This window comes from Diadema antillarum, unplaced genomic scaffold (assembly GCF_040938485.1).
Source record: "Diadema antillarum isolate AM-2024a unplaced genomic scaffold, OU_Dant_1.0 scf00000072, whole genome shotgun sequence".
Classification (NCBI taxonomy): domain Eukaryota; kingdom Metazoa; phylum Echinodermata; class Echinoidea; order Diadematoida; family Diadematidae; genus Diadema; species Diadema antillarum.
This window is the reverse complement of record NW_027270961.1, coordinates 1,210,804-1,313,121: the sequence shown is the minus strand read 5'-3', so window position 1 is coordinate 1,313,121 and position 102,318 is coordinate 1,210,804. Positions and strand designations below refer to the sequence as shown.

The window sequence follows — 102,318 nt, the reverse complement described above, 5'->3', positions numbered from 1 at the left end:
GCACGCCGCCCCCCCACCCCCTTTTTCTTTTGTCAAAACAAAAGAAATAAAAAGAAAAAATTGGAAGAGGGATGTGCACCCCCCTTTAATTTTGTAAAGGCGCCCCGCTCTTTACGGAATTCCTGGATCCGCCCCTGATGACGATTTGAATTTTGTAGTATTGATTGACCAATTCAAGCTGTAAACCAAAATGTAATGTGCAGACTTTGATCAAATTTATTCTTTTATTCTTTTTTTCTCTGAGAATGACCATTTACACAACTGAAGAAACACTAGTCCAGAAGACCAAATCACCTACAACATGTATATATATCAAGTTTGTTTGTTTGTTTTATTTTGAGCCATGGTGTACAGTGGATTGAAGTGGCCTAATATGTAGGTTCAAAGCTGTCCATAAAAATACTCGACCATAGGTTCAAGAATTAGGTGATATACGACTATACTGTGGAAAAGGCTATATTTGAAGTTAAATTGTGTTTCTTTAGTTCATTATCAACAGATAAATTGCTTACTATGATATACAACAGAAATAGGCAACATCCAATTGTCACTTTGTCAAGGAATATAGACTCACAAATTGTGATTGAAATGATTAGCAGCTCAAATTGACAAACAGAATTCTTTGATTTAATATGCAATGGGCATTGAAGATCAACAGAGCACAAAAAGCACCAGACAAAGCACACAAACCTCTTTTTGTAATGGTCCAGAACTTCTGGAATGTTGAACACACTAAAGTGATAAAATCCTTGAGACAGCAATATGACTGAAGACATAGTCACTTCAGATTAAAACCACCATATGTCCCACCCCCTCCCCCCCCCCCCCCCCAAAAAAAAAATACAATGGGACCCTCCGCAATGATAACTTTAGAAATAGAGAATCAATCCAAATATAATTGCAGGGTATGAAACTATAACTTATTACCCACATCTTACAGAAAACCCCATCCAATTTGCTTCAGTGGTCAAAGAGAAATGAGGAGTTTTGTAGAGCATGTCAGGAATCCCTTCCCTCCAAGTTCTGTCCATTGTGTTAACACATTATGCAGTTCCAAGAGCATCCAAGTGCTAAACTTGGAAGAATCAGACCCATGACATGCTTTACAATCCACATTTCTCTGTGACCACTTAGCTAAATCAAATGTTTTTGGGTTTTGTTTTGTTTTGTTTTGTTTGCAAAATATAGATGAGACAGTTTAATTATATTGGAAGTTATCAATGTGAAAATCCAATTGTATTATTATTATTATATATATATATTTTTTTTTTTTTTTTTTTTTTTTTGGGGGGGGGGGGGTGGGGGTAATACAATACAGGGTAGTAGCCATTAATAATTTGGTATTTAGGTACAGTACAGTGTATATCAAATCCATCCCAAACTACTCATTGATGAGAAACAAGTACATGTACTGCATTCTATGAAATTTATTTCAGTTTGTTTCAAAAAGTGACTTTTGTGTAGTAGTCATCTAGAATGCAATTGGGTCTGGTTTCTGACATGAATGTTACAATGTGAACATGAAGTGATTTTTTTTTTTTCAATTTTCTTTTCATGTCTTTTATGCCAAGGACACTGTAAAATGGTTACTGAAATATTGAGATCTGGAATGTTACAATGCAACTCTGATAAAACAAAGGAGGCACATCAACAAATGCTTCTTTGCAGAGCATTATTAGGCATTTATTCATTCACTATCACAAGTATGCAACTTTAAGTCCAATTATGTGTAATGATCGTATTGATACATTTATGATTTGATCAGAGTCAATTGACTTACTGTAGTTCGACTTCAATGTAAGTTGTCGCCAAGTCAAGATACAAGTACAACACTTACAACCTCACTATGCTCACTGGGTTAGCTTCCCGAATTCTTTGAACTGTATATAGGTATACATTGTACAAGATAAGTTACCACAAGACCACTGTGATAATCCAAATGAAAGACATCAAGTACACTTGCCTGGAAAAACATGCAAGCAATATTAAAAAAAAACAGACAACCACCATAAAGCCCTCAAATTCAACTTAATCTTTAGAATTCAGAAAATGGCTAGCCCAGGAATGAAGAAGGGGTAATGAAAAGAGGATTGAGCAAAGGCGAGTAGAAAAAAGTGTGTAATAACCATACACTTAATCCTGGTTCACCATGAAGCTCATTTATGCCTCATATACATTCATGCCAGTGAAATGACTGTGAAGATAAAAAAGTTTTTAAGTCAGTCCAGAAAGTGTTGCCATCATGACAAAGCCGTGTAATCAGCAGTAATATCTAAGGAAAACTCTCAAGATTGGTACTGCTTGATAAGTTGACATCATCCTTCATGTAACACACTGTATTTCAGCCATTTCTCTGTACATAGAAATAATGACATATTAACAGGTAATATTGGATCTGAAAATACGTCACAAGGGAAAGTCATACCAAAGTATGTGGAGAACAAAACTTGCTGGGCAGGTTCCTAAATACTGCTAGGATGCTTGCTCTCTCTGGAACAAGTCATCAAAAGCCTGGTTTACTGGGCTTTCGTCAAGGCTTTGATGCAGAGCTTTTTTGATACACAAATTAAAGGGGCATTCCAGACGATTTTCATACTTTTACATCATGTAGTACATAAATTGACAGCTCCATGTATAGATTTGTGAAATTTATTGTGGTCCTTGAGCGGAGAAACAATACTCTGAAATAATCTTAAACAAATTACATTGAACAGTGTTGCTGACATAGGAGCCTTACATATTTCAGAAATGTAGCAGTGTAATTCCATTACAACGCCATTGCTTAACAAGTTTCCCTGTGTAGAATGTATGCATGCCATCTTCTTCTGTTCTGCTTCCTTGAGCCCCAACTCATGCATTCTTATGGTGAGGCTGCCATGCGATCATCCTTGTTCATTGCAATTTGTTGTAAATTTTGAAAACATTCTTATTCCTCTACCCAATCACTATAAATTCTGAAACTCTGTACTCAGTATTACTAATTTATAGTCGTTCAAATGTAAAAGTAAAAAAATCATCTGGAGGTCTCGAATGACAAGACCAGCTGATAGGCACTATCCTTCGCACCCTTCAATTGATTTCTTATTTCAGTCATATAATCAAATGCTCAGCCGTGTAGTCTTGTCAAAGGATATGATTACACAGGCAATGCAGACTAGTGTTTTTGTTTTGTGTTGCTTTTACTGTGACACTTCCATTACCTTCATATAAAATGTGGCAAAATTGAATGTAACAGTAAATACTCTGTACTGGCAGCCTGCTTATATGACATGTTATCTATGTAAACATTTGACAATAAACAACATGGCTATCATACGTACCTACCTCTTATGTCCCCCCCCCCCCCCCCCCCCAAAAAAAAAAAAAAAAAAAAAAAAAGGAAATGCATAACCTGTAGGAAATGCCTATAACAGCCTTTTGGCACATAACCTAAGAAACACTTCTTATACGTTCCCATACACATGGAAAGGATATTCACATCATGATCACCATGAATATATGATGCACTTGTGTGTGTCAGTCCAAGAATATGGAAAAATCACAGTGATATAGAAGTGCTGCATCAGGCAAAGAAATTTGCTTTCTGATTTCACTTGAAGGACACCATCAAAACATCATCTGTACTGGAGGGTGTGACAGAGGCCTAATCCTTCTTTTCTACAGGCAGAGAGCCAGATGTTTTACACACATAATACACACAAACTGGCCTGACGGTGTTCCACACCTTGTACTACTTTTTATCCACATTCAGTTTGGATATATAAATTATTGATACAGAAAAAAAGTCAACATTCCATTGTTACTGTCTATGGGTCAACAATGCTTTAGCCTGATTTGACACAGGGATGTCTTCTTACAATGCTCCAACTTATCTTCTTTGCTGTCATGTTTCTTGATTATAGTACAAGGTATATCAATAGGCACTTCATTTTCATAAAATCATGATTTTATCACTGTCAATTTGTCTTTCTTTTCTTTTCTTTCTTTTCACCTGAAGACCAACAGGGTACATCAAACACAATGATTATCAATATACATGGAGAAGAGTTTCTAATCCAACCTCTTAACCAATTGAAGATGAGCTGATTTTGCTGCAACATGCATTTCCCATAGACACTTGCCCGAGTATACTTGGGACTTGTCCTCAACGGGTTAAAAATTATGTGCATGATTGTTTATATCACACAAAAAAAAACACCAGAAACATTTCTGTCATATACACCATAATAAGAGTATGTGTCACACCACTCAAAGGGAGTACAGTATATCATAACACTCACAGGATGTATTCCACAGTGAAAAAGCATGTCTCATACACTTTGTATTGCCGACTGAACCCGTTACGTTTACATGAAGTCACATATAAAGTTAGAAAACATAATACGATTATGAAATGAGTAATAGTATTCATGCTTCAATATTTAAAATTGACTTGAAATATGTAGCATCACTTCACAAAATACTTGATGCCAAAAACGCAAACAACTACTTTGGGTAATCCCCCCCCCAAAAAAAAAAAGAGCTTCTCCATAATTTTATAGTTCTCATGATATCAACACCACACACTCATAGTATCTGGTATTACACTAGTTCTCACAGCGTCAACCTAGGCAGGCTTGCTCTATGATGCTTGTCAGGTTTACTTGAAAACAGAGAAAAAAAAAGTTAATGAATGTTAATCAATCTACTGCAGTTATTCTACTTGCTTGTATGTTTGTTTATACACAAATCTCTCCTGTTTCGTACATGTGTATAAATCTGTAAGTTACAAATTTCTCATTCCTAATACTTCAAACAACCCAGTTAGAAAGACTGACATGAATGCAGACAGTCTGATCCAACACTGAAAGTGGAACCTTTTTTTTCATGTCAAATGCGTAGCACTTACAATATTTTTACTTAGTCTGTAGAGTAAAAGTGGAAAGTTACTTACGCTAGGATAAGTAAGACGAATTCTGCAGAAACAAAACAGAATAGTATATCTATGACAAACAAGAAAATTCACATGCTTTTATTTTCGCGGTAGTTTCATGTTGCATAAAATGTGCAAAAAATCTCCACTTTTACAGTATCACCGAAAATCAACTAGAGCAGGGAACAGGAAGCAACACATAGAATGGTTCCTTGATAAGAAATAATTTCTGGCTCTCGTTATAAGGAAATGTAAATTTTTGTATTTGTTAACATGAAATAAATAGCAAATGTCACTACGTTGAATACTATCAAAAACATGCATAGGACACTTTCATATTTTCAGATTATTTTTCTTTGATAGTCTTTGCCTCATAAAGACAATAATGAATGGCAGTAATGCTACAGTCATCATAATTAGTGCACGTAGAGGTCTCGTCATGAGATACTGAGTGGAAGCAAAGAACATGGCCAAGGAGAAGGAAAGACATAGGTTGAAGTTCGTCAGACCAAAGGCAGCAATCTTCTGAAGCGCTGGTATTAGATCCACTACAAGGGTGAGACAAAGAAGACAAATAATTAGCTGCTCTAAAAGCTGCGTATAAATTGTTCAATCACACATGAGCATTCTCAATAATATTTGACATCAACAGGTGCCGTGTATTGCATTTCACAAAGCTGTTACAATTAACCAGTACTTGAAAGACTCAACTTGTAGAAGTTGCATGCTTTTAATGAGAGTAAATGTAGCCATTGGTAAAACTGAGATTGTGGCATTTAGGTTTTAGTCATCTTGGTTTGTTTGTTTGCTCATATATCTGTTTCATTTATTTCAAATCCTTTTCAAACTAACTTTTTGTGCACAATACTTATTGTAGAGTAAAAAAAAAAAAATCTCGACAATTTAACTTCAAACTACATTGTATTTCTCTGGTGTCACACCACTTGTTTGGATATCAGAATTCACCATAAAAGATAGGTATCATATACCCATTTTTGCAGCATGTGTCTTGCTTGCAGTTTAACCGACTATCCATTCTTGCCCTTCACAAAAAGTATAGAGTGTGCTCTCTTCTGGGCATAGATTGTTGTTGTCCCTAGCACAGACCCCCTTGCATTTTTAGTCTTGATGAAGGAGAGTTTTGCTGCTTCACACAGAGCAAAGCAGCTCACATTCAACCAACATGTGGCTAATCGAGTGCTCTGTAAATATCTGGTCCTTGCGTGTCTGAAATGCACATTCCAGAGGGCAATCTTGGTGAACTCCCTTGAGATACAGACATACAGTCATACATAGCTTCACAACAACAGGTACTGGAATATAAGTGATGTTCGGTACTCCGAAGGTCCATTAATCCCAAAACAAAATAAGGTCCGTTATTCCAACACACGCAAATTCCCTAAACCTAGAGGTTCGTTAATCCAAAAATGAAAAAGGACTTGTTAATCCAAACATTTGTGGCATCACTCCAAAGCTCTGTTATTCCAAAGATTCGTTATAAATCTGAAAATGAAATATGATTTTTTATTCAGTAGGTTCCTTAATCAGAAAATATAAAGTCACTGCATACTACCAAACTTACAAATCTTTTTTCATTTTTGGATTAAAGAACCTTCGGAATGACGAACCTTATTTCATTTTTCGGATCAACGAACATTCAGAAAAACGAACCATGTTTCATTTTCGGATTAACGAACCTTAAAAATAGTGAAACTCAAGTCATTTTCAGATTAATGAACCTTTGGAATGTAAAACTTTTTTTCATTTTTGCATCAACAAACCTTATTTCATCTTTGGATTAATGAATCACATCTTCAGAATATCGAACTGTAACCAGCAACATGGTGTGCTGTGACCTATCATGTTAATGTTTCCCGTTAGAAATAGCTATGGTATTGGAACCTTTCATCTCATCTCTCAATGACTAAATCTTGTATATGATGTTCTCTTCAAGTCTACACAGAAATTGAGAGACTTCCTAGTAGTGCATGACACAGTGGGTTCATTTAATTGTCCACAAAACCACCACTCATAGATGGATATCTTCTTCATATATTATCATCCTATACCAAAATAGAGTATTAAATGTATTGCACCTACCATACATGAACTCTGCCATCAAGTACCGGCATTAAAAGATATATAGTTTTTTTTCAGGATCTATATCTGATTGAAGCAAACTTCCATTTGCTGAATTCACTGGAATCTAAACAGTTGCTCATCATTCATATTGGCTTCACTGACAATGTTTCATGATGCCTAGAAATTCCAATTATGAAGAACACAGATTGAACATATCAGCAAACCTTTGACAAGGTTCTTCACCAATTTTTTTCTCTAGTAATCTTTAAAACTGACAGTTTGGTGGCCCGAAAGAGAATGCAGTGGCCCTAAATAAACAGAAACATAACAATCTATGTTGAATCTTAGGTGCCTGATTGGGTCACAAAAAAAAAAAAAAAAAAGCCTACGGAAATTTGGTGGCCTGGTATCAATTTTTAGTGGCCCTGGACAACCAGGCCACTGCTAATGTCAAACACTGCTTGACTAAAATCACTACAACACAGGCAAATTTGAAATACTTACTCATGTAATATGTGATGAGTCTCATGAAAGAGAATCCTAGGAAGATCATGAGCCATCCACCAACCCTGAGGGACCACGTCAATTTATCCTTTATCTTGAGGTGTTTCAGCAGCATTTCCTAATCAATCAAAATCACCAGGATCAGAACTGATTAGGACTGATCAAACAGAATTATTTTGCATGAAGATCTGTAACACACTACGTAATACTTTAGAGGAGACTTCCAGATGATTTCTAGCCCCAATGAGGTGAAAGTAGTAAAGAAATAAAAATATATTTTGATCTCTAAAAACATGCAAGGGACAGGTGTTATGTTTTTGTTTTTTGTTTTTTTGTTACAATTTGAATATGAATCATCAAGTTTGAACAGAATCTCCCCCCCCCCCCACCCCCCCATGTTTTTTCCGTGATTACATCACCTGCGATTTAGCCTTTCATAACTTTTGAGCCTAGAGAGTCCTGCACATCCTCTGACACCAAATTTTAACATTTTAGACTGACAAGTATCACGCCTCAGGACACTTCACAGTCATGCATGTGCCCAAAAATGAAATTTGCCATCTGTATAATGCATGAATTAGCATGGAATGAGAAGAACTACTCGTATAGTAATCACTCATTTTATGTTTGCAAGTTTGTTTTACAATTATATAATCATGTATTTACTATGCCTGAATATTTGTGCAAGTTTTAAGGTCAAGGTCACAGTGTGTTGTCCACTAAAATTTTTGTTTCTTGCTCCATTTTTTTCAAACCACAGAGATAGGTAAGAAATTGCAAAGACAACCAAACAACAAAATACAAAAAAAAAAAAAAAAAAACCTATTTGAGAACAGCAGTTTTCCAAGTTGTACAATATTAGACATTGTTGTGGTAAGTTTTTCCACCACTTCAATTGTTTACATGAGCATTAACAGGCCCAAATAGCTACTGTGTGCATAAAGTTGCGTAATTAGTCAATTATAGAAATAAATTGATTTAGGAAATCTAACTACACAATCTTGCAGAATACATCCAAGGCAATATGCAGGCCGAATTCGACAGCTGTCACGGGCTACACAGACAAGATCTCAGAATCTCTTGAATGTGAAGAGGAGTTCCCTTATAAAACTCCCTGGTGAGGAATTCTCAAAACTCAATGACAAAAAATTGTTTGAGAATATGCCTTATAGCCACATTGTGACTTTACGGGCGATGAAGTTGGTGACAGGTGCTTACTTCTGCTGAGCTTTCTCCCATGTACACCATCTCTCTTGACTCTCCATTGGGGTCCATATAGCTGGTAAGCATGGCCCCTGTTTGCTTTGCTATGATGCTAACCTGTAACAAGTTTATCACAACATAAACAATGGGTAGAAAGGGTAAACTCAATGTCACAACACCTTTATCATAACTGTGCCTCATAATGGTATGCAGTGTACCATTACACAATATACCTGAATCCATGTCTGTTCAAAGTTTTATACAGCTCATGATAAACACGAAATATCAGAAAACTATAAATGCTCACAACACCTGTGACTCACCAAATCCAAGGGACAATTCATAACATTGCATGGCTTCCCTTTGCTTCTTTGGCATAAGAAATGTGCTTTCCATTGTATTTAATTGACTCCTTAGGCTCTAAAGCACTCAGTTTCAAGACATCTAATTTCACTCCAGCTTTGAACCTTTTCTTTGATTAAGGTCTCAAACTATTGAAAACTGATAGTACTTCAGTTCCACACTGACTTCCCCCATGTTTGGGGTTTTTCTTTATCTTTGATTTTCTCATTTCCAAGATGTGTACCCACTCAATCATAAAACCTTGTTTTGGTCTCAAAAAAACAACAACAACAAAACAACAAAACAACAAGAACAACAACAAAACAAGGGGAAAACAACCTTGCCAGGAAAGCATGACAAGACCTAACTTCAAATTTCTGACCCTTTAACTTGTATCACCACACACAGATTGTCAAGCTGACCTTGTTTGCCGGTCCTAATGGACTATTGTCAGGTCCACTCACTCCAGCGTAGCTAAACGTCACACGGACATCTCCAATCTACATGGGGCAAGGGAAAATTGTATGACATTTTGATGACTTTCTCTTTTAAAACTGATCATTTTGTGCTGCTTGTGTATCTGTTGCTTCATTTTCCTCTTTAGAAATTTCATGTATTTCTCCTCAACGAGCTCCATGACAAACTGTACATCATGTACTCGCTCTTTAAATCAAAGATCAACACATATCATTTATCTCTCCCTGCTACAAGGAGATGGGTAGTGTACAGAGCAAGCTCTTTTGCAACAGCAGTGCAAATCTTCACACAGGGAGTATCAAAGTTGACTTGAATAGTGGAATATGACCTCAATCTTGTGTCAGGGTCTTGAGAGTAGTTCTCGCCTAAAATGATACGATGCAACACATTTCTGCTTTCTGGGTCTATTTTCTGACATAACACTTTAATGTCCTTCAAAAAATTTCTGTTGCCCTAGGATACTATACATATCACAGAGTTCAGACAGTACTAAGAGCAAGCCAGACAAACATCAAGGACAGGGATATGCTGCACAGCAGGCACCCGAGTCATAACTCACAATAAAATACTAGATGTAATTTGATTTGATTTTAAGGACCCTGTGTTAACTCGTTGAAGACGATTTTGCTACAACACGCATTTCCCATAGGGGCAATTCCGCAGTTAGGTGGACATGACATGGATAAAAGAAATGTGCCTCTTTATCTTACTCTTTAATCTAGGTATCAACTAATGCCATGGATGTTCACCAATCATTAAGGTCTTTCAAGTTCAGTAGATTTTATCTTTCGTATTGATTGATTTCGCGAGATCTAAAACCATCATTTAAAATGTACATGTGGGACTGGGGATGCTGAAATTCACTTAAATGCAAATTACAGTGGGTTCCTTTGAAATTTTTTCCTCAAAGTTTTGCTAAAGGGTAAAAGATAAATACATTTAAATACTCCAGAAGTCATGTGACATTTTGTCAATTACAAAAGGGTGAATGACCTGCGGAATTACTCCGGACAAATGTAACGTTACTAACCGTAACGTTACTAACCATGCTTTTGGGGGTCTAGCTAAAAAATTATTGGTCGAACTGCTAAAAAACATTGTGTGAACATTTGTCATGATGCAATAATTGAAATTAATGCAACACATTGTTTGAAGTAACTTGAATTTTTGCACACTTTTTGTTACAAGACATTGATTTTTTTGTCATGTCCTTTTTTCGTAACGTTACTAACCAGCCCTTTAAGTTGCCATAGCAATGCTATTATTTCTTGGATTGCATTCATTCTTTTCTGTATCATAAACCTGGGAATGATGAACATGTTTTTGACATAATTTTGGCTTGAAATGAATAAATGGTAATTTAGTAGTAAAAACAAATATCTAAATTTGTTCAAATGTAACGTTACTAACCGCGGAATTGCCCATAGACACCTGCCCGAGTATACTTGGGAACTCGTCCTCAATGGGTTAAGACTAATGTCAGTTTAGTGGCATGTTCAAAAATAAAGTCAAATCAGCATACCCTATTAGCTTTCTAAATATTTTTTTTTTAACCGTATGCCTAATCTTCATGTCTACTATGATGTAGAGCACAAGTTAGATCAACTCAACCAGATGTCACATCTTTTCACCAATTAAACAAGGCATGAGTATTAAAGCCAAGACCCCTCACATACCATTGGTCTGGTTGGTTCAACTGAGGAGTAGTAGAAGCCTTTGTGAAGCTTGATTCTATTGTCTGTGGGTTGCTGGGTTGCAATGTGCACCTCAAAGTTGTCAATCTTTTCTTTGATTGGCTCCTTCAGCTGGAAGTTGCCCAGGTATGCCCTAATGGCCACAAATGTGGTTCCCTGGATGGAAAACTCTCTGACAAAAATGATAAGTGACATAAGAGAAAAGACAGAACACATATTTAGCATACAAGTTGTTTTCTTGTGATTCTTTGAGGTGCACTAATTTCAGTTACAAGCACAAAGAAGTAACTATGCTCACCATCTCCTTATTGCCATTATCCACAGATAAGGCACTGGAAGTTACTGGCATGCCTTTTGTACCATTTGTGCCAAAGTAGCACTGACACAGCAGTAACCAGTAAACCATCTAGACATGTACTTCTCACCTTCTTATTTTTTGCTTTAAATTCCAAACTTAAGATAATTTGAAAGTAAAAAACTTTGATTGTATATAGAGGGCAAAAGTTCAGGATGAAATGATTTTCACATTATAACTCTTTCTCTCTCTCTTTTTTTTTTTTTTTTTTACTGTGTGAATCAACAGAATTTATTGCTATATAATGTTCTTTTTTTATATAATTCTCATGAGACAATAACCTACAGTCCCTTCTGCTCATGGAATGAAGTACAATGGAACGAAGTACAAATATCTTCTAAGGCCAAAACTGTTTTCAATATTGTGAAAATAAAAGGGAGAGTAAAAACATGAGCTTACTTCTTATTGGTATGTCTGGCAGGATTCTCAAATGTGTCACTGTCAATCAGCTCTGCTCTCCATTCTTTTGCTAAACACAGGAGAAGACAACACAACTGGTATGTTATGTAACAGCAACATGAAAAGGGTTGAAGCACAATGGAATACTTCATCAGCGTTATCCAGCTGAGATTGGACATTCACAGTATCACATTACATTGTACTATCAAAGAAACATAGATAAAGAGATTCTCAATATAATTGCTAGAGGTATGAGATGGAGAAATCTTGTTGAAAACAAAGAATGAAAAATATGAAAGTTGATTTTAATTACTGGTAGTTAAAAGTGGCCAAGCATCAAGATATAACTACAGGGACATCAATGTTCAACTCACTGTATGTATACTGCACCTCTTCATCTGAATCTTCACTGTACCTCCGGTGCTCTACCCACTGATACATTTGAACATGCCGACGGAGTTTGACTGCTTGAACAGATATGCCATATATTGTGTCGACCAATGGCTATGAAGAGAACATGTTATGAAATGAATTACCATGAATACTACAGGTATACATCCACAATAATTTGCAATTACTTTGTCTCTACATGATATCAAATCAGATAACTGTGAAAGGAAATCTTTAAATTGAGTACACAAACCAATTTTTTAAGGACATTAAATTTATTCCAATCATATACTGTGCTGTTGCACATTTCACATTGAGGTCTAAAACGAGTGAGTAATCTGTCTCTACTGAACAGTTTGTGAAAATGTTTGGTTCCCTGAACTAACAACCCTTCCCACACTGATTTTTTTTTTCCATTCCCAAAGTATAACTTGATAATTTGAAGAGATCTAAAGTAATCTGAGATGTTTTTTTTTCTTCTGTTGAACTCTTTGACAGAAATCAGATCATTTGTTATCAACATGGCCCAAATCCCTGTTTTAAAATTACCAGTATGTGACAGAAGGTGGTTAGAAGCTTTTTCAGCTAAGACAGATTATGACCAATGTTTGTCAATCGCATACAATCATATTTTTATCCAACATCAAAGTACAACGGTGTATCTCTGTTACTTCAGTTTCTCAGAAAATATTTATACAAAATAGTTTTATAATCTTCTCTAGCAATTGATACAGTAGTCAACACAATCCAGAACTGAAGAAAAAATGAGAAGTTTTAAAATCAATATCTGCATCATACTTCGAATGTTTTTGACATGTGTAGTTTCATCGCCAAACCTAAACACCAGAATTATGAGTAACTTGTGTACATAACAGTGGTATCTAAAAACTAGTATTGAGCTACCACAAGTACAAAGAGTCCAAAATGAATCATTACAAGGGAAGTTTACACAAATACACATGTGGATTAAGTGAATGCAGCAATATTAGTAGAACATATCAGTGAAAGTTTGAGGAAAACTGGATAGTCCACTCGAAAGTTTTGAACTTTTAAAATTTTAGTGCTGCTATGGCTGGATGAGAAGGCTACAACTGCTTGTGACATCACACCAGAACAATTTAAAAAGATATAAAGAGAATTTCACAAAATTTGATTAAAAAAAATAAAAGTACAAGTCCCTTTATTTATTTATCTATTCATTCATTAGTCTTATTTTCACAGGGTGGGTCCATCAGTGAGTTGAACACTGTTGTTCGTAGAGCCCTGCGTGGACAATAAACACATATACTCATAAACATCGAAACAGCATATCAACAAATACAATGACAGTACATATAACACCCACTTGCAATGGCATGTACATATACACGTATAATAAAACAATACATCTAATAATATAGACTGTGACTTCAAAACATGAATATATGAATAATACAGTATACACCCTTTGACTTGTTGTTGGCATATGGTAGCATAAGTTATATCATGGGTAATATTATTACCTCCGCCAAGGGAGGAGGTTATGTTTTCGTTACCGTTGGTTTGGGTGTTCGTTTGTTAGTTAGTTAGTTAGTTTGTCCGTGTGCAAAATAACTCAAAATGTAGTTAACGGATTTGGATGAAACTTGCATGAAAGGTTTAGAATGATACAAGTAACAGATGATTAAATTTTGGTAGTGATCCAAGAATTTTTTGGGGAATTTATAAAGGATTTTTGACATTTTGGCAGGCAGGGTCAATGAACGTGGGAGTTCAGGCTGCACGTATTGAGGTTTGCATGCGCGCACTAAAGTGCGTGCTCTAGTTTCTGCTGGGGCGAGGCGTGCCGTGCATCTGAGGGTTTATGACGTAACAAAGGCTTCTATATTGGGAAATCGGGCGACTTTCAGCACACAATGCTATAAGTACGTATGGGTGGAAATCACTGATATCTCTATGGAAGAACAAGATCAGTGGTGGAAATGAGCTGCATGCTTGGCAGAGGTCTGCACTCTCAGAGCGCTTCTCTAGTTCCCCCTGGTTTCTAAAAGAGGTAAGTCAATTGTTCTTTCATTATGGTAGAAAAATGGCATATCATGAAATTCTCGTTCTTCTCCATCTCGTTGTTCTGGTGTGATGTGACAAGCTGTTGCAGCCTACTTGTCCAGCCATAGTAGTAGTAGTAGTAGTAGTTTATTCTTTAAAAATCACACCCGTCACACGGACAGCCGGCCTAAAAAGGTCTATGAGTGATACATATGTACATCAAACATTATAAGTAATACAAAATATATAAATGAATCATGTAAGACATACAGACAATAAAAAATAATTTAACATAACAAAAGAGAGAATATGGTGGGCTAAATAATACATAAAAGAGATATTCAGCTGTGGGAATATAATAAATTGTTACGGCACGTTAAAATAAGGTTGGCAAAACTGGCTACTTGACAGCACAGTGACTCTGATGACATTAAAAAAAGGAATTGTTGGTAAATAGGTAACTGAGGGAAGGTGGGATCTCTTTCTCATATAATACTGAATAATTGTGAGCTGAAATCATCATATGCCGAACAAATCATAAAACAATGAAACTCATCTTCTACATCACCAGACTTACGGATTATACAAAATCTTTCATCGTGTGGGACATTTTTATAACGTCCGGTTTCAAGGGCAATAGGGGCACAACCACTTCTAAACAGAGCTAATGCTTGCCTGTTAGATTTATTCTGACACTGCATAACATAATTAGAAGTATTCATAGAATGTTTAAAATCACGATATGTTCTGAGTTTGTTTCTGGATTGGGGAACTCTCCTTTTATCATCAAACAGTGAACATTTCCATTTATTTTCAACAAATAATTTACATGCTTTGGATACGGTGCTCACAAAATTATGTGTACTAACAAGCTCAGCCAATGGTTCAACATGCATACACTGCAATTTTGCAAATAATTGTTTAACCTTATAACACCAATTCTTAATACCATTATTTGCCAGGGACTTTGACCACAAGAAAAATTTTCCAGGGTAACGGTCACTAGTATACTTACTCAGGTTACACCAAAGCCTAGCAATTGATTGACACTGATAATAAAAAGGGGGATCCCAACCCATATCACCCATAACTGCATCATTAGGGGTATATTTCCCCACTCCAAGGTAGAAACGACATGCTCTATAAAAAACACTATTAATGGCTGAATATTCTTCTAAGCCCCAAATACCGCTTGCATATTGCAATATGGGCAAAATCATAGCATCATACAATTTTGTATAGGTCATAAACAGAGAACCACCGATCAATTTAAATTTACTAATAACCACTCCAAGGGCTCTAGTTGCAGATTGAGCCAATATCTTGGTTCCTTTTTGTAAACTTAAAAATTCATCAAACCACAATCCAAGATATTTATATGAGTCAACAATATCAAGCTTTTGACCATTGCAATAAAATAAAGATGTGGTTTTTGCTTGGGCTTTTCTCCTGAAATGTACAATTTAAGTTTTTAAAGTATTAAATTCGATCCTCCACTTCTGAGCCATAGTGGCACTAAAACATGAAAAATTCCTAACTTTTGAACGGAGTATCCTATTTTCCTCAAACTTTCACTGATGTTCAACTTATGTTGCTGCATTCAATCAATCCACATGTGTAAACTTCCCATTTCAGGAGAGAGGGACTAGAAGCAGAACATAGTATTATACTCACTTCTGTTGTTCTCAGTTTTCCAGTCACATGCACAAGCTTGTTGTTGTTTTCTGCAAACACCACCTGACTGGACTCCAGAGGTATAATGTTTCTAAGGCCTTCCTCCAGCTTCCATGACACATGGGCAGCCAAGCCCTGAAAGTTTGATAATGCAAGGAACAGTAACCAACATAAGTAATTCCATGTATTTATAACACTTGCTCAGATGTTAACAACACATGAAGACAATGATTCTCATGCTTTAGTATAAAATTGTACATCACCAAGAAATAGGGAATCTTCTTAGCATCACTGCTCTATCTTCATTGTATTTAAAGCTTGTTATTTGGCTTCTAATTCATAAGCTAAATCTTGAATAAATCCTCAGTGTTTTCCCCTGAGCTTTATGTATCATACAGAATCATACAATCATAAATAATGAACCAAAAAGGGATTGTTGGCATCACATGAAATGTTCTTCTCTTTGAGTAAATGCGAGGCTGTCAACCTCGGCAGATAAAAACAAAACAAAACAATTATTCTGAAGGCCAAGTTCATAGTTCAGTTGAAAAGTGCCCATATTTCAAGTATGTTAAAAAAAATCTTTTGAACAAAATCAGATTAAGAAATAGAAATCAACATACATAAATCCATTCACTACATTTAAGAGTTACTACAGTGTTCTGTCCAGCATGTGACACTCATTCAGTATCATTAAAAAAAATAGAAAAAAAATTTAAAAAAATCAATCTCAATCTCTTTCCTCCATACCTCATTCAATACCACGATGAAGACACCAACAACAATCAATCCAATCCCTAGCAGGGAACCAGTGAAGCTATTGCTGACACGCTCCACAAATGTAATGTCAGTCTTTTTAGCAAAGGCTGATGGCAGCACAGACCCACCACGCCCAGCATTGTGCATTCCAGGATCATCCGGATACTGTAAAAATGAAGAAGACATGCTGACATGATTTGCATCAGAAATTACTGTTCTTTTCCATTATTTTTTCTCTCTCTCATGACTTTTTTTTTTAATTCCCATATGTTAAGCCTTTTTGTCAATAACTATTTGAAATACCTGGTAATCATATTCGATTGTCCTAGTGGGAACTCTAATTTCTGCTAGATCTGAAAATGTATGGATATGCATACAAACACCTGATCATCTGGTCACCTTATGCCTGGACACTCACTTTGTACCTTACCCCTCAGAGTTTGATGACCACTACACAAGGCCACAAGGCTAGGGACAGACTCATAAACCATATCGCAGAAAACTGTACTTTTCATCTTACATTCTTATTTACAAGTATGGATACATTCAAACATGCACTGACAAAGAAATAAAGGAAGCTGTTAAATACAGCACTTGGAGAAATTCACAGTGACTGATATTGAATTCTGTCATCGCTACAGTCTAAGCCTAATTAATAAGTAGGGCCTAGTCCTTGATACAGAGATGCCACGTTTCCGGAAATTTCCGGAATTCCGGATTTTTCCAAAAAGAGGGAAGCTTTCCGGAATTTCCGGCAAGCTGGCAAAAAATTCGTATTTCTCGATTCGCCTCCGGGAATGCGTGAATAACTACTGAGATAATGCGCCTATTTGCTCTCTCCGTCTCTAGCTCTCTCGGCGACCTCCGTACGCGTATTAATAATACATGCAGCAACGATGTTTTTCTTTCAAAGCATTTGCCAACTTGATGAGTGTCATCATTGCATTGATTACTGTAATAATGCGTATTACGAGCGCTAGTACCGACGATCGGTATTATCCTGTTCAAATATACGGTCTTCAAATTGGCTTGTAGCACCGAAAGTAATCGCTTATTTCAGTTAACTTGAAAGAACAGAGATTTTTTCCCATAGAAAAGCACGTGAATCGCGCGCCGCACACCGCGAAGCAGCTTGACAGGCGACCCCGACCATAATTATGCATTACCCCAAGACTCGGATCAGGTAAGGATTATTACATTTGTCGTTATATATATATATATATATGAGATCATCTGCATAATATATTGCTGTACAGAAATATCAGTATGTGAATGAGAAGTATGACAAGTATGAGAAATATCAGTAATTCAGTATGTGAATTTATATTATACAGTATACTAATTCACATACTGATAGGTGTCAGCGCTGGAATCAATTACATGTAATTAGCTTTACTGTACTAATACTAGGTCTAGTCTATGTTTATTTTAGAAGCACGGGTATAGTTGATTACAACTGGCTGATTACAACATGGCTAAAGTACCAATTATTTAAGCACAGAAATAGTGAAAATCCCCTCTTTAGATATGCACCAGAAGTGGGCAGAACCCATAATTCTACTCTGAAAATAACGAAAAGTCCTTACCGTGGGAGGGGGGACACCCCCCTCCCACACCCCCCCCCCCCCCCCTCGGTCGCTTCGCTCCCTCGCATGTGATTTTCAGGAAATTTGGACAGCTCCCTGTGGCATCTCTGTTGATATAAATTTATTGAACTGAATTGAAAATGAACCTTACACAAAGGGAAATATGTGGGACCGATCTAATTCCACAATTCTGAAAAAGTGATATGAATTATTTCAAGTTGGTATACCTGGCACATACAACACCTTTATCACATCTCTAAAATGAGCCCATTCAAATAAACATCAAAGTCATTGAGAATTTTAATTACTTAAACAAGGTGAGCTCAGACGATACCTACCTTTGAGCGATACATTTCGGTGGGAGCCGACTCACTTGTATACGAGCAACGTTGACGTAGCATTGCCAAACGTTAGTCTGAGTAGGTCCATGATACACGTACTCTATAGTAAGCTGGATACGTGAGGCCCTGAAAAGTACGGTGGGCTGCGGTGTGCAACCTTTCCCCTGTCCTTGTCGCGCGCGCTGTACAAAAGTTGCGACAGGTGCTTCACGTGGCGTTTAGTCGGGCCATCTTTCACTGGGCTATCAAGTTCAAGTTCAAATTTATTCGTTTTTCCACAATAACATAATATATAAACGTAAATCTCACTTTCTTGAGTGACAGAAACAATGCACGTAAATTTGCACATAGAAAACAACAAAAATAGAAAAAACTAACAGTAGCGATAAGCCAGTTCGTGGTTCCAGTTTGAGCATGAGCAGAAAAAGGTCTGTTGTGATCATTTGTACCGAGAGACAGGTTGGTTTTTAATTTCACTGAGATAAGCATCTGTAATGCTATGATTATTCATGGAATCCTTATAAATGGTGCCTGCCAGTACATCCACCTGACAGCAAGCCTGGTATTTGGCAATGTTAACAGAAAAAGTTTGTTAATGTATTCAAAACAGCACACTGAAATAGATGCTTCCCAAAGTGTTGATTGACGAACCATTCTGGTCACTTCATCTACACAGGTTCATTCTTTGTTAGAATACGAGTTCCAAAAATTGCTATGTTGGGCAAGCTGCTGCATTATGTCGCTTTGAATTGAGTGAAGTGCCAAACCAACTGAGAAAAATGAAAGGTCAATCGTATCCATGTGCACATGAGCTATCTCCGAACTGGCTTATAGTTGCTGAGGTAACGAAAAATGCCCTGTGTGAAAAAGGCGGAGGTACCCACTAAAAAGACAAAGCTTTGAGGGTGTAGCCTGGGCCCCTCTTGTAAAAAAGCTCGATGCAAAAATTGGTTGAAAACAGCAACAAAGCAGCACAAAAAGTTTGGCAGCCCACTAAGAGACAGACGGACAAACAGTTACATACAAAACAACAACAAACAAAATAATGAGCATGAGACAAGACTGGGACAGCAACAAGACTACTTGTAGGAAAAAAAATTGACTTGACACGAGAGGAAACAAGTCTACAGCGTGACAAAGAGGTAACAGAATAGACAGGAATATGCAACAGAAGAAGGGCTTTTTACACTTGTAAATTTTTGCTTAGCCCCGGACTATCGGTGGGGCTAAGGGGGGGCCTTAGCCCCACCGTTGGTACGGGACTATCCTTAGCCCACTTTCTGTTTACACTCGTTTTTGCCAAAGTGGGCTAGCCCCACCGATAGTACGGTACTATCTGGCCCTGCAAAATAGCAGGGGTTAGCACCGCAATTGCGGTGCCAAGCAAGTGAGTGTAAACAGAACGAAAAAATAATCCTGGGCTAAGCGACGGAGACGAAGTCCGACCCTCACTGACCAATCAGAAACGAGGCAATCAAGTGCTGCCGGTGCGTGCGTGTACGTGTACAGTACACAGCGTAATTATGAATATTCATGTGGTTTGGAAAGTCCGGGGCTAAGAAATACGAGTGTAAAAAGGTCAGTTTTCTCCTTAGCCCCGGACAAGAGATAGTACGGGACTAATTGGCCAGTGTAAAAAGCTGAAAAAATTGGTACGGGACTAACGATAGTCCTGGGTCAGAGAAAGTCCGGGGTTAAGAAACACAAGTGTAAAAAGCCCTAGAGACAACGATCCTCGGAGGTTTGAGGAAGAAAGAGAAGAAAAAAAAAGAATATACGACAAACCCTTCAACTGCGAAGTATATAGGTTAAAGAAGATCTTATCATAGTCAAAGCTTAGGCAATATCAACAATAATAAAAAGAACGGCAATGCAGATTTTGCGGACGGGTAACAAAATAAGCCTATAAACTAATCTGATTCTGGGGATCGTCATTATAGGATTGTAAAAGAAAAAACTTCAATCTTCTTTTAAATGAGTAGGGGTATTGAGTAGGGGTATATAGAAGGAGCAGATTTTACATCGTGATTCAGGGAATTCCAATAATTTGGTCCAGTGTAAATAAGTGTATTCTTTTCTAGAATCGTTCGAAGAAGTGGTAAGTGAAACTCGTTAGAGCGTCGGGTGGGGTAATTATGGAATGATTGATTTTTTTTGTCTATACATAGAACCAAAGATAGGTGGGAGTAAACTGTTATCATACATGTACATAAATTGGCCTAGGTTAAATAAAAATAATCCGTTGATTTTTAATAGCTTATTACAGTCAAACAATGCATGCATTATTGTATGTGAACGTGTGGGAGAATTGGAAATGATACGGAGGGCTTTCTTTTGCAGTAATAACACTCTATTCAGCAGCGTCTGAGTATTGCCCCAAGCTAAAATTCCATATTTGAGGTATAGGGAGTATAAAAGAGGAGTATAACACAAGTAATGTCTTTTCAGGCATTCAGTCTGTTCATAACACCTATATTGCGAGAAATAATTTTGCAGATATGATCAATATGTATTTTCCAAGAAAGTTTATTATCTACAACAATACCAAGAAATTTAAAATCTGTCACACTTTCTAAATTACAATCATCCAGAACTATTTCTGAATTCAAAGAATCAACAGTATTACTGAAAAGCATATATTTTGTTTTTTTTAACATTCAATTATAACTTGTTAGCTATGACCCAGTTGGTCACTTTTTCCAATTCTGTATTATCTTGTTGAACAAGAACATCGATATCGTTATGGGCAAGAAAAACACTGGTGTCATCAGCAAAGTGTGTTAAAGGAAAGTACCTCTGAAACAGAGGAAAAATCATTGATATATTATTATGAATAACAGCGGCCCTATACTTCCCTGTGGAACGCCTGTGGAACGCCATCTCTTATAACTGAATTATTATCTTTAATTGAAACAAACTGTTTTCTGTTAGCTAAATAACTCTTGAACCACTCCAAGGCCTTCCCGCGTATTCCATAGTGTTTGTTTTATTTGTTTGTTTGTTTTATTTAAACACGGGTAAAAAATACTTGCACTCAGCCGTTAGGCTGTTTTTCAGCAAGTCCGTATGATATACACTGTACAAAAAACATAATGTGGTACAATCAACGTATAGAATAATACATAGACAATAAGCGGTATAACGAAACAAAAAGATGAAAAAAAATACATATATACACAACACTCTTTACAAAACAGTCAGACAGTAGAATGCAGTAAGAAGAAGAAAAAATCTCGGAAAGGAAGTGATTAAAAAAAAGAGAGAAGATATTACTCAGAAATAGAAAAACTCATAAATCAAGTAAGAAAACAGAATCGATATCCTTCAGAAATTGTGCTAACCTTGTACATGTTCTCGTGGCTTCCGGTAATTGATTGAATAATTGAGCTGCTATGTAAACAGTACTACTTTTGCAGAAATTGGTCTTTGGTTTTGGTAACAATACTTTAAATGCCGAGTTCCTGCGATAACTTGTGGAGTAAAATGTTGTGATTAATTGTATCGAAGGCCTTGGAGAAGTCCAAGAATATACTAATTGAATGAGAATGGTTGTCAGTTGCAATAACAACTTTATCAATAAAATGAAGAACTGCGTGGATGGCACTATGTTTTTCTCGGAAACCAAACTGGGGCCAAACTATCAATTCAATTTCAATTCAATTCAATTCAATTCAATTCAATTCAATTTCAACAACCAACTTTAGATGAAGAAGGTGCAAGTCATATATTTTCAATGATTTGTTTTCAAAAGAAAATACATTTGAATTGTGTGAGGAAGTTTCTTTCTACCACATTATTTTTTTCAGGGGCGGATCCAGAAATTCCGTAAAGGGGCGCCAAAAAAAAAAAAAAAAAATCTCTGATGCCACTCCCGGGTTTAATCACTAGACAACAAGCAATTATGGATTATCACTGGAAGTAAACCGAGGTACCTTCACACGCACGGGCCAGTCTTATGGCTGAAAGCTTGGGGAATAATGGAAGGGCACGAAAACAAAACCGACGAGGTCTATAGCAGTCCTATGGACTTCACCGCTGTCACTAGTCGAGCAGCCAATAGAAAGAAGCAGAGTTTGAATACTCGAGTAGCACATCAGAGCAAAATTAATAGACCAACCAAAGGCTAGCAATGACTCTTCCGATAACCCACTTACTGTAAGAATAAGAGGAGTTGGTTTCGTTCCACCAGGCTGCCAGGTATACTGGATTTTTTTTTCCGGTATGTGCTACGTGAGGGCCTTTTCAAGCTTTGGGTATAAGCATAATCTGACTGTCTCATATATTTTCGCTGTGAAGTTGACATACGAGCCCTGAATATCAGCCTCTAGGATATTTTCCGTAATATGCTTTGTCGAATATGCTTCGTATTCACTTTTGTCAGCTTTAATGAATATCAGATGCATTCTACTTAAACGCTCATCTTCTTTGACCTGCCTCTTATTATTTTCCTACTTGGATAAAATTATTTTTTATTGTCTCCCATGTACACTTTAATGCCAATCGTGGTGGCTAGGGTTAAATCGAGGCGAGAAACCTTGCCCGATGAGGGGTCGATTCTGGAAAATTCTCCATCTTTAAGAAGAACCAGGTTTGCCTTATCAAGGAATTCCTCACTAAGTCTCCGATTTTTGTCTGTTTTGTCGCATGAATACCACATAAAACATTGTGGATGTTGAAATCCCCGCAGATTACTGTATTCTCCTCTATGTTGATAGCAATGTATTCCATCGTTTTTTGGGTGAATATTTTACAAGGGTTGTAAAGATTAATAACTGATTTGCTATTTTGATGATGCACATCATATTTTTGAATCTCAGTTTCTGCGATATACCATCGTAAAGGTTACTAGTGGTTTCATGGGATGTAACTAAGATAATCATTTCCTTCAATGAAACGTAAAGGGAAATTCCCTCTCAAACGAAAATTCAGGAATAGGTTAGGCCTACTGACCTGAATAATCGCATCGAGTATCATTTCATTTTTCAGTGGTAAATGGTGATGATAGTTTGTAGCGTCTTGACGAAAAATGCGAATAAGCATGATGACCATGCAGTTTCACGTTCGTGCTTGGGGGAAAGCTATTATGTTTGACGCTTTAACACTGTCTTGTGTCTTTATTTTCTTTCAAAGTTTCGGCGATCTTCTTACCTTTCTTGGTTGTTGACTTTTTTTTTTCTTTAACTTCTTTTCCTGTCTCGTTTTCGCGACTTAATTAGGAATGTGTTGAAAGTTTTCCTCTGTTTGGTTTGCACATGCTTTACTGCATCTGCGGAAGAGATTGTCTTCTCGCTTTGAATTTTCACTATTTTTTTCTTTCTGAGTATTTTGGACATCCTTTGTATGTCACTGTGTGAAAGATTTTACACATTTTAGTGTTTCCTTTTTCTTACTGCATTCTTGGAATGTAGCTTCTCCTATGTTCCTCGCTGCAGAGGGGGCATCGAACTTTGTCGTATAGCGCCAATACATGTACTTGGCGACATGGCCGAAAATTTGGCACTTGAAACAGCACTATTATATTCTTTGTATGGTCTGACTTGTATCTGATCATACCCGAGTTTAATATTTCGGCTGGCATCGTTTTTGTCCTGGTAGTGAGCAATCTTACTGCTCTCGTAAGTAGACCTACTAGTTTTCCGTCTTTATCTTTTCACTCTAGTCTCTTACACAAAGTTACTCCTTGCCTTCTCGCGCTCTGTTGTATTTCTGCCAGCATCTTCTCATCACCGCGAGGCTAGGCCTACCGGTATGTCATAAATTGCGTGTCCATGACTGTCATTGTTTTCTACTCTGTGATGCTTAGAAAAGCATTGACCTGCCCATAGTTGCAGCAGTTCCGGTCAGTTCTGTGCCTTCTCCGCGTTGTGAGGGATCTTATGGTAGAGGCGCCATGCAGTAATTTTCTCAAGACTTTTTTTCTTGTGTTGAAAATTCGTGCGCAAAAGGAGCGAAGCGTTCCCCGCCCCTGTCCGTCCTGTCAATCACGTCCCGCGTCCTGTCGACATGTCAACCACGTCGCCGGTCGCATGCGCACGTCCTGTCAATCAATCACGTCCTGTCAAACACGTCCGTTCATCAGCGCCACCCTACGATCACGAGTATTCTTTGCCGCTTGATGTCGGCGATTCTACCCTGAGAACTGTACGCGCACTATGCCCGAAAAAAAAAAAAAAAAAAGACTACTGCTGTATTTGGGCATAATACATTGTACTAGTATTTATGCAATCTAGTACAGCGTGCAAATTCTCGGGGTATCTCATTGTGTGCTATCAAATGGGTTACTCTCGCGATTTCGCGTAGTACGCTCATGGGCAGGTGCCATTTGGGTAACAAACCCTGTGGATGATTGAGGGCGTATATGATACGGGCCCTAGTAGAATATGGAGTGATTTCTTTCTCCCTTTCATTTTCTCTTTTTTAGGGGGTATACTGAGAAAGAGATGTACTTAGGACCTCACTTTTCATACAGAAGTATCATTCCTGTCTATAAAGCATGAAATGCAGTTGAAGAAATGCCCTTTTATTTCCATTCTGCAGTCCCACAAAGTTTGAGCTAACTAGGCCCACTAATAATTACCATAATACTGCATTATACTAACTACTACTACTAATTCGAGGGCGTAGCTTCAGCCTATGCCAACTCGGGTTCCATAAACAAAGTTGCACCTCCAGACTTGTCTATCTAACATGACTGTCCTTAGTTCATTAATACTGCCAAGGCCTGCGTCCTTCTTTAGTACACTGATGAAAGTGGCCTTACTTCTTCCTCTTTTTGCAATTCCCTGTTAGGGCTCCCAGAGAACGAGAGAATTGGCAGATAGCTCAGGGTGTCGCGCACAGCGTCCCGCTAGTCTCATCCTTCTCTCACGCACTTTGTCAGACACCTTCGGCAATGTACCATACAAGTCATCATTTCTTACGACCTCATCATTACCATAATAGGTCGTATTTTTATTTTATAAACCATCGTGTTTCAACGTTGTATCATTCATAGCGTGCATGGCAGTGCTCACAGAGCCCCAAGTTTTCTCTCCTTCCTCCCTACGACTCTCTCTCTCCCTCTCCCTTCACGTTGTAGTTCTCTCTTAGGCTTTAGCACAAAGGGGATTTTAAATTCTCTCCGAGTCCCCTCTTTTACCGTTCTCATTAGATATCTTAATTCCATCACCATTCATATTTGGGGGTCGTCTGCAAAAGCTGTTTTTTTTTTTTTGGTCTTTTTTTGCTACTCTTATTATTATTATTATTATTATTATTATTATTATTATTATTATTTATCATTATTATTATTATTATCATTATCGTTATTATCATCATCATCATCATCATCAATGATGTAATTATCATTATCATAATCATTATCATTATTATTATTATCATTATCATTATACGGTTAGGTCTACGTGTGCACGTACGATCGGGACAGAGAGGAAGAGAGATAGACGCAGAGACTCCAACTCTCCCGTTTTCGACGGGAGATCTCTCGCCGAAAACCCATTTTTGCAAAATCTCCCGTTCTCCCGTTTGAGATTTAATTTCTCCCGCCCTGGCTCTTTGTCTCCCGTTGGAAATGATTTCCTACTTATTTCTATCGTATGTTGAAAAAATAGGCCTTAGATAGCACCAGAGAGCATCTAGAACCCTAGGAACTTCGCGCTTCGCACACATCAAGTTGGAGTCTCCCCTTTGCTAGGGGTTTCAGGCGGGAGAATCTGCAGATCAGAAGGTTCTTGGGGTTGGAGTCTCTGTAGACGGCGTTTGTCAACACAAACTTTGAGGGACTTCAGAATGAGATTGAAGTAAATTACATTACTTCATATCTTATTTTAATGTCTCGACAGAAAAGACGCTTCTGGATGACATTTTGAGGTCTGAAACACTACATACCGCTGTCTGCCTCCTCGTCTCGTTTCTATGTGCTTGTAAATATCTGTAAATAAATTGTATTATAATGTAAATAGCACCAGTCTGCAAGAATCTTCAGTCTATTGAAGGAGGCAGACTTAATCAGAAGAAGAAGAAGAAGAAAATGAGAAAATGAAAGGAAGGCAGACTACGCTCGCGCTTCGCTCGCGACACACAACGCCCTCAACGGCCTGCTACTAAAATGGCCGCCATTTGTCCATGTTTGCGTGTGAAATTGCGAGAGTAAGCAGTAAGTCCTCTTAGTAAGCGCACTACGTGCACCTGTTTGCTACCTTTGGGCCACAGACTGTAACGTTAGACTACTGTGGGTGGATGATATCATGTAGATAAAAGCCCAAACAAAAACATTCAGAATCTGAACTTGATGCGTCTCGATATAAACGTCTTCACTTCGTACGACTAGAAGATAGACAGGCACTGAGCTCTCTATTTCCTGTAGAGATTACGTCTAGACAGGTCAAACAGGTTGTATTCGATCTCTCGTCGGTTTTCAATCTGTACGCACGCACAAAAGGTGTTTTCCAGTAGGGCCTACCGCCGGAAAAGCATCAGGGTGACCCTCCAACCCGACCAACGACGTGCCGTGTCCCATGTGTGTCCAGTTTTCGGGCATGTAAATCAACCAAGTCTGTCGCCCCCGCCCATTCACACAGCAGGTTTTACAGGTGGGTACACCAAGCAATAGAGAGGTCATCGCGATTTCATGCATCACTAATTTCAGGCCGAAACTTAAATCTGAGCGAGTAGTCCTCCCTACTCAAGTACAGTTGGTAAGACCCTCGGCAGCCAGACCCTCATAACGTTTTTAGGTTTACTCTTTCAATACTTCTTTGAAATGTCCAAAAAGCGAGATCAAGTTGCAAGTGACGCATGCCATTCCTGACTGTTGCTGTTAGTGTTAGTGTAAAAAGTTTAATGTAAGTGTAACGTTGTGTCGTTAGAGTAGAAGCGTCTGCAAACATTTTTCTAGAAGGTCTAACGTTACCTTTTCTATGAAATTCAAAGTGAAGAATATTTTTGATCTGCATGGCTATCTATGGGTGTCTGGGCAGATTACATTTAACTGTAATTTAACCCGTTGAGGATGGGCTGATTTTGTCTGAACACATGCATTTCCCATATTTAGCCATACCTGGTGTGGTAAATTTATATTAAAACATTAGACAGACATTTGCCCGAATAAGATCTTGAACGTTAGAGTCTACTCTGCTCTCTGGACTCGTCGGGCGTCCTCAACGGGATAATTGCAGAATGATTTACCTTGAAGGTCACACCTCGCTACTATTCTACGGTCATGAAAGTACATTAGTGTGGTGTGGCAGGGTTAAGGGAGTCCCAAATGGGACCCAGTTAAAAACCCAGATCTCATAGATCTAATTCAAGGTAATTGTCTTTTGAAGCTTAGTAATAGTAGGAGTATGGGGGTGTCCATGGTGATTTGTGGTAGTTAACTAACCGTTAGAGTTGCAGTTTGTTCCAGCTATTGACAACTCTCTGATTGATGGAATAAGATCTTTTGTGTACAAATGCAGTGTACAGTAGGAGTTAGGACCTCGATTATCCAGCCATGCCGGGACAGGTAGACGTCTGGATAATCAAAAAAGTTGGATAAGAGAGATATGCTCCAATACAGTACTTTCTAGCATGCTAGGGCCCAGTAGGGGTATTGTGACTATATGTCTACGCATGTTATTACCAGTTCACTACACAATGGCAATTGTGACTCGTTAAATGCTGTTGCTGCAGTGTACTACAGTGTACACTGTATATTCACTGGTGTGTGCTCAGTCCCAGTGATGAGCGCACAGCACCAGTCATTGACACCATCTCAAAAACTGACTTAAAAAGTACAGTCTGCTGTGATGATTGGAATATGTCCAGTTCGCACGATAATGGTTGAACATGTGTTTGTTTTGAGTGAGATTTGACACTGAAAAGACATGAAAACAAAAAACGAAAATGTCAGCCAGTCAACATCTGGATAACAGAGAATCCGTATAATCGATGGCCAGATAATCGAGGTCCTACTCATACTGTACGATCCTTTGAAAGTTCACTTGAAGTGTTCAATGTATGCGCACTTTGCCCACATCAACACAACAGTGACTGAGCACATACTGCACCCATGATAGCTTTCTATAGTGTTATTGTGGATCATAGTATGCTGAAGGATATTTAGGCCTTGCATAGATAATGTCATTTTAATGTGTAATGAATGGATACCGGTATACAGTTAGTAACTAATTTTTCTTGCTGTTCATATTCCAGTGCTGCTGTATGAAGGCTGCCATTACATGATGAAAGATCCTCACAGATAAGAAATCAGAATGGGAGTGTCACAGGTATCAACATTCATTGGAATATTTGCTGTCTTCATCATTGCTGATGCTAGCCAGAATGAGACCAGGTTGCTTGATAAAGTCATTGGGTCTGAGATAAAGGATACCTTACCCTTTGTTAGCAGTCCACCCAAACTCACTCCAACATGGCCGCCACTCATCAGCAATGGTTCTTCACCAGATCTTGTGCAGCCTGAAGGCCTCAGGCCACCAGAAGTCAGTGTGACCTTCAACCCTCCATCACAGGCAAACACTTCAGTGGTAACAAAGAGGAGCAATTACACCAGCACAGAACCAACGCTAGCCACAGTAACACTCACATCAGCCTCAGAACCACAGACACTGGCAGCATCATCAACCACCAGCTCTCTCTTGACATCATCATCACAGCCATCCTCACCATTACCTTCAACGTCTCTGTCATCATCATCCCAGTTGCCGTCATCATCATTCTCGTCCATTTGCTCAAAGTGCAGCTCAGCTGCAGTGACTGTGACAACTCCGGAAGGCGGCCTCCAACACTCAGAGGACCCAACGAGAAAGACGTCTGAAGGAGAAGGACACGTTAGCATTGCAGTTTTCCTTGTGGTGCCGGTCTGTATTGGTCTTATCATCTCCTTCTTTATTCTCTTTGGGAAATACTGCCGCAAAAAGCTAAGGTAAAGTCATGATATACATGGTTAAGTTTTTGTGTATCAAATATACACCATACAGTGCATGGTCCATGATGTATCAAAAGATTGAGGGTTCCTCGGTCATCGTGTAAACAAACACTAAAGACGATAAACATGTCTCTCTCCAGGTTTTATTGTAAGTTTGAATATTGCAACTTGCACCATCTTGTAGCCTAAAACACAACAGTGTTGAAAAGTAATTAGTTTCCAAGAGATAACTGAATGAACTTGTATTTTCTGAAATTATCACATGTAAAGCTGCAAGAGTGTACACTCCTCTTCCCCAGTTATCCAGGCCTATTATAGCCTACCGTCCTTTAGAAAAGTTGGAGAAAGTAGCTGCCTCATTTTGCAGTGTTTAGTGTGCCAGTTTTATTCATGTTCTGGTTCATTCCATTTTAGGCAGTATGTCTTGTATTGCAGTAGTGATTGCACAGTATCCGTCATTACATTAACTGTCATACAGGTTGGACAAGCTACGGCACCAGCTAATGCCTATGTACAGCTTTGACCCAGCTGAGGGGGAGGACTGGGAGACTGAGCTACTGACAGACCCCAGGACCCAAGCAAACCACCAGACACAGGCCACACAGGCGTCCAGAGTAAAGCCCTCTTACTCTTTCATACTAACCTTATCTACTCCCCCCACCCCCCCCCCCCCCCCCCTCCTCCCATAGGCTTACAAACAAGAAACAGTCCCATGCATGGGTCCAGTAAAACTTCTTCCATACAACCATGACCAGTATGGTATCTAACCTTACCAGCCTTAAAGATGTTTTAATGCTCTGGCCATATCCTTCATCAGTTTCAAAGCTTTCTTGAATCAAATGCATCTCAAATTCATTGAAATGAGCCAGGAATAAATAACTACTTGAACCAGAGCTGCTATTCCAGATCCTTTGGGATTGTTCACAAACAAATTGCCATCATTGTACAAGTAATTAATAGAGGTTTGCATGTAAGACAGTGTATAAATGATATGTCATTGTTTGTATAAGTACAACAGACATTGATTCAGTAATCAGTTGATCAAAATCTGTATAGACACAAAATCCTAGTCTCACTGTGATGAAAAATGACATAGGATGAAGCTTGGTAAATGTAAGATTAGTAAAAGAGTGTCATGACAAAACTTACTAAAGATCAGATGAAGGTCTGAGGTGGGTCTGTTTAGGGGATAACTTAACCCTAATACTCCCGAGGGTTGGGGAGGGCATTATGCACCCCCCATAGAATATTTGTTGGTGCTTCCTAACGGCTTCATATTTCAAAAACGAAATTTGTGAATTCACTGAAATTTTGCTATTTCTACGTATGACTGTGTATGAACCTATGGACAAAATCAGAAAGTTTTGCAAATTAAGTAGATACTTTCTAGAAAGTATCATAACTTTCTCAAATAGTGTAAAACAAGTACCACACACACACACACACACACACACACACACACACAGTGTTGTTGTACAATGGAATTCCTCTTGTTAGTGCTTCATTCTAATGAGCAGTCAATACAGTTGTATGCAATGAGATGTTATGATGTAATGCTGGTGTCACCTATATTTTCTCTTGCCTTGCAGCCTACTGGAAGCACGGATGTCCCCCAGTTGAGATTCACTCCACCAGTGGTCGATGTCTGAGAGTCAGACTACCAGGTTGCTACTAACAAAGGCTCGTCGTCATGGCAACTTTGTCGAGTTTGAAGCTGGCTGTGAAATCCAAGCTCAAAGTTGTTTGTCTCTCACTCTCTCTTTCTCTCTTTTTCTCTGAAATTAGCTTGCTCTCATTTCAATTGTTCTGTCACTTATACACTGAGAGGGAATACAGAGTAAAAGGTGTACCCCCTCATAGTGTATAAATGACCATGTGGCCGTAACTCTGTGGACGTAGTCATTTCGTATAGGCAGGCCAAAGCAGCCATCGACTAAAGTGCTGGATAGTTACTAAGCTTTCTTAAACACACTGTACTTAAACTAGTGTACCGGTAGTGGTTCAAGTTACCTCTTACTACTGGAGTGTTGACTTACTTGGCTGTGTCAAATTTAACATGTATGTTTTTATTTTAGGTTGTTGGTTTGGTTTTTTTTTCTGTGACAGGGTCAAATTGTTCATTAATACATGATAATGCCAGAGCAAAGGTGACAAGATTTTTTCATCAATCGTTCACCTTCTGCAGGATTGAGGTAACATGACTGTCATAGTTGCAGCTACATCAATTTCTTAGTCACCTGTTTGCATATCTGGATAGTGCTTCAAGACACAGTCATATGCAGAAAATTATGTAGTACAGTATAAGTATGTCTAGTACTTAGCAAAGAAAAGAAATCCTAATTTCCTTGCTAGCAAATGGTTGCCAATGTACCTGTGAAATATTGTTACATGCCAAGGACTGGTAAAATGGCATTACATTTATGTATGAAGGAAGCCTAATGCCAAAATGTGATTCACACGCCTGTGCATCATTGTGATGTGTTTATACACTGTGGGGATTGTGCAATCAGCAGGAAGCATCGCAATAAGATAGACTCAATGGAAATTCTCTGAAGTCAAGAATGAGACTTTTACCATAGCATATACCTGACATCATTCATGTTGTAGCCTATGTTGAATCACAATCTTGCCAAGCTTATATAAAATTTAAATTAATCTGTGTACATGTATAAGATAGCACTAAATTATATTCACACACAAGAGGTAAACTAATGCAATAATTGGAAAAATTTCATGTAATATTTCGCAGAATCTTAGCATTCACTTTTTCACTGTGGTATATCTAAACTAAGCTATTTTACCTTTCCTTGAACATTATTACTGAGATGTTAGAGCATCATGCTGGTACTATGTTTAGTCAGGTGCCTGTTAGAGTGATTTGATGTAGACAGACATTACATAATTGTCTATTACAGAAGAAACACGCTATCATGCTGTTTGTTGATGTAGCTTATCTTAAAGGCCATTATGTACTCAACCTATCTTTGACATTGATCCTTGTGCCATATTTGGAGGTGTTTCTTGCCTTGTGCTGCCAAATTTAATAGTTCGTTCAAAAAAAAAAAATGATGTGAATTGCGTGAGTAATTTGTTCGCATTGTTTGATATGTTGTCCTTCCATTCAGTAGTGATGAACTGTTCCAGCCGTGCCACTCTAAGTGCAATAAAAGCATGCCAGATGCATTCTACAGGTAAGCAAGAACACAAGTGTATATGTCAGTGCACATTTATTTCATCACAAAAGCTTATATTAATGACTTGTGTTGAGTGTTGGTGTAACCTAATTGATTGTAAATTGTTGCTCAGTGAAGGGCTGTTAAGATAGGATGTATTGTAAGATGTAAGGCTGACTACTCATTCCAAAGTGGAAAATTAGATATGTTTATCATTCTTGTGAGCAGGCACCATGATACAAAGCAATGTAGCTGGCTTATGGATGAATTGCTGGAGGAAGCCGAGTCAAAATGGTTCTTGTAATACTGTAAAAGTGGATATTTTTGCGTGACTAATTTTTCGCGCTTGGCCGGGTCGGAAGAGTTTCGCGTGTTTTTAATTCCGTGGAATCAAGACGTCACGCACAGGCACATATGGCAAGCAAAAATATTCGCGTGCTTTTATTTTCGCGCTAGTTTCTGGTTGCGCGAAATGCGCGAAAATTTGAACACCGCGAAAATTTCCACTTTTACAGTAGCACAGCCTCAAGCGTCTGGCTTAAACCGTGATACACTTTGATACTTTGTAACTGACTTAACTTGCAATACTTCATTGTAGAGGATTTTTTTTTTCCATATTTCTCATTGTATATGTTAGATATGTTCTGGTATTGGTAGTGGTGCATCCTTGTGGCATGGCTAAACTTTTTATGTATCTTATGGGTGAACATATCACACAATGCACCAATCCACTGATGGTTGATTGTAAAAGTATTGTAGGCACTATTGTAACCAAAGCTGAAAGTACATGTACTCTGTATTTTTATGCTGTTTTACTATTGCACACATTTATGCCTGAGTATGTAGACTTTTATGGACTGGCGGTGTGAGATGGATTGTAGGCAAAGGAGATTGTAACATCTGTATGATTCTTTCTATTTTTAAAAGAGTACTTGAATAATAGATATTGTCATGGCATTTAATGTCCATAGTATGATGGTAATTGCATGTATGAATTGATATTTGAAGACTAGAGTCAAACTCGGAGTACTAAGTGCATTTGTCATCTTTTTCATGAAAACAGTGTGTATGTTCTTTTTTTTCTGCTTGAATGTTTAAAATTGCATGTATGTTTACATGAAACTAATTTGCTACATGAATTACAACCTTATTGCATTAAAAGAAACGTTTATCCATGTAAAGACAGTTTATATCCATTAGAGAAAGACTGAAGTAATTGAAAAAAATGAAATTAAAGCCAATCTGTAATTTTTCCTCGGTAAGAGTAATGCATGTACATACATTTTGCCACAGCATGTACAAAAAACAAAGCCCCTTGTCTCTGAAGAACAGCAACTTGCAGTGATACATTAGGAAAGTCTTAAAATGAAAAAAAAAAAAGTAACAACAACATACAATTGTTAGCGTGTCAAGGTATTTGATGCACACTACAGTTAAGTTGTTTTCTTGGAAAGTATGTTGCTGAAGAGTTGGTGAAAATGTATGCTGCTCTTGTTAGACATGTAAATTCAATACAGACAGAATGTATCAGCATCCACTTCGCACCCATAATCAGTAGAGCATCAAGTTATATTATGTGGACACTTTAATTGTAATACAGACTCTACGTGGATGGTAGTTTAAATCTCCTTTCCTATATGTTGCAACTTTACTTTGGAATACAAAGCAGAATGACCAACTTGTCAACATAATTATGAATTAAATTCTTTAATACTCGTATTTATAATTAGATTCACGTATGAATGCAAATGAAATGATGAAGTCATAAAATTCAAATTCTGCCTTTTCTGAACCGCAGGAATATTGAACTGCTTTCTATTTCTCAGACATGTAGACTTCTTAATGTAGTTCATTATCCATCAAAATGGATTCAAATGCAGCAGTTTTTTCATTTATAACCCACTTTGCTCTTTCCCCTTCTTTTCTTGATGCCTCATTTACAGTGCCGTCCAGTGCAACAAAGAGTTTCTTTTTGTGGGGTTTCTCCTTCTTTATCCCTAGAGGTGAATAGACACTGTAAAACATGATATTTTCGCGGCATGAAATTTTTGCGAATTGGAGCCAACGGCCTTTTTCGTAGCATGAAATTTTCGCGAGTTGCCTCTTACATTCAATGCATATAGTGTAAACAAGAACTTTCGCGTGCATTTAAATTTCGTGAATCTTGGCTCTTGTGAAATTCGCGAAATTGAAATGCTCGCAAACATTCCTTGTTTAACAGTATGTTAGGCAAGCACCACAAAGCTTTTGAAATTACTCAATTCTATTATCTTTATCTGTTATGTTGCAAGATTTCATGGTGCTACTTTATTTGGAGATGGTAAGTTGAAGTACAAACAGTGAGTGTTACTATGTATTATGATTGATTTGTATCAGTGTACTATACTTTATTTGGAGATGGTAAGTTGAAGTACAAACAGTGAGTGTTACTATGTATTATGATTGATTTGTATCAGTGTACTATGAACGTATGATGTCTCATATCAAATATACCCTATCAGTACTCCTATCTTGGAATATTGTTAAGCTGGCTGTCTTGTTAAGTCTTTAATTGTGATGCAGCAAATATGCATAATGTGTTTGCTTACAAATTGAAGCAGGCATATAAACAAATGAAATCAATTATGTGTTTTATTACATTGCAGATGTGAATCGTAATTCTGGTTTTCAGAGCATTGTGAGCATCTCGAACAAAAATTTATCATTGCGTACAGAGTGAACACTGTAACAATCTTGTCTGAAAATTGAGTTTTAGATCAAAATGCAGTAGTTTGAATGGAAGTATATTGCCTTTATTTCTACTTTCAAAGGTATAAGGAAAATCCTTACAGAGAAAAATCATAGAAATCCATCAACATGTCATTTCCCCTTGCTGGAAATCTGGGAGTTTGATGCAGAACTTGACAGCAGACATGCTAGGATTAATTTCAGGACAAATGCAAGGTTTATCTTGGTGATAGGCTGCATAACACTTTGAATATTAAAGGAGAAGAAGAATGTAAGAGGGATTCTTTTAAAAGAGCTCTTAATACATTCATTTCATGTTTTATTTACTGTGTTAAATTTCCTGTATTTCAACACCTGAGGAAACAAGAGAACCACCACACATTTGAAGATTGAATGCAGATGTTTGCAAAATTCAGAGATGTACCACTTTTAAGATTCATCTTTAGTAAATGGAATTGTACCATGAATGATTCGTTAACCCTATAAAGCAAATATACATTTCTTTATATTGTAATGAATAGCGCCCCCATGTGGTGACATTGAGAAATTTCAACCATAACAGATAGTGAAGTTTGACTTGCTTTCCTTTTGTGGTAAATATGGAAATGATTGGTCTGAAATAAAGATCTACATACTGGGGGTAACAAAATTATAAAGAAAACCCATGATTTTAGCATACTAGTATTGCTATATGAGTTGCTCTACTCATGTGTCAAATATGATAGTGGTACATCAAATAGTAAAGAAGTCAGGTAGGGGACACAATGTGCCCCCCTTGGGCCTGGAAGGGGTCAAAATAGCTTGGGCTTTATAGGGTTAATGTATGGTTCTTTGAAATACTTGTTATGATCATAGAGATGGCTCTTGACCACAAGTGTGTTATTGCTTTATTAAACTTGGTGCAATCCCTACCACTTGTTTCATGGTTGAGTATCATCAGCTTTAAAGCAGAATGAATTTTACTTCGACAGTAAATGCATAAGCACAGCCTGAATGTTTGCTGAAATCTTCAGAACATTTAAGGTCCATCATTGTTTCATGTCCATATAAAGTTCTTGGCCCTGTTTTATGAAGAGTTATAAGTGATTATACAGTTGATTTCTATCATAAGTCTATGGCAGCCTGTGTGTTACGGAAATCATAATTGATTATATCTTATGATGAAACGGGGCCCATATTATACAGAATTGTAGTACTCTCTGCACCATCTCCAGTAAGAAATAAATGCTGACATCAAATTATTGCACATTGAAAGCTTGAATGTGACTGTTTTGTACTCCACTGCTATGGATGTAAGAAGCACTATGTGGTCAGAAACCATTCATTCAATTTTTACACACACACAAAAAAAAACCAACATAAAAGTTTCATCAGCATTTATTCCAGCTAACCTGATGTCACCAAAGGTGGTATGCTGTCTGTCTGTTTGGTGGTTTTTTAATAATTGCGACACAATAATATGCATCTTCATAAAACATGATACATTCATAGTATTTTATGGTCGATTTTATGGTCAAAATGGCACACCATAGCACAATAATTACAATACCATTATTAAAAACAACAAAATCTAATCTGATAATATACATTATGATGACATTCATATGGAGAATTTTGGAATAGTTGTGGCGGCATGTGCCAAATCCCAGTCAATCTGAAATGCCAAAGTTCTTGCCATATGTTTCATATACCAAGTTCAATCAGGGACTTATTCAGTTGTGTTATTTAAATGCATTTTCGATGAAGATAAAAGGATAGAGTAAATTGCTTTTTTTTTCAGATAGTTGGATCTGGACTAATGTATGTACATTATACCAGATGAAAGTTAGTCAAGGGAGTACAGCTGTACAAACTATAACAATTCAATTCTAGGATTACCATAGTTAAGTTTTCTTCCTGTAATTTCACTATACATTTGAAGGATATTGACTAGACTAGCTGCAAGAAAAAACTCAACAGTGAATTTTACTACATGACTGTAATTAGCTGTAATGCTTAAGTGCGAGGTCAAAGATCAAAGGTCATGTTAGAGCCATTGACAGCTGTCCTGCTGACCTAGAGGAACTCAAACACTCGCACGACATTGAATACACTAACATGTCCAGTATTAAATCCTAGATTTCTGTTTATTGGACGTAGCTATGTATTAACACTGGCCTGGTTAAAGCCACGATTTAACACTGGGAGCAGTGATTAAAAAAAATGTTTGAATTACCACATTTGATGCATATGTCTAGTACAGTTGTATCACAAAACACCCTACTGTACCAAAAGAAAAAAAAAAAATCACAATAAAGCCACAAATATAAGGAGATATCACTAATTTTTTCAATAAACCGTAACTAGACGGTTTATTCTAGACGTGTTTTTTCTAATTAAATTTATTGCTCACATTTTGTATATTTAACAATAGTCAACATTGATTATACTGATCAACATTTTCTTGTTGGTTGTTTCTATCCTCAGTTCACATTTAAGAACTACACAGTATTTTGAAGCACTAAAGCTTTTTTTTTTTTCCAACAGCAATTGTTAGCAAGTGGCAATAACAAGAATTGATATGTTGCCTTCATAGGAAACTCTGTTTCGTAAAAATATGTTTTCATTCCCATTTTTATCTGCACCTGGTAAGCTGAGAACATGATGTGAAAATATGTGGATCTGTTTTTATGACTTAAATACTGTTAAGCAAGAAATGTTTGCAAATTGCCACAGGCGTTCAATGATATTAGTGTAGACAAGACCTTTCAACATGCATTTTAATTCATGAACCACTGCTCTCACAAAATTCACAAAATTAAAATGCACATGAAAAATTTCTGTTTTTACGGTACCCTGCTGTCTTGCTAGGATATCATATGTGTTCACCTGTATAGACTTCATCAATCACAGTGTAAATTGCTTGGGGTTGGTTTGTTGGTTTGCTTGCTTGTTTGTTTGTTTGTTTGTTGGGTGTGTGCTACATTCTCACATTTTCCTGACGTTTTATTTTTTTTTTTTGTTCTATTCTTTGCATAATGCGAGAGATTACAGCAATCTCTATGTATGCATTACACAATTCAGAAAAGCACAACGTGACTGCTTATAAAATTATTGAAACAGTACACATTTATTTTTAAAAAACATGAAAAAATTGTCACCAAACACATGTAAAAGCTGTTCACAAGCACTATAATACACAAAACGTAATTAGTCAAAACAAAAGACAGCTAAACTACGAAAATACAGCACTCTGCATGGTCAACAGAAACAGTGAAGGGCATCCTATATAATGTAAAGCAAATAATGATGAAAATTCATTGTGCATGTCTTACCAGAATTTGCTGGAACATCTGTCAATCATTTTCAGCAAAAACATGCAAGCATGATGGTTTTCATTTCAAAGAGTCTGGTATATCAATTTATCAGAATTGGTTATTCAATCTTCTATATGATTGTCGGGATTTTAGTCCTGTCCATCTGAATAGTTCAGTTATTTACATGTGGATCCTGACACATCTTGGCGAGTGATATGGTGAATTTAATCATATTCTTTAGCAATGATTACAAACTCATCTGCTTGGAGGTACATGTATTACTGTGACACAAATTCTTTCTCAGTCTATTGCTCAAGTTAAGCCTTGATCCTTGCTGCAAGCTAATCTGTCAAATGTGGGGCCTGACACCAAAGCACTCGACCAACTTTTGCTCCCTCCCCTACCCCCCGAATACTCAATATCTGATTCTGTTCATCATGTCAAAATCTAGATTTAAACTGAGCAAGTGTTTACTCTACCATGTAACTACATATGACGAATCCAGCACAATACTTCACAACTTCAGGACACATTATAAGCAACATGGATATCTTAAAAATGAGGATCACTGGTGGCTGGACATATGGCAGTATTCAAATAGAAAACAAAAATGAATACACCACTGGTTTACACCAAAGTACCCTTAAATGAAGGTCTCTATGCATATCTAACGGCATGTCTCAATATTTCCTGTTATACTCCCCATCTTGGTGCATTCATAAACTTGCACACAATTTTCTTTTGGCAGATTTTGAATATATAGGATATGAATTTTATCATTGGAACTATTGTGTTCAAAATGAAGGTGTGCAAGAAAGGGAAGAAAATATGATTTTAATATATGTAAGACATTGCCAAAATTTGAATGTTGATAATCTATTGCAGAATCAACGTATCACAGACACCATAAGACGATATAATGTCTGAAATTTTTCATGAATTTCAAACATGCGGTGTGATAAGCTCATTAGGCAATACTGGATTCTTCCAAATTTAGGGATTAAAAGTACATGACATATCAAATTCATTTGAATGAGGTAAGAAAAACCTTGTAAAATCATTGTTCATCTTGTTGAATCACATGTTGTGTGTATTAAGGTTGCTCACGTCAAAATAATAATATAGTGCGTCAACAGCAAATGATAATTGCGGTCTACGGTATTCACAAATCTTGCCATTTAAAGGAAGAAATCTTTAGACACACAGGTTACTTGTCTTGCTTCTGGGTATTTGAGAAGTTTGGCATATATACAGCTTCTTTTAGCATCAAACAGACATTTACAAGTGTGCAGCAAGTACGTCATACAACAACCTTCAAAATACAGTAAAATGATAAAATGACTGACACATCAACTCCTTTCCTGTATCTCAATTTTGCTTAATACCTCACATGCCCTATATGAAACATTGTAGCAGCAATTCCAAAACAGTGCTGAGCATGCAGACACCCAAAACTGCCTGTTCTTGCCCAAATTTCCTTCCACTTGATGGTCATGGATGTCAAAAGTCGTGACTTCAACTCAATGATTCCAGTCAAGATGCCTCTATTGCATTCACAGAGGTCAGACGAAACAAAGCACCCCAAATCAAAATGAGGTAGACTTGTTCACATTACATCTAAAACACAGAACTTTCACTGTAATGTAATTGTGTGAGAACACTGCCAAACACCTACACAAGTCCTCTTGGAAACATACCGAAATGACATCCACCAACTGTTTACACATTCACGCTGCAGCATTTCTGAGGAGATTTCAATGAGTTTTTTGTTCCTCCCTGCTTCACACATTCAAATCTAATGTATCAACTGCATTGCATGAGCTTAAAACAGTTTCAAGACAAAGACAGGCAAATAGGTCTAAAATAACAGCATATTCTCCAATACTCAAGACTGTTCTTCAAATTTACAACTAAGAGCTGCTTTCAAAAAGGCTTTGTGCCATGTGCTGTCTTCACACTTAGCTTTGTTTTGGGTACATTGTTTCTTTGATGCAAAAAGTTTCATGTTCACACTCCTCTGAAAGGAATGCAACAGCAAAGGAACTGGACATCTACAGAAGATGTGGAGTTGGTGTAAAGGCTTGAATCAGCATGGGATAGTGATGGGAACTTTGCTTGGTTTTACTTCTTGAGGTAAACTAGTAGTACGACTCTATGGCAGGCACAAGTGTGAACACAACATAATATTCCAGATGTAGCACTGACATCGCTCAGACTGTGATGTCAATGTCTCTTACCGAACAGTGCACAGTAGCTCCTGGAAGCTCCTACCCTAACGGTGAACCAACGAGAGAATACACTGATTGATTCATTGGTTGTTGATGTGTGTGAATAAAATTATGGTAAGCTGCTGCAAAGAAAGAAGAAAGCTTGTCTATTGTTTTGTTTCTCAAGGCAGAATAATTAGCATATGGATAATCTGATGATTCTGATCAAATTGAGGGATGTAATAACAGTGATCTCTCTCTCTCTGACTTACTTGTCTCTCTGACTTTCAATCTATTCTGAGATACCATGTACACACTTTCTCTGAACCATAGAAGACTCTCTTCAATAGCTATGACATGCTGGTTGTGTTTTTCATCGTCACTTTTACATTGTCTTTGGCCATGTCAGTGCTTGGGTCATGTGATGCTTTAATCCACTCCTCATTGGTGGACACTTATCACTCATAGCAACATCTCACAGGACATTTTCCAATATGACCTCCTGGTGCGCTGAAACTTTTTCCTCTCTCACAAATATAATGAGAAATGAACATACACACCCAGTGGGATTTTCAAAACATGATTCACAATATCTCAAAAAAGTACTAAAACATGCAGCCTTTAAATGTTACATGCATGTATATTTACAAGAATCCAACAGGAGTGTTTCAAAAATTCAAAGCAAAGTGACTTAAATCAACTTTCATACCTTCTATTTGTCTTCAAACTGGGAAATTTGGTATTTGCAGTGAATACGAATTTGCCTGTAGTACATGAGTTAACTGACATGATTTATAAGTTATGTTCTTATATCTTTCTGCACATTTCTGATATAAGAAATGAATTTTCCTATGCGGATCACTGTGCTTGGAATTGTGAGTGCCAGTCAAGGCTAAAGAGGAAGGAAAGGTTGCCAGATAATGATTTTTAGCTGACTGAAAAAGGTGGAGAAATATTTACCTAAGTTTTGTACAAAAAAGTTGTGTAAATTCACATCAGGTTTGAATTTACACAGACAGTTTTCAGGACACTAATCCATTAAACATAACACATATATACAAATTCTAAAGCTACATGATCACCTTCGATATCAAAACAAAACCAATCTCAAAGAGGCTTAGAGAAAGGAGTATGAAGATATTCATGTAAAAGCTGTAATGGTACAGGCTAACTTTCTGGGAATTTCAGTGTATTTGAAGTCACACCGCCACACTGGAATTCATTTTCATCTGTGGTTACTTGCATGCACTGGCTTATGAAAATCCTGTTTTTGTTTTATTTTATTTTTATTTTTGGCAATGAAATCAGAGGCTTTTATATCTTTGACTTATGGTCACTTCATATGATTAGTGTCAGTATGTAATATTACAGCTTTCACATGACTTGGTTTCGCCATTCATACAAAATAAGTTTGGAACGACATGCTAGACTCTCAGGCAGGATGCCAAGGGCTCTGCTGCAAGTTTTGTCACAAAGATCATGGTGCTCCAAATCAGTGTGGTGACTGGTTACAAGACTAGGAAGTTTCGTCGTCGTCTCCATCGTCTCCCGCTTCCACCTCCTGTCAGGGAAGAGAAGAAATGTGATTGGACACTGATGAAAAGGGATTCAAAGCATGGAATGAAATGACAACAACTAAAGGCATAATTTACCATTTGCAGATGAAACAAAAACCGAGCATTAGTGCTTTAATATAGTTCTAAAATATGAGTTAGGGATAGAAACAACCACTGTAAAGATTTGAATTGATAAAATCAATGCTGAGTATTGATAAATATACAAAATGTGAACAATAGTTATAATAAAAATGCTTCTAGACTAAACCATCTACAGTTACGGTTTATTGAGAAAAATATTGATATCTCCTTATTTTAGGCTTTACTGCAAAAATGTTATATGGTAGGATGTTTTGTGGTACAACAGACCTACACATATGCATCAACTGTGATATCTTGAACATTTTTTTTAAATCACTGCTACTAAGTAAACAGGATCTTTTACATACTCAGGCAAACGTGAGGCTAGAGCTGAAAGCTACAGGCAGCTTTGTTTTGAAGTAAAATACATGTACAAGTTAAAAATTTATCAAAGTGACTCTGAATATTGAATAATCAATCTGATATTTTGAAAGAAAGTTACAACAGTTACAAATATGAAATGTTTGAGAGCATCAATCTATTCATTTTTTTTTGCCAGATTTTGTATTTTGAACATGTCCAAAATAAAAAACTGACTGCAGTGTATCTCTGTAAATTCCTACGAATATACATGAATACAAAGAACGTCAAACTTGCCATGAACTATTGTAGTATTAGGAATGGATGCAAATGTATCTTGAAATTTTTGAATTTCTTGGGCATTTGTTGGCTTGATATGCTCTAGTGTGATGTGGCCTTTTGTGAGTAGTATTTTCACATTGGAACATGGAAAAGATTGGATCCCATTTGGATTGGCTACGAACTGATACATACAAGGAGCAGTTACATTATAATCATGTAGCCATGATAACTTAAGGCCTGGTCACACAGTCCAAAAGTCACGTAAACGCATGAATCACACACAAAATTCGAGCCTTATGCGATACATGCGCGATTTGCACATTTCATGAGTTTGTCTGACGTAGGTGTCCATTGATGTTTGCTGGATCGGCACTTTAAGCGATTCCAGGTTTTGAGCAGCTCAAAACTCGGCTTCGCGTAAGAGTTTAAGCAGTATTGTGCTGTTTTACGTAATTTTTGCGTAGTTTGCGTAGTTCTTAGGCGGACAATGCGCCAAATATGCATGGAATATCAGTGATCATTCGCGAAAATGTTGCCGCTATCGCGTTCATGCGTGAATCATGCGCGATTCATACGCAGTTCATTAGTAATAATGCGCAGATTATGCATGGTTTTTAGTAGACCTTTCGCCACACACAACCACGTATTCGCCCTGTTTGGGGCCTTTGCGTGCCTATGTGCTGAAAGTGCGTGGTTTGTTAGTGATATATGCGTGATCTTTCCGTAGTTCTTGCGCAATTCATCGGTGATTTTCATTGCGTAAATCAGCGAAAATTCTCGCCGGACAAGCACGCACAACCAAATTTCATGCGTGATTCATGAGTTTTCGCAAATTTTGGGCTGTGTGACCACGCCTTTACTTGTTGTTGTTGGTTTTTTTTTTTGGCAAATGGCTGGGTAAAATCTATTTAAACAACACAACATTCTTCACTTAACTTATGCTCATTTAGAGAAATGCTTTCGAAAAGGTTAAATATGTGCACAATAAGATAGTATGTACTTGGAACATCCATAATCAGATGCTTGTAATACATGTACAGTGTGTCTCTAAAAAAAGTAAACCCAACTTCAATAGCAAATTTTCAGAAAACTATGAAATATTTGCACATTATTTTTTCATGGTTAGATAGTCCAATAAGTCCTCTATCCAATGATACCACATAGGTTATGTAACTCTCATGCATGACTGAGCATGATTCAACTTGGTGAATGGGTGTGAAATCATCACTGTGGCAAGTTATTTCTTGCTATTGTCATGCATTCAGGGCATATTTGAAGTTAAATTTTTGTCAGCAAAGGTTGTTCCTGACACAGGCACACTTCACATGCTTTCCAAACATGGTACAGTTGACAATTGAGCAGAGAGTATTCCTGGTAACTCAGATACCAGGAAACAAGAAGTTTCGTGGAAGTTCAAGAGGCTTTTCGGGTGCAGTTCCCCGACAGGCAGCCTCCAACACAAAGAGCCATCTGGTACAATGTGAGAAAGTATGCTGATCACGGAACTTGCCACAGTGATGATTTCACACCCATTTACTAAGTTGAATCATGCTCAGTCATGCATGAGAGTTACATAATCTACGTGGTATCATTGGACAGAGGACTTATTGGACTATCTAACCATGAAAAAATAATGTGTAAATATTTTTTAGTTTTCTGAAAATTTGCCTTTGAAGTTGGGTTTACTTTTTTTAGAGACACCCTGTATAGATCTCTTCAATCAGTTGCAATACATGTATGTTTGTTCCCTTTGTGTGTAAGTTAGAATGAGAACATCATGATAGAGGGGGTGGCTTGATGCACATGATCACATGATCACATTGCCATCAATTGCAAATGTTATGTTGATGCAAGTTACCCTCATGCATTTCACATCGCCATATTGTAACAGCCATGCCTCTGTATGTGACTTGTGATGAAAACAGAGACAATCTTTTACTTTTTTTTTAATCTTAATGCCAGAGGCATCATCTTTAGGCAAGCTAGTTGTATAAGGGTACATTCATTCCATGTGACCTGGCTGCCATAGCCCTCATCAAATGATTCCTTTGTCTGCAACTCATAGCAACAACAGTGTATAACCACCATAGCCTTAGCAACACACGTAAAATGGCTTTTTATGCTCTATGCAGTGTTCTGTGCACGGAATGATCATTAATAGGGGGACAAAATAGATTGATGATGATGTGTGCAAAGAATGAGAACCAAAATAGTGTCATACAGAAGGTCATATGTCACAGAATTGCAGCTCACAAAGGCACTGAGCAGTCATACGAATGACATGAGGAATGCAATCAAAATGAAAATAACAGGAAATACAGCACATCAAGTATCAGTGAATACAAGATAGCTAGCCAGATACACCATGGAGATGACACACACACACACACACACACACACAAACAAACAAACAAACACACACAAAATATTAGGAGAAAGATCAGTGAAATGGTTAGCCAAGAATCATACACCATTGTACCAGGGAGGTGTAAGAAAAGGAGAGACAACTCCTGCTCTCTTTTGAAAGATGCACGGCACCGCAAAGAAGTTATGCGCTTAACTACAGGTGGAAATCAGGTGCTTTAACAAAAGAGAGCATCAATAATCGGGACTAGCGCTCTTACATCTAGAAATACTTGCCCCTACTGCATTTCGCTCTCTCTCTTTCAATGTGACGGTAACAATGAATTTTTGTACCTTGAATTGGAGCAGCGAATCAAAATGCAGAGTAAAACTGACAATTTTAACAGCAAATAGTTTAAAAGCACGCTGGTGCACGCTTTAGCGGAGTACTTTATTTGAAAGATCAAAATATCCCAGATTAAAGGATAGAAAACTAACATGCAGAAATGTGCGCATTATAGAAAAATATTAGGTTTTTAAGAGGGCCTAATTTTTATTTCATTTCGATATGCGCATATGAAGAAACTAGAAATACATGTTTATAATATTGAATTCTTTCCTAAACTACTCTTAATCAATTTGAGTATTTCATTTAAAATTTTACGGGGGAATAAAGCTTGTAATTCAACGAAAGGTGAAATGCGTTCTTCGTCTCCGAACTTCGCCTTGCAACTAGAGCGGTGCAGAGCATGACTTCAAAGCGTATAGTGGAATGCTAGACATCCCATTGTAACGCTTTGAAACCAAACATGTGTTTGCATGAATTACGAGCCAGTTGTCTCTCCTTTTCTTACACCTCCCTGATTGTACAAACCTATGACAATGTCATGCATTACAAAATAAAAGCATTGGTGATAAGGAAACAGGCTTAAATGGATGGAGAAACTAATGAATAGAAATGATTTCTATGATTTGGGAAACATTTCCCTGCATATCATCTTCAACTATATCTCTTTGCCTGTTTTTGTTTTCAAATGTTTGTTTTTAAAATATTCAGTACGATCTTCCTACATGTAGGTCTTACCCAAGATGATAAGAGTCAGTTTCTACCTACCTCTTCTTCTACAGGAGCCTGTGAGGGGGAAAAAAAGACAGAGAGAAAATTGAGGGGTTGTGTTTGTTTGTTTGTTTGTTTGTTTGTTTGTTTGTTTGTTTGTTTGTTTGGGTTTTTTGTATAGAAGATAATACATGTACTCCACCTTGTAATCATAAATATGAAATGCTAATAGCCTAAGCTCCTAAATCAAACACATCATGTGGGGGCGCTGTGGCATAGTGGATAAGACTCTCGACTCCCGATCGGAGGACCCGAGTTCGAGTCCCGCCCAGTGCTTGCGTCCTTGGACAAGGTGTTTTAACCACCACATCCCTCTCGACCCAGGTGTATAAATGGGTACCTGGCAACGCTAGGGTAATAATAATGGCAGGGCCCTCTTGTAGAGCAGTGGCAACACTGAAGAGGCCACCTTGGGTAAATAAGACCTTATTATCATTATTATTATCATCAGCAGAGAAATTTCTTTACCACTGTACATCTGTCCAAGACTAGAAACTGAAAAAGGTCCAGACTCTTCTTATTTTAGCCCATCCTCCAAAAGTTACATCAAGCAGAGAAATTTAGGCATTTTTAAATGAAAATCAACAAGATTTTGATTTGAACATTTGACTAACTGTCCTTTGATCATGGACATAGTCCATTTCCCCAAGCCATTTAGGTACCTCTCAAGTAAGTATCCTACCATTAATCCCCTTAACTGATAAGTATACAAATACATATGACAACAGATGTAATACAGAGCATCATAAATCAAATAGAACATTTCGCTTTTCTTTCATAGTAGTTCACTTATCTATGTCACATAGGGCAAGACAGTGCTACCCAGTGACTTCACATCTTTTTCAAAGTAATGATAAAAAAGAAGCGTCTGCTTTGATACATGCCCTCCAGCAGAAGTTTTCACCATCAATACCTGGGGATAACCATTTTCTCTCAGCCCCAAGAGAACTGATATGTTGTCAAGGTCGTGAACAGAAGAGAGAGTGAGAGTAGGGGTGGGGGGGGGGGGGGGGAGGACTTCAAACCGGATATGAATAACCCTCTGTAAATGCAATTACTTCAATTTCACTGTCAATCCCAGCACACTGGAGTTCAAGTCAGTCTGTAAGAAGCAACAGTCTGTACAAGCAGTGTATGCTGTCGCACAGTACCAAGTGGGATCTTTGCTCCTTCTTTGTCTCCATTCTGAGTTTTCTTACAGGTTTTTTTTTTCTGTTTTAAAGGACAAGTTCACCTTCATAAACATAAGGATTGAGAGAATGTAGCAATATTAGTAGAACACATCATTGAAAGTTGAGGAAAATCAGACAATCCGTTCAAAAGTTATGAATTTTTGAAGTTTTTGTGCAGTACCCGCTGGATGAGAAGACTACTGCAGTGTATGAATAACTTAGATGTCACATGCGTACAACAATATAAGGAAAATATAAAGAGAATTTCACAAAATTCCATCTTTTGAAAAAAGTACACATTCCCCCGACTCGTTACCGATAAATGTTATGGGTAATATTATTTCCCCTGCCTTTAGAAAGAGGCAAGTCAATTGCTCTTTTATTATGCGAAAAAAGTGAAAATATGTTGAATTTTCTTTTATATTTTCTTTATACTGTTGTACACATATGACTCACAAGCTGTAGTAGTCTCCTCATCCAGCGGTTCCAACACAAAAATTTAAAAAATTCATAACTTTTGCATCGATTGTCCAATTTTCCTCAAACTTTCACTGATGTGTTCTACTAATATTGTTGCATTTTCTCAATCCTTATGTTTATGAAGGTGAACTTGTCCTTTAAAGGCATTTTTGCAAGCATACAATAGCTGCACACATTTCAAGTCATATTTTACTGATGTAAATCACTTTTACATCAGTTCCAACAAACAATCTCTAATTTGCAAACTTTCACACAAATTATGAACAGAAATATCAGCTGTAGATGGCATGTCATTGAAATACCAAGGACATTTCCTATCTTGATGCTGCATAAAAAGGCTCAATGTGTTCTTTGCAAGATGGTTCTTCTTTGGTTAGATATTTGAGTGTAGAAATTGTTAGCTTTGTTCTTGTTTTTGTATTGTTTTCCCAAATACATTCTGTACAGAAGTCCTCAAAAGGGTTGTTTGTATTCTCTCTGGGTTAAATTCAAAGAAGAACTGCCTCTGGGATGCACATTAAGGATATGACGGCTGTCCATCCATACCTAAACAGAACAAACGAACAAATTAAAACAAATCATATAAAGAGGTAGATGTGAGATATGGCAAAGGAATCTGCTGCAAGCAGAATATTCCATAGAGTCACAGTGATATCGGAAGTACTTTTTGTCAGGCACCCTTATAACCATGATGCTACAATGTACAAGAGGAAAACGAAAGCTTCAATGCAGTTTTCAGTGTTCAGTATGGATTTGCACAATATTACATAATGACATGTCTGTGTGTAGTCACATCAATACATATTTTGCATGAAAACTCAGACACAAGAAATGCCTGTGTGTTGTGTCATCATCATTTGAATAAACTGTATTCTGTAGGTGGGCAGTAACAGTGGCGGATACAGGGGGAGCGCACCGGGTGCATGCCCCCCCCCCTCTTTATTTTTTTTTTGTTAAAACAGAAGAAATAAAAAGAAAAAAATGAGAGGCACGCCCCCCCTTGATTTTGTAAAGGCGCCCCCCCCCCCCCCCCCCCCCCCCATTTTACGGAATTCCTGGATCTGCCCCAGAGTAGAAATGTTACTGCCGGGGTCCTCACAAATCTTGCAAATCACCGATATTCACAGAATTAACACTTCACAGAAATACCAATGTCTCTTATAACATCTCCATAACAAAACTGCATTTTATATACCGGTAATAAAACATGTCCAAGGTTGGAAATCAATAATTTCTCTCTTGAAGAGATATTACTTCTTTTAATTCTGTCATGTGGTTCTTGATCAAAATTCAGCCACTTGCAAAATAGTTTTACAAGTCACAAATTTGCAAAAATATATGGCACATGGAGTAGCAATTCAGTAAGTAAACTGTCATGACAAAGCTGGAATGTTCCAGTGGCTCCGTATGTATTACTCTTCAATTTGCCTGACCCATGACTGCATTATATTTGTGAGACATGGTAGACTAATGATTTGTCAAAAGCCTATAGTTTAGTAAAGGGGAAAGAAACCCAATCTCAAAAGATGTTGCACAGTGAAGTGCAGTGCTGAGTTTCAGCCTTACTAGGCTGATAGTTTGACACAGTGCAATGTGTTGGAAAAAAAAAATGTCTTAAAGGCAAATGAAACCTCCATATACATATGGATTGAGGAAATGCAGTAATATTAGTATAACACATTGGTGAAGTTTGAGGAAACTGGATGATCTGATATAAAACATTTTGATCTTTTTAAGTTTTGGTACAGCCACTGAGCCACAGCCAGATGAGAAGAAAACAACAGTTTGTGATTATCAATATGTACAAGGATACAGATAGAATATAAAGAGAATTTCTCATTATCTATGTTTTTTAACAAAAATACATACATTTCCTTGACTTGTCACTCACATCCTGTAGGTCCTATGTTCAGGATTAAATTATTCCCCTGCTTTCTGATAGAGGTAATTAAAGTGCTCTTTTATTATGCAATAGAAAAGTGAACATATGTTGACTTTTCTATATGTCATTTTCCATACATGATATCACAATGTGTTGCAGTCTCCTCATCCAGCAATGACAGTATGGTACCAAACTTTTAAAAATTCATAACTTTTCAATGGATTGTCCAATTTCCATCAAAATTCACTGATCATGTGTTCTACTAATAATATTACTGCATTCCCTCAGTTCACATCTATAGTTGGATTTCCTTCTGCTTTAAAACATTTTTTTTCAACACATTGAACTGTATCAATTTATTGGCCTAGAGAGGCTGTATCTCAGCCCTGTTATACACTTCGTTGTGCAACTACATGTGAGATCACACAAAAGAAAACTGCTATGCTAATTACATGTCAGGCATCATCTGCACATTGAGGGATTTCCTATTGTGATGTCACACTCTAGGGATTTCTGCTTTGTGTACAGGAAGCCATAAAATATGGAATACTTGAAACCTGGAAAAATGTTAATGATTAGACTTGTCTGCATGGCTTATCCCTACAATAGAGTGCAAAATTAAGAAGATGAGTCAGAAAAGGGGCAATTTCTTTACTGCTAGAGGGCATATGGATAATTGCATCTTTCTATACTAGAAGTCATTGGGATTTCACTTTTACTGATTGTAAGAGAGATCCTGTTTTGGACATCCTTATTGGTTTGGTTTATGCTTGGCTCGAGAGTAGCTTTGTCCAGATGAGTTAAAGGGGCATAGTCCCGGTAGTGTAGAGGGCGCTGTTGATGATACTACCGATCACCGTGAGCATTGATACGAAGATTACCGAAGTTGAGCTGTCATCAAGAGTAAAGTGCGTAGCTGTTGCTAAGTAACGTTGCCTTCATTTTTTTGTCTGCGCATTGCGCAGTCTGTAGTAATGCCAGGGTGCGTGCATATGTGCTTGTTATTATGACATCACAAAAGAAGTTTGCTAAAGCTGTCATCCCCCTCAGTCGAATCATGAGCCAAACTGTGATCGGACCACTGACTGCAGTGGATCGGACTTCTACGGACTCGGGGAAGTGGGCCAAAGCATAAGCGCTAAAGAAGAGTCGATAGCGTAGGTCTCTATAGGTAACTTGCGCAGTGCGCCCGCGTACGCATTTGACTAAAACACCGGGACCATGCACCTTTAAGGGGCAGTCAGTCATTACCCTGAATGTTTCTACATACAATATCACATTATTGTAACATGAGCTTTGAGATGTTTCTATAATTTGGCTAAATGGCTTGTAAGCTTTAGTGGTCTGCATTTGGATGAATGCAGGATTGAAACAGAAAGCTGTGACTTTTGTAAGACAACATTGTGGAAGCAACAGGTCTATCTTTCTAATGATACTGGGTTCCAAGAGTTAGTGGAAAGAAAACCCACAAAAGAGCAGTATTCAGGTAAAAATTTAACAAAAGTGATGTCAAGCAATAATACCATGGAAACAGAACTACTTCATTAAGAGATGAACTATATGTAACAGTGTTAAGAATTGTTCATCTGTCAATGAGCTGCTTTTTAGTTGTTGTTGTTGTTGTTTTCATTTGGTTTTTTTATTGAAATATTGAGAAATATACTCCTTCCTGCGGCTGTTTTGCCTTTCAGTCGGATTAGAAACCACGATGCTTTCCTGAGTGTCTCTGATGTAATGCTAAAACAGGAGTTCAAACAGGAGTTCACCTTTTATGAGACCAGGAGATAGGATGTTGAATCTGGAGACAAGATGTAATTTTAAACAGTAGAGACATGACAATGACGAAGTTAGATACAGAGTGGACCTTTTAGTTGGTTCCTGGTGGGCAAGAAGTCATCAAACCTTTGGCACTGACATGAATATGAGTAGTCTGAGGTTTCTGGGAGTGTGCCATGACTGCAAAACTAAACACTAGAGCAATTCAACTGCTGTACATGCATTCAGCTGGGAAGCCTTTACCCCATAAAGCAATCACCATTCAGGTCCACAAGTATGGCTCTTTACTCACAATGACCTTTGACCCACTAGGCACATTGAACTTGTTACCCATCTATTTTGATCGAGCTGTCTCAATTAAACTCCAGTTTGATGCTTTATGGCTGGAAACACAGATTCTTTACAGAATTTCTGTGATCATTGACCTTTGAATTTGACATGTCATTTCAATAATTGTTCTTGTGTGACCTTACATAATGACCAATCTTCCACAATATCAAAGTCACATGGGTAAATTCCTTGGTAGGCTCAAAACATTTAATTTGGGTCAAAAAATCTACTTCCTTTTTTAAAGGACAAGTTCACCTTCATAAACATAAGGATTGAGAAAATGCAGCAATATTAGTAGAACACATCAGTGAAAGTTTGAGGAAAATTGGACAATCGATGCAAAAGTTATGAATTTTTAAAATTTTTGTGTTGGAACTGCTGGACGAGAAGACTACTACAGCTTGTGATGTCATATGAGTATAACAGTATAAAGAAAATGTAAAGAAAATTCAACATATTTTCATTTTTTTCGCATAATAAAAGAGCATTTGACTTGCCTCTTTCTAAAGGTAGGGGGAATAATATTGCCCATGACATATGTCTGTAACGAGTCAAGGAAATGTGTACTTTTTTCAAAAGATGAAATTTTGTGAAATTCTCTTTATATTTTCCTTATATTGTTGTACGCATGTGACATCATACACTGCAGTAGTCTTCTCATCCAGCGGTTACTGCACAAAAACTTCAAAAATTCATAACTTTTGAACGGGTTGTCCGATTTTCCTCAAACTTTCAATGATGTGTTAATTCTGCTAATATTGCTACATTTTCTCAATCCTTATGTTTATGAAGGTGAACTTGTCCTTTAATGGGATAATAGTTCTGTTTTTTTAAGATTCTTAAGTTTCAAAGCATATAGAACTAAGAAAAGTAATACTGTAAAACACGATATTTTCGCGGCAAGAAATTTTCGCGAATGTGACCCGATGGCCTTATTCGCAGTATGAAATTTTTGCAAGTTGCCTCCAACATTCAATGCATAATAGTGTAGACAAGATCTTTAGCATGCATTTTAATATTGTGAAACTCGGCTCTCACGAAATTAAAATGCATGCGAACATTCCTCATTTTACAGCATTTTATCAAAATAATTTGCAGACCCAAGGTTCTTTTGTGTGAAGTTGTTTGTCTCCCATTTCCATTCATGAGGAACAGTAAGGACAGTGTATACACATCACAATACAAGCCTTTTTAACTAGAAATGTTTCTAATATGACTGGTATTCCCACGCCATATCACATTATTATCCCAATAGGTCTACAGTAGCCCTGCATCTTTAGAGTGTTAGATGACAGTTTCCCATGATTGATGGCACAACCAGAAATGTGCTGAGTGTTTACAATTTTATACATTCCTTGAACCAGATTTCACTTGGTTGGCTAAATCATTTCAGAGAGCAAATATTCAGGAATATGAACATTTTCACTTGACCTTTGACTCTTGCCTATTGATCCAATGGCCCAAAACTTTCTTCAGATAATCATTAACTTAGGCCTATAGTGATATCCAATTTTCATGGCAATACTATGATCTACTTTCAATATGGGGGGGGGGGGGGGGAAATAGTGACATTTTAACATTATCACTTAACCTTTGACCCCATGGCTGAAATCTTTCCTTATAGAATCATTGTGCAGTAATGCATGTATAATTTTTCAAGGTATGGAGAAAATAGTGTCATTTCAGCAATAGATAGCAGAATGTTAGGATTTTCACCTGGCCTTTGACCCTTGACCTTATGAACCATGACCCCAAAATTCTCAAGAGAATCATTAATTGTCATGCAGTACATGCATATCAGTTTATACCAAAATTTCATAAAGATAACTTGAGCCTTTTCGGAAAATATAAAAAAGTGATGCTTTAGAATTATCACTTCACCTTTGACCTTGGAACTTTCATCCCATTGCCCAAAACTTTCCCTTGAGAATCCACCTAGTAATACACTGACCATGCTTTTACACACACCAAGAGTGCGTAATTTGAATGGTACCTGTAACTTACAAACACAACTGCAATTACGATTCAAATCATTGTTCATTCAAACAACCGAGGAAGGCTTCACGGATTCTGCGGTTTTGAATTTCAGAGTGAGGAGGGGAGGTTTGGCTTCTTTCCATGTTCCCGTCAATCGCTCTTGAGCTATCTTTGTCACCATAATCTCCGCCCCCAAAACATGATTGGAGTTCAATTACATTCACATGGTCATTTCGATTCTGGCAAAACATGAATGGAAAACACCTCCAAACCGTCATTTGAAACATGATTGGAATTACGATTCACATCACCCTCTGTGATTCCAGTTTACATTCACATGACAAGAATGCATAATTTGAAGCACAATTCTACTGATGCATCATTACAATTGTGTTTCAAATTAAGCAATCTCAGTACATGTGAAATCTAGATAAGTTTCATGAAAATGCCTTTAGGCATTGCAGAGATATGGGGAATCTACTAAAATTCTACGAATTTGACCTTGACCTTTGCCCTATGCCCTTGAGCATGAGCACCCAAAAGTAACAGTTTCGTCCCTGTCATATATACTGTAAAACATAAATTCGCGGCATGAAATTTTCGTGAATTGGAGCCAACTCTCTAAAAAAAATCGAGTGAAAATATTCACTCTTGAAGGAGTGGATACCAAAAAAAAAGTTAATTTAGAGTGAAATTGGAGTGAATTTTGAGTGAAAATGTTCATTTTCACTCGTTTTAGAGTGATGTCAGGGATCACTCCAAAGTCTTCGAGTGATCCCTGAGGTCACTCCAAAATGAGTGAAAATGTTCATTTTCACTCAAAATTCACTCCAATTTCACTCCAAATTCACTCCTTTTTGTATTCACTCCTTCAAGAGTGAATATTTTCACTCGATCTTTTTTAGAGAGAATGGCCTTTTTTGTGGCATGAAATTTTTGCGAATTGCCACTGGCATTCAATGCATGTAGTGTAGACAAGAACTTTTGCGTGCATTTTAATAATCTTGGCGCTCGCGAAATTCGCGAACTTAAAATGCACGCAAACATTCCTCGTTTTACAGTAATGCCAAGTTTCAAACATGTTAGTTATGGTCAGTTTAGGGGAAGGTGCATTACATTGTCTCAATAATTGACACATGATCATGATGACGTCATCAGCACAAGCTTGGTTTGGAAGGTTTTATTACTTTTTTTTTTTGGTGGGTGGATCCAAGTAATCTGAAGAAACAAAAAGCAGAAAAATTATTACTGAATCCATAGCATATACACACATATATATGTATATATATATATATATATATACATATATATATATATATATATATATATGAATTTTCCTGGCCCCATAAGTGATGATCATGGTACATTTCAGCACAAATCAACATGCATTTGCCATCGAGGTCCTTTCATTTTAAAGCCTTCATTATCTGAAGTCAAATTCTTGGAGTTTGCATTTTTGTCACTTATTAGATTTGCTCAGGAACATCCAATTTTGATAAGTGGCATATCATATCAAAGCCAAAAATCTCCTTTAAAACTCTTACCTAAAGTAAAAGTAAAAAAAAAAAATATGTATCTTTCAACTTTATGTTTGTTTAGTGAAAGGTCATACTCATCTGTATTCACTCCTAACAAACTGTATTGCAACTAGACATTCTAAGCTGAACATGTGGCTGGAAATTTATATTCTTTTAAAGCCAAATTAAGTAGACTAATCTTTGACCTTACCATTTGATTTTTTTTTTCACCCCTGTCATTTCACACAAATTGATACCTACCTATTTTGTATCTTAATCACTGAACGATATTACCACTGGAATTTGCAGGTTTTATTCACAGATTTAAAAATTACAGTTTTGGCCAAAGTGCACTAAGGTCTAGTCTTTGACCTTATGTACAATGTTAAAAATATAATCCACCAATCAGAATGCACTGTAGCTGTACTAATAAAATGAAAATAATGATAACAATAATGATGATAAGACTGATAAGAACAGTAATTATGTTCCTCATTAATGAAATCCTGTTCAGTGACTGGTCTAAATAGTATCATGTAACCAAACAAAACATTACATCAGAAGCAAGAAGTAAAGGGAGCTTATTGGGAGAACTGGAACTTTACTACTGCTTCAGAAACGAGAGAAACACAAACTAAAATGTGATAGAGAACAGGCACAGACAGCTAACAAGAACAGGAGCTACAAAAAATAGCAATTGTCCTCTAATCATCATTTTCTCATCCTTCTCCATCCAAAGCTTAATCATAATAGGTCTTTATATTTCCTAAAGTTTACATAATCTAAAGCCCACAGAGCAGATTGAAGGACAGCAAACAAAGTTTGGGATGTAGCATTCAACGAAAACATCCTTTGTGAACATTCTCCCAGAATACTTGATACCACCGTGAATTAGGTTTACAACCAAGCACACATCATGAAAAACTATCGTGGACCACATAAGCAATGACAATCTAGAAACCAGAGGCATGGAATTTACAGCCTTTTTATGGAGACTAGCTGTTAACCTCAGGGCCCCTGAAATGTAAAAGAACTCACTCGAAATATACAAAGCAAGGAGAGGAAAGGTTCCTCATTTTTTTTTTTTCCTCTACCTCCCCCCTTTCTTGTTGGGAAAGCAGCATGCAATGTGAGGAATGGCCAGGGCAATGACATGGTATGGTTTGACACCAAGAGTTCACTGGGAGGACAGCCATGGCTGGGAGATTTAATATGCCCCTCTCTATGACTAGAACACTGTGTCCTCTCTGCACACATGCATCGCTGCTAGCATCTCACACGGTTAGCATCTCAACGTACCTAGAGAACAGCACTGTGATATCATGCCATCGTCAGACAAGAGAGACAGTGACTGACATACCAAGTGGGATGAGCAGAAATGAAGACAGACTTACAAAAAAACAGATATACGGCTTAGCAATAGCACACACTGAAGAGAATGAACAGACAGACAGTAGGAGTATTGAATATAACCAAGTTTGAGGAGGTTGAGGAGATACAATGGTGTCAAGACTATCATAACATCAATTGAATTCAATTTCTTTGACATCACAGACAAGAGTTCACTTGACACCACTGTACCATACATCTCTCTGCCTGGACTCATATATTCCCCATCAGAGCAGCTCAGAGTAGCAAAGTAGATAGCAATACTTGAAATACCATCAGTGCTACCAGGAGCTAAGAAATAATTCAAAAAAAACCCTAGTTGTTCTTTGTAGGTTTTTTTTTTAAGGGGGGGGGGGTGAGGGTTGTTTTTTTTTTTCTATGAATATGTGCATGTGTGTCATTTTCCAACACAGACAGGGAAGACCAGACATGATGCATACATAAATGAGCTGTGAGATTAAAACTAATGGAGCATAGAGTCAGACTTCTGGGTCAGCACTGGATGGTTTAACAGAAAGGAGGCATTAGGATTGAGTTTGTTGGTTGTCTCACATTATCTAAAGATGGCAAGCAGTAGAGAGCTGCTACTATAGAAATCAGAGACACTTTCATTTATGAGACCAGGAACAGTGCACCTTGCCACTCTTCAGGACAATTCCAATCAACAGAAGTGCTGGAAAGGTTTTAAGAGGGAATAAGATGAATTCAAGCTCAGATGAGCTTTAGTGGTACAAATATATTTAGCTTCACTCCATGACAGCAGAGAACTATAGTGAAAAATAAGATCAAAGAACAAAGCATGAAGTGTACAGCCTGCAGGTCATGGTCAGTACAGATTTGGAGTGAGCTTAATTCTATAGGGCTTTTTACACTTGCAAATTTTTGCTTAGTCCCGTACCAACGGTGGGGCTAAGGGGGTGCCTTAGCAGCACCGTTGGTACCGGACTTTCCTTAGCCCACTTTCTGTTAACACTTGTTTTTTGCCAAAGTGGGCTAGCCCCACCGATAGTCCCGTACTATCTGGCCCTGCAAAATAGCAGGGTTAGCACCGCAATTGCAGTGCTAACCCCGCAATTGCGGTGCCAAGCAAGCGAGTGTAAACAGAACGAAAAAATAATCCGGGGCTAAGCGACGGAGACGAAGTCCGACCCCCACTGACCAATTAGAAACGAGGTAATCAAGTGCTGCCGGTGCGTGCGTGTATGTGTACAGTGCACAGTGTAATCATGAATATTCATGTGGTTTGGAAAGTACCGGACTAAGAAATACGAGTGTAAAAAGGTAAATTTTCTCCTTAGCCCCGGACAAGAGCTTAGTACCATGTACGGGACTAATTGGCGAGTGTAAAAAGCTGAAAAAATTGGTACGGGACTAACGATAGTCCTGGGTCAGAGAAAGTACAGGGTTAAGAAACACAAGTGTAAAAAGGGCTTAAGCCTACTCCACATGCTATTTTACCCCTCCTCTACCCTACTCCACAACCCCACTCCCCACCCATACCATAGGACTCCTTTGCCTGTCCTTGACCCATCACAAAGTAAAAAGCTAACATTTTGGCTCCTGCAAAATTCCTTTCCCCTTTCTCCTGCAAGATTGCTATCTCTTCTAATAGTCTATCATCATATTTGCATGATATAGTCCTTAACAGCTTTACTTGGTTATTTGCACCATATTGTAGACACTATCATACAGAAACCTATCGGCCAGTCATTCAACTAAAAGTTATTCTTACATACAAAGTGCAAGGAAAAAGATCCTAGGTTAGGTAGAGAGGGCAATTAATTCATATACACCAAACCAGATTCTCTGCCCATTCATTTTAGAAGCATAAGCCTACTACAATGTGTCGACAGACCTCAAAAAAGGTACTTAAGCTTATAGCCTCGTAGAATCCATGCTTTGCTTTATATCAGTAAGAATAAACTTTGACATTATCAATCACATGCTGTCTGTCATATGCAATTAAAGAATCTAGCACGATTCTGACTAAAAGCATAAGTAATTCTTAAATGATTTAGCAACTTTATATTTAAAATAAGGTACATTAATTGCAGAATGTAACCAAACTATACACTTTCTATAAATTGTCAAAGGTGAGAGAATAATATTCTGTTCTAATATCTTTAATGTTGCCTCTCTTAATCTACCCATATTTATAAGAGCAGTGGCTAGATTTAGGGTCAAATAATATATTTGACTGATATTTCATTGTCTGGTAGAATCTCACCTGTTTCCTTGGTCTTCCTCTGGGTTTCTTTGCTCCGGTCTGGACAGGCTGTAGGAAACAAAAGGCAAAAGATGATTAGATATATTGATACACAGGTATGAGAACAAATTAGGTTTATTTGTACGGTAGAATATGACAAAGTAGACTCTTGACATGTACATACAACCTATTATATGAGTTTGAAAATTTGCTGGTTTACAGTATGTTCACATTATTTTCATCATATAATCTACAAGCTGCAAATCTATAGAATATGACCACTGAAGTTCAGATAATGGTAATGATTATAATCATGATTAAAATCATTTTGATTATAATCATGTTGATGAGATGATCTTCATCATCTCATCATCATAATATCTTTCTGATTATTATCATTTTATCATAAAAAATGTATGTCTTTGATCTTATGAATGATCTTTCTTAAAAATTCTACTATCCTCTTAATTCTTTTAGGGATGTCTGGTAAGAAGGTGTAAGCAATTTCCAGTACTATGTATCATAAACTTTGACAGCACAGGGTTGATAGGGGTACCTCAGTCTGCTTTTTATGCAATCATCTTATTCTGCCATAATACATGGTTCTTCATTTACACTTTTAAAGGATTCGTTGATCTTTTCTACTGATCCTAAGGACAAACTTTTTACCATATTTGCACAAAGGAAATCTTTCCTAATATTAGGCCTACAATTAGAAAACCAGAAACTGATGCTTTAAGCTGTACTACAATGACATTTACCCTTCCAACCATGCAGTCACTTCATGCAATCAATTGTTTAAATTTTCATTCCTTTAATTATATCACCAAGAGATAGTCTCAGCTAAAGTTATGACTGAGAACTGTCTGAGAAGTGCATTTGACCTTTGACCTTTCATTACGGTGACCCCATGCAAACGTAAGCAAAGTACATCCACGATCCATTCTTCATAACAGGAAAATGATATACCGGTAATCATTCAACATTCTGAGCTGAAGTTATTGCTGTAAAATTTCCTTTACAGCCAAAGTTCAGTGACATTTGACCTTTGACTTCAAGAGTTTTAGCTGCCTAAATACATATATCTGAAAATATATATTATGAAAATCCACCTGATGGTTGAGTTTTCCTCTTTTTTTTTTCCTTTTTTTTAAATCATGTCACAAAATCTTGGATATACATGGATGGATTATAGACAAACAGACAGACATCATACCATTACAAGGTGGAGGTACAAAAATGCACCAAATTTGTGAATGAAGACAGATCTTTAAGTTCTTGAATGCAAAGACATCATTTCAAAAGAAATACTACCATTGACAACTGTTCTCTATGAATAAAGCATTATGTTGCTGAATAAAAGATACTCATTTACTTAGTTTGCAAATGAATTGCACTCGTGTTGAATATATAAGTCATGAAATTCAATTACTGGTACCATTTTTCTTTGCCCACTGTTGAGAGGAAGGCTCAAAAGTTTTTTGTTTTGTTTTGTTTGTTTTGTTTTTTTTTTTTGTCTAACAAATCTGTAAGTACTGTACATCCTCCCTAGCATGTTAACTGTTTCATTCCTGACTCATCTTCTGAGTGTCTAGAGGGCCATGGCAATGTCAAAAGAAGAGTGAATCAATCATGTAAGAACTCCTGAAATCATAATCTTAATATGACAGGAAAGATTCAGTTACATCTCAATCATTGAATTCAATGACTGACTCTAGTAGGGACCAGTCCTCCAGAGCAAACTACTGTATGCTTTTAAAAAACATCAAGCAATGAGCACATCCAACGGCAAGTCATGCTTAGTATTTCTGTAAAAACTACAACACTTGTTCAAAAAAATCTAAAAATCCCCATAAATAAATTGATCTAACCCTTGTGCAGCAATCTTCGCATTCCAAACTTTTGAGACATGACATGGAAGCAGGGCCACGCTGGTCTCAGTTTTCTTCCATAAGAAGTTTCTCTTTGCTTTCTATGACCATAAAAACGTACGAAAAAATTGCCCCAATGGAAATTCTTAAAAGCATTTCAAAATAACTACTCATGCCAAAAGAGCATTGTAGTCGATAAGCTATACATTCCTTGGGAATCCCAGTCCCTACTTACACAGTACATTGTAGATTTTCATGGGAGAGACACCCTCAATTATCCAAGGATTTCTCATTATACACGTACTACAATAATGAGAACTGAAATCAAATAACATCAACTGACTAAAAAGTGAAAGACACATTCCTACCTTCAGAGATCAATTCAAATCTATTTCTCTATGCCCCCCCCCCCCCCCAAAAAAAGAAGAAAATAGGGAATGTCATAACAAATAATGACATGTTAATCATTTACTGTATAATGTAAAAGACCTCAATTTGAATTTTCACTCAAATGGTCCTTGGATATCTGTATTTATATTCAAACCACTGCAACAAGTTTGTAGACCAAATGAATTTGTTGAATATTGCACAACTCTTTCCACCCTTAAGAACACATAGAGATATTACAAAAGAAATACATGTGTAAATAACTTCACATTTCAAGAGTGCCCTCACAAAGAAGTTTGACGATTGGACAGATGAGGACATTAATTCAATGGACTCGTAAGTGTCCACACAAATTATGACATCGCGGCTTTCAACAACAACAGCAAACTACACACATCACTATGCAGACTGTACTTTGATAATACTTTGAGCCACTTTGAAAATGTGGGAAACAGGTGAAATTCTAGCATTTTCACTTGACCTTTGACCCCATGGCCCAAAACTTTCATTACTTAATCGCTATACAATGTATAGGCCTACAGGTGTGGTAATTTGCAAAAGGTAGTGTGATTAGACTGATCAGCATAAAATATCTAATCATTTCCAGGTTATGAAGAAAATAGTGTAATTTTGGCATAAAATAGAGTAATTTTGGCATTTTAACCCACCTGTAGACCACTGACCTTTGACCTCATGACCAAAAACTTTAAAGAGAATGAATTTAAGGCAATACATGTATACATGTATATTGTAAAAGTCTCATGAAGATACCTTGAGCCAGTGCAGTGATATGGAAGAAAAAAAGGAAATTTTAGCAGTTTCACTTCACCTGCGACCTTTGAACTTATGACTTAAAACTTTCCCTACAGAATCTTAACCTGATAATACATGTATACAGAAAGTTTGAAAAAAAAAATTCTGGCATTGCAGAGATATGGGGACATTTTAACATTTGACCTTGACCTATATGACCTTTGGCCTTGAGCATGTGCAACCTAGAGCTAATACAGTGTAGGCACAGCTTCATCCAATCATACTTACATTATATGCCAAGTTTGGATTAGATACCTCAAATGGTTCTTAAGTTACAAAGTACGTCGCTCATAAAATCAACAGATGGACAGACGGACAGACAGACGGACAGATACCCGAAATCATGACTACGGCACCTTTTCATGGCAAAGGCATAAAAACAGATTTCCACTGAACCTGCTTACCACTCTTACATCAAAACTTTTATTTTAAAGGACTTGCTAAACTGTGCAATTTGTAAAACTTCATCCAAATTAGCAAAATACTTCTGTTTCAAAAGCATAATAAGTTGTTGGTGTTAAACCTAGCTTGTTGGCCAAGAAAACAAGGAAAAGTAGAAATTACGCGGTGCGTAATATATGTCCCCGCCGGAAGTAGCATTTTGCAGCAAAATACAGGTCAAAAATCAAGGTCAAAGGTCAAAGAAGTCAAAGGTCAAAATTCTGTGTAGAAGTTTTGAAGCCCTCACCTGGTGCCATCACATAAAGCAAACGGAATTGAAATCGGGTTAGAAATGGCGAAGGAGTAGCATTTTGTAACCATTGTACAATATAGGTCAAAAATCAAGGGCAAAGGTCAAAGAAGTCAAAGGTCAAAATTCTGTGTAGTTTTGAAGCCCTCACCTAGTGCCATCACATAAAGCAAACGGAATCGAAATCGGGTTAGAAATGGTGAAGGAGTAGCATTTTGTAGCAAAATGTACAATACAGGTCAAAAATCAAGGTCAAAGGTCAAAGAAGTCAAAGGTCAAAATTCTGTGTAGAAGTTTTGAAGCCCTTACCTAGTGCCATCACATAAAGCAAACGGAATCGAAATCGGGTTAGAAATGGCGAAGGAGTAGCATTTTGTAGCCAATGTACAATATAGGTCAAAAATCAAGGTCAAAGGTCAAAGAAGTCAAAGGTCAAAATTCTGTGTAGAAGTTTTGAAGCCCTCACCTAGTGCCATCACATAAAGCAAACGGAATCGAAATCGGGTTAGAAATGGCGAAGGAGTAGCATTTTGTAGCAAAATGTACAATACAGGTCAAAAAATCAAGGTCAAAGGTCAAAATTCTGTGTACAAATTTTGAAGCCCTCAACTAGTGCCATCACATAAAGCAAATGGAATCGAAATCGGGTTAGAAATGGCGAAGGAGTAGCATTTTTTAGCAAAATGTACAATATAGGTCAAAGGTCAAGGTCAAAGGTCACAACTGAAATTCTGTGTACAAGTTTCAAAGCTCCCACGTAGTGCTATCATATAAAGCAAACAGAATCAAAATCGGCTCATAAATGACAGAGAAGTAGCCAATTGAAGATTTTGATCACACACGGACGCACACACAGACACACCGTCGGACACACGGACACACGGACACACACACGTACGGAGCCCGCTTCATAGTCCCCTGCTCGAACTCGTTCGGCGGGGACAATAAAGATGGAGCACGATGGACTAAGATAATGTACATGTACCAGAGTGTTTTCAGGTGCTATGTCAGGCTAACTGTTTTGAGTGATACAAAGTTTTTCACCAACACAGTATCTCGCAAATTTGTCAATGCTAAAATATAAACAACATTTTTTTCTTGTAAAGCACTGGGTATGTTCCTTTGCCTAATCTCCATCAATTTTGCTTTGAGTCAAGATGGCTAGTGAAAGTTGGCTTGGTTGTCCCTGTCCCAATGGCTATGACGGATAGACATACATTGTAGAGAGTTTAGAGATTGCACTTTATCCATAATATTTGTACCTTTTGGCACACTACAGCTTGCAGTTTTTAATGGTCATCACAGTGATAATGTGACGGAACCATGAGACTCAAGAAATGGGGGTCATCCCACTAGACTGACACCCACGAGTCATACAGCCCACTAGTTCAACATTGAAAACAGGTCCATGAGTCCTACAGCTCACGAGTCATACGGCCCATGAGTTCGACACTAGGTAAAAACAGCCCACAAGTTCTACAGATACAACACGGTGCGTTATGTGTCGGTCTTGTGGGCCTTGTTGGCTTAGTGTCGAACTCATGGGCTGTATGACTCGTGGGTTGTATGACTCGTGGGCTGTATGACTTGTGAGCTGTATGACTTGTGAGCTGTATGACTTGTGAGCTGTATGACTTGTGAGCTGTATGACTTGTGGGCTGTATGACTCGTGGGTATAGGTCTCGTGACGTACATCCACATCATGTCATTAGAGGTTGAATCACAAAATAAAAATATTCTTGTCTTTGTACGTACCTGTGGCTTCTTTTTCTTGTTCAGACTACCCTTGGGTCTTCCTCTGGGTCTCTTGATCTTGGGTTCTGACTCCTGTCAGAAAAAAAGAAAGAAAAAATACACATTGTCATAAAAATTGCCTCTGTCTGTGTAATTTTCAGATGCGTTAGAGAACTGGTATGTGATAGAAAAACACTGTGGATTATAAGATAAATCAACTTACTTCTCTTGTTATATTACTTTATATTCAGGTTTATAATTCTTGAATCTCTGTGAAATGTTTGAATACACAACTTCTTGAGGTCTCTATAAAACTAGACAAAATACTGATCAGCTTCAAAATTTCAATGACTAAATCAATATTTTGTAAACACAGTATAGGAGGTGAGTGAATTTACACTACACATTTGATAATCACATCCAATAATTGGTTTCTTAACATATTCATATTCTATGCATATCTTCAAAACAAAAGCTGACTCTTCAAATAAAGTTTTAGTTGTCATACCAACAACTAATAAAAGCACTCTACATTCTACAGACTGATAGACTAGATTACTAGCACATTCAGTCTTTGTTAAGGTCACATTACACTCGAGCATATTGAGCAAAGGAATGCCCAAAGATTTGATAATTTGAAGATATACACATACAATTATGTTTGCATCCATTGCTAATTTACTAGAACAGTTCGTGAAATATTTGATATTCTTCCTCAGTGATTAGCTACATAAGCATTAACAGAGATACACTGGAGCTGAATTTTTATATCGAACATGTTCAAAATTCAGAAAGCTTGTTACCAACAACCAGCTAATATGGGTCTTGTCACGTCCAACAGTTTATAATTATTCAAACAGCATGTCAATTTCTTTCTTTTCTTTTCCTTCGGGAGGAATCAATTGAAATACTGTAGATGAATAAAAGCACTTGTTATTTGGGGCCTTCTGGAGGAAATGGCTATAACTGACCAGTAGGCCTATATTAGTATAAATTTTATGCATAACTGCTAAATAACACAGACTTTTTCTGACTCAAGGCAGTTTGCCTTAAATAGCACCTGAAGCATACAAAGTGCATTTCAAGTACTGAATTGCATTGGGTATGGACAGGTGTTCGGAATAGCTTGTTGCTGTCATTCCTGTGGGAAATATCCATGAATGTGAAAACATCAGTAAACGGGTTTACTTCACAATCATACACCAGCCTATTCTGTAAAAGATAGATTCAAATGCCTCATAAATGAGATGGGAAAAGAGTCTCCATTTTTCTTCTTGCCTGTCTCAGCTTCAGTCCTGACCTTCAAAAATTCAGTTTGTATTTTTAATTTTCACCTCATTGTCTTTCACAAGGGAAATTTGAAGTATTTTCCTCAACAATCCATTTTATTGTACACATACAAGTGTAAACCTTAAAATGTACATCATGAAGGTGAATTGAATTCTTGGGTTTATGAAACCTCAATCAATAACTGCATGTACTTGAACAAACTGATATCAACCTAATATCACCTTTTCAGAACATTTGATTTGTAGACCTATAGTATTTTTATGAAACATAATTTATGTAATATTGACAGAATATCAGTTATGATTGTGTGCAAACTCAGTGCATTTTCTCTCAAATGTTTATTATATTAATAACATTGTTTTTCATTTGCGTGTTTTGTAAACTTTTTTCTCTATACTTTTTAATTGCCAATTTAAACAGAAGAGATGAAACAACTAAAAATGTCTCATCATTTGGCTTTTTATGCGTTTTCTCAACAACAAAAAATAGGCCATGTTTTGCATCATATCCTGAAGCTAGCAATTCTTGTTGCTGTCTTAACAAGTTCTTTTTATCTCAATCTTGTTTTTCCAGCTAAAACTGCACATAAGCCTCATGCAGTACAAAAGGTTCCAAGCTCATATGCACACACATTCTCGGCACAAGATTGACATACTGCCTGTAATATAAAAGGATACAACAAAATGCAAGCAGAGGCAGGTAAGAAGAATTAATTCTCTGAACTGGCAGATTTCTTTTTTTTTTTATATACATATAAAATGACAATCCTCATATCTTGCATTTAATAAACTGTCATTAGCAAGCATTGATAAAGAATATGTGTACCTGGATATGAGTAGGCTTATCTGCAGAGTGCTAGATGAGCATTTTATCTCACACAATTCCAATTTGAACATTGCCCTTTGTCCATTCATAAAAGATCCAAGTGGCTATAATGGCATGTACATCTGTCACTAGTGGCAGAAGCTGGAATCACCTGTTTAAACAGAGTACTGTACCAAGAGAGATGGCATATCCACTACAAACACGCTGTCTTTGTTCAGGGGTTCAGCACTCAAGTCAAGTTCTTCAAGTTCTTGCTCTTCTGCATTTTTTCAGCATCAGACTGGATTACAAGGAGTTTAATCAATAGGCCTACATGTCCCCCAGTCTCTTTTTCCACATTTAGCCAGTGTTTCTGTCTATCTTATTCTATCTGTTCATCCAATTCTTGAAATTAGACTGTGGAGGGCAAATATTCCATTCTATAAGTGAGTAAGCCAACAATGATAAACAAAATGGCTAACAGATTTTTTTTTTCTTTTTTTAAGATAGTAAACAATATGATGATGCCATGAAGATGGAGTTGTCATGGCCAGCAGTATGTCTTTCAGATTGATTTTATCTTTTAGTATGTTTGATGCACATAATCATACAAGGTAACTACTATATAGTTTACTTTGTATGTTCAGGGCCTATGTTGATATTCATACTAAACTGAAGCTAAAAAAAAAAAATCCAATGTTGGTCTTTCAGCTTTGTGATTTGTGATGTTATCACTGCACCTAGATTTGAATCTGATACATCCAAACAACCAGCTCTTTTTCTATTCAGGAACAAGCTAAAACAAAACAACAAAAACAAACAAAAATCATCTCAAAACCCCTCAATCATCTGAAACATCAGAGATGAACAACAGATCATGAACAAAAATGTGATTTTGCATTCTATCATAAGAATTAAAAGCTGCTTGTATTTCACACAACTGTCCATCTAATTGTGTGAAAGGGCATTCTCAAAAACTATGACCTATGTACAACATAGAAATCTAAATCGAAGTGTACTAGTAATACATAGAAAGTACAAATACAGTTTGGTAATGCATTTCCAATCCTCCAGTAAAAGCCACAATCAGTAAGGAGCAACTGCAAAAACTGGAGTTAAAGCTCGTGGCAAGAGATCTACACTTCCTCATGAACCGAAAGTGAAACAAATCCACGGAGAGCTAGACATAACAACGACTTCCAAGGACTTATTCCTCAAAGAAAGACTTAACGATGTAGATCTACAATGTAATGGAAATCACATGCACGCAGCAGGCTCAAACTAGTCAGCTCTGCATCTACGTAACATTTCATGACACGAAAGAGAATAAAGACTATTGAATCATGCATAACATACGTCTACAGGCGGCTTGGGTTTTCGGGGTCTCCCCCTGCCCCGCTTCACCGGCGGCTCTCCACCTCCCTCCACGGCCACAGAAGCGTCTTCGCCTGCATCCGAGGTACCCCTCTTCGCTTTCGCTTCAGCCATTTTGAAATCTTGGCACTTCACGAGTAACAGGCTATTCCAAAGTATATCTCGGGCTTCCTCTCAGCTTTGTGAGCAGTTCTTCACGACACACTTGTCTGTAGAGAGAATGCTGATTGTAATCTTCGGAACGGCTCTGATTTTTTGTCTATCAGCTGATATGCTGCGCACACGAGATAACGCTTCCGATCTTGCAGGCAGCTAAATTTCCTTTGTGTGCTGGCGACTTGCCGCACAATGAAAAGCAAAACAAACCGAAAGTCAACGGTTCGATCTATCCACGTGCTCGGTTTAAAGGGACATTTGCATGTTTACAATTAGCGTGGTATCTGCGGTATTCGTGCGGGGGCGGTATTTGTGCAATCCAGGGTCCTAGAGTTTGATAGCTTTCGTTTTACCTGTTGTAAGTTACTTCAGAATGATTCTAAACCTTGGTCGATATCATAAGAAGAAACGAAAACGGGAGTGGTCTGGTACATTCCAAGGGACACATTCGGGATTAGTTTGAAGGAGCGTTCTGTTACAGTCACTCATGTGGCAATGTTTAAGTTCACCTCTCCTTTTATGCCATGTTCTGTTCAAGCATTTCAAGGTATTCGTAAGCCTACATATTGTATTATACGACATGAATTCGTTACTAACACTTCGACTTTCCGATTTTTGCTTGATATTTGGCGAACCTGCCAGCAATATGGAAACAAGACATTTCCTACAGCATGGCTCGACACTAACTTTTTTGTTTGGTGGCCCGATGGGGCCACCAAAATCCTAAATTTCAAATTTTTGGTGGCCCGAGAGAAAAATTTGGTGTCCCGAAAAAAACAATAAAAAACATTAAAAGTCCTTTTTTTTTTTAAATGAGTCAAATATTAAAGTTTTATGATAGTAAGAATTAGAAGGTGGACATATCTACTCATAAATAAACTTCAACAAACTTGCAACACTCACTCTCAGGCACTCATTCAGTCCTTTTCATCCATCCTTTAAACAAATTTAACTGCTAATTTCCGGCGCACAAAGTTACGAATTTATTGACGTACTTTTCAAAAAATTTTGGTGGCCCGAGGCGGGCCACCAAATTTGCCCTTTTTTGAAATTTGGTGGCCCGACTTTCATTTTTGGTGGCCCCGGGCCACCGTTAGTGTCGAGCCCTGCCTACAGTCAGGGAAGTATGAAACTAACATTTAAATCGGGCATGAGAATGCGAAGAATAGTAGCCTTAACTTAATTCCCAATTATTTACGCATTGTCATAGTTGATAGGCTTTATAAGCGACAAACTTCTTGTATTCTATAGACGTACTACACTGTTATACGTGTAACAGATAGGCTTTATAAGCGACAAACTTCTTGTATTCTATATGTTTCGCGGTAGTGAAGGAGAATCAAGAAACTTTTGATGTTTTGTTTTGTTTTGTTTGTATCCATTGCCAATGTATTCCAGATCAGTATATCGTCTCTACTAATATTTTCACGCCAAGTAGAAATGGAGGTAAATAGCACACTGACTGGACTCTCATTAACAGTTACTATTGAGTTGTGTTTTTCTATTATTTTCACAATGGATGAATTGAATTGTTAAAGTCAGTCTTGACTGTTGCATCCAACGACTCAAAGTTTTTTATTACCGTTGCAGAAGGTAATGCTGTACTTGTTTTGTTTTGTTTTGTTTTGTTTTTCTGGCACTTGGTGCTAAAGATGGATCCGATGTGACGAGCTCGAGGAATTCGAACTTTAGACCGACATTGCCATCAGCTGAACAAAAAGACAAAGCTAATACAATGTGTATACCACAGCAAACTAGAATGAAGCAATCGATTACAAGTACAGTGTAGTATACGTCTAGGAATTTGCAACTCCTTGACGATGTGTAATGAACTCGACTAGACTAGTTTCCAAAGCGTTGGCTGTTAAGTTTTGTTTTGTTTTTTCCCATTCACACAGGCTTTCTACAAAAAGATGTACCATTATGGTAGCATACACCGTTTCTGTAATGTTTACAATTTATCGATATTTATTTTCCTACAGCCTGTAACGAAACATTTCATTCACCTGCCTTCTCCCATTAAGTTCCATTACGCAGAAATTCACTTTGTTGTTGTTGTTATAAGAGGGGCAAATCTCCGGCAAGCTTTGTGGTTGTTAAGGGCAACATTCGAGAAAACATGTATAAAATCTGAATACATTACAGAAACGGTCTATTATGTACCTTGTCTCTGATTACTTGCCTAACGAAACAAAATTGAGCTTATAAAATAAGAATACGGTTTACAGAGAGAAGCGGATACAAAAGAATAGTTTTATCACTGACGCCCAGAGGAACCAAAAGCACCTATGAAAACGCGTCGGTAAACTGTTCTTTTATGCTACAAATTCCTCCATTGGGCCATGCATGGATATATACACTTTGTATTTTGATTCACTGTGCTTCCAACGGAAAGATAGTGTTTAAAGAAAATACAAGCAAAAACAGAAACAGAGAGTGAACATTTTACAATAATGTATTATGATACATCGTATTTAAAACGTAAAAATGTAAAAATGCAGAGACTCCAACTCTCCCGCCGCCGAAAGCCAATTTTTGCAAAATCTCCCGTTCTCCCGCTTGAGAGTTAATTTCTCCCGCCCTGGCTCTGTGTCTCCCGCTTGAAATGATTTCTTACTTATAATCATTGTATGTTGAAAATTAAGCCTTATAGATACCACGAGAGAGAGCATCTAGAACCCTAGAGCTTCCAGGGTCCTTTTAAGCGGGCCCTGGACCCCCGGCCGCAAGGAACTTCGCGCTTTTGCGCTCGTGATGTGCTCTTCGCGCCACATCAAATTGGAGTCTCCCGTTTGCTAGGGGTTTCAGGCGGGAGAATCTCCCGATCAGAAAGTGCTTGGGGTAGGAGTCTCTGAAAATGGCGGTGGTTTTTGTCACTACTGTTGTTGGTGTTGACGATTGATGCGAATACACTGTGTCACAGAAAATGTGATTTTTGTAATGTTTTACCTGACAAGCTTAGTGACATATTATTATCTATTCAATGTATTCATGTATTTTGTAAGCATGAGTCATCAATCACGGAGTTGGGCAATTGGCCTAAAACTCCGATGTTCTCCTGACCAGGCAAAGTAAATAATGTGACCTCCGCAAAGGTCATTCATTCAAAATTCATGGCAATACCTTGTGTGAAAACAAATTTAAATCATAGGTGGCGTATATACAGGAAAAGAATTATGAAACAAGAAACCCATCGTCTGCAATCTAGGCTGGGAAAGACACCTGAATTTGAAATGCAAGTGTATTTTTCATGGTAACAAAATAGCGTTTATTATTCCGGTATTGATATCAATACCTGTTGTATACGTGTATCTATAGAGAAGCTTCATAGTCATGATAGTACATAAACACGTATGTCATTCTGACACCAATCACTTTAACAAGAAACGATGAAGAATTTCACGTGAAAAAGTACAAAAACTATATAGCTGGTTTCATATTTTAAGATAATCATTATAATCATAAGCACGAATATTCGGCGATTGTCAGTCAAAGACAGTCTTTGAGTCAAGAGCAAAGCAAGTAGGAAAACTGGAGAACGCAGGATGAATTTCAACTGAAAAAAAAAATATGAATAGGCCCTATACACCAAAACGCCTTGTAATTATGATGATAATCTCATATGACGTTGTCTTCACAAAGAAATATACCTTCGTTCATAGTTCTATTCAGTATCGACTGCATGCGGCAAATCGAAAGTTGATACGTCTCCATACTTTGAAACAAATGGTTCACACTTTTTTTCACCATAATGGTCGCAGGACCTGAGGGCGTGTAATGTGTGTGAATAACTCCCTAATTGTGACATAAAGACAGGACTAGAACATGAAAAGAAAATGAAAGAGAAACGACTCGTCTAAATCTCTTGAGATACATGACTGCATTTTTCCACTTGTCATCATCCTTACAGTGCTGGCAGAACGTGGGCGGATATGACAATATGCAAGCTCTCTATAATTCCCTTGAACTCTGAAGAATGTCAAACATTCAGCATGTGGCTCAAAACACGCCAACGTAGCTTCTTTGAGAGTATACAAACATTATTTAGTGAGACCACCACGAACATACAGGAATGCATGTTCAAATCATACTTAATTCTTATGACACATTTTGTTTGAGTGAGTAGACAACCAACAGCGTGTATTATTATCAGAATCGCTGTTTTATAATCATTTAGACAAGGAAATCACTGGGTCCAGCGAGGAGAGAGAGAATTCAACAGAAATGAAGACCACGTACGCTGTATAAGCATGCATGACGTCATTTCTCATCGATCTATTTTCCTTTTGCTCTGGTTCTTCCCTTACGTTAGTAATTTAGCCCAGATCTCGCAAAAATTCCATCAAATCGAAACCGAATAGTTTAGCGGGTCCCATACAGACCGTGCAGAGATGGTATTGTCTCTTATATTGTGAATTTGCTCCTAAATACGTACACTGTACTTAAGATGTATATGTACAATATTTAGATGCTTACATAAACGATTGTCACACACCATGTGGCCGGGGAACTTGGTTGGTTGGTTGGTTGGTTGGTGGTTGGTTGGTTGGTTGGTTGGTTGGTTGGTTGGTGGATTTTGGTGGTGGTTTTCTTTTTCGGGGGTGGGGGAGGGGTGCCGGGAGTCTTGGGTAAATGGACGGTGTTCCCTCTATCCCCAGCCCCCATCCCCTCGCGTTCCGCAGCACCCCTTTTGGATAAGCAAACATGACAACTCAATCTTGGCCACCTTTTCCTTCCCACAAGCACGTGTATTTTCCCGTCATAATTTCCATGTCTTTATCTGCATGTTGGTCAGTACAAACGATAAACCCTCCGTTTACAATTTGAATAGGAAAGCGTGAAGTAGGTAGATTGGAAGCATAGACCGTCACTACACAATTGCACACACATGATCAACCCGCTGGATGTACAGGTGTGCAAGTACATCTCACCAGCCCTGGTAGAAGTGAAGTACAGCTACACGAATGTCTGACAGATTGTTCTCTTTCTAATCCATGAGGGCGCACTGGTCTTGCGAGGACCACTGGCGAGGACTGGCGAGGACACCAAACTGTGGTACAACAGTCAAGCTTAGATTCTCGTGCAATCATCTCCCCCTACACAGCTCAATCTTCGTACCAGGAAAATGTTATGCCAATACACAGTCATGTACATGTATGTCCCCAATTCTAACGTGTATACATTACTATTACGTAAGAGTAGAAAAAAAATCATCAGATCAGAACTAAAAGTGAAAAAACAACGACTTCAACATTACGTAAATATTATACGGCAGAACAATATCACAATGTACGGAGAAAATAATGATCGGCTTTCAGTTGATTTTTTTTTTAGAAGTCTTTGTGAGCTCACGCTTGAACGTCTAAATACTAGTATAACTGTTCTTTGTATCTAATATATCAACTCCACATCTGATTTTCAATCTCCCAAATCAAATATGCAGAAAAAATAATGAACCCAGCCTACATGGTGAACAGCACGCCTACTGGTTTAACATCACACACGTATCGTCGTCCTATTACCTATTCATAAACCGATCGGTCAAAATTCACGAGTAAACTGTACGAGTGAACACGAAGAACATTCAAGAAAATTAAATTCAATCCTAATTATGCATGGAAGATTCGCAATCCTACTTCCGCTCACCGTAATACATGTATCAAGCATTGTGACTGGTTTCATGAAATTCTGGTGACGCTGATGATATTCTTCCTTGAGCAATATCAAAGCATATCATATTTCCTTTCTCATCATTCGTTCCATTAGCTTTTGTAAACTGCACGGTTTATCAATCAAGTATAATATCTCGTGTTCTGGTTGTTCGAACGCGCATTGATAACGAATTCAATTAAACATCGAAAACTTATCAAAAGCGTGAATGTACACATTGAATCAATCTGCTCTGACCTTCACGAATTTTGCTTGAACGGATGCATGGTAATTCCTCAAAGTTGCGAAAATATTCGCAGAAACACATACAAAAACACACACAGAAACAAACAGGGTACATGTACAAGGAAAATTATTAACAGGATAGGTAATAGGGATAGTCCACTATAACTCACTTGGATTATCGACTAACGGTACTTCATCTTTTCTTGGTTGATTTCTTGTGTTTGTTTTTTTTTTCTGCGCTCTGATTGGCACACAACACGTCTTGACTATATACACTGAGGTATACCTTGCATGTTAATGACGAACTGTGAAGCGCACTAGCTCTCTTTACTTTATTTTCTTTATTTTTTTTTCAGGCATTACCATTGCACTGTTAGAATCTACATCTTGTGCACCACGGTACTTCCTTCAAATAGACTCAATGGTCAAAGAGAAAGGGTGCAATAATTTACCAGCGTTTCTCACGAGAACTCCCGTCTCTGATGTATTCGGGAGGATTTCAATGAAATACAGTCACATGATACTGCACTAAACTATCACTTCTGATGAGCAAACATCATTCTTCATATGGGTATAATTACAATAGTTCTCATTGGAAGGCTCACAACCGATTTTAGTGTGTATGTGTTTTTCCTCCATTCCCTACAGGCAGTACCTCCTTTATTACGTAGTTTGACGTTCACACAGGTATGCATGCAGAAAACATCGCTGGATCATTCGTCAAACACTTTGCACCTTAGCCTTGTACTCCTTCTGCTCTGAGTTTGTGTCTCTGTTTTCATCTTCCCGACCTCTTTCGTCAAAGACACCTTCCCTTTTCCACTTGATTCTTTAACTGTCACATCTGGGAGTTGACGGGCAAATCCTCTAGCTCCTCCAGCTAGCTTTCTTTTTCTGGAACACTCTCGTTCATTCGGTGTTAAGCCATCACTTGGGAGAACTGCGTTAATCTCGACGTCAATACCATTTTTAATGCTTTCCTGGCTTTCAACTTTGACCACAGGTGTCTCGAGAGCAACCCTGGATACCACATCTCTGTTTGGGTTTTTGCGCAACCTGACTCTCTTTTGCTTCCTTGTCGATTTGGAAGCAGACTCGGCCTCTACAAGTTCACCAGCAGCTATAGCTGTCTCCGATTTTATCGATACATCTTGATGAGATTTTTGACGCTGTCCTCTTCTTGTTCTCTTTCCTTCTGTCATATCTCCTTCAATATTTTTCTTCCTTCGTTTGGAAGGAATTTCACAACATTGAGCACTTTTATTGACAGTTTCTCGCTCTCCTCTTTGTGAAGCTCTCTTCCGCTTGCTTTGTACTGTGCTCGCATTCTCGAGTCCTTTCTTTTTGATGTCGTTTGCCAGCTGGGGTGTCCTTTCATGTGAAGTGCGACGCTTTGATGTTCCTTTTTTCTTGTCTTTAAGAGGTACACGTCTCCGTATTTCTTTCCTTTCCCTAGTTTTGTCAGGAGATTGATCATTGTCTTCTTCTAGAGAATCGATCTTTATGCCCTTCTTTTTCTTACCTGGATCCATCATCTCCTCAGTGGCAATATCGCTCTCAATTCTCAGAGGTTGGCACTCTGGACACCAAACAGTCATCCTCTTTAGCTTATCACCAAACCATCCTCTCTTTGTCTTGTGTCCATCGGGGCACTGAAACTTCCAGTACATCTTCATCCATGTTCCGAATCGCTGATATCCCGACGATTCCTCCTCCCACTTCTGCCAGTCCTTGGTGAAGCGCACTACCTCTTGGGCAACGGCAGCGGCTTGTGTCCGCGTCAAGTTACACCCTAGCTCAAGGGGATGCATGCGACACGCGTAGAGAACCTCATTCTTGACAATGTTGCCGGCTCCAGCGAAGTGCGCCTGATCCATGATGGTGTAGCACAGTGGAAATGGCCTCAGAATCGCGGCTGTCGCCTTCTCGATGTTGAACGTACTCGACAGAACATCAATACCTTCGTCGTCGCAGGGGCCATCCACAACTCGTACGCTCCCACCGTAGAAAAGAAGAAAACTTTTGTCGGGGAAGTGAAATTCGATCATCGGTTTTGGCGCAACTTGTGTTTTGGATCGCTTGGATGGACCCTTGTACTCATTTGCTCGTAAGCTGCCCCACATCAGGAAGTGGTACCTGTACCAAATAGAAGCATCATGGGACACAGACGAGGTTTTTGTGGTTTCACTTGTCGAATTCTCATTCTTTTTGCCTCTCTTTCCTTTCTCCGTGTCATCATCACTCGTCTTGACGAGTTGGAAAAATAACTGCTTGCCGTAAACAGTGACGTCATTAATACTAGCGCCCTTCCATTTGTCATAATCGACAACCTTGCTGGCTCCTGAGACGTTCACGATTTCTTTATGAAGAAACTGGCGAGCCGTATCGCCCCATCGTCGGACGCAGGGACCCTCCGGCATTCTCCTTTATATGACGTCACATGCAGAACTGCATAATGTGGATGAAAACAAAAATACAAATGTACTCAATTTTAACATCGGCAAGTCACAAACACAGCTTCCCGGTAAGGGGCCTCATTGTACAAACATCGTCAGGATATTAACACGAAATTATGAAACAAACATTACATTTACATCACATATCCATGTAGTTTCTAGGGTGTTTTTTTTAATGAAATAAATGTGAACATTATGTCTTCTTACAACTGAAATAAAGATTGATACACAAGTGAATAAACGGTCGTGTGTGTGTGTGTGTGTGTGTGTGTTGTAAATACAATGTAATGCATATTACAGGGGAAATCCAGTCCAAATATAAGTTAGTCTGATAAGAAAGAGTAAAATATTACGAGTTCAGCAGTAAAACTTTGATCTAAATCGGGTGAAAAATAATGAGGTTATGACATTCAATTTCGCTAATATTTCTGGAAACAGTCAATATAAATATGCAAATGGCAAAGTAAGCATGTCATACCCTCACAACTTGCCATATGGTTTGTACATAACATTTCGAAATTTCCAGTTTTTCATTATGCCCGAGGCTCAAATCCTGATATTTCTAACCGATCACTATTCTGAAGTTATTCAACCAGGAACAACATATTTCAGACTTCAATGACAGAAACATTGAATTTTCGTCATTTTTTTTTTAATTGTACACGATCAATGGAGAATTAGGGTATGACATGGTTAGCTCACTCATTGCATATTCATATTCACTGTACATACAAGAACTGTTTTGCAGAAATTAACTAAACTTCAAAATGTCATAACTTCCTTATTTTCATTCGATTTTAGTCAAATTTTTACTGTTGAACTCGTAAGATTTTACTCTTTCTATCAGTCTAACTCATATTTGGACTGGAGTTTCCCCTTTAAGGTAACAATAGCTGATCATATCATACTAGTAAATTTGGGACTCTAATGGTTACCTGTATACATAAATATTATGGAATCGGTAATGTGAAGCATACAAAGGCAGTTCGAATTTACATTCTGCGCATGACCAGATAAAGGTCAAGCGATACAAACATACAGACACAAAGCTTTGGGAGTCATCTCTGCCCAAAGTTTTAACCAATTTATTTCTTTTTATTGTTATATAAAGCTTTGGTAAGACCTCATTTAGAATACGCCCATGCGGTATGGAGTCCTTATTTGAAAAAACATATAGAAATTTTAGAAAATGCCTAACGGAGGGCCAAAAATTAGTTTCTGAAATAGGATCTTTATCTTATGAACAAAGATTGAGGCACCTCGGACTTTCAACTCTAGCATACCGCAGGGCGAGAGGTGACATGATTGAAGCCTTTAAATTATTTCATAAATATGATCAGGAAGTAGTGCCTGACTTGAGTTTAATAAAAAAATGCACAAGAGGACATAGTAAAAAGTTATGTATTTTTCGTTCACATACCACTACAAGAAGAAACTCATTTTACATGCGCATCAGGAAACCATGGAATAGTTTACCTAGAAATTTAATAGATGCACCCTGTGTCTTCAGCTTTGAAATTGGTTTGGATAAACTCTGAGAAAATGAACCCATAAAATTCAGGTTTGACGCCACGCCACCTGGTCACTACCCAGCTCATCTTACGGACTGAACCTGGATCTGAATACAGAGGCTCAGCCTGCGTTCAGAATCTTCCATAGGTACTTAGTATCCATAGGTAGGTAGGTAAGTATAAGGCCTATTATTATTATACGCTAGTATATGTACGTGTATATACCAGTGCAGACGCCGTGCGCAACTTGCTGTGCAGCGACAGGGCTGTGTACAGTTAGTAGGGTCTATATACCAAGGAGCTATCATAATACTCTTTGTGCCTAGGATATTCTCCCTTAATTTCACCTCCCTGATATCAGCACATTCGAATTAGCAGGGAGGTGATGGAAACCTCCAAAACTCCTGGGTATGAATAGCGAGGAGTCATCTACATCTGTGTTTACTCATTGGTATCACTAAAGGTATAAGTTGCATAAGATATGGGCTTATATCTGCTTATAATTATACGGGGGGGGGGGGGGGGGAGGATATCCCCAAACAATGAACATACCCCCCCCCCCCCCCGAAAAACCCCGGCATACGACCATGTGTAGCTATGGTTTTCCAAGGCGTCATTCTTACCAGATGAAACCAGCTACAGCTCCAGTCGGCTCCAATTCTGTTATTCACCTGCTCCGATAAGCATCCAAATCATGTGTGCATGATTGTGATTCCTTGGCTGGCGAATAGTGGTCGTGGCACAGAAAGCAGCCAGCCAGCAGGGTTGATTACCAGTGTAAATTGGTATAAACCTTTCGCTTGTGAAGAGTTATTGTTACGCAATTGGTATCTGCGTGATTGTTCTCTGTCAGAACGCCATGCGCCAATATAATGTATTGTGGCAACATAAACACATAGCCCCCGTTTTGCATTTACGTAAGTTCAATTTATCCGCGCTCAAACCCCTGCGTGTCACGGATTGTGCGTAAAGCACTGGAGGTCAGTGGCGTAAAGCTGTAATGGTGCACTGGTGTGTACATCTAGCCTGAAATCCAGATGTTTATATAATATAACCGGGAAGTACACAGCAACGGAAAAAAAATGAATGAGACAACATATCGTGGGGATCATGCAGGGAGCCCGGGCAGGGAGACGGAAAGACTCTACCACCTCGTTGATAAGATCTAATGTGGCAAGAGCCACTTCAAAGGAATAACTCCCTGGCCACTTCAACTTGCACGACGGTGAATTGGAACTGACTGACCTCGCGCAATCGATTAGTGAGCCAAGAAATGGTTTACCGTAGGTATAGAGTCTGGAAATTAGACTGCAGTTGTCAGGAGACTCGATACAAAATTTGATTGAGTCATGTAAATTGTACCTGTTCACTCCTTGTTTGAGCGTAATATTCCCGTCGTCCCGTTTGTCATGTCTCTGAAGAATAATGCATAGGGTATGGCCGGCGGAACCAGGAAGGGGGGGGGGGCGGTCGCCCCCCCCCCCCCACACACACACACGTTTTGTGCACCATGCAAAGGAATACAGAAGGTGTCATCACTTTGCCCCCCCCCCCCCCCACACACACACACTTTTTTAAACCCGGAAGTACATAAGTGGCACTAAAAAGAAATAGAGATTTTGAAGTGTGATAAGGTTATGTTTTTACGCTGAAGACCTTTTTTTTTTTTCTTTCTTGCTTGTCAGCTCATCAAACCCGGAAGTGCCCCCCCCCCACACTTTTGAAAACGCTCCGCCGGCCCTGTAGGGGGCCTATTATTACTTTACTCTGACCCTCCGGCTGATTTTAAATAACTTTCCTAGCCGTGGATAGTTTATAATGGCGATCTACACTCTAAAAATTGAAACGGTAAATCGAACATTTTGAGTTTTAAATCCAACATTTACCAAAGGTTCGAATATAAGAGTGACAACATTCATAATGTTGGATACCATTTAATTTGTTAGAGTGAATGTACAATGTACTGTGCGTCGCACAGAGAGCACCATATATCGTTGTGTCTATGTTGAGAACTATAATCATAGTTCTGACCACGCAAAACAATAGGCCTTGCTACTTCAAATATGGTATAAATGAAATGACAACTTCGTGAGGTCTGAATGAATACTGCATGGTGGACCATAGCTGTCCGGAGTCTCCAATACTGTAGCAGTCTTTAAATCACGACTCAAAACACATCTTTCCATTTAAGTGTTCATTATTATCAAGCACATCAGAAGCTTTTACAGCGCAGAAGAATACTATGTCTATAGCTTTTGCGTTTTATAAATTGATATATCATTATTATTATTATTATTATTATTATTATTATTATTATTATTACTATTATTATTATTATTATTATTCAATATTATTATCTTTGTTTTCGTCAGCTGATATAGCCTACTGAGAAAAGTGAGAAAAGTAAATTATGTACAGCCATAGATTATATCTAATGACACACAGAAATGAAGAGAGGAATTATATAGAGTCTTTGCAACCTGCAAGTACAATGAACATCAACCTAAACTCGCACTTCAATGAAGTGCAAGTTTAACCAGAATAAGCTATAAGCTAATAAAACTGTGGAAGATTCTTTGATTCTTTATGAGTTTCACATGGTTTTACTGAAAAGTGGAAGGTCTTCTTCTGCATTCATGCGATAGACAGAAGAGTGGCATTGCTTTAAAAGTTTTCCTTCAGCTTAATACAAAAAAGCGAGTTCTCGAAACATCTCACAATTATAGAGTCCTTCTTTTAAAACTCCTCTTTCATGGTAAATTCAGTACAATTCCAGTAATAAATTTAAATCAACACCGTGAACTTCATGTCTAAAATTCACGTCAGGCCTAATATAGCACTAGCAAAGATTTGTGTCCGTGTCACTCTGACTGCATGGGGGTGATCACATCGGGGTCATCCCACAAGACAGACACCCATGCACGAGTCATACACAGGGCCGGCGCACTGTTTTCAAAAGTGTGGGGGCCCACTTCCGGGTTTCATGAGCTATTAAAAAAAAAAAAAAAAAAAAAAAAAGGTCCTCAGCTCATCTCTCCCCGTCCCCGTCCACTTCCGGGTTTCTTCAGCTGACAAGCAAAAAAAAAAAAAAAAAAAAATGGTCCTCAGCTCATTCTCTCCCCTCCCTTTTTAGTGCCACTTACGTACTTCCGGGTTGAAAAAAAGTGTGGGGGCCCAAAGTGATGACATCTTATGTATTCCTTTGTATGGTGCACAAAAAGTGTGGGGGCCCGAGCCCACACGGCCCCCACGGCTGCGTCGCCCCTGATACAGCCCACGAGTTCGACACTTGGCAGATAAAGCCCATGAGACCGACACTATAGGTAAAAACAGCCCATGAGTTCGACAGATACAACACGGGGTTACGTCTCGTGGGCCTTGTTTGCTTATAGTGTCGAACTCATGAGCTGTATGACTTGTGGGCTGTATAACTATAGTAGGCTGTATGACTCGTGGGTGTCGGTCTCGTGACGCGCACCCATGACATCATCACCCTATCACACACCCACTTGAGTATAGAATTTAACAATAAGAGAGAAGGGTTTTCACTGCCGGGAGCTACCTCTCAAGCCTGAAACATGAGTACCCAATTAAACACCTTCAAACACTCTAAAAACGCAAATGTTGAATCAACATTTAAAAGGGCCGAAGAGTGACAGCATTTTTGAAGTGTTGCATCCAACTTTTAAAATAGCAATTTAAATGTTGAATCTAGCAGGAAAACCAACACTTTGAAAATGTTGTCACTCCTCGGCCCTTTTAAATGCTAATTCAACATTGAATTTTGTGTTTTTAGAGTGAAGGAAATTCCGGACAAAGTCATTTCATTCCTTTTTCTCTTTTTTTTTTATATTTCAACGCCATTTTCCAGGGAAAGTTTGCTCCTCCCTATCCCGATCCCGTCCTTGAAAAAGAAAATAAATCAAAAACAAAAAACAACGACAACAACAACAAACGTTCTGCTCGTCCCTCCTTGTGGTGGTGCATGAGGTGGTGGCAGCGGTGGCGGCGGCGGTGGGGGTGGGGGGGGGGGGGCGCAATATGTACATCGTTACTCAGTACATGTAAAGTATTCAGTAAATTTGTACGGCTCTGGTGTGATCGTGTCATTAACTTTAGCGCCCTCACTTGTTCAATTACAGCCAATACGATTTTATGTGTTCTCTATGCTACCGTGTTGGAGGCCGGGCGTTTCCTTCGGCGAAATACATAGGAAGTATACTCCAAAATGGTAAGTTTTGTGTCTTATTGAGCATTAATTGCATATTTGTAAACTCGGTGAAATCGCATGAAGTCATACGATTTGAAATTTACAGTAACTGGTTCTGCCTCTTTGAGTACCCCAAAAGCAAGGACCTTTTAGTAACGCGGAAAGAGCTGTCTGCCTTGTTGGTCTCTCCGCACACATGTACCCGCGCGAAGCAAGGCAAGAGAACAGTATCTTGGCCTAGTGCACGCCGCAGGTTAGAGCGGCAACGACGGCGTAGTATACAAACGTACGTGCATTTACACTGCTTGTATAGCCTGTAGGAACTTCCGGTATGATAATATTGACACACAACTTGCTTTCTTGGTCCTTGTAGAGTACTGGAAATACTGCTGACACTCCTTTCAGCAGAGCTGTTGTCTAGTCAAACTCACAAGCTGTGACAACAATTGAGATTTGCTTTCAAACTCTTCAAACAACATTCATGTCATGCTTATGAATATGATAATATTGATATGGGTATTGAGTGTTTGTGACTGTGTTAACATGCTCCTAAAGTCTACCTTGTGCAAATTGTGGCCATACCAAGATACTGCTATACAGATACATTTGTATTCTTGTAGATCTACGTTCTTACTTTTTAGATTATGTATTAACTTTTTTTGTACATTCAGAGGCTCACTATACTAGGCTCTGATTATGTGCAGAGCCAGTGGCTCAGTACAGTATACAAATGACGCACAGGTCTGAGTGCGTCAGTCGGAATTGTGTGCATAAGGTAACTATGGAATGCTTAACCCACGAGGCGAAGCCGAGTGGGTTTAGGCTAAATTCCATAGTTACCGCATGCACACTATATTCCGACAGACGCACGAAAAGACATGTGCGTCATCTGATTTATAGAATGGGTAATTTTCTTGTCAAAAACCCATTTTTCTATCGTGTTACCCGATGACAAAATTACTGGATGCATTTCCTTTTGGCTTGCCGTAAACAAGCATGCATCAGTTTTTACTGGACGCATGGCCAACCTAAGTGCGCGAACGCTTGCTTAGTGCGCAAACCTTTGTTACAAGTAAGCGTACTCTTGCTACAAGTGCGCGATAATATGTTTACCACTGTGACTCAGCGTACGTAGCGTGCGGCCAGTAAAAATCAACACATAGCTCTCGACCAATTAGATCGCAGGATTCTCGCTACCCATTCTATAATAGCTAATGACAAAATATTCATAGTATATGACATGTCAATAATGTATGTTGATGAGCTGATTGAGAATAGTAATAGTACATAGACTCTAGATATGGCTAGGAGGTATTTGATTCTTTGTTTAATACTAGTGTACTTGTACTTCAATTGAAGTGATCTTCAAACAGGCGAAATGCATGCATATCAAACTCGCTCTAAATATCAAACAGCCATGAATATTTACATAATTGAGTAAAACCCAAGTCCAGAAGAAATGAATTTTTTTCTGTTTGACACTTTTACACCTGTTGGAATATGTCTATCGCAGCTAGCCTAGTTCGCTCTGCGATAACTGCGTTGCACAGGAGCAGATGGCGCAGCGTGGTATACAAAACATGTTCATGGCACGGCAGTGAGCACAACGATCTGAATGTAGCGATCTCTGTCAAAGCGATCACAGCAGGTTCTTGTATGTTATCTAAGTTACAAAGATAAACTTTTTTTCCGCCTTTCCCTCATTTTGTCTTGCAGTAGCGATTGATTGAGATTTGGGGTTGTTGTTCATGTTGTGTATGTATGTGTGTGTATGTGGATGTGTGTGTGAGGCCTGAGGGTGTGTGTGGGAATGAAAGAAGATTGTGAAAATGTGGTTGGAAGACAAGGGTGACACAATATAAAGAGAAAGGGAAGGAAAAGAGGGAGAGGAAATGAATGAAAAGATACAAAAAAAAAGAAGGTAAAATTGGAAATTATGAAACAAAAGGTTTGCAAAATAGAAAACACACTTAAAATAAAACAAAAGATAATGGAAGGAAAGAAAGGAGAGAAATTTGCGTGATGAAGGAAGGCAAGGGAGAGATGGACATGTTTGAAAAGAAAAGTGGAAAGCATAGAAGAATGAAAGATTGAAAAAAAAAGCACTAGAGTTCGAATGATAGAATGAGAGATGAATCAAAACCAGATGAAAGCAAAGATGAATTGGAAGGAAAGAAAGAATTAAACAGGTTGAAAAGGAAATTAAGAAACGGATACATCAGAACAAAACATAGAAAAAAGATATTGGAGAGGAAAGAAAGGTAGATGGAAGGATAGATAACTCGTGAAGGAATTAAAAAAAACCCCAAACAACTAGATGGTCTGGTAGGCAGAAAGTAAGACTGAATAGGAAATTGAGAAAGTTAGACAAGAGGAAACCCACTAAGAAATGATTTAATAATAGGAAGGAAAGGGAAAGTTAGGAATACGCGTACCTGAAAATGAAAGAGAAAGATATGAAGGGCTGCACGCACACACACACACACACACACGTTCAACTGCAAATTGTATAGAAGCTAAAACTGCTACTGCGAGACTTGCGTGAGGAAAAGGGAAATATTTTACAAATTTTAGCTTTTCAAAGACACCATAGAAAAAGCTGCTGTGATCACTACATTCAGATCAAACGATCACCTCTTACTGCATGCACTGAAGATATTCGTACTTTGCTGATCGCTTGTGTAACGAGCAGCATATTAAAGCGATCAACATTTTCTGACACTTGTAAAAGTATTCAAACTTAACTTCTATTCGACTTTGGAGACTCAGGCGCAAATAGGTTACCGTACTGAATAACTAGGGTGAGTTTGTGCATGTTTTGAAATCATTTTGACGAGGAGGTGCAAAAGTACACTAGCGCCACTATCTGTCTCATGCTGACATGGAAAGCAAACAAATTTGGCCCTATTTGGAGGGGGGAGCATTTTCCCCCCTCTCCTGCTTCTTGCAAGAACAATAAGTTTTAATAGATTCAAGTCTGTCTTCTGACTGACTTGAGTTTGAAGATATGTAGATACCTACTGTAAAGACAAAGACAATATAGTTTGACATGAAAGTAAGTTGACCAGTTTGTTAACTTCGTTAGACCCTCTGTGACTGTGTGATTTGTATGAAATCTCACACTCTTTCCTTCGATCAAAGTGTGTACAGTAACCCATGATCTGTCCTTATTTGTATCATAATCTGAATCATACAGTGATATAGTCAATCCACCATCCCCTTACAACCTTTTAAATTGCCAGGGGAGACTTGATAGAGTCAGTAATATCTACACAATACAGTGCTCACCCCGTTGCTTAAGTGCAACAAAACTTGGTGTGATACATTTTTCACTTGTTATTTCCACCACTTTACAGGGACAAATTCTGGCTGAAACATGCATACTTAATGTCTAAAAATGATAAGTAAATCCTTAGAAATGATAGCAGGGATTTCATTTCCTCACCAGAAGGGTTATTTTCTAACCAATTCCAGATACAACTGTAGAGTATGCTAATTGCACAGTTTAAAACATTTGTGACCCGCTACAACAAAAGGATCCTAAAGTCGCTGACGGCCGAGCTGAGAAAATCGAGTTTGAAGTCACATCATCAAAATTGGTCAAAACAATCGGATTTCTGTTTTTGGCATAATTTTGTAGTCTAATGTTTTGTCCATCATCTGCCGAAATTTCGAAGCTAAATGATCAAAGGAAAGGCAAGAAATTAGCATTTCTCTTGGCCATGATCTTCCATCTTTCAATGTAAGAGAAACGTGTCCGAAGATTTGGATTTAGCGCCGCAGCTAGACCCCACCCCTAGCAACGAGGGACTGATCTTATTGGTCAGTGCATGGCATCCTGATTACCGATTGGTCGTGCGTAGACCACTGGCGCTAAGCTTGACTGAACATGGCGGAGGTCGCTAGGAGCGTGCCTTCTATATTGTCAAGCGGTGAAAACTGTCTCGCCTTCCCATGACCATGATAGCATCGGAAGGACGACTTTGAAGGCATTTTTCTCGAAACTCTGATTTCCTCAACCATTTGACATGCGCTGATAAAATCATCGATATCTCCGCAACCGAGTACTGTAAAACATGATACATTCGCGAATTGGAGCTGACAGCCTTTTTCGCGGCATGAAATTTTCGCGAATTGCCACTGGCGTTCAATGCATGTAGTGTAGACAAAAACTTTCGCGTGCATTTTAATTTCGCGAATTTTGGCGCTCGCGAAATTCGCGAAATTAGAATGCACGCGAAAATTTCTCATTTTACAGTACTTTTATGAGTTGTGCTGTATATGAAATTAAAGTAGAAGAGTATGGAAATAATATCATGCCATTTTCAGAAAATTGTCCGCACCCGACTTTCGGATCCTTTTGTTGTAGCGGGCCACATTTGCCATTAGGCATTAGGATGTAGTGCAGGTGGTCATGTCCAGCATTATCAACTTCTGCTCATGCACTTCCCAAACCTTCAGTAAAATATGGAGAGTTGCCTTCGCCATGTGCAACCCTTAGTCTCCCCATTTTTGCATGTAGTGTGTGTGTTTATGTGTGTGACAGACAGTATGAAGGAGGCATGAATATGAGAAAATGTTTGTCACAATCAGTGTCGTTGTAATGTGCATGTTGTTGCCATGTTAAAGTTAGCAGTGCTGCGAGGCATGATATGTACTGTGAACTCTTCTAAGGGTTATTTTATGGATCAAATGAATGCAGGTTTGTTCCGATGATACATTTGCCAAGATTATGAGACTGCTGTGTCTTTTTTGTCAACCTTATGTGTCTTAAAGTGTTGTAGCGCATGTGTACTTGTTGCTGCGGTTATAAGGGGGTTTAATAACTGTGCATGGTTTAACGCAATGCCCACATACTTGGCTTTGTGTTGTGTGGTTTGCACAGGCCAATACCAGCCACCGCTTAAATGGGAGCACTGCATAAACGGGAGAAAAGCTTGTCTCCCAACCCCTCCCAATTAAGTGATGATCAATGTACTATGAAAGTGGTTTAATTTGTAATGGAATCTGATGCTGCATCGTAGCATATTCTCAGCTGGTTCCCCCACTCAATTCACTGAAAAAAAAAAAAAATATATAATAGTAAGCATCAAATTTGGGGGCTTCAAGCATAGAAGTCTGCATTGCATCAAATTTTTGGTGTACCTTTTAAAAAATATTGATATATCAAAGATTTGTTTGCTGCAGCTCTTCTTCAAAGGGTCAGTGTGTGATTCAAAGCAAAATGTGATGCAAATAGACAATGAAATTCAACTGAGAGTTGACATTGTTTAGCTAGTGATTGCACATACACGGTGTACATTGTATGTACTGTATGTTCTGGCTATGTACTCCTACAATATTAAGGTGTAAAAATGTGTGTCACATTCTCTTACTGTATTATACAATATCTTACAAGTATATTTCAAAAGAACTTGTAAGAGAAATTGGCAAATGGTTGAATTTCGGATTGGTAACCACATTGACAGATTGAGAAGTATCACTTTTTGAGAGAAAAGTGAGCAATTTCCCACCTTGAAGATGTACAATGCATAAAGTACTGTATGTTTGTTACAGGAGGCAATATTTTCCTGAATAGTGGTTGACTCTTGAAGTTTATGAACACAAAAACACTGCAATATCGCATCTACATACAGATTCATGGTAGTCTGCCACTCACATACTCCCTTCCAATAGGCCTCCATTTGGTACAAGAAATATACACTTTGGCCCGAATTCACCAAGGTGGTACAATCTTGTCCATGGTTTAAAGGGATGGTATAGTATTGATGGAGCTGAGGATTGGGCTTTCAACTTTTTGTAGGATACCAAGAAACCACATAAAATAGTACAGAGCATACCATTCTAAGAGGAATTCAAAGTTTATATAATGAAAATCGGTTTTGGAATGGCTGAGACATCCAAAAACAAAGTAAAACAAAGCGATCATTATAAAAGGTGGGTCCCACCTTTTATTAGGATTTCTCTGTTGTGGCTATCTCAGCCATTTCATAATCAATTTTCATCAAATAAACGTTTATTCCTCTTGGAATTTCATGCTATTTCATATTTCATAAGAGGTTTCTCATTATCTCACCCAAAAATGTTAGAAACCTGAAGTTACGTCTCCACCAAAACTATATGATTCCTTTAAACCATAGACAAGATTGTACCACCTTTGTGAATTCGGGCCATACAGTACAAATTGTACTTGCAGTGAAACCAAGGAGGGACTAGCATGTACTCGCAAACACTAAATCCCAATTTGCATGCTAATTTTTTTGATAGACACTTGATATGATATCTATGATATCTTACAAGTTGGTATTAGTTTATACCGCTACCCCCTCCTTTCCTTTCTTTGATTTTTTTTTTGTTGTTGACATTTTGCAATATATTGTACATAATAGTGTACACATCCAACTCAAAGTACATGTATTGCACATCAGGTACAGTCCGTGTACATGCAGAAGCCACCTTAAAGCAGGAGCTACTGTATTAGTTCACGCCATAGACTGCCATATGGCATTGAAACATATTTATAAAGACTGGCTTACTCATTCCAGGCACTTCCCCCCAGCACATCTTGATGGGTCTCATCTTTGATGTGTTCACACTAACAGGGTGTTCAGATGCAAAGAATTATTACTAAAGGGGTATAGCTATTCAATGAATTTATACGTCTGAACGCTGACTAACGAAACGGATGTATTTTGCAAAACGAAGTATAACGAAACGACGTATAACGAAACAACAGTCAGAGCATCGTTTCAAACTCGAACTCGATAATGAGTCGGCATTCCTTGTACAGATGTACGTCTAATTGTATGGCAACCATAGAATGGTATAACTAGGCGGGGCTTGATGTGAGCGCGCACAAAAGGTGACCTACTCCTCTCACTAGCGGCGACGTCATAACAACACGCACAGTGGGAAACTGCACGTCTAATACAACATTTTCCAGAATAGTTGAGATTATCGTCTGAATAATCTGTTGGCTATACGATGATTCTTTATACGTGGTTTCGTCTGAACAGGAAGCATATTAATATAAAGATTTGTAGAGCAGCCCTCATTTGGTGACAATCCGTAATAGATAATTGCACACTGTCCTTCATACAATTAAAATGGTTAGCTTGCTGGAATTGCCTATTCATAGTGTCTCTTTTCTGCTGTGTGTTTCGTTTTTGTGTGCAGGGTACCTCTTTTTATGTGGATAATTGTGTTCATGAGTGTACATATGTTCATGTTTGTGAAAAAATTGATTATATTCACTTTTTAGATATGCAAGAGAGAGAAAGAGAAAGAATGAAGGACCAAAGCCCTGGTGTAGGGAATGGAATACAGAGATCTATATACTGGAAAGAATTACATCAGGAGATTAGCAAGAACAGAAAAGGAAACAATCTAACATACTTTTATTTGCTATGAAAAAAAGAGGAAAAACAGAGATAATAGAGATAAATAGAGAGGGATTTCAAATCACATGTAAAGAAAATGGGTTTGAGCAGATTTTATTGTAAGATGAAGAGGAAGTTTAGATACCAGCAGACAAGTGTGAATTGACAGTGCAGTGTACAAGTGAAGCTTGGATAGTTTCCTTAATGTAAGTGGTAAGAAGGAAATAGGGAGATAAATCTGGCCCACATGTGTTCGTCTCACTGTGTTCCGTTTCACGCACAGTGTTACCAACGCTGTGAGGCTATACTGTAGAAGGTGTTCCTCATAGTCTATGGTGTCATAAATGACTCCGTAGGAGGAAGTGAGTGTCATACTACAGATCAGCCATGTTTTGCCTTCCCTTATTTCATGATCAGTCAACCTAATAAGAATCTTCAATTGCTGTCAGGTGCATGTTTAGTGCTTGAAGTATATTACCAAGTAATGGTTTAATGTATGATAACAATGATTTAACTACATTAGGCAAAAAACAAAAAAAAAACAAAAAAAAACAAAAAAACATGCATTTATACAAATGTATAAGAGTAACGAGTCACTGAAAAACGGGTAACATGTATAAAGGTTATGGCCAGTTTTCTGGGGGGTTTTGTGTGTGAATTATTATTATTTTTCATGGAGCATGCATGCACTTTGCAAGGGTTTCCTGGTGGAATGAGATTTGCGGTAATATGGACACAGATATTGCCCAAACAAGCAGCAATGGGCATATTTGCGGGGGAAAAAATAAAAAAGAGAGAAGATAAACACCTCAGCGAAACCCTCAAAGCACATATTTTAACCCTTTGAGGACGGACTGATTTTGCTATAACATTTCCCATAGACACCTGCCCGAGTATTCTCGGGACTCGTCTTTAACGGGGTAAGACGGGGAAAAGATACTCTGTCTGCAACACTATGGGTTTTCTGCACAGGAAACTCAATTGCCATTGTAAAGGCAGCACAATCATATATGACATCAATAACAAGTTAATAAACAAATTAACAAAAAATTGGGGAGCTTGTTTTCAGGGTTGGACAGGTTACTGTATATGCCATATAAAACGAGTCTAATTTTTTGCAAATCTGAACTTCTCGACAATTTTGGGGGTGGTTAAGTTCGCGATTGTGGAGCACTGTACCAAACAGAAATTTATGCATGCATGTCATATTCATATCGGGATTAGAGTTTGTATTTTATGGGCTTTTGAATTCATGAATAGTATCTGACTTGCGAAATTCCCGAAAATAAAAGCCTTCCGAAATATTTGGTGTATACGATATGCCAATACAACAAATTTGTTGTTGTTGTTTGTGTGTGTGTGTGTTTTTTTGTTTTTTTTTTTGTTTTTTTTGTTGTTGTTTTTTTTTTTTTTGGGGGGGGGGGCTTATTTTGAAGGATGTTGTATTTAGTACTTGTGAATATTTTTGCAGTTGTTTCTTAAATGGCACCTACCTTGCTGTGCCATGCTTTAAACTTTATTTGCTTCAAGTAGAAAGTTTGACTTTGCTGTCATGACATCCAGTGTGATGCCACTCTTATCTACCAACTGTTCTCTGATGGCAGTTAATGGCATTTACAATGTTCAGGGATTTAAGTTTATTTTCAAAAGCATCGGAGCTGCCAATTACTCAATAGTACATTTCTAATATTTGATTTAGCATGCTAAGTATGATTCAGCAGTTTTCTCATATTCTAACCTAAGTGTGATTTTGCCTTCAACAAATGACTATTGTTTTGTTTTGTTGTTGTTTTTTTATCTATTTTACATTGCATCTGCAAGGTTAGCAGGCCTTGGCATATGAAAGACCCAAACTTTGAAATTTAAAGCTGTGATCTACCTGTTTGTGGCTTTGTATAAGGGGTCTCATCAATGTTTATTTGCATCTGTTTGAAATGTTTCATTGGTGTGGTGCTCTTTACTCCTTGTTGTTTACTGAATATTATGTCTGTTTCAATCACCAGGCTGCAACTCTGAGACCATACCTGAATGCTGTGAGGTCAACCTTGACCGCTGCTATGTGCCTGGAGAATTTCTCCTCCCAGGTTGTAGAAAGACACAACAAGCCAGAAGTTGAAGTAAGGTGAGCTGTAGGAGTAGAGACTGGGAGCTAGCCAGAGTCAGGAGGAAAGACTTTTCCAGAATTCAGTGTGCAGAGAGAGTGAAAGTAGTATGAGGATAAATCATGGCTTACCTTCCATGGGAAGAAGCTAGCTTCAGCATTCACTCATTGGACCATAAGGGAGCAAAGTTCATTCCTTATAATTTATTATCTTGCAGATATCAAAGCAATGAGATAACCAACTAACTGTAGGGAAGCAAATTGACCTAATATTCATGGTAGTGTGTTAGTTGATGGTGTTGTCATAAAAATCATGACATGATCAAGGGCCAACGTGTATTTTGTTTGCTGCAGAGAATCGAGTTATATTTCAACTTTGTGACCATCTGAACATGTTTAAGTGGGGTTCTGACTTTCCAGGCACATGAAATAAGCAATGTCTCAGTGCTGTTCAAATAACTTTATAAGATGGAATCTATCAATTCCAAAGCACAATAGAAACATGACTCTCACAAGATGACAAGAGATATTTAGGATATAGTTTTTGTGTATCTTTCATTTTTCTATTTGTCATTCTAAGATAAGAATACTCACAGTAAGGAGAATAAAACTGTCTTCCAGAAGATAGTAACTCCCGTTCCATTCTGCGATTCCAACTCCAGTCTCAAATTGTCGTACCTGATCAAATTGCGACACAAGCATTATCACTGTTTTGTTCTACTTGTTCTATTTTATGTTACAGGAGTAGTAAAGAGTTATTACTGGCACCACAGATAATCAGTAGAAATGAGAGGGAGAAAGTTCTGATAGAGGGCTCCATCAACTCGCTCAGAATTAGCATCGCTATCAAACAGGTGAGTAATTTACTTAGAGGTATCCCTAGATAGTCCATGGGCCAAGACCCGAAAAATGGGTTGTTGGTACCACCTGAGGTGGCACAACCTTTTTGGTGTCAGTTTGTTTGTCGGGCATAGATATGCTTATCAAGCTATGATAGCATTTCCAAATGAGTAGCTTAGTCATAATAAATGATTTTTTAACCAATTTGGTCTCGTTTTTATATCCCTATACTTCTGAATCGAAACTAACCGCTATACAAAGAAGAGCACTGTCTTCCGTATGTCCACAGGTTTTCTGTTGTAAACGCGGTGCGCTTAGTCTTTATTCAAGGCAGCGAAGGTAATATCCAAAGGGTTATGATGTCCACAGCTGTCACGCGGTGCGCTTAGTCTTTATCTAGACCAATGTACCATTATCATATCTAAAGTTCCTCATAAAAGGGATTATCTATACTGTTTTTATACTACCCTATCAATAAATACATCAGTTTTAACCAAAAATCACTTTGTTCATTTACAATATTATTCATTATAATGTATCGTAGTGTACCGGTACATTGTTTTTGCATTATCTTATATTGTTGGATGGAAATAAAGCGACATTGGCATGGTATTAGCGTTTTCACCGTAGCGTTTTCGCCTAAAAATGATAAATAATTGAAAAATACGGTAAAATTCACGAGGAATTGCTTTTGTTGTTGTTGTTGTTGTTTTTAGATAAAAGGATATACACTATACGCTTTGGATATTCCCTTCGCCGTCTAGAATAAAGACTAAGCGCTGTGGACATCACAACCTTTGGATATTCCCTTCGCTGCCTTGAATAAAGACTAAGCGCACCGCGTTTAACACTAGAACACCTGTGAACATACCATAGAGCTGCATTTTACAGCTCTATGTAACATACAGAAGACAGTGCTCTTCTTTGTATAGCGGTTAGTTTCGATTCAGAAGTATAGGGATATAACAACGAGACCAAACTGGCTAAAAATTCATTTATTATGACTAAGCTACTCATTTGAAAATGCTATCATAGCTTGATAAGCATATCTATGCCCGACAAACAAAATGACACCAAAAAGGTTTTGCCACCTCAGATGTTGCCAATATCTGGCCTGGCCCATGGACTATAGAGGACTAACCAGTGGGTCTGGCAACCAAAGTGAGATGCCAACCAATTCGATTTTAAAGTATTTAGTGCGTTAAACAGTGTGAAATACGATAATACAATATTGCCTCCTGAAAGTACGACTTTTCATCTTTCAAGTAACATTTAAAATGAAGCCAATATCAACCACAGAGAACTGCAGAAAACAGCGTTATCATATAGAAAGATATACTACTAAATACCTGCAACCCCTACAAAAGCATTGAATAATGAGCCTAAATGGGTGAGAAATGCACGGATGCTTTACAATTTTCTCATCAATGTTGATGAAGTAGTAACATTTTTACATGCCTGTTCTTACTGAGGAAACATTTTTTCTGACATTTCATTTGCCCAGAGCCAACGGGCTAGTGATGGTATCAAGATTTCATGAAAATATGATTTTCCTCTCAAAAATCTGATTTTTGGAATATTCCATCTGTTTTTCTATGTCAAAAAGTTGGCATCTCTGGTCTGGGGTAAAGATTACAGTATGCTCTGAACTGCGCACTGTGCAAGTTTTTACAGAAAACTAAAAACTGCACCAGTTTTATACATTAAAGGACAAGTTCACCTTCATAGACATGTGGGTTGAGAGAATGCAGCAATATTAGTAGAACACATCAGTGAGAGTTTCAGGAAAATCGGACAATCCGTTCAAAAGTTATGAATTTTTGAAGTTCCTGCTCAGTCACAGCTGGACGAGAAGACTACTTTAGCTTGTGATGTCACATGTGTACAACAATATAAAGAAAGAATAAAGAAAATTCAACATATTTTCACTTTTCTCTCATAACAAAAGAATACTCGACTTCTCTCTTTCAGAAGACAGGGGGAATAATATTACCCTTAAAATACGTCAGTAACAAGTCGAAGAAATGTGCACTTTATTCAAAAAGTAAAGATTTGTGAAATTCTCTTTTTATTTTCCTTATATCGCTGTACGCATGTGACATCATACACTGTAGTAGTCTTTTCATCCAGCAGTGACTGCACAATTACTTAAGAAGTTCATAACTTTTGAACTGATTGTCAGATTTTCCCCAAACTTTCACTGATGTGTTCTACTAATTTGTTGCATTCACTCAAACCACATGTATATGAAGGTGGACTTGTCCTTTAAGATTTCCATGAAGATCAGCTTGTGCATTGCCAGATGCAGTTTTCTGTGTAACTACATTTGCCTATAAAAATTCCTTGTAAACTCAAAACTACTTCTTACGATATGAATGGACAGAAACAGCAAATTTCATTAAATATATGTTTTTTCTGTAGATCCACATTTTCTTCATGAGAATCAAGACACAATATAAGTTGCACTATCTCTGTAAGTTTTGCTGCCTTAGAGCGTGCTTCTGTCTCTTTGTGATGAATTACAAGTCTGACTTTTTTGTTGTTGTGAAAATGTAGAAATTGAATACGTAATCTGACTTTAAAACCTCAGAAGATTCTTCATTTAGAGACGGGTAATCAGGTAGAGATTTTATTCATGATATACTTCCACCACCCAGATCAACAATATTAGTGATTTTATTCAGTATATTCTTCCATCCGCCACATCAACAGTTAGTTATGTAATTCATGATACATACAATCTCTCTGTCAAATTGTCTTACTCTTTGTCTTTAACAGGCCGATGAAATCGAAAAGATCCTCTGTCACAAATTCACCCGCTTCATGATGCTCAGGGCAGAAAACTTCTTCATCCTCAGAAGAAAACCAGTAGAGGTCAGTATTTCAGTATCGATGATGCCAGAGCTGCTATCTAATATGTTGTTACAATATTTGTATGTATTGTATTCAGAGAATATTACGTTTCTTCTTTACTGAAAAATGTGTTTTTTCTTTAATTTGAGTAAACTTCCATTGTATGTGCAATATTCTAATTATTATTATGTTATTTATTTATGATTTTCAGGGCTCAAAATAAGATTTCTGAAGGTCAGGGTCATTTTAAAAAGGGCACTTTCAGCTTGGGGCAAAGTGGCCTGCGATACTCCAAAATTTCAAGCTGCATCAAAGCTATTCAAAAGGGCATACTTGTAAAGGGCAGCCAATTCTGATCAAAAGGGCACCAAGACCATTTTTTTCTGAAATGACAAGTTGCGCAATGTAAGGCACTTTGGTACCAGAATTGTAATATAACACACACACATACACACACACACACACACACACACACACACAAACACACACACAAAGCGATACTGCATTTATGTACAAAAAACTCTGAATAAATTCATTGGTCGTTAAGTATGCGTGACATGACAGAGAAACAACGGCCATGGGGCATGATGGGCAAGAGAAAAAAGGGCATGTAAAGTTATGGCCTTGAGAATATAATTTATTTTTGAGGGGGAGGGCATCACGGTCAAGCAAAGAGACATCGACGGCCGTCAATTAATTCAAGCCCTGGATTTTTGTCTTCAAGATATGTTTTTCACTGTGTGTCAGTATGTTTTTGGAGGGACATTGAGTTTGGTAGCCTTTGATATGATATTAGATGTAGTGATGATGACAGTGATAAGAATGACTCAGGTCTTAGACTATGTAGACCTGTATGTAGCAAAGCACTTCATATTTGTGCATTTTGTTAGCTGTCGCCTGCCCGACATAAAGACCTTTGCATGAAATTACACACAAAAATCTCATTTTTATTTATAACATAATTGAAAGAGTTTTGAAAGTTCTTTCATATGATGCAATTATCACTTTTTTTTTTTTTTTTTTTTTTTTGAGCCAGCAAGCCCTCAGCTGGGCAAGGCAACAAAGTGGTGTACACATGTAATAAATGTATGAAACAAGGAGTTTGATGTTAGGTTTCTCTTGGGGGCGTGCAGCTCACTAATGATCTTATATTTGATGCAAACACAAACACCCAGAGTAAAACATGGGTATGGTGATCGTGCTTTTTCCATTATGGGACCAAAATTGTGGAATCAGTTACCTCTTCAGTCAAGGGAACTGTCATCTACAGAGTCATTCAAATCCAAACTTAAAACTTATCTGTTCCTTTCATACTGAGGACTGTAATTGCTGTATGTTATTAATATTGGATCAATATTGTATTTTTAATTGGTATATGTTGTATTCTCTATTTGGAATATATTTGTTTTTGTTTACCATTTTCTTATTTGTTGAAATGTTTGAATATGTATATGCATGTAAATATATGATATCTTTTCATTTTAGAAGCGCCATGAGCACTGAAAAGTGGACCTGTGCGCTATACAAGTAGCCACTACTATTATTATTATTATTATATTTTGCACATCTGTAAGTGATATACAGTGGAAACTCGATATAACGAGATGGTCGGGACCGAGTCATTTTCCTCGTTATAGCCGATATCTCGTTATATCAGTAGGCATAAAAAGAAAGCATAACATAAAGACATTAATTTGCACATATGGGACTACCCATCATCTTTCAATCAATACTGATAACTTGATAATGTGTGTGAGGGAATTACTCACCTTTATGGGTAAGAAGATGTTTTTCGCCAATGAAATCCAATATCAAGAATGCGTTTCTTATTAATTGTAGATGTTTGAATTTGTAAATTTATATAGTTTGCGATTGTGTCAAGATCGTCTGTGGATTGGTATGTGGTTAGTGTGTGTTGTGTGTGGAATATGGTCTGCATGCAGTGCTGTGTGTGTATGTGACACATTCTGTATGTACATTATGACTGCGTGTGTGTGCAGATGGGGAATTCCCTACGTAGAAAGCTAATCACAGCATCAGATTGCCTCACACCTGCTAAACGTCATGATGTCATGTATACATATGGGCGTCCCACCACATTTTCTGCATGTATCAGTGTGCGCGCACACATACACGTACAACATGCGGTGCTAGCTGGAGTGCACTGAAGAATATAATATGTGTGTACAAGGCAGTTTTTGGCGCATCAAGCTTTACAATCTCGGAAGGTGATAGCACAGGCGAAGTAAAGCTTTACCCGAAGACATTTTGCTTTACCTCGCTATAACAGGTTTGATTGGCTATGTTTTTCTTTGTTTGGAAGTCACAAAATTTATCTCGTTATAGCCGTTATTTCGTTATAGCCGATCTCGCTATAAGAGTAGCATTTTACATAGACTTGTGTGGAAGGAAATTTGGGACCGGGAAAATTTCCTCGTAATAACCGATATCTCGTTATAGCAGTGTTCGTTATACCGAGTTTCCCCTGTATTATGTATAATTGTTGCTCAAACTGTTCTTTCTTCCAGGGTTACGACATCAGCTTCCTGATCACCAACTTCCACACAGAGGCCATGTTGAAGCACAAGTTGGTGGACTTCATCATCCAGTTCATGGAGGAGATCGACAAGGAGATCAGTGAGATGAAGCTGTGCATCAACGCCCGAGCCAGGATTTGTGCCGAGGAGTTCCTCAAGAAGGTAGGCATTCACTTCATCTGATTATCTCTTTACAGAGTCACTGTAAATGTGCTTTTTTCATATAAAATGGTAACTTTGAGTGTTAATGTTTCATGCAAACTATATCTGCCTTTCTAGGCCAGTCATGAGAAAGAAAAAAGAAGGTGACTCCCAAATAAATGGTCTGTTGAAAAAGTTGTTTTACATACAAATTGGTTAGAAAAGAATGAAAATTAATATTTTTTGTGTGCTCAGGCGATCAAGAGGGAAATAGTGGGCAAGAATTCCCCTATTTTACCCTGTTGTTTCCCTCTTTCTTTGGTTTACTACTGATAGTTTCATGTAGCATGTGTTATATCCATTTGCATTTCATTGATAATGTCTCATACTGTAGAGTACTTGAACATGCAAATAGATATTGCCACCATGAGGGTTATTTAGGAACTAAATTTGACTGCAGAACATTGTCAAGGTGTTAATTTTTTGATGCACTTCAATGCAGTTTCTGTAGTGTTGGCCATTTTGAACTATTTGTTTATAAATGATGGCCTAGCTTGATTGCTAGATCATACATAAAACTAAATTTGTGCAGCTCATTGATGTCTTTTTAAGAACAGAAGTGCAATTGACAGAAAAAAAAATGACTGTCAATATTACTCTTTATTTTTCACTCTTTTTCTCTCTCTCTCTCTCTTTCTGCAGTTTTGAGGAACGTCACATCTTAGTATTTTGTCCTTTTTTACACCATCCTCATCCTAGTTGAGTATCTTTGATCCTAGCTGGCGGTATAAGATAGGCCTGATGGTCATATATGGAATTGGAACACCTTGTCATCAATACAGCTGACTCTTCCAAACTAGGCTAAAAGGCACCTCTGCCCTTTAACCTCTCCTGCAAGTCAAATTTCAATGTAAGAATAAGTTGTGTCTACATTCAGTCATAGTAGCTGTCATTTGTGTTTGTTAAAAATGACAGAACAGGGCTAGGTGTAATTGTGGTAGCATGGTTTTCAATTAGCTGCAAGAAAAAAAAAAATCTTGGGACAAAGCTAAGAATCCAGTGGGCACTCAAAATGTAAGCCATGATCAGACTGTGCCTAAGTCTATGCATGTGGCAGCAATAAAACAGTCACTCATACATCACACTCATAAAAGAGCAGCCTAATGACCAGTTTAGACTACACCAGTTGTACTTGCAATTATGTTTCTTGGTTGTTCCTGTCCTCTAAACTCAATAACCTCTATAGCACCACCATGTGTGATACCAGTTATGGTCATAGCATGGCATGCATTTCACCTCATTTTTTTTTTCTGCCAGAAGTGTAGAAAGAGTATGATTTAATGAAGTACTCAGTTATGTGATTTCATTTAAAAACCATGGAATGTCATTTATCAGTGCAAGTGCTCTGCAAGACCAAGTAGGAATAAAATCAATGATAAAGATGGATATTTTTCATTATCTGATAAGTCATGTAAACCTTGGTTATGTATTGCATTTTTCATCAAAAAAAAAAAAGATTTTGTGTATTTTGAGGACATTCAGTGCATTGTTGCTTGTTGCCATAGAGACAAATAGGTTTTAGTACAACATGATTTGAATTATTATCCTTGAACAAGAATAATGCAAGACTATTTAAGCCAATAAGTGCTTTCCTAAATGTGTCTATTAAATTTCATAGCAGTGTTTAATCTAATAGAGGAATAATGTGCACTAGAGACTGTGTCGATAGTACATTTATCAGTTCCCGGAATTGAAGTTCACTTCAACAATTGATATATGAAGGACAGCAATCCGGAAACAAACATCTTCATATATATAAGTGTAATTGATATTTGTCAATTTATCCCAATTAGACAAGTATTACTTGAATTGTCTAATGTTGCCATTTGTTACAGGCGAAAATCAAATACAAAAACAAGGGAGGATGTTTCAATGTTTGGATATGTCTGGATATATGACTTTTTGGCATGTCCAAAAACATTGCAACTCAAATGTGGTTCCTTTTGATGTGATTGGCTTGTTTTGGTGTGAATTGTCCAATGACTTGCTTGTCTGTGAGACAAAAACTTCAGGGTTGTTCGTTCTGAAAGATTATGCTCATTTTAAATGCTCAGTTGGTAACAGAGAGTAATACATGTAGATGTTGAATGCAGTGAAGCGCCATCAGCTCCATGAGTTAAGTAACCAACTTTAGACAGAATTTCATTCATTTTTCTTGTACTGCATTCTCATCTGTTCATTTCTATTATTCCCTTTGCCTATATGTCCACATAGACTATGTAAAGTAACTTACACCCAATTGCACATGAAGTAGGTATCCCCGCCATTAAAGTGAAATCTATTGTAGGATTAGTTAAAGTGATTGTACGATGAGAGGAGAAGATAAAAAGTCCTTTGTCTTGTCCTTATCACATACATTCATGATTATGCTTGTATAATGACGTTTTTGTTCTTTTTTTTAATGAAAGATTATGTAATGAGTTACTTCTCTAGGATTCATCGTAGTATACTATGATTAAAATGAGTTGTGACATTAATGGACTGATATGTGCAGAAATATCTGATCATTGAGGTAAAGGAATGGCAAGAAAAAGCTTTACATTGTTCTGTGTGTTTCGTCACTCCTCGAGTTCATTCATCATCTGACTTAAGTCAGCCTAGAGTGTGTAGTGCATTGGGATCATTGCTTTCTAAACATGTTGTAGTCACTCTGATGCTTCAGATATTCTTATCTTTTGGAGATAAATGAAGACTTATATGAAAAATACAAGATGTATATTTTATTTTACCTGCTTTTCTGTACATAGCTAGCATACATCAAATTGTTTCTGTACTTAAAATCAGTTGGAGCCAGAAGTAAGTTATCAGAGGCATTTCAGTCCCTGTGCCTGGTGGGTGGAGGGCAGTAAGATGTGCTTGTTTGGACCTTAGTAGCTTGTGTGCAGTGTACATCTGAGCTAGGGAAGACATCCACACTTGAGCTAGGCAAGACGTAGATGCAAATCTGTGCAGACCAATACAATGACTGAACACTGGCGGTCTAGGACAAGTTCAGCTGTCATTAACAAACTATGCCACAGTGTAAGATTTGTTGCTTACCTCAGTAGTAATCTAAATTGATTGATACTTCAGAATCGTAGCCAGTGTACTAGGTACTGCTTGAGTGTTATACATGCATCCTACGACAGATTTGCACTGAACCACGGGCTGTTACGTAATGATGCATTAATACCACCCAATTCAACGCTTTAGGAAAAAGGGGAATGGGGCAGGAGATGATTTATTGATGTAGAATTTAACAAAGTTCTAATTTTTCTACTAGTCTAAATTGTATTTGAAAATGCATATTTGTTTCTTTATTACGTCTGTAAAACAAGATGAGTAAAGGGGATGGCAGTAGGATTAATGGAATCATAGTATATCACTTTTCCAGACTCTGTATTTGAGTCTTGTCTTCTGGGCAGTTAAGAATCTACAAATGTAGGCATGGTTGTGCCTACTAGAGAATGTGTTGGTTATCCAAGATGCAAACCTGGACATGATTTCTCATCTCTTCTATAGATCTCGTCATGTTCCATTCACTGGCAGCCTGTGTCATGTTTGTGGAGATATTTAAATATATTACTATAGTATATGTTTCTATTGGTCCTACTTGATCAAAGGTGCCATGAACATAGATTGAATTAAAGGTAGAGCATGCAAGTTAAATCCAGAAGGCAAGAGTGCAGTATATC

The 102,318-nt window shown here is 37.8% G+C and overlaps 4 protein-coding genes across 4 annotated transcripts; 1 reads left to right on the top strand and 3 right to left on the bottom strand.

Moving 5' to 3' along the window:
• Positions 1-4,621: 4,621 nt before the first annotated feature.
• Positions 4,622-18,799, bottom strand: LOC139717182 (transmembrane protein 43-like). The gene is made up of 10 exons (XM_071628683.1): positions 18,741-18,799; positions 16,808-16,981; positions 16,058-16,192; positions 12,343-12,472; positions 11,969-12,038; positions 11,197-11,386; positions 9,466-9,543; positions 8,717-8,818; positions 7,499-7,616; positions 4,622-5,460 (listed from the first exon to the last, which is right to left on the bottom strand). The coding sequence occupies exons 1-10, from the start codon at positions 18,753-18,755 to the stop codon at positions 5,246-5,248; spliced, it is 1,227 nt and encodes a 408-aa protein (XP_071484784.1). The 5' UTR covers positions 18,756-18,799; the 3' UTR covers positions 4,622-5,245.
• A 19,880-nt stretch (positions 18,800-38,679) lies between these two features.
• On the bottom strand, positions 38,680-68,824 carry LOC139717219 (uncharacterized). Its single transcript, XM_071628722.1, has 5 exons — positions 68,488-68,824; positions 65,059-65,130; positions 59,563-59,610; positions 46,810-46,827; positions 38,680-42,634 (listed from the first exon to the last, which is right to left on the bottom strand). The coding sequence occupies exons 1-5, from the start codon at positions 68,617-68,619 to the stop codon at positions 42,590-42,592; spliced, it is 315 nt and encodes a 104-aa protein (XP_071484823.1). The 5' UTR covers positions 68,620-68,824; the 3' UTR covers positions 38,680-42,589.
• Positions 68,825-75,269: 6,445 nt separating this feature from the next.
• LOC139717136 (endonuclease 8-like 2) lies at positions 75,270-76,976 on the bottom strand. Its single transcript, XM_071628637.1, has one exon. The coding sequence runs from the start codon at positions 76,974-76,976 to the stop codon at positions 75,270-75,272; it is 1,707 nt and encodes a 568-aa protein (XP_071484738.1).
• Positions 76,977-82,679: 5,703 nt separating this feature from the next.
• Positions 82,680-99,503, top strand: LOC139717218 (actin-related protein 2/3 complex subunit 4). Its single transcript, XM_071628721.1, has 6 exons — positions 82,680-82,754; positions 92,116-92,234; positions 92,956-93,067; positions 95,832-95,927; positions 98,435-98,605; positions 99,287-99,503. The coding sequence occupies exons 1-6, from the start codon at positions 82,752-82,754 to the stop codon at positions 99,290-99,292; spliced, it is 507 nt and encodes a 168-aa protein (XP_071484822.1). The 5' UTR covers positions 82,680-82,751; the 3' UTR covers positions 99,293-99,503.
• Positions 99,504-102,318: the final 2,815 nt, after the last annotated feature.

What these genes read in the sequence shown, in the direction of transcription:
- LOC139717182 (XM_071628683.1), bottom strand. An exon ending in TCATCGTGGTATTGAATGAG is followed by an intron (nt 16,193 to 16,807) that starts GTATGGAGGAAA and finishes TCAAACTTTCAG; the next exon opens with GGCTTGGCTGCCCATGTGTC. An exon ending in GAAAACTGAGAACAACAGAA is followed by an intron (nt 12,473 to 16,057) that starts GTGAGTATAATA and finishes TTCTCTTCATAG; the next exon opens with CCATTGGTCGACACAATATA.
- LOC139717136 (XM_071628637.1), bottom strand. Translation starts at nt 76,976, where the DNA reads ATGCCGGAGGGTCCCTGCGTCCGACGATGGGGCGATACGGCTCGCCAG.
- LOC139717218 (XM_071628721.1), top strand. An exon ending in TTAGCATCGCTATCAAACAG is followed by an intron (nt 93,068 to 95,831) that starts GTGAGTAATTTA and finishes TGTCTTTAACAG; the next exon opens with GCCGATGAAATCGAAAAGAT. An exon ending in TCAGAAGAAAACCAGTAGAG is followed by an intron (nt 95,928 to 98,434) that starts GTCAGTATTTCA and finishes TCTTTCTTCCAG; the next exon opens with GGTTACGACATCAGCTTCCT.
- LOC139717219 (XM_071628722.1), bottom strand. Translation starts at nt 68,619, where the DNA reads ATGGCTGAAGCGAAAGCGAAGAGGGGTACCTCGGATGCAGGCGAAGAC. An exon ending in AACCCAAGCCGCCTGTAGAC is followed by an intron (nt 65,131 to 68,487) that starts GTATGTTATGCA and finishes TTTTTCTGACAG; the next exon opens with GAGTCAGAACCCAAGATCAA. An exon ending in ACAAGAAAAAGAAGCCACAG is followed by an intron (nt 59,611 to 65,058) that starts GTACGTACAAAG and finishes TGTTTCCTACAG; the next exon opens with CCTGTCCAGACCGGAGCAAA.